The 140,429-nt window shown below is 42.0% G+C and overlaps 2 protein-coding genes across 4 annotated transcripts; both read left to right on the top strand.

Moving 5' to 3' along the window:
• Positions 1 to 45,396: 45,396 nt before the first annotated feature.
• nrip1b (nuclear receptor interacting protein 1b) lies at positions 45,397 to 83,990 on the top strand. Of its 2 annotated transcripts, none has more exons than XM_062433144.1 (2): positions 45,397 to 45,701; positions 79,863 to 83,990. In XM_062433144.1, the coding sequence occupies exon 2, from the start codon at positions 80,337 to 80,339 to the stop codon at positions 83,988 to 83,990; it is 3,654 nt and encodes a 1,217-aa protein (XP_062289128.1). In that variant the 5' UTR covers positions 45,397 to 45,701; positions 79,863 to 80,336. The 2 variants fall into 2 exon arrangements, with proteins under 2 accessions (XP_062289128.1, XP_062289129.1); XM_062433145.1 differs by lacking the exon at positions 45,397 to 45,701 and adding an exon at positions 50,912 to 51,107.
• A 12,730-nt stretch (positions 83,991 to 96,720) lies between these two features.
• On the top strand, positions 96,721 to 126,192 carry usp25 (ubiquitin specific peptidase 25). 2 transcript variants are annotated; one of them, XM_062433148.1, is made up of 27 exons: positions 96,721 to 96,951; positions 100,563 to 100,640; positions 100,978 to 101,122; positions 101,467 to 101,590; positions 103,099 to 103,261; positions 104,383 to 104,469; positions 106,061 to 106,198; positions 107,344 to 107,420; positions 107,554 to 107,627; positions 108,277 to 108,428; positions 109,684 to 109,811; positions 109,926 to 110,021; positions 110,226 to 110,390; positions 111,498 to 111,736; positions 111,853 to 111,923; positions 112,015 to 112,243; positions 112,885 to 113,163; positions 113,525 to 113,668; positions 115,018 to 115,025; positions 115,976 to 116,161; positions 116,955 to 117,050; positions 118,945 to 119,123; positions 119,858 to 119,936; positions 120,119 to 120,198; positions 120,521 to 120,644; positions 122,555 to 122,747; positions 123,541 to 126,192. In XM_062433148.1, exons 1-27 carry the CDS (start codon positions 96,910 to 96,912, stop codon positions 123,711 to 123,713), a joined length of 3,549 nt encoding a protein of 1,182 aa, XP_062289132.1. In that variant the 5' UTR covers positions 96,721 to 96,909; the 3' UTR covers positions 123,714 to 126,192. The 2 variants fall into 2 exon arrangements, with proteins under 2 accessions (XP_062289132.1, XP_062289131.1); XM_062433147.1 differs by lacking the exons at positions 115,018 to 115,025; positions 115,976 to 116,161; positions 116,955 to 117,050 and having other exon boundaries at positions 113,525 to 113,664.
• The last annotated feature ends 14,237 nt before the right edge of the window (positions 126,193 to 140,429 follow it).

Raw genomic sequence — 140,429 nt, 5'->3', positions numbered from 1 at the left:
TCCAGATTCAGGCAACAGGCAGGCTAAATCACTGCAGACCTCTTACATCCAACATAACCTGTTCCAACATCTCTCCTCTGGTAGGCGCTGTCCACCAAAACCACCAGAAACAGAAACAATTTCTTCTCCCTTGCCGTCACACTTCTGAGCAGGTGGCACTGTGGCACTGTGCAATAACCCTGAAACATTATAATACCCACTGTACCTACAAATTATATTTATTTTAGTCTAAAATCCATCATTACTGGGTATCTGAACAGGCTGATACTGAACATAAGCAACTACTGTACAGTATGTATATAAAGTAACCCCTCGATCACTTCTTGTATATTCGATTGTTGCATTGTTATTCTGTGTAGATACATTGAGAGCCACAAAACAGGACTCAAATTCCTTGTAAATGTAAACATACTTACCAAGAAAGATGATTCTGATACTGATTCTGATTGAGGTGCAATGTCACTTGTCTCTTTTGCTTTCGAAAATCAAAATGTCTCAACGTATCTTTGTCACAATGTGTGTGTGATGACGCTGTCCTTAGATGACCTTTAGTGTGTTATTCTCATTACTCACAGCGCAGTTGCTGCAGGGAGTTGACAGCAGCGAGCAGACGATGCCTGTGCTCTGGATCAGTCACATTCAGCTCTGTTAGGTGATGCTCCCTCAGCCTCATCAAGTCATCTACCGTTTGGTAACCGTTCAGCTGCAGAGACGAGGAATATTCCTAATAAAGCAAGAGGGGATGAAACATTTAGAGGCGGAATGAACACTTTCTTGTATGGAGGATTGGTGTTGCTGCATTAAATGAGTCAGTTACAACAATAAGCAACAAAATACCTCTAAACTGAGGCGTTTTAACACTTCACGGATAGTCGATCTATATTTGTGTCTCCGTCTGTGGACTATTTCTTCATGTATCGCTTCTGTTAGCACATCCACATAGATGAACTTGAAATTTCCTATTTTGTTGTTCAGCATGCCTGTCCATATTCCCATGGGGGGCTTGCTGATGATGTCAATCACGTCTCCCACCTGGATGAAAGTTTAGTTTAGTTTGTTTTATTACACTCATTTGTCAGGAACCATTTACCAAAAAAAAACCAAACATTAATCTCATATAGGAATAAAAGAGATTTGTATCAGAATTAGCTATAGCTCCTTTCCCAGTGCAGGGACTACAGATGATACAAATGCAAGCTCCAAAATACAGTGAATACAAAATGATTCGTTATAATTTCTGTCAGCAAACACTAAAACTAGATAGGGTAAGACTGATACATTGAGGCAAACTGGCCAATTAATAACAAGACTTTGAGTTTCCAGACTAGCGGCTCTGTGAAGTTGAAGGCATACACAGCAGTGGTTTGAGCTAAATGCAGGTATCAGCATGCTAACATAATCCAAGGATAATAATAAAAAATGCTCATGTTTATCATGTATTTACCATGTTCACCGTCCTAGTTTAGCATGGTTTAGCTTGCAAACATTTGCTAACTAGCATTAAATGCAAAGTAGGCCTACAGCTGAGGCTGATGGGCATATTAGTTTTATGGAAATGTACGAATAAAAATCAAAAGTAAACGATCAACAATTCACTTCACTCAAAAACCACAAATATGAGTCTTATGGTGGCGCTCAAGGGGAAAGTCAGGGAATTAACAAAGTCTTTAGGATACATCGCCTTTGATGTTTTTGAGACATTTGCCTACTGGTTAATCATAAATGAATGAAAATTTGGTGCCAATCCATCTAGACCAGTGGTCTCCAACCCTGCTCCTGGAGAGCTACTGCCCTGCATGTTTTAGGTGTCTCCTTACTCTAACTCGTTATCAAGCAGCTGAGGCTCGTCTAAGGGCTTGATAACGAGTTGATTATTAGAATCAGGTGTGTTAGAGTGGGGAGATACCTAAAACATGCAGGGCAGTAGCTCTCCAGGAGCAGGGTTGGAGACCTCTGATCTAGACGATGTGGAGAGATGTATCTGCCGGTGGGATTAGACCAAATGTCAGGGGATCATCAATTTATGAAGTAGTTGAGATATTATAGTCATTAAGTGGAGCTCTGACCAACATTGCCTACTAGTATGGTTAAGATATTGGCCAATAACGGCTGATAATTTCCATTCATACAATCATACAGTTATAGTAGTACAGTTGTTTTCATTACCACTTAATTTCCTGACTTCTTTACCTTTAGTTTAAGGGATTCTGTGTCATATGGACTTGGCACAAAGTCTGTATGGACTCTCGCTCTGCCACAGAACTGTCTTGTGTAGGACAGATCATCCTCCATCCTCAGACTTTCTCTGTTACTGGAGCAGTTTGACCCACTGGTGACTCCACCTGGGGAACAGCAGAGAAACAATAGGACTCAATAAAAGACGGGCTAATGACTGTGTTCTACCGCTTAGGCTACTGATTGAGTTGTCCACATGTCAATAACAAGGCAGCACAAGTTGAGAGGTTTCGGTTCATCGGCGGTTAGTGTCACTCTACAAATTAGTGCATCTGAAGGGGAGTAACGGGATACTTGTAAGGATTGCATAATTCATTGGATTGTGGTGTTAAAAGTGCACTTGGTCCTGTGCCTAGTACTTACTTGAGGAGCTTTGTCCACTGTTAAGGCTGTAGAGGCTTTCCAACGAGTTACTGCGCCTCCTGTGTCCTTTCGTAAATGGCCACCCACCTCTAACCTCCCTCCTCTCCACTTTATCTTCCCGTCTTTCTCCATTCTGCACAATAAAAACACCAAGTCACATTTTTATTCTGCCCTCAGTGTATGCTTTCGGTTCTCTGTCATTCATTATCCTCCACTACGGGCACTGGGGACAAACAAAAGAGAAAGTTACCCAGCCAGAAAGCTGAGTCAAGGCCCTAAGCTGCTGTGTTTGATTCGTCATGTGACGGAACAGTTCAGTATCCAAGTTTATGCTGGGACACGCAGCTCCTCCGGCAGGGAAAATACTTAATCCCACAAGAGTTTCTTTGCTTTTTATAGCTGAGACCCAGGAGGTGTGTCGTGAGTATAATCCCTGACTACCTGTGCTCAGCTTTTAACTTTCTGTTCCTGGACAAGGATAGTCACACTATAAACCATATTTGCATCAGTCCTTCAGTGAGTCGTTTCTGAAGTGCAAATTTCTGGATAGGATGTACTTAAATCTGAGCTTATTTGACTGGATCCTGCATTGCATTATAAGAGCTTAAAGTAGACAAATTCAGTATATCCCAGTTTGCCATAGCATATGATTTAAGGATGTGTCAACCCTATTTTACACTGAATCCTTGGTTAGCTTTTACTAAAAATACACCGCACACCTATAAATATGTGTAATAGTGGACTGGTGTCAATGAGATGACATGTTATTACACTTGTTTCATCCAACAGCTTGATGGGATCCACAGTTCAGATTCTATTTGTTATTAGCCTAAAAATGAATATATGGTATCTCTAATATTGACTTGAATATGAAGCTGTTTTTATTAAAGTGGTAGACAGATGCAAACACCTGCATGTTGCTGGACCGAACATAACTATGCCACACATCCCTAGAGTACCTAAAAATATAATTCAAATATATTTTTTAACTCATGTGCCATTCCCTTACTTGTAAATGTGACATGAACAAAGGCTTTTGAGTCATGCATGTAGATGTTTGGATCTGACAACCACTTTGATAAAAAACAGCTTCATATTTCTGTGAGGCTGATCACATGCATGCTAGATTCTAGATCATTTGGTGGCGTATAAATTAACAATGTATAAATATCTGTAAATGAATTCCCCATTTACTGATGAATAAAGGTTACCTAGTCACATACACTCAAAATTATAATTAGTAAATGTTTTGACAAGTCATTTATGAATTGCAAATGTAATGTAATTTAATATATATAAAATATTTGTAACCCAAACAATCATTCAAAAAGTCTCATTGTAATTATTAGTGATGAAAATGCACTTTTAAATATAAAAAATATAATAGATACTCAGGTCAAACCTGCCATAGTCATACATACTGCTGTATTATCATGTTATAGAGGTTTGACAGATAATGTTGTCACATGTTATGCAGGTTGTCAGTTTTGCTGTACTTTTTAAGCGCTAATTTCAACACTCTGTGAAGCTCCTTCAGTAAAATGGCAGATGATAGGCTGCTTGATAGTTTGCAGTCTGGCAGAACAGGTGTGATACTAACAGCGGAGTCTAGCAGGCAACAGATGTTATATGATTAGGTGTGAACTGCTGCAAACGCAGGGCGCTGTGAACTTAAAAACCGGTTGTATTAGCATAAGCTTTACAGAGTGCATGACATACGATGATGGCTGTCAGAGTTTTCTCAGGCGAGGCCTTGATGTGCCTCTTCTCGCTCTGTGATGAGGTCTCCATCTCCCTCCTCTGTAGCCTCAGGTTGGTTTCTTCACCATTCTGCTCCTGCTTAAAAAAAAAAAAACAGCCTGTAAATAGAGGGCTCCCCCGCAACTGCCAAACACACACAATGTACATTTCCTTTCTAAAATTCAGCTATGGTTCGGTGCGGAGGATGTTTTATGAAGCTAAAATTCCTGAAAAGACGAGCTCTTTTCTCTTACCAGAGAGCTTCCATTATGCAGCGGTTTCATCAAAGGCGAGTGCTGTCTGAAGGCGTCAAATCTCCCAAATCTGGTCAACTGTTGGGGGTAAAAGAGAGATTAAATTGCGTGTTATCTGGTGACAGATGGGCATATTATCTGTTGACAGTGTGTTCTTCCTGTGACCGCAAACAGTTGGTGTTTATCCCTGTTTATGGTTTGTGTTCTTAAATTAGGTCAACCTCTGGCAACCGGACAGTTCTTACATATAATTCATTTTTTTTTAAATATTGTGGCTTGTATTTTGTACAATCATGTTACACTGATCTTGTACTGTTTACTGCTGATCTCTATTCTTCCTTTTTTCTGACATAATAAACCACAGAAGTGTCATTAAAGTGGAGGCTGGGCTCTTCTTTCTGGTCGGCCTTCAGATTCAGTTTAGCGTCAGTGTTTCTCTTAGAACATCTGTCACACTGATTCCTGGATCATTTCCCAACATTAACCGTTAGTGAACTGAGGCCTATCTGTCACACACTGAATGGTTGGAGAAGCAGTAATAGTACCATTATCCTTAATGATAAACACGATATACAAGTGTGGCTTTATTTCATATTTGTAGTGCATTGTTTCCATTAATTTGAGTTGTTTTTGAGGTGTTTATACACAGTATCGTAGGTTAAATACCTGGCAATTTGAGATCTACTAACCATTTCTGCCCTACTGATGCAGTTTAATATAGTTCTTATGGGTTTCTCTCATGCGATACATGCAATCATGCGCTCCCATATGAAGTATCGAGTCCGATTTCAATCAGTAGTTGAACAAAAACTGGTTTAATCAAACATCCTGTCTTCTGCTGAGCTAAAGACAACACAATTCCTCAACAACATACTTCTTCAGGATGTGTAGTACAATAAGAAGCTATTTTTCACTCGTTCCTTGATTCCATCAGGCTCTCTAGTCTTTAAATAATTGTTCCCTCTCACCTGTATGAACTGTGTGAGATAAACTCAACATTGCTCTACATTTTCCAGTAGTGTTAAAGGAGCACTGCAGCAATTTAATTTTGCATTTCTGCAACACTGCAGTCAACTGATGATGGTTTATAGGAGGTTCGCAGCAACAACCAAAAGAAAATCTAGGATGTAGCCTTTGTCAATTAAGCCCCAAAACTATGGAACACACCTTTAGATATCAGGGAAGCCAGCTCGCTTAATTGTCAAAATTAAAGCAGGTCAAATATCCTGACTCGTACTTCTTATGAGTCAAGCTCTAAAAAAAACTGCATCCTACACATCCCATAATGCAACTCAATGCTCACTTTTGTTAGTAAAAGCTTATAAATTATTTTCCAAACTCAATCTCAAGTGAGAAAGTCTGAGAAAATCACTCAAGATGCATCACTTCAGTGATTTTATTAGACTTGGTGAAGCTCCTCCAGAGCCACAGGAGACACTGTTCCTCCTGAACATGTAAAAAAACACACATCATATCATCATATATAAACTGTATATCAATTGTTAATTATCACTTGGAAAGTTTGCATCAGCCAGCCTCTGCAGGACGATCCTCACATTTCTAATAAGTCTTACGTAACGCTGTGGCATCTGTTTTGTTTTCACACGATTATGATTATGATATGATTAAATCGCACTTTATGACACATTAACCGTGCTAACTGAGGCTGGAAATAGGCTGTAAAAAACCCTCTGCTTCAGAATGCTCACTGAAAAACAAATATTAACTGGAAATTTAAATCACAGCTCAGTTAGTCTAACTGCTCCCTAAAGAGCTCTGAGGTGCAATTAGAAAGTCAGGCCCTGCAAAGCACACTTTAATGATACTTCAGAGATCTGGCAGGAGGCTACAGATAAACTGCAACACCATAAACAGCCACTGAAATAAAAGCTTACAGTACTAAGTCAAATCTGAGTTATTTAGATATTTGATGTGTCATTTATAACAATCTTACTGTGTTTTGTGTGAGCTGCAGATCAGTGATGGAGCGGATCATTTGTGGGGGAGAGAAATCTGACTGCTTGCTGTCCATTTCCTGTATCAAACTCTCGAATCGATCCCACTCTGTCGTCCGAGGCAGCGACATGGTGCCGCCGCAGACCCACAGCTCGTGTCGAGGTGGCAGGTGGCAGGTGTGGTAGAAGGGGCTCCACGGCTGTGAGCAGTCGAACGGGCTCCACAGATGATCTCCAGCTCGTGGGTTCCAAATTCCCTCCCTCTCTGAATCCTCATGAGCATCCTTGGCCTTCTGCCGACGCGGTGATGGAGCCGCTTCAGAGGGTTTCTTCTCTGTTCTCCTACCCAGGCCGATACAGGTGAGCACCGGGTTGCTGTTGCTCGACACATCCGACAAATCATCTGAAGATGAGCAGAAATCATTATTAATACCAGCAATAACACAGCTTCTCGCACAGGTTGAACATCACCCACTATAACTCACCGCTATCCTCTGATGCGCTCTTCCCCTTTCCTCCTCCGCTCTGATGCGCCCTCTTCGCTTGCATCAGATTCTGCAACTTCTTCAGTCTTCTTGTTGTGTGCATTGATTCTGCTGTGTCAGCTGCACTTTCACCGGCCTGCAATAAAGAAAACAATACATGCACTGAAAGCATTGTAAGCAGTGAAAGTCCTGTTGTGATGTCTACCTCTCAACTATCTGCTGCTGGCATGAAAACAGCACAAATCCAGGTGTCCTAAAGAGCATGGGGCATATAAAGGGCCTTATAAAGAAGATTGTAAAGCAGATTAAAGTGAACAGTGTATCTGATTTGGCTGACATACAGCTGACCTCTCTCAAATTAACTCTGCATACTCTCTTTACCTTCTCTAGCCTCTGGCAGAACCTATGAATATACTTGAAGCTTTTTCCAGATTTCTGTGCTTTGACACATTTACACGTCATCTGATAAAACATCTAAAAGAGCCTACTGTGGTATTTTTAGCAGCACCTTACAAATACTTTACTATCACTAAGTCTACTCCATGTTTTGTTTTTATGTATGTTTTCATTACATGCTGTAAATGGAGTGCTGAAGAAGACAGAGGTAAACAACCACTTTCATTTCCCTCGTGCACTAACATGTGCACTAACCTGCAGGTACGCCAGGTATGCACACGTGGTCATGTGGGTACGGGATTACAAAAGACTAAACTCTGCCACCTGCACACGGCTTTGCAAACAATAATCATTCGTGGCGCCAAAGTGATTGCGTCCATGTGTTGAATGACAGTCTGAACAATGTTATCTACTACCAAGTATTCCTTTGTATTCACTGGCAAATGTAAGGATTTTAGAGGATATATGGTTGTAGGTTTACTTTTTTAAAATGCTGCTATGCTACATTCTTGAGACTGTATGGATTGTGAAGTGGTTTCATGGTGTTTTATTATGGGGTGAGTGCAATATTTTGTTATGTGAAATTTATTGTTGTGATTGAAATAGCTGGTGATTTGTTAATATGTTGTTCATGTACTGTAACTGTGGAGGCATTTATGTGAGCAGCATTTGAGTCCAAGACTAATTTCACTATGGGGACAATATAGTATATTGTATAGTATCGTATTGTATCGTATTGTATCGTTTTGTATTATTGTATATCTTATCGTATCATATCGTATCGTATTGTATCGTATCGAATCATATCGAATCATATCGTATCATATCATATCGAATCATATCGTATCATATCATATCGTATCATATCGTATTGTGTCGTATTGTATTGTATTGTATTGTATTGTATCGTATCGTATCGTATCGTATCGTATCGTATTGTGTCATATTGTATCGTATTGTATCATATCGTATTGTATTATATCTCATCGTATCGTATCATATTGTATCGTATCGTATCGTATTGTATCGTATTGTATCATATCGTATTGTATTATATCTCATCGTATCGTATCATATTGTATCGTATCGTATCGTATTGTATCGTATTGTGTCATATTGTGTCATATTGTATCGTATGTATCATATCGTATTGTATTATATCGTATCGTATTGTATCGTATTGTATCGTATTGTATCATATTGTATCGTATCATATCGTATTGTATCGTATTGTATTATGTCATATTGTATCGTATTGTATCATATTGTATCGTATCATATCGCATTGTATTGTATTATATCTTATCATATCATATCATATCGTATTGTATTGTATCATATCGTATTAGATTGTATCGTATCGTATCATATTGTATCATCTCGTATTATATCGTATCGTATCATATATTGGATTGGATTGTATCGTATCAGATTGTATCGTATTGGATTGTATCGTATTGGAATGTATCGTATAATATTGTATCGTATCGTACATTCAGTATAATGTGGCACTAATGGAGAGTGAAACCTGTTGTGAGGTGACAGTAATGTGGTTTTACCTGAGCCCGTAGATGTGTCGGTGTCCTCTCAGAGTTCAGCTCCTTCCCTCTGTCACCTCTTGTCAACACGCTGCGCTGACAGGGAGCTTTATACGTCTCTGCAGGATCAGTCCACACAGGTCAGCCACTGCTTTATTTCCTCTTAATTCATACAGTGTCAAACATACAAATCAATAACGTTATTAGCATTGATCCTATGGTAAATAATACCAGCTAGTGGAAATCCACCATTTAATAACTGACTTCCTTCAGCCTGTCACATGCTCGCTCTGATAAGTCTACGTCGACTGTTTCTTTGGTGTAACTCAAACCTCAGTGGACTCAGTGGTTTTGTAGTGAAAGTTGCTCAGGTAGGCATATTTCTTTACCTCTGCTCTGGACTTTGTTTTGATGAGATAAGTCCTTCTTGTCGCAAGATGACATCCAGCAGGCGTGATTAATGTCTTTTTCTGCAACAGGCAACACGGAGGGGAAGGAGAAGCAGATGACAAGCTGTCACACTGTAACTGGGTTCAAAATCTATAAAGTGCAGTGTGAGCACAATGTTGCAAGTTTTGCATGATGTCCTGACCATTCAGAGGTAATAATAACATTAAAAACATGAATATGATTGGCTGTGATCATTTTGTACCAACCTAATGTTTCATTGTCCAAGGATGACGTTTGTAGACATGATCTAGATTGAAATGACAATGTTTCTTAGTTCATTCTGAGGAACAAAGCTACAAAGAATCTATTTGAATTATGAATAAGAAATGGGACATTTGGAAAAAGATGAGCCATAAAAACTCACATACCGTCTACTGTTCTTTTTTAATTTGATTGGGCTCTGATGTCGCTCCTTGAGGAAAACAAAGAAAGGCAGAAAGGAAGGAGTTATAAAAGGCAAAGAAAGACAAAAGACGTTCGATCAGAAGCACTATCCATTATCCAACAGACTCTCCTCTCTCGTCTCTGCTCTCTGTGCCTTTTTGTCCTTGTTGATCACACTGTTGCACAGCTTTGCATGTACCTTCATCAGCTGCACAGCATCCAGCCGAAACTCAATATGGGAACGGGGTTTGTTTTCAGTCTAAAAGAGGTGACATGTACCAGCAAACACACCAGCTGCACCTCAGATCAACACAGCGGTCGCACCTCGACCTGGCAGCTTCAAGAGGCTGACCCCTTGGTTGTGCAGAGCAGCCATTCTGAGGCTGTCACCACTCTCTTAACTCAGCAGTTTCAAAACGGTTTGGATGTTCAAATCTGTTGTGTGCAACGTGAATGTTTGATTGGGTCTAAATCTGAATAGAAATATGATAAACTTACAGTGTTGATGGACGGATCTGAGCCGCCCCATTCAGGTTCTCGCCTCAGAAGAGGACTGCACTGGTACTTGGGAAGGACTTCCTTTAGTGTGTGGCTGTAGGCTGGTTCATACACACTTTCCGTGGAGCCGTCCTGCAGGAAAAAAACAATCACCATAGTGACAGCAGCTTTTGTTAAAATACAGTACGCTGATCAGGCTTTGTTCAAACTTTCAGACTAACTATATGCTGCTGTTGAGGCTCATCAAGGAGGAATTGTCTGGAATCAATCATCAGTACGACTACACAAAACAAAATCGATGAAAAGACTTACATCTGAGAAGGGGGGGGGGGGGGGGGGGGGCATGTCTTCTAATCTAATGGTTTGGCATCTACACTGATGTAATTATGCTGCATGTACAGCGTGTCACTCAAATATGTGTAATCAATATCTGAGCACTTTGGTGTACTTTTTGTGCTTAATTTCCTCAGTGCAAGGGTAGTGCAGGTCAGCATGCTGCCATGATCACATCAATTCAGTCAAAATGCCTGGCCATGTGAAAAGAAAAGGCTGGATGTGAGGAGCACTCTATGCAATATGGGAAAATTGATTTGAACTGAGAAAACTGAAAGCCCTTGGAAATTTATGATGGTAAAACATTTTAGACAAAAAAAAAGAATCTCCAAAAGGATTGGTCATAAAAAATGATTCAATGTCTGTCTTACAAAAAAGTGCACAGAATAGAAAAGACGAATGAGTGTCAAAGATTCGTCCAAGGGAAGTTGTTTGATACACCAAGGCCATTTTTCTGGAATATGGAGTTTAATATTAAATCATATTACACATGAATTCTTATGTTATTTTAGACTAATTATCTTAAAATTTGATTGATTTTGAAAAAAGGATTCAGTATTCTCTAGATGTGGCATTGTAGAGGATGCTGTTTGTTATGTACAGAACAGGATGAATTGATGGGTAAGAAGCCCAGTCTTCTAAACCTATAGAGAGCGACACAGATACTGTAAGCTGCTAAATCCTGACATGTAAAACAACAACTTTTGTATATTTTTCCAGTTGCACATATCTTTTGACATTGTTTTTACACCATCTCCCTATTTTTAAATGTTCTATACTTGTATATCCTTTACCATGACGTCTATTAAATTACAGACATGAATTAACTTGTTCACCCTTAACTAATGGGATCTGTTATGTAACCACTGACTTAAATCTGGCATGGTTTGTTAAGGTGAAGAGAACATCTGATGCTGTAATGTTACTATGCTTTTGAGATCATTAGTGTGATTACATGTTGTACAACTGTCTTCTTAGCCTAATAGGAATGCCCCAAATGTGGCACTGACCGGCTATAAATGGACACTAACCATCCTGTTCAACATATGCAGACATGTTAAAACTGAATGCACTCAACAAAATATTATTATTGAAAGAAACTGCAAGCAAAGTTTCCATTCATGCATCTTTAATTAACATTAATCTCATGACAGGCTCACATTAAGATGATGACACATTCATCCTTATTAAATGATGATAAATACAAGAAATTGTATTTAAGCACTAACTTTGACTGTTATTACATTATAGGAACAAAGCTGGAAAGGAGTCATTTTGACATGTATGTATGTAACGTGAAGGCATTACAGTACATTTACAGTTGTAATGAGCCAACACAATGCAGCAAATACAAGCAAAGCAAAAGGAAAGCTGCATCTTAAAAGCTCAATGAATCTTAGAAAGAGGGGAAGTTGTTCGCAGTTTTGTCTCGTTCCCCAGAGAGCCCATTTCAGATCCTTGTCAACAACAATAACATCAGCAGTCCCTCCCACAGCGGCGCACTGACTTCTCCCTCTGCTAACCCGCTCTTTTAAGGCTGCAGGGACTAAAAAAATTCTCCTGACAGATAGACCTAAAAGAACATTTTTGCAGTATAGCTCAGAAAAGATTCATCTTACCAGCGTGAAGCAGAACAGGTTCATGTTTGACGGTCTGTGCCAAAGACAATGGAGCCAAAGTGGAGACAAGCTGCACGCGCCGTGGCCCCTGGACACTTTCACACACACACACTGCCATGAACCCTCACACACACACACACCCTGTGATACCAAAAGCTCACGCAGCCCGCATGCTGTCTACAGCCCAATGGCCTAATCCTAGTTTAAAATCCCTCCCATAATCCAATAGATGCAGTGAGCCATCGCTGTCCAACGCTGGCCCCGGAGAGGCCCAGGCCACCCGGAACAAGACAATAAACAACAAAAACACACAGGCAGCCTTTGTTTGGCGTGTTTGGGAAATGATTATAATAATGACCTGATAGAGATGAAGCAATCACTAAGTGAGGTTAAACTTTCTAGTGACTGAGACTCAGAAAAAAAGACTAATTTATTAATGACTTTGATCTGTTGTTATTCATGCAGAATAAAGAGATCCATGAAGGTTCTGTCACATGTAATCAAATGTGTTTGGTGTGTGTGTTGTGTGTGTGTGTGTGTGTGTGTGTGTGTGTGTGTGTGTGTGTGTGTGTGGATGCACGTTGAATTCAAGCTTTGCATAATAGATTCCAGGAATACTTTTAATCTTGTATTGTTTCCAAACTTGTGTGTGGAGACTAAACAGGATTTGATGATAAGAACAAAGTGCGTCACGTGAATTCTGGGATGAAAATGAATGAAATGGAAAACATCTATCAGACAAAAGTAAAAGCACGACTTTACCAGCTTTAGCCCACATAATTGCAGGGACTCTTCATTCCAAACAATGTGTGTGTGTGGGTGTCTGTGTGTGTGTGTGTATGTGAGACTTTCACTTCTTCTCAAAGTGGTGATACCTGAAGAAATATCAGTGTTTCTGACAAATCCCATATATCCATACATACATATATATCATTTTTTTATTACAGTCATTTCTTTTCATCTTCTCTGAGGATAAACATCAGTTTACGTTCTTTAAATCTCGAGGCTCCAGCTCTTATTCTCTCCAGGCGGTGGTCCCATTCAGGTGGCGTCTGAAAAACAACATTATTACAATAATTATTGATGTCGGGGCTGAATGTTAATCTCCACTTGAAAGCCATCCCTCCCCGATTCGGTCGTCTACACCTTCTCCGCGCCTCGCTGTCTTTTCCGTCTCTCGCGCAGAGACAGAGAAGACCTTTCATGTTGTTGTGATCGGGGCTCCGCTGCAGAATTAGGTCAGAGAATTAGGACAATATTTCTCTGTTCATAAGAAACAAAGATGATACTCTGTCCCAGAGAAGAAAAAATTCAAGAGCCTTACTTACTGTTATCTATCCAACAGTGTAACTTACATTTCCATCTCTGTGCTCCCTGTAGCAAGGATTTATTTTTACAATGAGCCCCAATTTAAAGACTTCATTGCAAAATCAAATCTGGAGTAATATACCAAAATAAAATGCATTGTTTTAGTTATTTAAAATGAAAGTAGCATGTCATCAATCTATATAAACTATATATTCTTCCATTCTGTATGTATGATTAAGGATAACTTTATTCTTCTTGTATAACACATTTCAGTTTGAAATTATCATTAATTTTATATTTTATATCTACGATCAGCTTTACGATGAAATATTGTCTTTAAATTATCTCATTTCACACATTTATTATGAATACAGACACTCCAATCCAATCTTTTCTATCTTCTATTTAAATTTTATTCATCAATAAACATCACTGAGCGTGAAAGCTCTTTTTCAGTAACGCCCTGCTTCACACATTCACACCTGGAAGCTGCCCATTACAACCACAGATTGATCTCTTGGCCACTCAGCAGTTAGGGATTAAACACCATGCTCAGTGGCACCTCAACAGTGTGGCTGCTTCTCTATCCTTTAGGCCAATCTCACCTCACGTATCTCATTGTAGCTCATCTGGCTTCACTATTCTCTAAGTAGCTATAAGTGCTGCGGCATATTTCAAATGTTATGGTTGCATATTTAATACGTTAAGGCTGCTGCTGGTGGAATCTGAACCCTGCTGCAGAACATCTGCCACAATCTGAGGTTCTGTATGACAGCAGAGCTAATGTGGAAATACTGGTCTGATTTAATGCCATTGAATGAGTGTTGCAGTCATTTTACACTCTCTTTAAGTTGAGGGACTTGTGAGATACAGATTCAAATGAGACTGTAAGTACAGCAGTGTTTTGAACTAAATGCTAATGTCATTGTCCTAATATGCTCACAGTAATCCAAACATACTGATGTTTAGCAGGTATTATGTTCACCATGTTCACTGTCAGCTTGTTAATGTGCAAGCATTTGCTAATTAGCACTAAACACTAAGCGCAGCTGAGGCTGAGGGGAATGTCATTCATTTTACAGTTATTTTGTTATAAAGCAAAAGATTGGACAAAAAATCTTCTACCACCACACAGGCGATCATCAAAGTTGTAAGGATACATTCAGCCACATGTAACAAGATTCTATTCTATCTGTCTTATATTTTCTCTTTAATTCCTGTTAAGACAGAAAATAAGAGAAGTCAACTCCAGGTGCATCAAACATTCTTAACCGCCCAAAAATGACCCATCATATTACCCAGGAGTGTTGAATGATGAATCACACTTAATAGATTGTAATTAGCATAGGTAACGCCGCCTAAACACTATATAGGGGCATGTATTGTGCAGGAATCAGAGAGATGCTGCCAAAAAAAAACAGCAGCAATAAAAAGATGTTTAGCAGTAATGAAACTGACATACTGTTTTGTTTTTTTGTTTTTTCAAAATATTTTTATTGTCAATTTTCAAAGTAACGAACAATATACATACACATAATGATAAACTGACATACTGTTAAATAAACTTAAACATATTATTTTCCTTATTGGGATCAATTGACCAATAGTATTTTTTAGCACACAAATATAATGATCTAACTTTGATTATTTGATATTAATGCATTTATTATGTTCCTCAAATTTAAAATGTATGTTTCCTTACATTGTACAATTTGTAACTGTGAAAAGTAGATGTTGTTGTTTCTTATCTTGGTATGAGTGCTCGCAGCCTCTTCTCTTCTTATCTAACCTACCTACCTAAGAGAAGAGAAAAAAGAAGAAAACATTGGTGAATCCCACAAATCAATGGCTACTAACAAAAAAAAGAACAAATCCTAGATAGGAGCAATAGTAGGAGGGAATTTGTTAGTTTATGGCTTCTTGCATGAGGCCTAGTATCAAAACTTTGTAACAATCTTGCTCGTAGCTGCAGAAATATTTCACAGGATAAAATACATTTTGACATGCTGCACTGGGTAAAAAGTCAGGGCGTCACTAAAGTCATCAGCATTCATCCTGTGAGGAGATGGATATTTATCCAAATTTCATGGCATATTTATCCAATAGTTGATTTATGTTTTCAGAATTAGTAGTGCTCCCTCCACAGCCACAGAACACATTATTCAACTTTTTCTTGAATGCGTCTCATTAAGTGGTGATGAGTGGAACTGGATGTCTAAAATTGGTGGACTGCTCCTTTAACCAGCTACCTAACATGGATTATGCTCCTCCACAAGAAATGGTAAAGCTGTACCATTTTCATCATGAAGAGATTATATACACATATGAGACACATACCTCACCAAAATGGCACTAGTGGACTGCCCTCTACTGGGACTGGTCAGCAATACACATTTATAGCTTCACAGACGCAGCAGGCCTTGTTTCAATCTGTGAATGTTCCAGCCTAATAATCAGCAATGACAAAAATGAGTGTGTCAATCCTTTGTGTCCAGATGAGAGCGAAGCACAGACACAGAATCAGTGAAACATCCTGTATAATAAATGTATTATCATAGTTTTTAACTTCCTGTCTCATATTCTACAGCTCCTTATTATATTTGGCCTTTTTTTAATCATCTTTTATTCCATCTCTCCATAATATGAGAACATCAGTCTTCTTGCTTTCATCTCAGTCATTACATTAAACTCTTCTCATACACTCTATCATTTTTTAGACCTGCAGACCTCAGAGGGACAGTATAGCATGACTGACTGTTTGACATCCTCCCTGTAGATGGCAGTGTCACACCTACTGATTTCAAAGCGTCTGAGCTCATCTCACCTGTCATTACAGCTGAATTCTATACTCAGTGTAATGTAAGTGCTTATTTATTGTGTCTGAGAAATGTATGGGTAGAAACTGACATGTTTCTGCTTTATCTTTCATCATATTCCACATGTTTATTTAAATTATTCAAATTCCTCCAGTCTTAATAACATGTATTAGTATGCAGCGCTCCACATTTGGAGTCTTAGAACAATGGCTGTCTTGGGATCTTATACTACTTGCATAAATTTTATCCCACGCAGCAACAGTTATTCTTGAAAAGTTTAATTAAACGTCGTAGTTCTTCTCCTGGCAGTCTTAATATAATATGATCCATCACCTTCCATTATATGCCCTCCACTGCGTGTAATTATAATATTAAATCACAGCTACACCTTCAGCCTAAACCTGCTGCCGCCGTAGGTGAAGTTTGACCTCCAGTCGAGGGCAAAACACAGAGTACAACCCTCACTTTTTCAGACATGCTCGTCCAAACGGAGGATGGAGATTACACCTTTGACCCTTTGCTCCCAACCTTCCATTTACCCTGGCATTCCTGAGCTGACCTCTGACCCCAGGACGAACAGAATCTCAGCCCAGAGGCTTCGACCTGGTGCCCTTTATTGCGACCTTTTGAACTTTTGACACCCCCCAGTCAAAAAGTGAAACAGTTTGTCCCCTTGGAATAAATGACCTCTCGTCCCCCCTTGTCCCGGCAAAGGTATGTGAGTACGTTGACCCCGCTCAACCTTTCATTAGTGCTTCCTTTTATTACACCGCTTCCTCCCTGCTGCACCGTCAGCTCGTCACAGAGCGGGGGATGGTGCGAGGGGGGTTGGAGGGAGAGAGGGGGGTCGGCAAAATGAAAAAAGAAGAGGAAAGCAGAAGAAGAAAGCCAAAAAGGGAAGAGAGAGCAACAGAGAGGCAGAAAAAAGGTGCAGGGAGAAAGAGATAGGGATGTAAAATGAGGGCAGGAGATACAGCCAGGGAAAGATAGATTGGCAGTATCTGCTGCGTTGACTGAAATGTCACCTTTAAATGGCTTCCCTGTCCTTGATGCCGGACCTCCCTATCTGATCTCCATTCTCCTTGGGAGTTGTAGTTCTGATGACTTATGTAGGACACAAAATAGATCTCTTATAAAATATAGCCCCAGATCAAGATAAGCTTTCAGCAAAAAGAAAACAATTTCTCATGCCTCCTGTGGCTCTGTGAGTTCTACTGAAATTGACTATTTGAATGTTAAGTCAAAGGTCATCGTGCCATGTATGAATAAGATAATTGGATTTTGTGACTTGCTGATACTGAGAGCTTACAGGGTGATGCAGCTACTCGCCCCAACAACTGTAATTCATTTTTTCTCCTGTTTTGCCCTCATATGATATGAAATCTATTTCCTTGAACACTGCTGCTGGTACAGTAAGACACCTCTGTGAATCCAGAGAACACATTTTGCTACTACACATATAGCTGAATACCTCAGTGTGGATCGACATGATTTTAAATGTAGCAATGAGGATTTTTGCTTTAACAACAATATCCCAAAAAAGGAAAACATTTATTGTGTATTTTATATAAAAACCCATGCAGCTAAATCCGCCCTGAGGCAAAAACAGCACATCCACATCTGGAAGGTGGCAGATCTTGTTAACTGTCACTTGACATGTGATGCAGTTGACATGTGTAAGAGATATGTGTGCGTGCGTGTGCGTGTGCATGTGTGTGTGTGTGTGGGAGGGGTGTATGGCATTGGAGAGATGGGGGATACACAGGATTTCGGGGCTAAGTCAGATCATGCTGACATTGCCTCCTTGTAGTGGTTCGCCACAGGGCACAGCGGTGCCACACTTGATGTCATTTCTATCTTAAATGTCACTCTCAGTAAGCCCATCACCATCTACTGGCTCGTGTCCCCAGGGCCGTATTCACCCTTCAACCTTACAGTAATGTAGCAAAGAGGAGAGGGCAGCCAGACCTCGTCCCTGGCTCTTTAAGGCTGCTGTTTACTCCTCTTTTACATAATCTATTGTGTCACTGTAGGTCGTTAAATGCAAAGATACACTGAGAAATATAACAAGGCTCAGCAGACTTGTAAGAGCTGTATGTGAGAGCTTACGTGTGCAGTGGATGGTGCGCTCACCGGTCTTACCGTTGGCCCTGAAGTAACCTTTGATCCAGCGTGACCCTGAGGTCATGAGGTGCCCTTTCATTCCCACTGGTGTGGTGACAGTCAGGCTAATTACCCACCCTGTGTGTCTGTTAAAGCCATAAAAGGAGTTATGGCTGTGGGATGACAAAGCACCGTAACGCTGGTGCTCATTTAGTGGTGCACTAGTGCTGTCATCTTCTGTATTCATTAATGAATAAAGTGTGGGCAGGAAGTGTACCAACATATCACAATAGAAGAAGCTTACCATTACATATAGTATCCAAATATAACTATGCTTCATCATGGTATCATTCATGTTTAAAAAAAACAATACTTTAAGCTCTGTAAATAGGCATAAAGCTGTTCATGTATTATAATATTATTAAAGTAGGGATGTATAATTATATTATTATGATGTATTACATTATTGGGCAACATAATGAGGATTTATGTAACACTTTCCACATGCATTATGAAATTATCAATACATACTTCATATTAAAATTGACTAAGAATTGAGTAAGGAAGTCAATGTGTAAAAGTAGATTAATTAATATCTAAATAAAGAGTGCAATTCACTTCAAAAGGAAAATTAAAGGGGATTATTTTATCAATTTCCATTCTAGTTGAGCAATTAGTTCCACGTTTACTTTTCCATCTCACCTCTATTTATTATCATAACTGTTTCAAGGACACATGCACACGTATGCACACACACCGCCACACAGTTCAGGTGTCAATGTTTGCACTTGACTGCATGTCCAGCTGTGGATTCTTTTTAATATAGCGGTCTTTAACTGAATGTATTTAAGGACTAGTCTGACTTCATTTGCAAAGAATTTAATTGTTTTATAAATTCATTAATGGTATTATAATTTGATCACGTTTTGGATTAATTAATTTATGAATTGTATAAAGGATAAAGAGTACAGTGCTCTTTGTAATATTGCACTATATCTTTCATATATTAACTATATATTCCTTATTGTAAAATATTCTGATTCTTTATTTGTTCTGTTTACAGCCAGTTAAAAAAAAAACACTCTTTTGATTCAGTAGCATCACCACGCTAATGTTTGTGTTTCTACAGTATTAGCCTTCATATTGTCCACCAGGCTAACTGTTCAGACAACCAAGCTAATACACAATGAACATTTCATAACAGCTTTTAGCAAACTATTTTGGTTTTCCAGCCTACAACTTTACTGTTTTGGTTGACTGTCACCATTGACATAGTGTTGTTTTCAGCTAACACACACAGTTAGCAACTAGCTGCTGAACATAGCGGAGCACTTAGGGCTTTAGAGCCACACGCTCCTGTCAGTGGTTCGTGGTGACCAAAAACTGAACTAAAAGAAACAAGAATATTGGATCATTATATTTGTCACGTGGCAAGAAACTATAAATGAATGATAATGTTGCTCCTTAACTGCTAGACTTGTCAAAGGGCTAATGTATGCTAGCATATCTACTTAAAAGGTCATAATATATTATTATTCATGTTTTCACCTCAGTAGTTGAAGGAGGTTTTATTTATTTAGTTGTTCCTCTGTTTCTTAACACTTCTATGCTGGTGACAGCTATAGCTAGGGCTATAGCTTGAGGCATGATGTTTTCAGGTTGTCCGTCCTCCGTCTGTCAGTCATATTCTCTCGTGAACGTGATATCTCAGGAACGCCTTGAGGGAAATTCTTCAAATCTGGCACAAACATGCACTTGGATTCAGAGACGAAATAATTAAATGTATGCGGTCAAAGGTCAAAGGTCAAAGGTCACTGCCACCTCATGTCCATCCCAGTCTCATGAATGCAATGCCTCAAGAATGCCTGGAGCCAATTTCATTACACCTGCCACAGACGTCCACTCGGACTCAAGAATGAACTGGTTATTTGGTGGTTAAAGGTTAAAGGTTCAAGGTCACTGTGACCTCACAAAACATGTTTTTGGTCATAACTCAGGATACTGAATACCTTTTTACTAAACCCTTCAAAGTCTTCACTACAAATATTATGAGTCTGGACAGACATGGATGTAAACTGCAACTTGATTGGTTGGCAAATGCAGTATTTCAAGTTGTATGTGTTTTGGAGCATTTTTGGCTTTTAATTAAGAGCTGATAGTGGAGAAGCAGACAGGAAACAAGGGGTACATGCAACAAAGGTCCCAAACCGGAGTCGAGCCAGGGACGTTGCTTTTTGGCCACCAGAGCGCTCTGCAGGTTTTACCTCCACCGTCATCATAGATACACTTGAGTCATTTATGTGACATTACGTTACTTAAACCATTATGTAAAGGTATGGTGAATATATTTACAGCTGGATAATTTTGTGGTTTGGTGATAAATGACAGTTTACACTATATATATCCACTATGCAATAAAACTATGAAAGTGTGACAGTTAAATAACTCAAAGAAAGTATAGTATAGTAAAAAAAAAAAAAAAGATCCTCTCTTACAGTGAAAAACGTGTATGTGTGGCCCATGGGTGATCTACTGTATAGAGCTTTATGATATAGCACAGACAGCACAGATCCCACCAGATACACTTAGTTCTCTTTTTCTTCACTCAGTATCTTTCCTCACTCACTTTCCACTCAGTTGCAGATCAGACGAGTTTCTGTGTTTTCATTTTACGACTTAAAGCGGTCCTGCTTGCTGCAAGCTGCATAACTCACCCGCCACTTTATCAAAGGCGCAATAATCAAACGCTTCCTTGCGACATCTAAATATAGAACGCAATGAAAGTGGTGTCAAAAAACAAACACAAAATAGATAATCCATTTGTGACCCATTTCTGTCCCTGTGAGTGAGCTCCATTGTTCGGAATAATAATAATTGTAAAAAATAAAAAATAAAAAAATTCTCTCCCTAGGCACGTCAATATCTACAAAGCCCTCGTCACTGACAAAGGGTTTGTCACTGTGGGACCGTGAGGAAATTACGACTCCTGAGCAAGAAGCTTGTACAACAACCAACATCCTCCTTATAAAAAAATAAAATAAAAGACAAGAACTGTCGCTTGTTATACAGCCAGTGTGATCCCACTTCTAATTTTGAGATTCCCACCCCTACGAGTGCATTCAAGTGTGCGAAGCCCAGAGCATTAGTGCTGCCTCTCTGATCGCACGGTGGCAGAGGAAGGACATTGTCACCATGTGTGTTTTTAATAGGATAGCAAAATAAACCTGTTTTCTGGTCAGCAATTACCCATTCTCCTGGCTCGGTGTAAATTAGGAAAAGCTGCAGAAAAGAGGCTTTGAGGGCTAGAAGAAGGAGGGGAGGACATAGACAGGATATCAAATTAAGGTCTAGTTCATTCTTTTTTTTTTATTACAGTGACTTACACTAGAGCTTTGCCTCAGCCCTTGCCGAACCCTGCTAACCCCTGCGTGAACCGTGCTCTAGCCCCCGATGCTGCCTACACTCCTCTTATTGTCTCGAGCCTTCTCATCTCATCTCCTCTTTCCATGTGATGGTGCGTTATCAAATGTGTTGTACTGGCTTTGAGTTTTTCGAAAGCTGTTACGCTGCTGGCAAGGAGGAAATCAAACACCTCTCTCTTATGGCAAACCACAGAACACAGGAAATTCCCCCCCCCCTCTCTCACCGCTCTGAACCACAGTGCTCGCTGTCAGGAGAGCTCAGACGAAACACAGGATTATAACTACACTGTACAGTCAAGTGGCATGGAGGATCATTTCATCATTTGGCTTTCTGTGAAGGAGTTTCGAGCAGACTTCATCTTAGGTTTGGGGGTGATGATACCGCAGTTAAAGGATGGAATAGGTTTTCCATCATATGCCAAATAAGGGTATTGCTATTGCTCAAAGGCGGTTGATAACTGCATGGATGGAATGGTTGGGATATATGTCACTTGTACAGTGTTTGGATGGAGGTTATTCATAAAAAGTGAAGGCAGAGTGCATAGAGAGGCCTCAGGGGCAGGTGATGCGCTTCCATGATGCCACCTGACATCTTCCTCAGAGGTGTTTCAGGCAACAAATAGCAGCTCTGTCTGCTGTCAGCCTGCAGGCCACCTGGGGGGTCAGGTCTGACACTCTGCACCCTGACAGCACATCCCCCCCCACACACACAAACACACACACACATACACACACATCAACCTCCATCCCTCCCTCCCTTCTTCCCAGTCCAGGGCCAGGCTGGAGCTCCAGAATGCACCGTGAGCCGTCACGGCCGATGAGGAGTGACGCCGCTGAGGAGGGAGAAAAATCCCTCTTTCCTTAAAGTGCAATGAAAGGTCAGCGGCCCTGTATCACTGGGAGAATTACTCACCGCCGCTGCCTACCTTGACATCAACAGAGAGAGCCGACCCACTGGAACGAGCGAGAATGAGGCGAGGAGAGAGAACAGGTGGAGGTGCTGGAGAAAGGCAGCGGAGGATAGGCGGTGAGGGAGTAATGAGACGGGAGGCGGTGGAGGGGATGGGATGACAGGGTCAGGGGGAGGTGGAGAGGCAGGTTGAGGTAATGGGCTATCAGGAGCATGTATGTGTGTCCTGGCATACAAAAAAAAAAATTCTCATGTGTGTCTGAGCTCTGTTTGTGAGAGGAGGCAAGGTAGAGGGGGGGGGGGAGGAGGGAGAAGACGTCTTGCCCATGCAGCACTTCATCACATTCATTTTTTTTTTTATCCACGCTTCCTGAACTTCCACTGCTTGTTCCGCTCCAGTTGGCTCTCAGCGGACAATGCGATCAGAGTGTCCCTGCATTCGCATTGTGCGGGCATGTTCCGGTCTTTAGTTAAGATGTCAATGGTGCGTGCACCTCCCCAAGGTCAACACCCTAATGAGAAATCTCCAGGGACAACGGTAATTATCAAATAACAAAATGCAAAGGCAGCCAAAGTGCTGATAATTATTCTCAAGTCCACTACTGATAAAAAGGTTTGATTGCAATTTTGTTTTTACCCCCCCCCCCCCCCTTAAAAAGAATAACTGCATGAGGCGATGTCAGATACCAGTAGCTTGTCAGTGGTTGTCAGGGCCTGCCACATTTAAATTCTGGAACCATCTGCTACTTCATACATTCCCTCTAATAGCTTTCTTTTTCCATCAGGGCTGTCTCACTATCTGACATAATGTAGTTATGCACAAGACATTCACTCAATATTTAACAAAGCCCACACTATCTGACTGCACGGCTGTGTGGAATTCTCTCAACCTGCCCGCACATAACAAGAATTTAAGCACATGAGCACTTGGTATTTGACTGCTCCGGAGTCTGAATAGCGTGGTGGCAAGAGGAGGCTGAGTGAGAGGATTGAGATTGATCAGCAGTGAGACAGTGGCTGTGCCGCTCACTGAGTGTTTCTGATTTTTTAAGGTCACCCTCACTAGAGCCAAAAGGGCACATCAATTTTAGAGCCCTCATGAGGAGGCACCGCGTCTTCCCCCTCGATCACTCAGCCCCCCCGCGGAGAAACGACATCTGAAGGTGCACTTGATTTGTGTGAAACCCGGTGGCGTGCATGATCGGAATAAAAAATAAAACCGACGCAACCTGGGCAAACAGATGGATAGCACCTCAACATGCGGTGGGAGACGGCTTCAGAGAACATGTGACAACTGGAAGGCGGCTGATTAGAAAGTTGGCAGTTGTCAAAAACAATATGGTGTTCTGTGAGTCATATTTAGTGTTTATTTCCATAATGTGATGTTTGTACAGTACTAGATCACAGCACTAGTCTATGTTGAATGAACAGAACGAAATGGAGCTGAACAGCTGAACTTTATCCTACCTTTCAGACTTCAGAGCAGCAAGTTCAGCTGTCAGAGTCACAAACATAAGCATGGTTATGTCTTCACTGCACAAAAGGATCACATGCCCAAAAGCTTCTGAACTGGGAACAAACAGTCTCTAGCAATAAACCTCATTAATGAAACTGACTTTGGATTGGTGTTCAAAGTGAAATGCATAATTGCATAAAGTGTAATTGACCCAGACATGACCTCGCCTCCTTTAAAAAACAAAAAGGTCAAACAGAGTGTGAGGCTGCTCAACATCCACATTCAGTAACGTAGATTTGGAAAGCAGCGCAAGGACAAAAACAATGAGGCGTTCATCCCAGAGACAGCTTCAGGGAACAGCAGTGAGTGGGAGGAGAGTGAAAAGATAACATCACCAAAAAAAAAAGAAAAAACACAGACAAGGAGAGGGAGAGTAAGGGAGAGAGAGAGAGAGAGCAGGAGGAGGAGGAGGAGAGTCATCAGAGATCAGGGTGACCCTGTGCCACTCAGGAACATGTTCTGCCTATAAGCTGAGGGAAAAGCCTAAAGTTTGCCACTGATTAATCGCCGAGCTGTCAACGTCCCGGGGACTCGGCCTTGGCAGTGACCATGTTCCAGCAGAGCAGGGCCACGCTGCTCTCAAAACTCGGAGAATGCCTGACGTGGCTGAAGCATGTTTTGGCGAAAATGTTTAGCCAAGTCTCCCTGAGCTGCCAACACAGAATAAATATACACCTGCTCTAAACCCTCATACTGTAAGAGGTTAATAGAGACACAACAGGCTGAAGAATTCTCAAAACTATCTTCACGGAGGGGAAATATTTTCCATGAGGGTGCCAAAGCAAAGGAGGAGGGGGGGGTGGGGGGATTCTGAGGAAGCGTGCTCACACAAACATCACAGCAGATGGTGTCTTGCTTTGATATATGTCAGGTTTAATGGAGCCTACCTACCATCAAAGCAAAACAAACTCCTTACTTAAATTGAGTGAGTCTGACCAAGATGCGCATTAGCCTGTGGCATAAAGGACAGAGCTGTCTGTGGTCACGGGGACTTAAAAAATGGTAACAATTGGGCAGCAGTTCAGCTCCTCCTCAGTAAATGACCGTATATCCAGAATAACACTTTGACAAATGTTTAAACCTCAGCTGGATGGAACAGCAGTCTGGTAACACTTTGTGGACTTTTCACTGTTCCACACAATTAGCATAGCTAACAGTACAACACATTGCAAGTACTTATGTGGGGAAGTGTTTTTACAGGTGTTGGGGAGTGGTACTGGGTATATGGATAAAAGTTACATTAAGCCCCTTGAGTTGACTTGCATTTTAATGTATTTTCCAGTTAATAGCAACTGTTAATTCCACTCATCCCCATCCCAGTATGCAAAGCTGGCTACAGGAGCCATTTAGCTTAAACTTGCATAGTATGCCTTAGATGGGTTACATTAAGGGGTATCAAACACATTTTAGCTTAAGGGCCACATATACGACCCAATTTGATCTCAAGTGGGTCAAACCAGTAAAACCATTGCATTATAGCCTATAGTAATATATAACATATAATAAACGATCTATTTACAAAACAATGGAAACATGAGTGAAATTTCAACAATCTTAGCCTTCACCAGTACATCAATATAAGGTGTCAAATCCCGCAGTAGTAGCCAGTTTCGGAAAGTTATTCAGGTGTTTCTGTGTGTGAACCTGGAACACAGTTTTGTTTTATTGATGCTCTTCACAGAAAAAGCTTGTTCACAACAGATAAGCCATCCCAGACATACACAAAATGTTTGCAGCCAGGACTGTCCATTTGGGGGTAAGAGATAATAAAATGTGTCCAAGCTCACCGAGGCAAATTTGTCTTTCAAATCTAAATCACATTGCAAGTCAGTTATCTCAAGTTGGATGTTCTTGACTGTGAAGGGTGAGTGAAAAGAAGTGAGAATGGCATTAGAGGTGCATTTTATTGAAAAATTGGAATTCCTTTTCTATAATTTTCATATTTTGCAAAGCTATCCAATGGGCCGGATTGGACCCCATGCAAGGCCAAATCTGGCCTGTGGGCCGTATGTTTGACACCCCTGGGTTAAATCTAGGTCGAATTATGTTCTCCAGAATTTATTTGGGGCCAAACCGAGACCACTTCCTCAAACAGACTCGGTGCAGTTGTTATGGTCCAAACCCGAGTACAACTGCTGTGTTCATCTACCTGATTGAATCACACCAAGAGGGAAAATGAGTCCGATTCAACAGGCCTAAATAAGACAGGTCTGAACCCACCCTAAAACTTTCCATTGTGAGCCTGACAGTGTTATTGGAGTAGAACTGTAAGTCTTTGGAAAACGCTTTTAATATCTTGAAAGCAGAAGATCCAAACAAACATGCATATGATGATTTGACTTTGTTTTACTCATTTCTGCTTTAGTGCATAAGACGTGACAAACTCATAAGGTAAAGGATAAGGCTGGTGATATCCTATATTTTTGTTATTGTAAACAAATTCCATGGAAAAAAACAACTTACTACATTGCTTCTTTGTCACCTTTCTGTAGCACTCAGTCCTAAACCCATTTGTTGAAGATGTATTCTTTAAAAACAGGTGTCCCAGTAGTAGCCCACTGGTTTAGGGCACAACCATGTCATTTCCAACCATGGACCTTTGTTGTATGTGATACCCCCTCTCTCTACACAGGGTTCCCGTCCCTCTGTAATTTCATCTGTCACATAAAAGCCCCCGAATATCTGACAAATTCACTAACCCAGCTGGGCATTGTAGTCTTAGCAAACAGGGTGCAAATAGTGCGATTAGTATTTAGAGCAGCAGGGCGGTGTGTGTGTGGGAGTCAAAATAAATAGTGTGTGTGTTCATGGTGTTGAAGGAACAGGTCACCCAGTGCAACAGTGAAGCTTAATAATATGTTTCTAGTAGTTTAATTGAAAAAGAATTGAGCTCAGGCTTTATCATACATACATAATACTTAGTTTTGGTCTTTTCATGGGATTTGTTGATTACACAAAAATGTAGCACATCAGCAGAGTTATATGTATCCAAGACTGCAACACAAATCCTTGCACACTGTTTTAATCTATAAACCAACTGACCAAATGACCAATTGTTCCCTGTTACCATCCCACAAGAAATACCACCTTACACAAGAAATAAACTCATTCAAAACTCTTCACCTCCTCTTAGATCTGGCTGTTTTGAGTTTTTTTTGAACATCCATTACAAATTCAGTTCAGAGTATTTACATTAAATTATTTTAAACGCCCTTTTCAACCCGCTTCTTAGACTAACTACTGCATATTTATACTCCTTTGCAAAGCAGTGTTTTGCAATTCCTGATAAGTGTATTAAAAGCTGACTCTCTCCCAAAACACAACCTCATGTACTCCGTGCAGTATAGTTCACGGCTGCAGTACCCTCTCCCTGCTCCTATGCAAACTAATAAAGCTTAAAAAAAAACAAAAAAGCTGAACAAGGGCGGCTTATGACTGACTGACTGGCCTATATTGACCCCATACATAAACAACATGGGTGCTTAGACCTGGGGACATGCTGAAAATCTGTCTTGTTAGGATTTAATGCGACGGCCGTCCCTCCTTAACCTGACCCCTCTGAAACACTGCTGACCTCTCCCTTAGGTCCTTTTGTTAGTACAGCGGCTCTTCAGTGTATACAGTCATTTGCATTTTAGAATTGTTAAACAAATACCCACACATGACTCCCTCTCACTGCCACCCACTGTGACCCTCCACCCACTCTCCTCTCAAGCCAGCCAAAGGTAATAGCAGTCATACGGAGCTGTAAGAAGAGGGGAGGCTGCTCCAAATGCTAGCCGGAGAACGGGGGTCAGAGGTTGAATAATTTGTATGAGTAAGAGGGAGAAATATTCAACAAAAAGACCAAAAAAAAAGTTGAACAAGCTTTGCAGCATCATCATCATCATCAACATGCCAGAGACTCCTCAACGAGATTATTCAATTCAAACGGAGCCGTTTTGTTTAATTCATTAAACGGCTCACTGCGCCATTTTGGAGACACGGAGCCGTAAAACTATCGCATTATCGAAAGAGGGGGTGGGTGTGTGTGTGGACTTGACATGACATCTCCCCTGTGCACATTAACCGATGATGTCAAGAGGTAGGGAGACATATTTTTGCCACTTGGCATTTTGGAAATGTGGTATGGCCGCTGCTGTCAGAGCCTTGAGTGTGTAGGACTGCGGATCAATAGTAGACAGTGGCGGTGTGCTGCAGTGCAATCTGGGAGTTTTCTCTGGGGAGGAATAGGTCACAAGGGGTATGGAGCGTTGGGGCTGCTCATGTTGTTTAAGATGGGAGTACAGGCTAGCGCTGTGTGTTTGTGTTGCAGCTGCTGATGCGTGAAATGGAACTCAGGTAGCTGGGCGGGCCTCGGGCCTTCGCTGTATCTTCCGCCAAGTGATTACTTTACCCCATTGATTTTTCTCCCTCCTCCACTGATCTGAGAAGATCACTGAAAAGAGAGAGGGAGAGAGAGAGAGGGAAAGAGAAAAAGAGAGAGGGAAGGGAGGGGTAGAGGAACCATTGATTGACCTAGTACCAAGATTCAACGATTGACAGCAGAACCTTGAGTGGCAATGCTCCCTCTTAGCCCGCTAATCTATGGCTGAGATCCCGGCTACATTCGGGGAGTACTGTTTCATAAATCCTTACAGATAGAGGCCAAATCTTTTCCTATCCAAACATGTTGTGACATTCAAGAACAAAAAAAAAAGAACGTAGCTCTGCTTGTGAGAATCCATCGCTGTCACGTTGAATACACTGCTAAGAACATCTTAACCATGTCTAATACTTTGCCTCATTAGGAATATATTCTATTCACTGCACATCATGCTTGGCTGTGCACGCAGTATGTTTGTTTCTTTCATGGTCTTATCAAGGTTTGTTGACCTGGCAGGGCTGGGTAAATATATTCATGAGTTTTTGAATGGTTTATTTTATTTTCATAATGCAGTGCATCTTTCAGACAGCATGACATCTTCCAAGAATCAAAACCATACTTCTTTAGCTCGAAGGATAGCACAAACGCATATGCATAAGGTGCATGTCATTACCATAAGCTACAGTAGATTTGTATGTGTAATGGCTAAGTGTCTATTAAAGGATAATTGCATTTTATTTGTATCACTCTGTTTGGTTCAGTTTGGAGGCAAATCACTTGCCAAGGCTTCAGCCACTGCACACTCAGAGATGCAGCTGAATGAGCGAAATGAGTCACAGAGCGGCCGATGCCACCGGTTGATAACCACAGCGTGCAAGCAACTTGATTTGTGTTAGAAATGGATGAAGACTCACTGCTGAGTCAATACAGCAACGTTTTCTAACCTTTTACAAAGGCAAAACACAGATGGAGAGTGTCTCTAATCTGTTCCAAGGGCCTGTCTGACATGTTATTTTAACATTTTAAAAGGAAAATCTGCTGCTATTCTACATCACCGTCATTTTCAACCAATCCCATGAAAAGACAAACCTGTATACCTTCCCCTGCTGCTGTAAATACAAACTTGAGCATCAAATGTGTATTCATCCGCAGCTGAAAATAGTCCCCCAACAAATACACAATTTATTGCTGTCTGAGATGTGTTTGCTAAAAACTTCCAGTGTCCAGTGGAATGAAGTCATTTACTTGAAATCTGTTGATAAATATTTAGTCTTCAGCAGGAACCAAAACCCAAACAGACGTCAGAAAATAACATTTGGTTGATTTGGGGATTTTTTTATTGGGATTTTCAAGCCAAGAGAAAATATAGTATTTACCTCATTTTCAGTCAAGTACTCACCTCATGTTTGAATCCTGAGTTCCTTTTTTAGTCATTTCAGTCTCTGCAATCATTTCTATGAGTTAAATCTATCAAATATCAGTAATAACCTCTAATCCAGGGGTATCAACTCATTTCAGTTCAAGGGCCACATACAGCCTAATTTAATCTCAGATGACCTGGACCATTAACCCATGGCATAATAACCTACAAATAATATCTAATATATATATATTATACCTTTGCTATAATAAACCATCTATTTACAGATGAACAGCTAGAATTGTTTTAATATTATGTCTCAGTTTTTTTCAGATCATTTTGTACAGAAGCTGCTGATTGACAACGTTTTGTATACTGTTCAATATATGAATGGTTTAAATATGGCCACAATATATATTCATGCTTTTTTCAGAGAATTGTGGTCAGGGTGGAAGAACCTCTAAAGCAGCAAAAAAATTACAACGTATAAGACACTCCTGCTCTAATCATAGGAAAACATTCCCCTTTGATTCCTCCTCTTGATAAATTGGGAATTTGTATAAACCCTGTCTAATTGTCTTCTTTTTTTTTGCAATATTGCTGCTTTCCCACATCACATCTATTAACTAGGTGACTACAATGTCATTATCACTGATAAGAACAATGGACAATAAGCACACGAACACAATTAGCCTTCAACCATGAAGGAGAAAGTAATGATTGAGTGTCTTGCCCAGTGCAGCTGCAGCAGGGGTCAAACGTGGCACACTAACTGTAACCTTCCATTAACAGAGCAGTCACTTTGTGTACGCGGTCATCCTGACACCTCGCCTGCTCACCGATATCTATGGATCTCTACTGACAGCGTGATCAAGCTCGACTACGCGAGTACATCCGACACCAAGGAGAAACATTAAAGATTAAATAACAAGAGTATGCAAAGTGAAGTCAAACACAAGTCAGTTCTGTTTATAACTCTGAAATGATTTAACAGTAAAAAAAAAAAAAAAAAAAAAATTCATCCTGAGTGAGAAGAACATCACCTTCGTCCGCTCCGGCCGATACGGAAGGTCAAACCCAGCGGTGTTACCGGAGCATCATTAGGCGAGGAACCATGTAAAGGCCACCGTCGTAATTAAGACCTGAGACCTGTGCTTAACATTGGCACACTCTGGGTCTGGAGAGTGATAAGTGCTTGATCCTGATCAATAAGATGCACAGCCCCGTTGCCACTTGCAAAATCAATATTGTTTTATTTGCTGTTACAATAGGCTTGTCTGGTTGCAAATGAGGTCTGAGCCGCCGAGTTACTTTTGAAGTGGAGACCTTACCCTCGACTCCTGTCCCAGTCCGCCGTAATGAATAGGCCAATAAGTGTCTGGGCTGGTGACCTCTTCTCCAGTCGTCTGGCTAGGAGGGGGGAAACCCTGCAGGAAAGGTCCCTGAAGGTGGGTGTCATTATCTGAACATAGACACAGTCAAATCCACAAGCGACATCCTTTAATTGACTAAAATTCCATCCAGTATATTGTTCTGTTAGTATAAGTGTAGCACAACTGGATCAAAATTAGCACTTGGAAGTTATTTATTTATGTCAGGGTTGAGAAAAAAAATGTCACCTTCAAGCATTAAGGCGAACCACAGCGATTAAGGTCTCTCTAATGTTAATTCCTACCGACACAAGACAGTCTCAAATATAATGGATCGCATTGTATTCATTAATCCCCTTCATATTTTCTGTAGATACAGAGGTGGGATGAGTTAATCTGGATTTAGCAAACACGAATCCTAGCATTGAGCCTAATTGTCATGATAGAGCAAAGATGGGGATAGGAACAATGATTTATAAGATAGGGATCGGTTTGAGTTATGGATGGCGCTGGGCAGTTCAGATAATAGAGAAAAAAGGTCTAGAATAGAAGGTCATTAATAGACTCAACAAATCTATTCATTCGGTGAAAATGTACTGTGTCCCTCCACCAGTCGAATCATAGATCATGCTAATGCTCTGGCAGATTTCACCTCCCATCTCGAAGACTCGCTCGCCCGCTGTTTAATTTGGGGGTGATATCAGCTTCATCAGCTGACACGCTCTTACATGTGCTGCTTTCAAAGGGACGCTTGTTTTATGACATTTAGAAATGTGTCATTACTAATGCGTCATTATTGTTTCCGTACATGTATGCGCAGCCGACTGACACGACAGCATGAACATCTATACAATATGATCCAATGCAGTGAAATCGCCCTGCATTTAACTACCTTGAATAAAACGTATAATGGTCAGTATTTATTGATGCTGTATCTGTTTGTGCAAATCTATTCTTTGCTGCTTCTGTATTGGATTTCATTATATTGTGCAATGTTCTCATTATTTTGTCCAACCTCTATGTGTTGCACCAGTGTCTGTATGTATATATATATATATATGTATGATATGCTGTCTATCTATACATAAGTGGCTGATAACATTGTCAGCAGCTGTCTCCAGTATCTCACAGGTGTCGGCCTTGCGTGGTTGTCAGGCTCACCTTGCTGTGACCTTCTGAAGCAAACTATTCCAGGAAAAAAAAAAAAAAAAAAAGGACAAACAGGAGACAGACTGCAGCTCAGCCTTGACTGCGGCACCTTTTTCTACCACCTTTCATCTGCCTGTCATTGCCGGGGCCCTCCTGCATTCTCCATTATCACCGGCACTCATACAATCAAATCAATAATGCTGCACTTAAGGCTTGTTCACCCCTTAAAGATTTAAACCCCCTGCTCTATATCCTCACAGACTCCACCAACTTCATTACAGCACCATGCCAGAAAATATTTGACACCCCTTGCTGTAATGCTCCCCCCCCCGCCCCCCGCCACACACACACACCCCCTCTCGCCATAATTCACCTGGGTTTCACCTATGGGGCGCCATTTTGTCTCAGCCAAACGGTGGTGCTAATAAGGCTCCATAGCTCTCTGTGATTATTATCAGTGACAGGCACGGTCAGGGACCAGCAGCTCTCTACTGCCCCCCATGTACATCAGACGCTGTAACCCACTTGCCCCTTGTGGCTCTGGCCGCCTCACCCTCTTTGCCCCTCTGACACGCCGGTGCACCGGACTTGTGGAGGGATGGAGTGGGGTGGGGTGAGGGGTGGGTGAGGGGTGGGGGGGGTGCAGGGGTTGGCTGCTGCTGCTGTTACCCACAGCACTGCCTGCCGCAGTTAGGCAGCCAGGCCCTCAACGGCCCTCGGGCTGTTCTGTCTGTTCAGCATCTCCCTTTAACCTTCATCTAGGAAACAATAAAACAAGAACAGAGAGGAGGAGGAGGAGGAGGAGGAGGAGGAGGAGGTGGTGGAGGAGGAGGAGGGGGAGGAGGAGGGGAGAAAGAGAGGGTGTGAATTTGTGCGCGTGTGTGTGTGTTCGTGCTCGGTGTATCTGTGTGGGGGGAGATAGAGAGAGATGCTGTGGACATTTGACACATCTCCTTAAGCCAATGTCTACTTTATTATCTTTGGCAGTCCTTATTGGTTGCACTAATCAAGTGGAAGGCAGTAGCGCTGTGTCGGGGGCTAACACACTGCGTGTGACAAATATATTATTAACTGGAGGGAGACGGGCGACCTTGGCCGTGTCACCTGAGGACCCCGCCGGCGCTCGCTCTGCCAGCAGGAAACGACCTTCATATTAAATCCCCGCAGAGGTCAATAAACTAAATAATTCACAAAGGTTATATGCTTTGCACTGAAATCTGCTAAAAGAGAGGAAGAGAGTGAAAGAGGGAGGGGAGAGATGGCAAATCTTTTAACTTGTGAGCAGCTAAACGAGGACCGGTGTCCTTGTCAGAGTGTAGTCTCTTTATCATTGGAGGGCGTTTATATGAGCGTGTCAGAGGACGATGTAAATCCTGAATCTCTCTCTATTTCCTCACTGCTGTCACTCTTCAATCGATCCGTCATTCTGTGGCAGTGGCAGAGGTGGTGGGGGTTGGCCGGGGGGGGGGGGGGGGGGGGGATTGGGGGGGGGGTCAGTTAACATGATAGCCTTTTTTAACATAACAGCACACACAGCTCTATTTATAACCGCACTGACAACCTGTAGTTGATCAACCCATTGCTCTAACTCTGCTTGAATAAATCTACAATATCCTGCTTTGTTCTTCTGTCTCTCTACTCAATACAGTTTCCTTGTCAACAAATGCTTCACACACCATCACATGCCTTGCTCCATACTCTGTCATTTTTGGAGTTTCAAGCATTTCAAAGTGATGGATGCCTTCTGTTTGTGATAGTCCATGCAGGGCTATTCTTGTGGGCAGGAGGCAGACCCGACACAGCAAAAGGTCACGGTTAGAAAAAGAAACGTCTGCCTCTGCATCATTGCCAAGCTGGGACAAGAGGGAGGGGGTCACTAATTTAATCTGTGATACAGTCATCAGTGTCAGTTCCCAATTACTGGAACCTGTTTTAACGGGCTGCTCAGGCTCTGTGAATATGTGATATTTTTATAGCAAAGGACAAATCTCAACAAAACATTTGGTGTTTTAATAGTTCCAAGTGCAAATGGACTTTAGATTAAAATATTCTTGTATCCACTGACACTGTCTTGGTACTAGAAGGCAAGAGAAACAAATTAAAGGATCAAACTGGAAGTAGTGCTATATTCAACCTTAAAGGACAAGCTTGCAATTTTCTATATTTTTCTTATTGTCAACATATGCAGAGCCAAACCCTGATATACATCTTATTCCTCTGTGCTGTTGTCCACAAGCTATTAAAAACACGTCAATGAGCCACACTGCTGGACTGGTTGACATGTCCCTATGATTTATTTTGTTTACAGATGGCTCCAAAGACTAATAACCGTGATCAGGTTGTCATTCTCTGGAGAGTAGTTCTGTGTACAGCAGAAGCCACTGAGCACTGATAACATGGTTTCATTTACAGAGCTTTGCTAGCTTCCTGTGCTACACATCACAACCTCTTGACTTTGTACTAAAGTTCTTGTTCATTGTGTGCAACATGCTCACAGTGCTGACCTGAGCTAGCTTGTAAGTATGCAAACATTTCCTAATTAGCACAAATAGCACAGCTGAGGTTGAAGGGAATGTCATACTTTTGCAGGTATTTGGTCATAAACCAAAGTACTGGAATAACTGAAATGTTGTCCTGATGATGGCGGTTAAAGGGAAACTTCAGCATTTTTCAACCTGGACTCAATTTTTTCCATTATTTTGTATCCTAATTGGGACAACAGTTTTTAAAAATGGTCCAGTAATGACTGACAGCGATTCAACTGGCAGCTGCAAAATGGGCTGCAATGTAATCCTTTGGGGCAATTGCTCTCCATCAATGTACGTCCACTAAAAGTGCTTGTCTGTGTCTGATAACATGATGAAAAAGGATTATAAAGAATAAATACAACATTTTTATTTGTCTTTCATTTGATGCTGTCTGTTTTTGTCCCTTTTAGTGGACGTACATCAACAGTGTGCTACTGTCCCACCCGTTTACATTATAGCCCATTTAGCAGCTGCTGGCTGAAGCACACTTGTTCAATATTGGCTCAATTTCAAAAATTGTTGTCCCCATTTGTCACTTAGACACAAAATTATGGGAAAGTTTCTCTGAAGTTTGATCTGAAGGGATCACCAAGCCTATTACAATTCAACCCGACGGAGCGTCAATGTCTGCACCATATTCCATGGTAATCCATAGTTGTTATCCATAGTAGTGGATCAACAGATCAACAGTTCAACCACTGACCTTGCCATGCCTGTTACTTCCAGTTTGTGCTGGTATGGATCAGTAGTCATCTGGTGACTGAGGGACATGTGTGTAATGTAGCGCTGACTACAGATTTGTTATTGATGTAATCTAGGGGTAAAAGTGAAGTTACTACACATTACACCACATATCCCTCTGTCATAGTTACTCTTTTACAATCTGAACAGTAAAACAGTCATTTTAAACAAATCTGGCACATTTACATCACACAGCAGTTCATTAACGTGTGCTGTCCCTGACCACTGAATAAACAAAGGGATCATACAGTACACATACACCTGATTGTCATCAGCATATCATCAGGAAATGAATGGCATATTTACAGATTATCTTACCTGTCTCTGAGAAGTGTACACAATGCTGGGTGTGGTGATATCCATATATCTGTCCATCTCCAGCTGGTTTTATCACATGAAACAGATAAGCTGAAGTAAGGTCTGCATGTTCTTTCATGATCCGGAGATTAACCTCTCAATGATTTTTTCACCCTGGTTAACCCCAGATGCTGTGGTAAAGCTTCTTCCACTGCGTACCCTGTGGTTTGAACCCAATCTAGTTACTCATCATGCGGGTGGAAAACAAACACTCCTACAGTTGGTTGGTTGGTTGGTTGTGTGGTGTGATCTTTTCAGTTTTGCACTGCAGCAGTAGGCTAAAGGTGTAAGTAGAGATTAAATGTACGTAGAGATGTGTCTAGAGAATTGGTGCAAACTGAACTGAACATGACAGCAAGTTGCAGCATATCATTTTTTAACTGTAAACTTAAAGTGTAGAAAACTGTCAGGTGAGACAATGACGTGTAAAGGTTTTGCAGACTCCAAACAAGTATATCCAAACAAGTTCTAACATAATAAAAAACATAGCCAAAAGCAGCAATTTGCGGGTTCAATCCTTTTTTGAACACAACGGAAGGAAGCGGCTCACTCGGGACCAAAATGAAAGCTGTGAGCAGCAACGAGCGGATTTCAGGTTTCACTAAGATGAGCAAAGTCACTTCAGCTAGTTGAATTTTGTTTAAAGAGGCCATGAGACCAAGCACACGTTTGTTTCATGTTTCATCATCACAAAGCCTGCAGCATTTCAATAATTGCACACACAAAGTTCTGCCATTTGTCCTTCCTTCCCCCTTCATTGGATTTGAACTAAACTCTGTCTGTATGTTCAGAGGATGGTGCAGGACGTCTCCAGTGAGGTTAATCAGGATTGTTCAAAGGCATCTTGAGTTATGAGCTAATATGTGATAGGCCACGCCCACTTGCACCAATCAGTATGGTGCTTCAGATTTTTGTTAATACTTGGCCCCAGAGCATGCACCTCAATTTTGGTAAAATTTTGTCCACTGGGCTTTCAGATACACAATTAATTTGAATTATGTACCAGTATTGTTTTAATACCATTTACGGCAAACTTAAACATTTCTATTGAGAAAAATAAGCACCTATTAACATACATATGTGTACCTGCACAGACACACACATTTTAAGTAACACACTAAGCCATGCCTCTTTCTGTAATTAGACATTGCATAACTGACATCTGGAACTTGCTGACACACTTGCAATTTCAAGTGAATGCACCAACTCTTGAGGCTTCCTATACATGAAGGGAAGGGGGGGCAGGCGGCGGGGGGGGGGGGGGGGGGGGTTGCCAGCGCTCACCTGGCAACCCGCTTTGGCTACGCTCTAAAAGCCTCAAACATTTCACAGCTCAAAGAGTTTGCGGGGGAAGTCTTTAATATGGCTGGTAGTATCTGCTACCGCCTGTGCGTCTTGCTCGTCTGCCTTTGAGCGGCAGATCAGACACATCAGTGCCATCACGGCTTGTCATGAGGAACAATCACATCTTGAAATAACACAAACAGCCGTGTTCAAAGACCAGACATGAAAAGATGACATGCATATCAAGAGTTCTGAATGCGTTTTTTTTGTGTGTGTGTGAGCGCGTGTGTGTCTGTGTGTGTGCCACATTAAGACAGACAGTTTTGCAGGGGGATGGAGAATAAAGGAGAATAACTTTTTACGTAAGGAGCAGAAAAAGGCGGATTTTTAATGTGAATGTAAGTACTGTAGAAGAAAGGCAAAGAGAGTGAGGGATAGAGGAGGAAACAGTGAGACAGGCAAGGGGTGGAGGGAGGGGATGAGAAGGATAGACTTTAACTGTCTGAAGGACAAAGCTACTGACCCGCGGATCATTCAGAGGATTGCCTTTCAGTTTCAGAGCAAGGTCAGGCTGCTTATTTTACCTCAGTGTTTTCACTAATCTGTTTTTTGTGTGACACAAACAAATACTGAGGCTGCGTACACATACACACAGGCAGCACACGTGCACACATGCAGACACTGAAACTAAGCCTTTCCATACTGTCTTGAAATAATAACAGCCTATGTAGGCTTTGCTATCAATAAACATTAGATGTGCAAGCTTTGTGCCTACATGAGTATCACACTACCTCGGACCTGTCATGAATTTCAATTGCGGGAAGGGGCCATCACAGACTGCACATGTCCACGCTGAATTCTAATGTGTCTAAGATGTTTTCAATGCTGATGATTTGGCCTTCAAATGAATGTAATACTGTGAGCTTTATGCTTTAATCTATTGTTAGACATTTTAGCGTAAAAGTGTAATGAGCTAAAAATCTGCCACTGTCTTATATTGACAGGTCTTGAGAAGCTGACAGTGGTTGTTAGTTGGCAGCTCATTAGCCACACTACATTTATGTCAACACGTTTACTGACAATCAGCGGGGGGATGCTGGGAAGCTTCGGTCGTCTCACGGGACACGCCAGCATCTGTGGAGGAGACGTACCGGTGGGCGTTGAGCTCCTGGTGGAGCGCTCTGTTGAAACACAACAACGCTGAGGAGTGATCACTGGAAATAGCTTACTGCCCTACTGTGGGTTTGGGGTAGGATTGCTATGAAGCAGCGGGCCAAAATACTGTTCTGAGAACGGCGTAATCTGCAGTCTGTGTGTGTGTGTGTGTGTGTGTGTGGGTATGGGTGTGGAGTCTGAGGGTGTGTGTATGTGTATACAGAGCGGGTTAAAGTGCCCCAGTGTGTTCCATGCTGATCTGATAATGAATGAGCAGGGTCAATAGGATGTTAACGGCCCCGTGGGAACGGCTGCTGGTGGATGGGTGGAGGAAGGACGAAGGCCCAGGGACACTGAGCTGTGTTTTCACTGTCCTCGCTCACCACCATGTGTATGTGTGTGTATGTGTGTGTGTGTGTGTGTGTGTGCGTGTGTGTGTGAGAGAGAGAGAGAGAGAAAGAGCATGCAGCAGGGACAGTAAGGTGCCTCTGTCCCTGATATTTGACTCTTTAGCTCAACCCCTGCTGTGTCCTCCCAGTAAAGCCTCAGTCAAACAAAGCAGCTCGTCCAGTGTAAAACCAACATCAACACGTCAGCTTTGACTATGGATTAGTCTTTGCTCTGCTGTCACATTTGTCACACACATGTTAAGCAAATATGCACATTGTATGTACACTGTCATGAAAAAAAAAAAACCAATGTAAAAAATTTGGTAACAGCTTCAAAGTGTCTATTTTACAGTTTCACTCAAGGGGCTTTACTGAGGTGTGGTGGCAAATGCTTTAACAGCATCTCTATGACTCATTATGCTTGCAAATGGCCCATGCACGAGTGGGTTAGACGAGACATAAACCACAAGGTGAAAAAGTAATTGGATCATCCAAACATAAGTAATAAAACCTCATACAAGAAGACAGCATGTCAGCTGTGTGTCAGAGGAAAAAACTCCTGTCACATGTGTAAACTGAGAGAGCAGAACTGATAGCTGAAGAGAATGGATGGCTACATGATCAGGAGTACACAGGGCGGTCTAATTGCTCAGAAAACACACACACACACACACACACACACACACACACACACACACACACACACACACACACACACACACACACACACACACACACACACACACAAACACAATGAAAGTATCAGTGTCCCTTTGAACCAGTGGGTCAACATGAGCAAAAAAATATGGGAGCCTTTTATCTCTCTGACAAGTGGATGAAAGAAGAAGAGCTGTGATAGCATAGGAAAGAGAGAGAGAGAGAGAGGGGGGGGGGGGAGAAAGAGAGAGGGGGGAGAGGGAGAGAGAGGAGGTGCAGGGAGCACTAAAAAAACATTGCGTGTTGTGTTGGCAGGCGCTCCAGTCAAATCCCCTGGCAGTTCCGAGGCCCCGCCTTTGCCATCTGATATTCAAATGCAGAGGAAACTGGAGGAGAGCTCCTCCCAGACCACCCGCAGAATCGCCAGGGATTAGTCAAAGAGCACCAACTAGGTCAACAAGATGCAGAGCCAGTGCATGTACAGGGGGACGTGAGGCAACTCACCCACACAGGAGCCAGCCTAGTCTTGCCTGCGTTCCTATTCACACGCGTGAATTGAATCTCTCTCCCTCTCTCTCTCTCTCTCTCTCTCTCTCTCTCTCACACACACACAAACATACACACACATACATGCTGCTCTCACACAGAAGCAGCCACACTAACGCAGTGACCTGTTTTCCCATACTTTGACAGTTATCCAAAAACAACTCCAAAATTCCTCTTGATTTTTCTGTTTCAGAGCAAGTGGGTATGGGTTAAGCACTAGATATGAGGACAGGCGTAGGGAGATGTAAACATTCCCACTGCTGTCAGCAGCCTTACAATTGATTCCCTGGCAGAACATTTGCTTTGCCGTGGTAAAAGCAAAATGATGAAATGATGAAATGATGAAATGAACAGTTTTAATAAGTGGGGATGTTCTCTTTTTTTGGATTAAAGTAAACTTTACATGCTGGTGGGTGTGTGTTTAGGTTATGCAGGCTATTGAATAACAACTCTGGAGTTTCAGAGTCACACCTTAACAAAACAGCTCCAGGCAAGATGGCCCTTTTTTTTTTCTTTTTTTTTTTTAAACTGTAGGTGTTTATGAAGCCCTATTCTTCCCTGCACCAGTAGCAGACTGAAGGAACTGTTGAATGGGAAAGCAGACACCACTCCCATTGTGAGGGCCCAACATCATGATATCCCTTCGTGGATCACTGTGTATGAGCGTGGATCTTTTCAGCCATATCACCGGGCCCTCCGAAGAAACTCAACACGGAGCCGCTGTGCTAAATAACACTGACATACCTGGACAGTGACCGTAGTATCAGCTGTCCGAGCCTCAACGCCCCAGAAGACATTTCTCAGAGGCCCACGATGACCTCAGTCAAATATAATATTGCTTTCCCGGAGCACTTTTCCTGGCAGTGCAAATTTAAATAACTCACAGAATGTACTGATTGCGAGTCAGATGGGAAAATAATGTGAAACGGGAGAGACGGGGGTCATCATACTGAATCAGTAGTTTGGCACACCTTTTTCTGATGGTGGCAGCTGTGACTTTCATGTATCTCCTCTCTTAGTGCTGCTGCTGCTGCTGCGTTGTACTGAAATTATCTCTCTTGTCTATCAGACACAGTTTCATCTGCCTGACACTCTTCAAGGACAAAAGCGGAATATTTACCAAGACGACTGAGATGGCTGTTTAGCATGTCTGCCATAATCCAGTCGTAATCACTCTTGTCTGTTTATTTTGCACAGAGGTCAAGCATTTTCCTCTCCGTCCATCGTTTGATGCACCAATAAAGACAGTTTCGCTCGTTAATGAGTAACCCGCACATCACAAGGTTGTGTTGAGTCTGTTAAAAAAGAAAAAAAAAGGGATATGTTTTCATGACATTGTCAGATGTTCTACGAGTGCAGACACTGACCTTATACTGATTACTTTAAAGAGAGAATGTGGATTTACCTGCTTATTCCTTCACTTGTTTTTGTTTTTGTTGAATTAAATACAGTGTGTGGGCTCAACAGGGAGTTTTTTTTTAGCACAACAGTTGAAGAATCCAAACACGCCTCATCTGCCTCGCAGATTTTCGCTGCGTCATATGGTTTTAGTAAATCCTTCCCTGCAGCTGTATACGTGGGGAATGTCACAACCAACCCACACTCACTCCAGTTCAAAGGTTACAGTATGGTGTGACTTCCAGCGGGCCCTCCCACTGCAGCTCGCACCTGCCTCCTCCCCGGGAGACTCTCCCCTTCCACTGTGAACCTTAGGAGACACCACGGCTCAAAATTTGAGGAGTAAAGGGTCAAAGGTGGAGGGTTAATGTCTGCTGACACTCTGGCTCCCTCCCATTGAGACAATTGGGCGTCTGAATCTAAACTCTCCTGTGTTTGCTGCCGGGACGAGAGAGCAATGCTGCTGTAGAGGCGACCTTTGCCCCCTCATTCATTTGTTTTCCATCTTTTTTTTTCTTTACCTTGAAATATTCAGTGGAAATACAGTATGAGTATATAAAAAAAACCTAATTTATAGAGGGTCGGGGTCAGATTACTCTATTCCTGGATGGAAAAACAAATCAAATCCGCATATCCCATCCAAAGAATTGAATGATAATCTGTCCCAGTAACCACTCAGTGAACTCAAGCTCACATGAAAGGTGAGTCACAGATGAATTGGCTGTATTGCAGTGTCATACAGCTGATAATAGCATAGCTCTGGAATATATGTATTTGTTAACTGAGGCGTTTCCGCTTCTTGTTTTCTTGTTTTAATTAGAGAACCAAATTCTACATGAGGAATTTTGAATTCATTTGTACTTAATAAATAATTTTTGAAAAGTGGATTTTTTTTAATTGTCAATTTCACTTTAAATTATTTTGATACAGTTAAATAACAGAATCTCAAACCTGCACTGTTTTACACACTTGATACAACACGGTGTTAACAAGATAGTAAAAGTCACTCTTGTAAAGCGTCAAAGTCTGTTTCCTAATGACTTTTAAACGCTTGTTAACCTTTCCTTTTATAATGCGTCACACTTTTTAAATGTTCTTCCCCCTTCTCTTTTGTCGCTGACCACAGCTGCATCACTGCAAGCAGACTGTTAACATCTGTACCCAAGCTTCTTTTCCGCAGTGCCTGAAAGAATGTGTTAAATAGCCGACATAAATAAAAAACATGACTACATGTTTTAAGGAAGGCCTCTGACTTTTTTTTTTTTTTTTTGTTAGCCACAATCTGTCGCCATACTTCAGGTCAAAGGACATAGTTCCCTGAACCACATTTCTGTGAAAAGCTTCGGGGGGCAAAGTTCAACATGTTCTGGTTGGGGGGGGAAGGAATGAAAGGGAGGATATTGTATCTCCATTTATGTGGCATTCTGGGTCAGGGTTCAAAGATGAAAGGTCGCTGCAGGTCAGAGGTTACAAGGTGAGATACCATCCAAATTGCTGAGCCTGTTGTGCTAATCTAACTTGAGGCTGAAGTTAACGGGCTGAAGCATGACACAAAAATAATGTCCTGAGCGGCACTCGTGATGCAATCAGACAACAACAATAAACGCAGCAACATCAACTTTTTATGAATACCACTTTGGCGAGGACTTTGATCAGACTTTTAACTGCTGTTGTACTTAAAATGCAAATTGCAGGTAACACCTATTGTGAACAACAGCCTTGTAAAAGAAAACTATCCAATTTACCTGACTGACATGTTGAGTGCCGCCTCTGTTTATACTACTGGCAATGAACTGAATTACTGTTTAACACCACAGTGGGGTTACAGCAGGTTAGAAGGCACAGTATCCAACTGGCTGAATACAAGTGGCCAATAACACAGCGTGATGTGATAGCAGAGCAGTGGGAGAAAGGAGAGGAACCACCACCACCACCACCACCACCACCACCTCCCTCCTCTTGACACACACTTTCTCCCCACATACACACACACACACCACCCCCCTCTCCCTCCCTCCCTCCATGCTGGATTTGAAAAGGAAAACAGAGACAGAGACGGGTAGAAGTAGGTTATATTGTTGTGTTCTTATTCACAAGAACACTGATGTTCCCCAGGTCCTCGGAGACATTTTGTTCAAGGCCATGTTGAGATGACTGACTGCAGGCCGGCGGACCTGATATCACAGATTAGCACAAGATGTGAGAAAAGAAAGGAGAAAAAAAGTTGTTTGGAAGCATTTGCCAGACAGTTGTACATTTAAATTGAAACTGCTGGTAAAGTTCTTTCAAAAGTAACTCTTCATTGTGTCCGTTTGAAAATCTCGATGTCATATTTTAAGTCATTTAAAACGTTTCCATGTGCTCATCTTGCTGTTTGCGAATGACACCCTGCTTCACACTTTCGTGACACACGTTCACACCTGGGAGCAGCCTCGGTGCCTTTTTCAAGGGCACCTCGATGGCGTTTATGCTGTTCATTTTCTCTACTTGATCACTGAGTGCAGAGCCAGGTAGTAAATCTACAGTACTGTGGCAGATATATTCTTTTAACTCTCATATTTTGGAGCTGATCCAGGGAGAGGCTTAATGATTTGTTTAGAGATGCAGACTAAGATGGTTTGTTGGGCCACTTCTTATTTAATCCCTCATTTAACTGAAAGGCCATTTTATTAACCCGCTTTTGTTCTGAGACGATAGGTGGAGGAATTATCGCATAGTCGCCGTTAAGGTTTTTGACTTCAAACTGCCCAATAATTAATGTCAGACTCTTCATTATAAAAAAGGAAACATGTGGAGATGATGTACAAAGGTAACTGTGCTACATTTATTGTGCTACAATAAATGATGTCAATTCTATTTTCTACCAAATGGTTCTATGTTGACTCAGCAAAGGTGACACATGTAGGTTTATCCTCTTACATTGATTTATATGATAATATTCAATGTACTATACATGCTAGATACATGTCATATACATGAAGTTTTAGGGGAGGGGGATTCCAGTGATTTAATACTACACTTCCACAAAGTTGGGACACTTGTGAGGAACACTGTAAAAAAAAAAAAGAAAAAAAAAAGAGGTCAAAATAGATGCAGTAGAGGCCTATTTGTTTTGATTTTAGTCGCTAGAATGGGTGATTCTCCAGAAACACTGGATCCTACATTTCCCACAATGCAGCGTAACACTATATTTTATTAAACATCCCCCTTCTCGCTGGAAAGGAGCAGCATAGAACATTATACAGATGTTTTCACAGACTGTATAGAACTCCCCATTGAAAGTCAGCCAAAACTCATGTGTAAAATCTTTGGAGTTGCCCTTTAATTAATTCAAGAACTTGTTACATTTCCTTCCTTGACATCCTTGTGTTCTGCTCATATTCACCATAAAACCCTTTTTGGAGTTACTATGCTTCACTAAAATATTAAAATACAGTATAGCCTACTGTTGCTCCTGCTATAATAACTGCTACTACCGCAGTTACAACTTACCAAAAAAAAAGTCACAGTCCCTTTAAAATAAATGGAACATATGAAATAAAAAAACAACAACTCCTGCTTGAAATGTATTTTATTGTTTATGATTGTGATAGTGATTATTATTGGCAGTGGCAGTGTGTGGGCAGCAGCTGTTCCTTTAAGGGTGGTGTCAGCGGCAGGCGGAGGAGGAGGAGGAGGAGGGGGGAAAGAGGAGGAGGAGGAGTGTGGCTGTCTCCGCTCACTTCTCCACACACACACACACACACATACACACACACAGCGAGGGGGGACTCCGACAATAAACAATTCCCACAGACTACACGCTCCGCACCTCCGCTCGGTCACAGTCGCAGCAGCAGGGAGAAGAAACAGAAGAAGGAGAAGGAGCAGAAGAATAGAAGGAAAAAAAAAAAACACAGAACCGAGGCATTTTTTTTTTTTCGGACTAAATTTTGATTTTGAAATCCTGCCTCGCCATTTCTTTCTTCCTTGCCAAAAGTGTCAACACAGACGCGAGCCGTTTTCATTGGATTTGCCTCCTCCTGTCGAATAAGAACGATGCTGCTCTCCGGCTGACTGTGGGGAGGACGACGCAGGTAAGGAGCTCGGTGCTAGCCTATTACACATAAACGCACTGTCATATCTAGGGAGGAGAGGAGGAGAGAGTGGAGGGGGGGGGCATTATTACCGTTTGGTGGGGGGGCGAAAAATACATTGGTACCCATAAGAGACGCGGTGTCGAGCGTTATGCTAGATAATAGCGTGTTTTATCGAAGAGAGGAGAGGCTGTGTGTGTGTGTATGTGTCGACAGGCTAATATGGATATACAGTGTAGCGCTAAAAACGCTGCATACAGAAGTGGAGAATATAAACCTGCCTCTGTGTATGTGTGTGTGTTCAGCCCGCGAACTCGTTCAGTACAGCTAATAACTACCACTGACTGCATTTCCTGGCTACCAGTAAATCAGGCCCCAGTATAGAGGTGTATTCCTGTCTTTTTTTCTTTTTAAAAAAAATAAAAAAGAAGCTTGTCATTTATAGTTCTTCACAATACATGCTCCGTCCTGTTCATTCTCCCTATTCTCTGCTGCTGTCTGTGGCGTTACTTTAATGTGTGTTTCAGGCTGAATGAATCGTGTCACCGCATAGGGTTCGTGTAATGACAGTTTCTATAGAGCACAGGGGGCGTCCATGTCAAAGAGGAGTTGTAATGGAACGTTATTACAGTGGCTGTAGTTCATCATGTTTGGGTCAAAACAGTAGACAGACAGCCTCTCCAGCTCCTCACTAGTATTTTTTTTTTAAGCACTGCCAATGGCGGTAACGCTTCACAGTTGGCTCTCTTCTGGTGCTAAATGAGATATGGAATGATTCTGAATGAACTTTAAGGCATTGAAAAGAAAAAAACTTAAGTGTTGTAATATTTTCAGCTTGAGCTCTACATGAGGTGTCTGATGTGTTAAAATGTGTCTTGGATTCTACCTGTGCTTAATGTTTTGAGTTTAAATAAGTGTTAAATTGTGTAAATGTCTGAAAATGCTCCTTCTGTAGATGTATGTAGTGTGATTTTCAGTTCCCAACATTGCATTCCCACTCCCACTCCCACTGTGGTGCTAAACCCTGAGCATGTACAGTAAATACCCTATAGACAAAGGTATATAATAATGTTACAAGGCATTGGCATGCTGTCTGCTTTTTGTAAACAAGTCTACATTTAGTATGGAGGTGACGTTTGGAGCTTTTATAATGCACTATAAACAGACATGATCTGGATTTATGGCTTAGTTCATGATCCCCATTAAGGGTCATTTTGTTTTGTTTTGTAACTACACCCTGTTCTAAATAATCAACTCGTCCGTCACCAGAGGAATCCTTGAATCCCAAAAAGGTTTTGGTCCGCAGTGAAGTTGGTCTGTTGCAGCCTGTCACATCATAGATCATCACGTCAGATATGTTTTGATAGAGTTCAGAGACTCGGATTGTTTTCAGTAACTGGCAGGGAGGCTTTTTTTCCTTTTTTTTGTGAGTGGCCTTTGAATAGGTGTTCCTCTCTACTGAAATGTCCAATTGCTTCATTGGACTTTGGGATGAGGGTAGAGGCAAAAGGTCAGGGGCAGAAGTTTGTAGTGAGTTATGCTCAGACAGAGGGCAGAGTACATCTCCAGTTCAGCCTCTTTTTAAAGGGCGATTTTTTTATAAAGATTCCCAGCAGCAACCTGTTTGTCTGTCGTAATATGAAGCTGAAAAGAAATAGTCTCCAGTTCATTTGCTACCTTTCACTGTACCGCTGTAACTTAGACTGACAACGTATAGAAAAATGGAGGAAAAGTCCCAACATTTATTTTAAAGCCCTCTAAATACTGTCTGTGTCTGGGGGTCTGCCTTTTAGCCTTTCTTTTGTCGAGCATTTAAGCTGCTTAATTATTTGACCTGAACTTACACAAGATGTTCAAGGTAGTTCAGCTTGTCCCTCTGTTGCCATAGATAACTAAAACGTCCACATTTATAGTCCAACCTTTTTCTTTTTGCTTTTTTTAAAGTTACTTTATAAGTACTTTTTTTGGTTTGAGCGGTTTGTGGCCACGCCGCTGTAACTCAAAGGATCGTCTGTGTTGGATGGAGCTTGATTTGACTGAGCCATCTGCTATTGTCCAGGGAGCTGCTGTTGAGTGATGTGCAGTAGCCTGCAACAGAAAACCAGAGGACATTCAAATGGCTAAATGCAAATGAGCAGTCACAAGACTGGACTCTGCACTTTTTCTCTCTTATCCACTGGCTGCCTTTCATGACAGCAAATCTTATCTGTCATCAAAACACCACGGCTGCTGCTGCTGGAAGTAGCATGTTTTGACGCGCGTGTGTGTCTGAGTGTGCACGTTCATGCAGGTGTGCTCTGCAAATGTGTCTCGCAGATAATGTGTTTTGTTACAGTGTGAACAACAATGAATTACATAAGTTATCACAGGATGGCAGCAAATGCAAATGCTAATAGTGTATTTTTTCTCCAAGAAGCCACAGATGCTGGAGTACCTGCCCAGCCACTTATCTCTACTAACAGCCTCTCTAATTACTACCACTGTGCCAACTCAAAACCCCACTGTTTGTAAATCTGTCAGTCACCACAGCGAGAGGCGCAGGACAGGAAGATGAAAAAAAAATCGAGGATAGCATTTTTGATTACAGAGACACTCACCTTCAAAAAAAAAAAAAAAAAAAAAAAGCACACCCAAATTAATGTGCAATCCACCTGAACAAGTGTCACACATTTTACTGCAGAGTTTTTGATTTATTATATAGACCTGGGAGTTGCCCAGCACTTGTGTTGTTGGCCACTGAACATTGTTCAAGGGCACTTTGACAGTAGATGTTGAGGAACAGAAGCGTTATTTCTCATCTACCTCACAGGCTCGGCTCGAGGATTCAAACTTGAGACCTTTCGGACACGAGCTCATTTCTCTTATAGTTTGGGCTCTGTAATATTTGTGCAGGGAGGGTGGAGGAGGGTCACGCATTAAGCCAAATCATTTTATTGTTGTGTTTATTGTTTGTTTATTCAGTAGACACTGATTTATAATACTGCTGCTGATATTATGCAGAGATTTACACCGCCGCAATTAGACTGTAAATTTCAGAGTCGGGCGGAAACGCACGACTGAAATGAGCAGTTTTCAATATCGGACTTATTAGAAACATGTTAGAACTTGTTAGCATCTTAATCCTTCTTTCTCTTATATCAGTGGATTCCACACACACGTCATACTAAACACGACAGAGGCAGATCTTATAGAATTAGAATAGAAAATGCCTTTGAATGGATGTGACAGACAGGAGGCCATAAAGTCATGGTTTTAAGTGATTAAAGTGTAAATATACAGCACGCAGATTGATGCGAGCCAGCGAAATTGAATAAAAAAGCTATAGATGAATATACACTCCAGATATTAAAAGCAAACAGTGCAGCTCCACTGTTCTTAACTGATCTTAAATGAGTCAGATTTGATGAAAACTTGCGCTGTTTACAGATTAGAAGGTCTTTATTGTATTTTCTCCCAATATTCCACCACAGAAGCCTGAAACTGCATCAGAAAAATGAGGCACGGAACTCCTGAAGTGAATGTTGCTGCTTTCTGATATAAGATCCATGTGTGGGCAGTTTTCATTTTTCCGAGTATTCCCACTGAGTGCAGCTTAGAAGATATTTTTTTAGTAAGTAAGGGCTCTCAGTTATAGCGGCGCTGCTATCTCGTTCAGAGACAATCACTCGGGCTCCTGCGTTGGTGCCTCTATCATGAACAGAAGGCGACCAAAGTCAATGGGACTCATTTTGATGACGGGGCAGGAACCGCTAGAAATGCGTCTTCGGCAGCCATCGCTCCTGTGATGCGAGCGGTGGTGGTTTGTGTGTGTGTGTGTGTGTGTGGGGGGGGGGGGGGGGGTGGGCTTTGGGATGACAAAAACGCGAGGAGAGAGAGAGAGAGAGAGAAAGATGGAGACGCCTCCGCCCGCCAGCCCCAAGCCCAAGCTCATCTGTTGAATGACTCTCCTCCACCTCCCCTCCTCCCTCCTCCTCCTCCCACTCTCCTTCACCCTCACCTCCGACTCTCCACCCCTCTGCCTCCACGCTTTACCTTGGCCTTGGCGCAGTGACAGGCCCCTTCAATTATCTCCCGCCCATTGATCGGTTTGCTGATTGCAATTGCTGTGAATTATTTAGACTTTTTTGCTGAAATTGCGCGCTACATTGGGAGATGGGGGGGGGGGGCGAAAGTGAAAGATAGGATAACCTACACGTAAAGAGTGAGGCCCCTGTTTTAAAAAAAACCAAAAAAACAGCAGCTGTGGAAGCCTATAACTGTGCTGATCAATGAAGCGGAGCAGGGGGAAACCTTGTGCCGCTCTACCAGCTTACTCGACGCCGAAATCTCTACCCCCCCCACACACACACACACACACACACACACACACACACACACACACACACACACACACACACCCCTTTCCCTTTCCTCTGATAAGTTAAGTAAAGAGCGAGGAGCAGCAGCAGCAGCAGACCTCCTGGGTGACGTGAGAGGAGCTGACTCCTCTCCCGGCCGGGGCTGGTGTGGTCACAGTAGAGGAGCCGAGTAGAACTGACTCCCCTCCCTTTCTTCCCTTTCTTCCCTTCATCCCTCCATCTCTCTTCTTGCTCCTGTAGCAGAGCTGCTGCTGCTGCTGCTGCTGCTGCTGCTGCCCCCGGGCTGTAGAGGTGCAGTAGAAAGATTTTTCTACCACCATTGTGGCTGAGCGAGCGTGGCTGCCAGGATGCTGCAGTCAGACAGAGAGGAAGGTCTCTGCGTTTGCCACAAGCGGGCCAATGTCACGGGCGTGACAGAGTGGGCGGGCTGCAAGAGGAATGAGGACAGACGCTCAGAGATAGGAGGCATTCCCAGCCTCTGTGTGTGTGTGTGTGTGTGTGTGTGTACATGTGAAAGAAATGTACACACACACACACACACACATATACACACACAATAGAGGGAGAAAGAAAGATAGAGAGAGTGCCTGGAATACAAAGGCTAGATACTTGACTGCATGTTTGTAGCTTTTATTTAAAGCTTGGAATAGTTAATCAGTCAGAAGATGTATGTAATTAAGTCTGATGATATAGTCAGTTGATCGTCAGGATTGAGGTGAGCTTGCGTCATTCAAGCAAAAACGGATCCCAACAGCCGAGCCTCTACTGCACCTTGTGCACTAAACGCTATTTACGCCGCCTTCCCACTTTGTATTATCGCATACTGTATGTTCCCAGCAGGGTCCTAAGAAGCCTAAGGGTTGAAGGCCAGGACGGCGGGTCGCAAAGTTCGGTGACTCGAGGTCGCTGTTATTCAACTGTGTCTTATTTTAACCAGGTTATCTGGCAAGAGAGTGGAGGAAGAGGAGGAGGGGGGGTTGGTTGAAGAGAGGCTGGGGGCTAAGTGAAAATGCCACTCATTCCTGAAAAGTCCCCCGGCCTCGTCAAGGTTAGTGGCTTGTCTTTGTAAGTTGAGGGATTGATGCATGAGCCTGTCTGGCGCTGAATTCAAAGTCCAAGGCTGTCACACAGGCAACAGCAGCAGCAGCAGCCCCCTCCACCTCCCCTCCCTCCCCTCTTTGCAGGCTATCACAGGGCCCCGTCCTTCCCAACTTCTTAGCAGCCTGTCCTTTTGGGAACCTTGAGCAGCCCAGGCAAGGACACAGCGTCTGGTGCAGTAAGCCTGTGCAGAGAGAGAGTGAGGGAGAGAGAGAGGGAGAGAGAGAGAGAGAGAGAGAGGTGGAGGGGAGCAGGGTGGGGGGTGAAGCTTTACGTAACGTTCTGCTTTAAACATGGGTGTATGACTTCCCTGACACGGAGCAGTGCGGTGCAGAGCTGCTACAGCTCACAGCACATGTCCCCTCGGCATGCCCCCTCCTCCTCCTCCTTCACCCTCACCCACTGCCTCACCCACCCACCCCTATAGACAAGGGGGGGGGGGGGGGGGGGCGCAGCAGCAGAGAGATCCCTGCAACTTAATTATATCTTTCTCTTTTAAAAGCTTTCGTTTGAAATTAAATTTTCCCAGGCAATTAACTAAAGAGGAGTTTTCAGAATTTATGAATGAATGATGGATATATTGCACGGGATGACAGGGGAAGGAGGGAGGGAGGGAGGGAGAGGTGAGGTGAGGAGTGGGGGGGGGGGTGCATATGCAGTATATGGTCTGAGGTTGTGTCTTGAGATTTATGTCTATTGCGATTTTAGAAAAAAAGGGGGAAGGAAGGAAGTTCTAAGGGAGAAATTCAGCCATCGTTAAACTTTGTACCCGAGAGTTCAGCTCGTGTGTGTGTGTGTGTGTGTGTGCATGTATGCGTGCACCACCAGCTCAACAACACTCCAAAGTTCACAGCTCGCTATTCTACTGTCAATATTTGGGTTATTGTAGGTGTAACCCAGTGAACACCACTGACACATGCACACACACACAAACACACACACGCACACACTTACTTTATCACCACTCTTTTGCAGGATGATGAGTAAGAAAAATGCAAGAAGTGGGACCCCAACCCCCACCCCCACCTTCTTATTCAGACACCAGTCTCCTAACAGTCGGCCATACTTTTCTTGACTGATGTGACGAGCACCCGTGCAAACCCCCCCCCACACCCCCTCAACAAATCCTCTTTTTGGCTTGAACTGTAATTGTGTAACTTTTTTGGCTTCTAAGTGATGAGCCGAATTGTTGCCGGGCAACAAGGGACCTATGAGGGTGGCCGCGGAGAGTCGGGGAGAGCTCTGTGAGTTCAGATAGATCTGCAGCACATTATTATATCCAGGTTTCCAAGAGATGCCCTCCATGTGAAACACCTTTTATTTTTTTCCAGTTATTCCAAGGTTGATGATCTTAAATAACATTCCATTAAAACCTGCCTTGTACTACCTTCTATTATAATATATCAATGAATACATAAATGACTCTCTTTCAATAGATTTAAATTGATACAGCATGGTCAAATAAGTGTCTCGTCTCTAAATTAAAAAATTGAACGTGCTCCCACACCGCCGAGCGAGGAACGAGGACATTTGGCATAACCCTCGGTCCTCCTCTTTCACCGAGAGCGCCCTCTTGAATTTCTGCATCATCCTCTCCTTTTGTGAACTTCCAACCCACTTGTAAATCCATTAGCGAGGTGGCGTTTATTCACTGCGTCCTCAGAGCGAAAAGAGCACGGTTCAGAAGCACACAGCTTTTCTCATGTAAACTGTATTAGAAGGAGAAAAGAGAAGAAGATGGAGGAGGAGAAGAAGGAGGCCATTTGAAGAGGAGATGGGTAGATGACTGGAGGCGGCTGTGTGACCTATTACTTAGTGAGAATGGACTGGTGACCAGGAGATTGCTGGCTCATACTTATGCTCACCCTCTGCCCTTGAGCGAAGGCAATTAACCTGGATTCCTCCAGTAAATACCGTCAGCTGTAGAAAACGGGGAAAAGAGATGTGCAAGAGCGATAAACGAGTAAGTGACTTTGAATTTAAGAAGAAGAAAAAAGAGGAGAAAAAAAAGTGTCCACTAAGCAGGAAGATTAATACGGCTAATAGAATCATAGCTTGTGTTTTTCAAGTTATCAAGAAGCTGAATTCTGAACATGTAGAGTTACGTTGTCTGTCATCCCCCCCTTCTCCTTCCTTCTTTCTCCCTCTCTCATCACACACACACACACACACACACACACACACACACACACACACACACACACACACTCACAGACTTTTCCTTTGGCATTAGGGCTCAAGCGTGACCTTGACCTGATTGCTGAGGAGGCTTTTTAAGTAACTCTCCAGAAGGAGATCCAATCATGTGACACCCTTCACCCCTATCCTCTCTCTCTCTCCCGACCTTGTATGTCTACAAGGATGAGGGAGAAAGAAGGAGAGAGAGAGGGAGGGTGGAGATGGTCGGCGACACTCGCCACAGTCAGGCATGCAGCTGCAAAGCAAGGGGCCCCGTCATTCAATTGGGTAATCGCTTCCCTCCCCAAGGTTAAACGGGGTCTAGGTCGTGTCAGATAGGAGACCCCCTCCTCCTCTTCCTTGCCTCCCTGCATCTAAATTTGGGAAACGGCGTGGCCACCGCTTTCGCCCGATGTGACGAATGGAGGCTGGGTTTAGTCATCTTCTCGATTCTCAATCACTGATACCAGTGTATGTCAGAGGGGGGAAAAGGTTGTTTCATGTCCACAGTGATTCATGTCCACAGTGAGCTGGCTGCTTAGGATTTGTGTTATTGCAGTTGCCTCCACTCACTCTCTCTCACTCTCTCTCCCCTTACAGCTGCCCTACTCTCTGTCTCTCTGTGTGTGTCTCACTCTCTCTCTCTCTCTCTCTCTCTCTCTCTCTCTGGAGCACACCACCGTCCCTTCTTCCCAGTATTTTTCTGCTTGTATGTTAACATTTCAGTTTATATCTGTGTAAAAATCATGATCCTTGCTCACTTTGTTTAAAAAAATGCCGGTTTTTGAGTGTAGGAGTCACAATGTTGGCTTTTCCACTAGACTTGGAGTCGGAGGATTGGGACAATCAGAGGGAGGCACTGTTTCTTCCCCCTCTCCTTCAGGCTAGTTGGAACCTATTATGATACAGTGTTTCCACAGAGTGCATGTGACAGTGAAAATGTCAGTGTTTTTGTTCAGTGTGTCTGTTCCCTAAAAAATCTCAGCCTGCCTTTTGGTATCATCACCAACTTTTTCATTATAACTTGAAGTGTTGTTACGCAGTCAGTAAACTTGATTTGATAACTTGCATCCTGCACCTTTTAAAACACCTTATTTACAAATTATAATATATGTTTTCCTTCTTTATAAGAGCATTATATCTATTGAATCTGCTCTATTGAATCAGTGTTTTTATTATATTTTTTTAAATGTAAAGCTGAAACACAAAAATGCAACATAATTGAATTCAATGGAAGAAAAGGTTTGTTCCGTCAAATAAAAACTGACTCTTAATGTCATCAGTGCAACTACTGTGTGTGCATTCAATGCTGGAGATAATAATAATAATAATGATAATAAGGAAATGAATCAGACCATTTGTTAAAGCTTTCACAACCTCTTTTTATTTGGATTTAATATATCGCATCTGACAAGTCTCCTTCATAACAAGATTTTTATTTAGACTGAAATGTGCTCTTTATTTACTCTCAGTGGAGCCAAGTGTCACTAATTCTCAAATGCTGCTCTTCTCACATCAACACAGTGTTATTAGATACATGCTGAGACATGCTGTATTCTTCAGCTTTCATAAAAAACTAATCATTCAAGGGAGGCAGTGTGGCATTAGTTGCTATAGGTCACAATTTGTCAGGGTGGATGGATGCAGAGTGATCCACATGAGCAAATGCTACCATATCCTCTTATTTATTACATACAAATAACACTGTGCTCATGTATATAATTGAGTTTTTTGGATAAATATTAAAGGTGTAATTTAGCACTTATTTATTCAGACTTGTACAATGAATCAAATCCCTGAATTGGCATCTTTAGGGAACGTCTCCCGCCTTGTGATCCCGCTGTATGGGCTTGTTAGGCAGTACTTTAAATAAAGGTGATTGCCTGCCAGGATGTGACATTTAAAAATCAAGACACCAGTCGCTGCCTGCTTGGATACACCTTTTTTTTCTCTTTTAAATCATGTACAGGCACTGAAGTTGAGAAACCTGTAGCTTATATAATTTTTAGATTCTCCATGTGATTTTTTTTTTTTTTTTTTTTCAGCTTTCAGGCTCCTCTTGTGTAACTGGAAGTGTCACTAACTCATATGTCATTGGAAATGAAGCCTAGTTTGGGTTATAAAACGTAACGGCGACGCTTGTGTAACTTGTGCGATCATTTGTTTTGTTTTTTTATTACACACACACACACACACCCTCACACACACACCTAGGCTTAACACAGAGGAGCTGCGCGCTTGTGTAACTGTGTTTACACGTCTGGGGCCGGCGCTGGCACAAGAGCCAGACGAATGTGGTTTTATCCAGGGCCTCTTTTTTCTCTCTAAGCCACCTTCCCCTTCCATTCAGTGTTGACCTTGGTGCTTATGAGGAGGCAGGGCTTGACCTACATCCACCCCCTTTAACTGGAACTACAACCTCCACCCCAGCTCCTGCTTGAATAAAGAGACCTGACACCCTACTCTAATTTTTTCTGTCCGCAATGGCCATTTTCCCTCTATCTCTCTCTTTATTCTTTGCACTTTGCACCTAAATATCATGATACAGCAGAGCCCTTTTTCTATTTCGGAGCGTGTGGCTGGCAGCAGAGGAAAGTGGAGCAGTGGGCTTCATGACTCTCGTCTCAGAGGCACCGACATGTCTGTGTGTGCACTAGGTCACCATTAGCACGCAGGGGCTTAGCACCAGGCTGGTGAGAGTTTAGCAGCAGGTCAACCCTCCTCTAGTTTTCTTCTTTTTTTTTTGTGAAAGTGTGAATGTCAAACTGTGGTCGATGCAAATGAGAACACATGCAAACACATGTAGTCGCCGGCATCTGGTGGGAACCAATGTTGTTGTATAGGCAAACTGTGTGACACCGGGGTGCTAACATAAGGCATGCTAATGTTCAGAGAGCTGTCTGTTTGTGAGAGGAAGGTCATGTGAAATCTGAATTCTTTCCCAAATTCCCCCAAAAATTCATATTTTCATTTGTCTAAAGTCTGTGTTTTAAAACTGAAACACATTTTATCATCAGAAAGAGCCTGTAATCATGTGGTCATATGTCAATAAAATGTCAACAACTCAACAAGAAAGTATTTAAAATGTAATCCTATATTGAATGAAATATATCAGTGAATTTGGAATGATTATGAATGAGATTAAATAAAGTCACACATCAGCAAGTGAAACAGACACAGTACATTCACACAGTGGTTGGAAGTAATTCACATGCTTGTGTGTGATCACAATGTGCAATGTGAACAATACTAAAGTCTGAGTGCAGCTACTAACCAGCTGTAGGGATGTTATCTGATCCATACTGTTACTGTCTCTGGCTCTTTTTCATTATTTAAAAATATGTGGGGGTTTTTTATTACTACTTTTAAAAAAAAGAATAAATTCAGAGCAGGATTAGCTAAATATTGTTTCTAGAGCAGCGACAGTAAAGTCACTATATAAACTCAGTAATATCTGACTGGAAATAAAGCTAAACTGTCAGTCAAATAGATAATATTGGCATTAAAATAGTGAGTGAAGTTTACAGACATCAGTATCAGTCAGTATCAGTGCTTCCTGCTGACCTCTGTCCTCCCTTTGCTGCTAGAAGAGAGGGAGGGGAGGAGGGGCAGTAGCAGAGTTTACAAGAGTTTACCACATTTAAGATTGGTGGCAAAATAAGATGAACAGTTCATTTTAGCTTGTTCAGAACAATTCACTGCAAAATATCACTTTATTATGTGTTTATTGTTTATAGATCAGATGTTTTGATAAAGTACTCTTATTGGCTTTTTTACTATTGAATCCTTCATTGCACTATCAATAATGTAGTTGTTGTTGTCGACTCCAGTAAAACTTTCTGTTTCACTTCACCTGGTTCACTGTGTTCACCTTTGCTGCTAGTGTGTGTGTGTGTGTGTGTGTGTGTGTGTGTGTGTGTGTGTGTGTGTGTGTGTGTGTGTGTGTGTGTGTGTGTGTGTGTGTGTGTGTGTGTGTGTGTGTGTGTGTGTGTGTGTGTGTGTGTGTGTGTGTGGGAACCGAGCCTCGCCCTCACTGACACTCCAGCACAGACAACAAAACACTTCAGAGAACTCTCAGCATAGGTTACTTCTGTTCATTCAGCTGAGGCACTGCGCTTAAATCTTTCAATGCTATAGATGTTAGATATGACTATGGATGCAGTTTTATAAATACATATTCCACAATATTCCACATTTTCCAGCTGATTCTTATGATCAAATTCCGTCATCTGCTTACACGAGTCATACAGTGGTTGTAGAATAAAATGAGTATAATACACAGTGACAAGTGTCTTTCTAGAAAGAAAGAAAGAGGTGGCACACCGTGCACCTGAAGAATTGTTCAGTCAGACTCTTTAAAGCTTTTTTAAAAGGTAATAATTAAATGTCACTCTCACCTACAAATATAGCTCTCGTGCAGAAGCTAAACAAAGGTTGCTAGGCGACGCTGAGGCCCCGCTGAGTGATGAGTGATGATTTTTTTTTTTTTTTGGGGGGGGGCTGCTGTATTAATATTTAAATGAGCAGCCAAAAGGTGTGTGTGAAAGAGAAATCCAGCACTCACGCAAACGGCGCAGCGGGAAACAACGGAACGGGAATCTCAGCTGTCATCAGAGGAATGGAGGGATTACAAAAAAGCGGCGCATGAACGAGTGCAGCTTAATGAGGGGAAAGGGGGGGTTTGCATGTGAGCGCCGTGCGTGATGTGAGATGGTATCATGAGCTGCTGCCTTAACCTGCACGGAGGCATTCAAAAGAGGGTCCGGTGTCATGCTACCGAGCATTAGGGCAGCTCCCCACTCCCCCACCTCCTCCACCTCCACCTCCTCCCATATCCAGGAAAGGCTCATAATTTCTCAGGCTTGGGTGACATGTTATACCTTCACGCGGGGTGTTAAATGACCGCAAAAAAAGCGGTGTCTGTGTACGCCTGTGTTTAAATAAGGCCAAGGATCCCATTTAGCATTCTGAGTAAGAGATGAGATAATGGTGGAGTGGCGAGTCCCTGTAGATGGTGTTAAACCTCAGGAGCAGTTGTCGTATAGAGGCGTGGGAGGGCCTCAACTGATAAAGAGGTTGCCACCAATTTCCGAAAAAGGGAAGGGGGGTTGCCTTGCAGAAACGCATCACTAATAAAAAAGAAAAAAACTAACAAATAATGTAGGGACTCATCACACTGAGAAGCTTTTTTCTTTTTTTCTTTTTTTTACTTTTCCTTCTCTCTCTCTTTCTCCTTCTCTCCCTCTCTTTTACTGTCTCCCTCGATCACGCTCTGCAGAACTCCTTGCACGATCTCAGGGAGAGGGGAGAGAGAGAGCGAGAAGAGAAGAGAAGAGAAAAAAAAATAAGAAGAAAAGTGGGTCAGGGCGACCTATTTTTTTTTTCCCACAGTTCATGGAGGCAGAGGGTGGCGGTGTTATCGTCAGTTAGACGAGGAGCAGGGCCTGATGGGGAGGCAGGGCTTGTCGCGAGACGCAGCCACTCAGAACTGGGTCAGCAGCAGAGGCTACGTCTTGTAAACGGCTTGTCATACTGGGGAGAAAAGCTGCAAATGAACCATAGATTATACGCCCCAAGCTGAGCACTGAGGTCTCTCCTCAACTCCCCCCCCCCCCCCCCCCCCCCCCCCTGCCCCGCACTTCAAAAAAAACACACACACACGCACACTCACATATAAGCCTTACAGTAGCTTACAGGAGTCTCTGAAGCACTGCCACCTCCTATAAGTTCCTCTCTTCCCCTCTCTCAGTCTCCAGTAATAGCGTTTTGATTACTGCAGTCAGACCTGACAAGCTCAAAAGCCCGAGTCACATACACACACACGCTTTTTAAGTAAAGGATCTTTTCACATTTCTCTTCCTCTGACACACGGGTTGCTGTTTTGTCTAAATATAGCCGCGCTTCCTCCCAGATTTGCTCGACTTTATTCAGGTCAGGTTATTTACTGTACCAAGTTCAACTGTGGTTTAGAAATGAGCAATACAGATGCTTATTCAGCTGCAATGACCTCTTTGCATATCATCTGTGTGCCAAAGCCAGACATGTGAATAGATAATTTGCTTACATGAGCCCACATGAGATGTTTTTTTTTTTCTCTCTCTCTCTCCTGACAAAAATACAGACAGGTTTTGATAAGGTTTATTTTTTTAACTCATTCTGGTAAAACTGTGTTCTTTTCAAAGTAAAAGACTGATAATTGATGTTGTTTTAGAACAAGGCGGGTACATTTAGCTACTGTTGGTTTTATTTTGGCGGGTAAGAAATAACCTTTAGCCACCATATATTTTTCGATATCGATTTCACACGAACATGGCTTCCACTGCTGGTCCTTTCACATCCTTTTGTGTCTTCTTCCTGTGTGTGTGTGTGTGTGTGTGTGTGTGCATGTCAGACAAAGCGGGATAAACACTGGGTTTGATCTCCTTCTCGCAAATAATTGCTGTGGCTGTTTGTACTCAGCTAAGACCTCAGAAGTGAAAATCTGGGCTTATTCGTGCATCGGGGTGCGCTTATGGAGCGATGCAATTTTCAGGCAGTGGAGCTCACTCATATTTCACTATGTGGAACAAATCTCCCTGTAATGAATCTCCCAGGACACTGTGGTGCCTCCACAACCCACTCTGCTTTTTGGCTCTTTGGTAAAACGGGGGAGGAAGGGGGAGGATGGAGGAGGTGGGGGGGTCTATAGTGGGCCTTTTTAATATTTCAACACACTCATCACCCTGATATGAAAACTAGATTTGAGTCTTTGATGAGGAGGAGAGTGAGGGGGGTTCACAGCAAATGGACACAAGGCTCATTAGCGTTTGAACTGGGTGACAAGGATCTCGATAATTTACGAGATAAAATCTCACGATAATGGTACATTTATTTATTTTCAATAGTTATTTTTGAGTCAGTTTTCTTCTACCCACAAATTATAGATAGATAGATTTTTTTTGTCCTTACGAAACTTCATGGTGCACCATACGGCAGTCGTCAGGTTAATACACATACATTCGAGCTACATACAAACAAACATTCACTACCCTACAATAGACATCCACAATCCCACAATAAACATCCCCACCCCAAAAAAACAGCCAATCATACAGCAGAGAAACGAACGCATGTGGTTGACGCATGTTTCTGGCCCCTGCCACTCACAACAATTCAGAGTAGCCTATCAACAGAAAATAATGAACCTTATTAATAACAAACTTTCTGTAACACCTTTCAAAACCCATATACAATTTGCTTCACACAATACAATATTAAGAGAGTAACATACACAAAGACACAATAAAAACAATAACCAAGCATAAATAGATGAAACATTTAACAATAAATAAAACAACAAAGAGCAGTAATTATAAAATATTAAATTAGTGGCTACATTAGCGCAATCGTGTGCAAGGAAACTGTCACCAAAGACTAAGAAATTGTACCAAAGGGACCTCTACAACCTCGGCTTAAAGCCCAAAGATGTCAGACTGCTCATCACGAGTGAAGGCGGTGGTAGAATGCGGATATCATCTGTTCCGGATGCCGACAAGTTCCTGACCGAACGTTTCATAAGCACCAACAACAGCCTACATGCAAAATTTACCTCACGTATACTTTTGTGAGGGCAGGAATGTACCCTGGTTTACCTTACAAGCTTAGTTACTTGTGCTAGAAAAGCCCCCGCCCCATATTGTGGGGTATTTTTCTATTTATGATGAATCTTTCTTGCAAGACACGTGTAGTTGCCGAGTGTTGATTTTGTGTGATGGTTAGATAGTTAAATGCAGTTTATTCTGATTGTGTAGGCCCATGTTTGGTGTAATTTGTAGATTGAGTTTGAAAATTATTGCTGCAATGTATTCATGTTAATCATTCATTTAATTTACTGGATTATTAATTGCAATTGTTGTTATCACTTATTCAATCAATATGTTTCATTTGCAAATTTAAATATAATTCAACATACTAATGTTAAACAGTACGTATCTTACGTTTCTTATGATTTTTTTTAAGTTCATGTAATAAAGGCATAACATATAGTATAAAATGACAGCAGTGCTCTGAAACAGGAAACTACACAGGGAATTTAATCATTATAAATGACTATAACTAACTAAATAACAAAAAACACACGTACATATGTATTAAACTTAAATGAAGAAAAAGGATCAAATATACATTAAATGCTCTCTATATAACTTTAAAATAATATATCCGCACATATTGGACAAAATATACACCGATACCCATATATCTGTGATAGGTCAATATCGGCTGTAAATATTGGCTGACTGATGCATCTGTCACTCTATTTATTATTTATTATTTTATTGATTCAGTGTTAAACATAAAGTCATGTTGGCTCTGTTAAATGTTAAGTCACCTATTCCTTATAAATAATATATAAACCATAATTAAGCTGCATTCTTTAGTGTTCTGTCTTAAGGAGAATAGTCTTATTCTTAAAACTGTATTGAGCATTATTTTAATTATTAAACATATAATAATTACAGACACTGATCAATATAAAACAAAATATACTGTAATGACATTTTTAGCCATGTCATCCCGCTCTGTGTCACACTAACAAACCTAACATACTATCCCTGGGTGGGGCTAAACATGTCGGGGGATCAGATTAGCAGTGAGTCTCGGGATAGTACACACACACACGCCCGGCTCTCTCCGCTCTGTGCCACTGCTCCAGAGCCATGCCACTGCCGGGCAGCGGACCTGTCTCATGTTATTCTTAGCCCCAGAACTTCATGTCTCTGTGCGAAAGCCCCTTAACGCTAATTGAGGAGACTGCTCATGGCTCATGTCGCTCAACAACAGCCTCTGAGGGGGCGTATGTGTGGGACCGTCTGTTTTTTCCTGCGTGTGTGTGTTTGTGTGTGTATGCGTGTAAGTGAAGGTGAGACATGCTGAGCAGTAAACCAGTCAGAACCAGTACTTGGCCACCCTAGCTAGTGTTGTGTTGTTTTTTTTGTGCGTGTGTGTGTTGTTTTTTTGGTGATAGGGAGCCACCACAGCGCCTTTAGCAGATGGTTTCCAGCAGGCCTGCGTATGACATGTGATAACATTACAGTTTTGAAAGGTCAGGCATGAAGAGAAGCAGTAGGAGGGCTCTGCCTGTCTCTGAGTGTCCAATACTGTCCTCTCTCTCTCTGTGTGTGGTGTGTGTGTGTGCGTGTGTGTATGTGTTACGTTCAAAAGAATAAACGGTCTTCTATGAATTTTCGAACACATTTATCCTAACATCCTAACAGGGCAATGCAAATATTTACTGTATTACTTGAACCTCGGTGGCCTGAGTCGCAGTTGCAAAGGGAGGGTGCCGCAGTATTTGCATGCTGATAATAATTTTTAAAAAGCCTTTCTTTGTACTTTTACAGTAGGCTCATGCAACAGCAGAAGCAGAGTTTGACAGTACAGAGGCAGACTTTGGACTCTCGCGCTCCGCCCGTGTTTACTCTGGAAAATCAGAGGTCTTCGTCGGGGACCCAGCAGGCCATCATCAACCTGTCAAAACATTGGCTCTGAGCTGAGGAGCTGAGACCCCCTTTTTCCCCTTCTCCTTCCACACCCACCCCCCCTTCTCTCAAAATCCTTGATAGGGCCAGTAAGCCCAGGCTCTCATCCTTGGACCAGAGGCTGGGATATTTGTTTTGAAGCTACAGGTCAGTGTGCCAATATGGCTCAGAGTGGAGCGGGGGAGAGGAAACACAGTCTGGAATTTCCTTGTACGTAAACAACACCTCGGCCCGTCTCATTGCACAGGTGTATTCCATAAAGCAAACCCCTCACCCCCCCCCTCCTCCAAACCCCCACTCCAGTACCCTTTCCTGAAATGGCACAGGGCATGAAAGAGGAGGAGGAGGAGGAGGACAGGAGAAGGGGGGGGGGTGGGTTTTAAAAATAAATCCGCACAGGCCAGTCAGACATTTTGAAATTCTGTTTCTATCTCCGTCTGATAGAGAGGTTAAAGATACAGCATCCTGATAAATCTCTTCCCACCAGGGGGAACAGATAAGGAGTGGCGTAGATTGAATAAAAGAGCTGAGGAGAAAAGGGGAGGAGGTGGAGGGATAGGTGAGGGTGAGTAGGAGGAGGAGGAGGGCTGAGATGTCTATCAGGCCGCGTGAAGGGTTTTTTTTTTTTTTTTTTTTTTTGTCTTGCAGATCCAGTTCAAGGGCGCCCGCAGGCGAGGCAGCTCTCGCTCTTGCCGTGCCAACGCTGGCGCTCAAGGTCATATGAGCCAGCCCTGTGACATTAAAGAGGAACAGGAAAGGGGAACGGGGAGGGAGGGGAGGGAGGAGGAGGGGGGCAGAAAGCCATCAACCACAGACATGCGCACACACACACACACACACACACAGTGAATTGAGTTGGGGGGAAGAGAAAAAAAAAGTAGCCTTTAACTCCTCAAATCTTTCCTGCGACTTTGTGCACCACTGTCTGGGTCCACAGTGGATTTTGTGAGGGCGAGGAGCTTTTTAAGGGCAGTAATGAGAGTGTCTTATTCTCTCAGCACAGAGCCAAGAGATGCTTGGCTAACTGCTTTGTAGTTGCCAGCCACACATACAGGTGAGTGTGTGTTAGTGTGTGTTAGTGTGTGAAGGAGAGGGGGGGAAAGATGGAAGAGAGAAGAGTCACAGTGATAAACCTCAGGGGAGGGAGGTTGAGAAGAGAAAAAGGGTCTTAAAGTTATTTAAAGGGACAGCAAACCAATGGCAGTCGCTTCCAAATGTTCTTGTGGAGGGTTTAAGCTAAAGTGAGTTTTAGCTGAGGTGAATTTCATCCCCCTTTTTTTCTTTTTGGCCAATCAGCCTTCACACCAAAGAGCAGACTGTACTCTATAAGGCCACTGTGGTGCATCAGCAGGTGGTTTCAAATTATAGTAAAGACATACTCACAGGTCCAGGAGGTTAATGTTTGTAACTTTTTTTCTTATTTGAAGTCACATTGATTCATTCAAGCAGCTAAAAGCCTGCAATAAATATGTTATGTACAATTACTTTAGCGTTTAATGATGCCAAGCCCATACAACTAAATTATCCTACTTTCCCAGTGGGTTCCTGAAGTGCTCATTTAGCATCAGTGTTTCCCACAAGTCAGAAATATACTTGGACTCAGGTCAGAAGGCAGGAGGGAGGAGGGGTGGGGGGGAGATTACTGACAATAGTCCTTCTGCCCAGGAGACATTTGGACATGTCACAGTAGGAAAAGCACATCAGCGATTGTGTTACCTGTAACTTGTAGCTGCATCCAGCCTTCAGCACAATCCAATCTGATTCATCAACGTCCAAAATAGGTAAAAGAGTTAGAAACAGCAGTATAATATATCCAAATTAAATCAAACTTTATTTATATAGCAGCTTTCATACAGGTTAATATAGTTCAAAGTTGACTGACATGCTGCTAATAAGACAGAACAAGTGTACACAGAGGACAACATAAAGAAAAGGAATATTTTTACAAAGAAAAAGGAAAAATTCAATGAGGAAAAGAGTTTTGTAATTAAGTCTCAATGCCTGAAAGCACTGAAAGTGATAAATGAGGCGCCTCATTTGACATATTTGATGCTCCTGTGGTATCCAAACTTTTGACTGGTGCTGAATATATCAATTATACTGTAATGGTGTCATTTTCTTTGAATTATGATTAATTATATTATTATAATACATATAAAAATACATTCAGTACAAATGTGCAGTATGCTTGGGCGTCTATTAATATAGCTCATATGTTTCATATTATGAAACTGGATCTATTTGTCTCATGATATACATAAGATGTACTATTTATAAAAGTTTACATCACAGTTAGCTGTCAGATAATCAATCAGACCAGGAATAAATGAATAAATAAATGAATAAATAAAAATTTATAACAATGACATCATATTTTACTATCATTATATTTGTAAAATGTGTAATATCTGATAATAGATGGTAGTATCTAGTATCCGTGGGCTGATTCGCTCATCCATGCTGTGTTTACATCATAGTCATGTGTCAATCGGTCAGTCAGGTATCAGCTTGCGGTGCCCGTTACACGGCGAGCACGTCATCCTGTCGTCTACCGCAGCACACGTAGCTGTTAGATAGGTCAGTGATCAGCCTTTATCTGGAGCACCTGGGTTCACTTCCATGTTTTTTTTGGCAGCACGCTGTACTCTGCTGCACTGAATTATCATTAAGAGAAACACTGGCTCACCACAACCTCCACCTCCACCTCTACCTCCAGCAGTCCAGGGATCTCTGCTCTATGTAGCTCACCCTGACTCTCAAGTGAAAAGGATTTCCCCTGAATAATGTATCAAATTATAATATAATTAAATGATTATTTTATGCAGCTGCATTTCAACATGAGAATGTGTTATTCCTCTGGACCAGTGCAGTTTGTATCACCCATCAGCCTGAAATGAGAAATATGTCCTCATCTATGATTTTTACACCAGTATGCCTCTCACACACAATGAGTTGGGGAAAGAAGTACAAGGTGAATGTAAAGTGGATGATTTTTGGAAAGAGATAAGTGTGTGTGTGTGTGTGTTTTCTGGAACAGAACTAATAGCCTTACTATCATCTAAATTTCCTCGTAGATGTAAAAGTACAGGCAGACGTTGTATGAGCCCCACAAAGTCGGTCTTCACAGGCCGTTAATGGAGCAGCTTCGGGCTATGCATCAATATGACATCACAGATTACAATCTGTAGACTTTGGGAGCACTTTAGGTACTTTCAGTGCTGGGAGAACGAAGCGAGAGCTGGCCGACAAAACACTGAGTCATTATAATAACAATCAGAGAGAAGGGTGGAGCCACAAAGTGATACAGTCTGAACAGAAATTACTGAAGGGTTCCCACAGGGACTTGCACTGCGTCTGTGGGACTTGATGAGGGATTCTACAGTGAACTTCCATGAACTTTATCCTATCTCTTGTATCAGTATTCCTTACAGTGTTCCAAAGTTTAGCAGCAGGATTAGGTTGCAGTTTTCAAAGTTGTCTTTATTTACATAACTTCTAATCATTGACATTGTATTTCACTAAATGCAGTTAATACTGGAATTCTCTCCAGCACACCAAAGTGACTACAATCAATGAGTGCTATGTTGTAAAAGGACCACTGCAGGTAGGGTGACTTATAATGTCAATTTTGATATCTTATTCATATAAAAATAGGCTCTAGTTTGGCTTTAAATCCTAATATTTAGCATTAATTAGCAGGTGTAAATGGTTATAACACACTATAATGTAGTTGTTAGCAGATTTAAGTGTAAGTATAACTAAGAGCTATAGCCTATAAGTAGGAGCTGGTGTATAATGAATCACAATGTATACTTTTATTGGACGACATATTGTCTCAGAAATAATTGCGATAAATGATATTATTGTTATTTGAAGATCGTTTTATACCACTGATATAATGATAATATAATAGCATAATAATGCAAGGGGGGGTGGGATTGGAGAGTGGGGGCTACACTGTAAAAACAGACTGTCATTATGGTTGGGGACAGAGTTATTTACCTTTAATTCTTCTGCAGTCTCCACTCAGGACGTACACAGTGAGGAATGGAGGACACTACTTGCTTAGCCAATGTGACATGAATAACCTCTTAGCTGCTAATGTGAAGTGTGGTAATATAATTATTTATATTTAATTACACTATTTCTTCACTAGTATTGACTTATAAATAACAGAACAGAAAGTGTTAACAGTAGAGAGCTTTACACAGAATCTACAGCATACAGATAGAAAATGAGAGTGTAGGTAAAGTCACTTCCAGTGATGAATAATAAATTGACATTCAAATTGCAGCAGAGAAAGTCCTTTTCTGTGGAGTGTTGCTCAGGGGATTTCACTGTTTATCCCCTCTGCATGCTCTAACTATATTAATGGAACCGGACCTCTTTTTTTTTTCTTTTTTTTGTGTCTCCCTTCTGCCTGCCTGCCTGCCTGCACTCTCCTCTCTTCCATTTTGCAAGCATATATCTACTAACTGTAGGTGGACCAAACCCCAGACACCTGTAACCACGTGTGGGAAGGTGGAGGTGGGAGGTGGGAGGGGGAGGAGGAACATATGTATCCAGCCTGTATGACATCTAGCCTAAGTCCCTATGAACTGTACTTTCTACTCAGACAGGATTTACTGGATAAGTGTCCCTCGCACTTGTGACGCAATCCTTTTGAACACTAACCACTCAAAGCTGGATTTGAAGCTCCGCTGAACCCTGATGAACTTTGGCATATAAAGTGGGACTCAGTGGGGAGAAAAGAGAAAGGAGCGCAGAGAAAAAGAAGACTCCCCCTCTTTTCCGAGGGGGGGAAAATAAATAAATAAATAAATAAAACCCAACGTGCCCTCTCCACCCCTTGGCCGTTCGATCATACCTGCTCATCACGCCCCCTCCCCTCTCCAGGTTGGCATAGTACCATTTTGACTCTTTCTTTTGATTAAACGAAAAAGCATTTAGACTAAACAATCAATAGGTACAGGCTCGAGTCCTGAATCGCTCCGGCATAAATCTTCCCGGTGCCTGGCGTGGAGTCGTCTCTGTATCATTTTTGCTGATTAGTTTTCCCATTACTCAAAACAGATGTGTTTGCCGGTGATGAATGATCCAATTATGGGATATTTGTCACCCATTTGATATCTGCTGCTAGTCTGGGACTGTAAAGAATTCCAGTGTGGTGTTTTCCCCCCTCTAGTCCAAAGTCTAGAGTCCACTCCGGCCGGTTGGCTGGGTACACGCTGACCCGACCTTTTTGGATTTGTTGAAATGGTCAACAGACGAAGCTGGCCCCTGTGGTTATTCTTTCATTTCCCTCCCCAGTAGCGCCCCCTCCTCTTCCCAATCCACTTCTCTCCCCTCATCATCTCATCAATCTTCTCGTGATAGATAAGAGAGGTACTCAGCAGAATATTCAGCGCCCCCTTTCAATTTTTGGGAGGACGATAAGAATGGTCGCCCGTCATAAAATTTCATTTAACTAGCGTGTCCCCAAGAAGTCTGAGCGCACCCCACCCGAACCCCCCGGCAACCCCCCGCGCCTGTTGATGTGCTTCAGATAGTCGTCATACATGTCTAAACTGTTGTTGACCCCCCCACCCCCGCCCCCCACCACCACCACCTCCTCAACTGCTGCACACACACACACACACAAACAATACACAGACACTCACAGCTGAAAGGATTCATGTACACCCCCCCCCACCCCCACCCCACCCCCCCCACCACCACCACCAATTCCGCCCCTCTGTCTGTGGACAGTAGGCTGATTCTGCAGCCTCGCTCCCTCCCCTCCTTTCCTCTCTTTCTCTCTTCGGCTCTGCTGTGCTGAGCTGTGTGTGTGTGTGTGTGTGTGTGTGTGTGTGTGTGCGTGTGCGTGTGCGTGTATGTATGAGTGTGTGTGTGTGTGACAGCTGCCTAATTGGGCATTCTCCCCTCGTCGGAGCGCCTCTCTCTCTCTCTCTCTCTCTCCCTCTCCCTCTCCCTCTCCCTCTCCCTCTCTCTCTCTCTCTCCTCCAGCCTGGGCCGGGGCTGCTGACGAATGGCAGCGGATTACAGATGAGGACACGGTGACCCGCCTGACCTTGCTGCACAGCCGCGGGGGAGGGAGAGAGAGAGAGAGAGAGGGGAAGGGAGGGGAGGGGAGGGGAGGGGAGGGGGGGACAGAGCGCTAGGGGTGGGGCGGACGGGGTGCCAGGACTGCAGAGGGTGCAGAGCGGGAGGGGATACGGTGGGCATAGGTGGAGGAGGGAGGGGGCAAAGCGAACGGCGGCGGCGTCAGGTCAGCGGAGGATGAGGTCGCACGAAGGTGGGCGAGATATCAGTAGGAGATGGTGAAGGGGGGGGGGGGGGGGGGGGGGGGTGTTTGCCAGGTGGCCGGGCGGGCAAGCGGGTGGACAAGCAAATGACAAGAGTGTCACATGACAGCACCTCCCTCCCCCCCTCTCCTGCCCATGTCAGTATGTCAAGGGCACGAGCCCCCGCTGGCAACCGCCACTGCGGCATTTCCCCCCCACTTTTATTTATATATTTATTTCCTCACCCTCTACCCCCCCCCCCCCCCCCCTCCCTTTCCACCCCCTCAACCTCTCCAACCCTTCTTCTTTTTTTCCACTTCTTTATGTTTTATGTGTCTATCAGACGAGCAGCTTCTATACGACTGCTGGCGTGCCTCCACACACAACAGACACACACACATACACACACAGACACAAACACGTACACACGCACACCCTCAGGCCGCCACGTGGTTGGTCAGAAGGAGAGGCAGCGGATCCTTGAGCGTGGTGAATTTTAATTTTGGTGCGCACTATAGATATTTCCGTGGCCCCCGCCCCCCAACTGAACCCCCCTCACCCCCCCTCCACCACCTTCCTGCTGCGCGTGTTAGACTGCCAAGGTGAGGTTGTGTCCTCTTGTTAAGAGCGATTAATGGAACTCGTTATGTACATAATGAAATATCCCTGCTGATGCATAGGGTGGCGTTGTCTCTCTCTGTCTCTCTCTCTCTCTCTCTCTCTCCCTCCCTCTCTTCCTCTGTCACACACACACACACACACTCACTCCTCCATGCTTGCCCGTATACATTTGAGTGCGTGCGTGCATGCTGTAACACTGAGGACGCTCTGTTACAGCCTCCAGGCAACTCGGGTATGTGTTTGATTCGGTGTAGAGACCCCCACCACCGCCACCACCACCACCCTCTACACCCCCACCCCTCCTGTTGTAAGCCATCTCTCCAAATGAAAAACGAACGGGAATTAAGGCCCTGTCAATTCACAGGCGAGTTTGTTCCCCTCTCTCTCTTTTTCTTTTTTCTTGTTCTCTTCTTTTCACTTTTAGATGCGCACAACACTGCGGCTCCCTGCGTGACATGTGTTCTGAGAGATAGAGATGGGTGGCTCGCCACCGAGTCCCGTTTTGACTGGCGGAGTAAATTTAGATCTAATCTTCTTGTGTGTGTTCTTTTATAGCCCGAGAATGTTCACCTAACATCAGCTTTTAAGTTGACCTTGTTGTGTTATTTGCTCGTCAGAGGGCTCGCGTGTGTGTGTGTGTGTTCATTTCTAGGACGAGACACTGCTGGCTTCCCTATAGGTTTTTTTTTTTATTTTGACCTCGTGTGTGTGTGTCAGCGTGTGTGTGTGTGTGTGTGTGTGTGCCCGCTAACACCATTCAGTGCCTGAGTCAAGCTGTGCAAGCTCTTTTAATCCCACGCCCCGGTGCACGTAGGCTTGATTAGTGGCAGCAGTTATCTGTGCAGAAGACAGCCTGCCCTCCTTTAGCATTTGGTCAGGTCTGGGGCACTGGAGAGAGAGAGGAGGAGAGGAGGGGGTGATAGGGGGGCGGTGTCAAGTCATGAGAAAGGTGAACGAGGAAGGAGAAAGGCAGAGAGGCAGGGTGGAGGGGAGGAAGAGGAAGAGGGGAGGGCGGGAGAGCCTGATTAGTATTCTCAAGGAGCACTCCTGCCAGTAGAGCAAATTGATTACTGCACTTTACCTGTATCAGCCTCCACAGCAAAGGATGACAAGGTACGGGGGAGCATGATGTGTGTTTGCGTTCACCTCCCCACAAACCACAGCAGTATAAGGGGCGCGTTAGCATTTGGCTTAGTGTGGATTTTTATATTCATTTATTTTTTTATTTTTCCGCCCTGTTGGGCACTTTTTTTTTTACTGCTGGATAGTTTTCTTTCTCCTCCATGTACTTCATTACAGTGAAATAATAGGCCGGTTGCAGTCGGGTGCTGGCCTTGTCCGTCTCTCCCTCTCTCTCGCTCTCTCTGTCTGATTTAATAGTCAATGGCTGTCTTGAGGGAAGACAGACTGATTTCCTTGCGAGCCTTGGCCTCCAGCTTGTCTGCACCTCTGATGACAATTAGCGTGTAATTTTCCGCTTACAGTAAAAGCAACCTGATCAATCCCAAAAGCAATAAAACGATTCAATTATTATTATTTAACTATTTTTCCTGGATCATAACCTCCATCAACGCGCTGATCATTTAACATGATGGATTCAGGTGCGATTGCCAGGCTCCTGAGTCCTGCTGGTTTTCATTCTGGCCACTCAATCAGAGACTGATTACACCTGAGCTGCCAGGTGATGGCAATTAATTGCAATTAACCTCAGCTTAGATAGAAAAGCAGCTGCACTTTGACTAATGGAGACCAAAATTGAGACCCATTGACTTAGATGCAATCCTTCTGTGACCATCTCAGTCAACTTCACATTAGAGCCCGACTGATACTGGATTCTCTGGGCCGATACCGATACTAGGGAGTAAGAAAATATCGATATATAGAATATTATATGTATAGAATCGGGGGGGGGGGGGGGATGGTAAGGCAACGTGACTGACAGGGGCCCTAAAGAATTATTAGAACATAGGTTAATAAAAAAAACAACTAATCATCATTCATTATTGACAGACATTAAAGTAAAATTGTATTTACATTGTACTCATTAAACAAACCCCTTGTAGAGAATATATAAATAAACACACATTTTTATAATGATCCCTCAAATGCAATGAAGGTATGATATTTTCCAGTTTAACACTAAACTTTATTGTATAAAATGATATCAGTGCACTAAAACAGTAAACTTCACTGGGAATTTAACCATTAGAATTAGCTATAAAGTTTTAAATAAAAAACCAAAAACATATACATATATTAAACTTGAATTAAGAAAAAGGTTCAAATATACATAAAATGCTGCCTATATAACTTAACAATTAACAATAATAAAAAGATATAAGCACATATCGGAAAACATATTCACCGAAAACTGATATATCTGTGATAGGTCAATATCGGCTGATAACATGGGCTGACCGATATATTTGTCAAGCTCTACTTCACATCATTGGAACAACTTTTTTTATTTTTTTTATTTTATACAGAAAATATTCTAAATGATTGTTTACTGTCTTTTATTGTAAAATTATAGTTCCAAGTCAATTACAGTGACAGTCAGTTCACCTTGTTGTCAGTGGATTTTTAGCCCCACTGCCCCAAAATCATAACAGGACCATTGAAAGTTGGTTAAGCCCAATTTAATGTAACCCACCTGTTTTAAAGGAGACCCTTGCCTAAACACAGAAGTAGCTTTATTATTTCACACGCCTGAATCGTCTCTTTTGTTGCGCTGCTCACAGATGATGAATATTCCCTCTCTGAATCATAACCCCTGACCAGCACTGCTGCATAAATTGCATTACCACAAGTATATTCATACATACCCACCAAATAGTTTATTCATGTATTAAATGTTTTTTTTTTTTTCAATTCCAAAAATGTTCTGCCCAGTTAAACAGAACTTCTGTGGGGGGAAATGATCATCTAAAGAAATTGGAATAATGAGCTCCTAACAGTCCTCAGCTACCGGACAGACAGGCAACACTCCCGGCAGGGTCTCAGATGACCCCACAGTTTATAGTCAGTAAGTAGCGCTGACCACTGTTCTGTTTGTTAGCTGTTAAGACTCACTGGTGAGGCACAGAATATATATATGGAGGAGGTTAAGCTAAATAAAGCATGTTTTTCTCCCTCTGGTGTCTGTAGAAAACAGGTTTATCCCCGGATCAGCTGGAGATTATGACTTTTGCTCACCTCAGTCTGTGACACACTGTTTTACTTATTCAGAAATCCAAAGTACTGTCACTACTTTAGTGCAACATCAGTCACCACCCACCTTATCTTCTTTAATCTTCACCCTTGTTGACCCCTTGTCCATGTGGATTAACTAAGGTGATGAAAGTGAGCTCATACATTCTTAATGTCACTTTACCTGCTGTAAAATTATAAAAATAAATGTCAGATAATAAAAAAACATGGATCCTGTGATCGTAACAGTCACATTTGCATATAAATGAACCAATGTGTGACTTATTCATGTAGAATATCGGGCGTTAGAGTGAGTGTTTCTTTGTTCATAGGGCAGTGATGGTGTTGTCATTAACACAGGGTTATCTGAGCTTAATCATTGGTCGAAAATACTCTGTGTGGGTGCGTGTGTGTTTGAGTGTTTTGCTTGAAAAGTGAATCATATGAGGCATGTAACATTAACTCAAATGGCCTTTTTTGCCTGTTTACTGCTTACACTTGGGTCTTCTCCGAGTTGTGTAAGAGCACGGAGGGTAGGAGGTCCTTTTGGGTAACGGGGTGGCACATTGTTGCTCGCTTTATACAAACACACACACACATTTGATTTGATGAATTATATCAAATTATATTATAAATAGACACTTTATTGATCATTCATAGGAAATTGCTTGGTTTACAACAGCTACACTTAAGACAGCTACTCACAATATCACATAGAAACACATCTCTGACTATCTAATGGAAACAAACTTATTATTAAAAATACCCCTAAAGATGTACAAAAAAAACACATGTATGTGTATACATGTATAATAATAAAATACTGGGAGTGCAAAAAGCACCAGTAAAAGTGCACTGCAGTATCTTAAAAAATATGTAAAAGATTTCAAACATAATGGAATGTGAAGAAAATTGATTTTTTTAGTTTAATAGGTCACCTGCTCTACAATTGTCTTTTAAGACATTTGAATAAACAGTTCAGTGTCTCTTGCTTTCTCAGTGTCGACCTAAAACTGTTGAATTATAGGGAAAGTATACTATTAGTTATGAATTATCAGTGCTCTTTATTTATCTTGATGTTATCTTGCTGCATCATAGCATTAAGTGTAGCTGCACAGTGAGTAAGGTTACTTACACAGCCTGCAGGTGTACAGATAGATCACCAGATGACCAGGTAACAGACTACTTGTATTTAAACTTTGGATTTTTAGTGTTCATGTGTGAGCGGTTGCTCGCAGCAGCTCCTGCTCTGTGAGTACTGGGTCGGGCCATCAGGGTCAGGGCGCAGGACTAATGTTATTGAAGTCTCCTGTCGCTTGGCATGTAATCAGCTCTGGCCTGCCAATGGGATTGGTGCTGCTTGAGAGATTTTCTCTGAAGAGGGTACACATAATTGTTTTAAATTGTTGGGTTAAATGCGTCTAATTGGTGTACGAGATTTTAATTGTGTAACTTTTGAACGGGAGCATATTATTATTTAGATAAAAGTAGGGGGGAAAAGCACATATGAGTCATGCTTTTGATCATTTTTATAGGAACGTCCCTTTACGAGCTACCCTGCTCTGTAATATTTGCCGGCCTCACTCAGAGTGAGCATCAGGATGATTTAAAAACTAGAAAGTAGGTCAATGGGAGCATTATGAAAGGCAAAAAACACGATATCAGAGATATGTCCTCTTCTTCCTCTGTCACTTAGACCTCTGTCACACACCATATTACTCCAAAACATCCCAAATTACTCACGGTAAAAAATAAAGAGTGAGAGGGGTAAAAAAAGAAAGCAATACTCTTTTAACCCAATAAATGCAGACATCTTGCTGACTCACTGCAATAGCCTCCTTAAGGCTGATGCCAGGGATATTATGGAAATGATTCATTAAAGGCCAAGGTTTTCTAGCTGGTTTTATCCAGCTTCCAGGGCAGCCTGACAGTGGGACATTTGATCTCAATTGCAAAGTGGCCCATTTCCCTCAGACATCACCACTGCTGCAGTCTGCTTCAAAAAAGGCTCAGTTCTGCCTGTTGGCACGCTGGCCACGGGGCAATCAGCTGTTCCTATTTCCAGCACCCAGTGTTTACAAATGGAAAATGTGTGTTGTTTTCGAGAGGGAAATGAGCACCGTTTTGGACGGGCGATGTAAGCAGAAGATTACCTCGGGAGCCCAATAGAAATGAATCAGGTATAGATTGATGGCAGCCACGGCTCATTAAGAAGGAATGTGTATGTGTGTGTGTGTGAGTGTGTTTAATTGATGTGCTAATTCGCAGCCACTCAGGAAATGGCCCTTGGGTGGGTCTTCCAAATGGCACACAAATATTTACTATGGACACAAACATTTTTGTAAGCAAATCCACACACGCCTGGGCATGTAAGGTAAAAAGGGAGGGAGGGGGGAGGATGGGGGAGGATGGGGGAGGAGGAGAAGCGGGGGTGAAAGGCTGTCTGGGTCTGTGATACAGTGCAGTGATACAGTGCACCCGCTATTTGGCCGGGTCCTCTGACAGTCAGCTGGGCTCTGAACCGCTTAGATGACTCATCATCAGCGTGCATGAATTCCTCCATGCTCTCTCTCTCTCTCTCTCTCTCTCTCTCTCTCTCTCTCTCTCTCTCTCTCTCTCTCTCTCAACCCCAAGAACTCTGTGTACCGATGAGCGCAGATGAAGTTCAAAATCCGCCCCCGCGCTCCTCATCCAAGGCCAGATACAGGCCAAGAACTTTAACGCTCCGATCCCATTTTCGTCCAAAGTCTAAAATGTTAGCATTCACTCATCACACACTGTTCCTCACTCTGAGTAGGATGGTTTTTTTGTGTGTGTTTTTTTTCTCCCAATGGATCTCCTGTGCTACTTAACACGAAAGGTCTGAATTTTTTTTCCAGCATTCATGTATCACATTTCCTTTATGTGGGGTGCATCCGCCGCTTTCTGTGTGCGCATACGGGGGCGTGTGAGCTATGCATGACTTGTTTGGTCAATGCATCCTTAGAAGTGGGTCAGAGTGCCCTAGTTCTCATTGTGTGGGGGCGTGCATGTGCCTGTGTATTGCATTTCACTGTTATTTGCCCTGATTGACTTATCTGCAAAAAAGAAAACATTTTCTTGCTGTTGCTCTCCTGCTGTTCTTTTTTTGTGGGGGTGGGGGGGGTAGCATGTTCTTCTCTTGTTTACCTCTCTCAAGGTGAACGAGAGCTTTTAATTCAACTTTCCCTCCGGTGCACTCGTTCACTCGCGAGAGGCTCTCTCTGAGAAACAACTGCATTCGGTCAGGTAGCTTATGTTTTGTCTTATTTAATCATGTCAGGCCATATTGAATTTACAAATAGCGGTCACGCCGCATGTGTAAGTGAGCTACCCCGTTGAGTATGTGCAGCAGGGCTGGGCTCCAGATTACATGATATAATAGTGTTTAGGCATCGCCTCTCCTTTTTAAATTCCTTTAACCTTGACTCCCCTTAAATGCAGGGAGAACACATCTGCCAGGCTGGTGTCAGACATTAGTAATACACACCGCTCGGGCAGCATTGTCACTTTTTATTAACGCCCAGAGCTTTGCATGGACACCAGCTGTTGCATCAAGTGGAAAAGCCTTGGCGGCATAGATGACCTTGACTTTAACTGGTTCCTTTGGCTCTTCCCCTTTTTAATTCTTTTGTTTGCTCTCATACATTTTAAATGGCTTAAATGGATTACCATTCCTGACAATGAAGGTCATTTAGGAACTTTTTTTTTTTAAGATAAAGAGAAGGCGAGCGTGCCTGCGTGTCAGCGGGTGGAGTGGAGGAGGAGGAGGTGGAGGGAGTGTTATCTGGAAGGTCAGCGAAAGGGAATGAAGGTCACATTGCGAGATCTAATCCATGACATCTGCATTGGCACATTTTCATGTCGGCCTTCTGGTAATTCCACGTATCTCAGGAAGCGGCCGAGGGTGCAGTGACCTTTCACTATTCCCGGTGTCTTTTAAAGTATGAGAGAAACACAGACACACAGAGAGAGAGAGAGAGAGACTAAGAGTCTACCAGCCGGGGGATGATAAAGCTTTCACCCCCCCACTTCTACCACCACCATCACTTGCCCTCCCTCTCTCACATGTACCGACTGTAGTGGGTAAAAATCACTTTAGAATGGTGCCTACTCTGTCATTGGCTGACATTGTCAAGGATAATGGATAATCACCACAGAAACCGTAGAGCAGCTCATTGGTGCTGCGGTGTCCCACGGTGGGGGAGGAGGAGGGCGGGACGGTGTGGTGGTGGAGGTCAGGCTTTTTGGGTGCCACTACCAATGAGATGACATGTTAACAGATGTATAAGGTCATTCTCAATGTATACACCGGGGGAGATAATGTAATAGTAATGCACACATCACACAATCTAAAAGAGAAAGGGGAAAAAGGAGGAGGTGCTGCATGCTTTAGGGGCTCAGTATAGAGGACAGCTCTCCTTATATTAAGGTCATTTATTTGTTAACAGAGCACTGTCACTGAAGAGAGAACATATTTTTTATTGCCCTCGCTGTAGCAGGGGTGGGGGGGGGGGGTTGGTGAGGGGGCTCTCTGACATCCATCGCCTCTGTCTTTACATGTCTCTCAAGAGCCCCCGAAGGTCCCCACTTTGTTTACAGAGCAAATTCATACTTTATAGCGAGATAGCGACTGCGGCAGCTCAGTTCCATATAAACGAATGTAGTGCAGTGTCATAGTGTCCCCCCTGTGCTCCCTTGCTCTGCTCTGTATTGAAGTTTCTTTGGGCAAAAACACAGACAAGGTCAACTGTAATTCCAAAAGGTTCAGTGCCAGCAGCAAAGAGATTAACAGAATTTCCCATGTTGGAACCGTGTCAGTGTTTCTTTTTCCATTCACATTTTTTTAACTGGAGGGAGTTAGGGAAGTTGGGGGGGGGGGGGTGTATATCCTGGCTTATTAGTTCTTTTTCCGTGCTGCGTCTAAGGTAAACATGTGTACGTGTTTACCGCGCCGATCAAACGGGGCGTTACAGGGCATTCTGTTATAATTGCATTAAGCTCGCTGGCGGGAAAATAGCCCTAATCCGGAGCATCTAAGATTAGCATGACAGCAGACGTCAGATGGCCCAGCATGACCAGGTTGGCTTTTGTTGTTTTCATCATCAGATTTAGGTCAGCAGTTTTAAAAGATGGCCTTGAACTGTATTGATGCTGCCGGCAGGCCAACTCCAGTTCATTCATTATTTCCTATAAAAACGACACATTTCTGAAGAGTCTCGTCGACCTTTGGAACCTTCGGGCGCGAGGAGGTCTCCGAATAGATAACCTGATTGTTTTCCTTACCGCTGCTCAGACTTAATTGCTCACTGATCAACTTAAATCCAGCTTCTAATCCCGGCTCATTTTCAAGGTGGAATTAAAAGCAGCACCTCGTTGCCCTCACTGTCATGACAACCTGTGGACTTTGGCCGCCGGGAATGGATTTCAGCCTGATTAAAAAGCCCCGCCACCTCGTTGTTTTTTTGGCCCTCGCCGCTACTCTCTGTGAAGTATTTAGGCTGGTGGCAGCGTGGGTCGCCGTGGCCTTTTCGTCATAATCAAGCGCTGCCGTCCTGTTGTGTAACCCCGCTATGTCGGTCCACTCGGCGGACGCCAAAGGTGAGGACAGCGACGGGGGGAAAGGACACGGACGGCAGCTGAGGCGAGAGGTGGAAACTCTGTATTAATTAACCTTTATGGGATGCGGCCAGGACTGTCGGAGGTGTCCTGTAGCCACGGAAACCACGCTGACAGGGTTCAGAGCAGAGGTCTCCCAGGGCAGCGCCACTGACACTGTCATGGCAACTGGCACAATGCTCACCTCGGTGTCACCGGCTCTGCCCTCCTGACAGTGGTGCGGTGTGACAGGTGCACCTGATCCTTACGCCACCCCCCAGCCCCCAATACACACAAAAAAAAAAACACACACACATTTGACAGTGGAGTACAGCATGTCTGTTAGCTATATCCTGTGCTGTGATTCTCCACTGCCTTTGTACTGTACCTGTAAACATCAAATAATTCCATGTGTTGCTATTGTCTTTTCATTTAAAACCAATTCAAGCTCTAGACAGATAAGCTTGATGAAGGCTTCTTGTTGGCCAGGTGTTGATAAAGATAACGCCATCAGAATGATTCTCACTCATTCTGTATACATTTAAGAATATGCATGCACACGTATGTACATCCTCATCCACGTATTCATGCTTGTGCCTAGGCATTAATGCTTAAATGCTCGCCTGTGTGCGTGTGGGTGAGCGGTTGAGTGGGTGGGTGGTTCTCGCTTTTGTGTAGACCGAGGGTTTGCGTTGTGTGAGATGCCGCTCGAGTGCATATAAGGAGCAGGAGGTGGTGGTGGTGATGGTGGTAGGAAGAGGGGAGAGAGGGGGGGGGTGGAGGGATAATCCACTGAAATGACAAGCTGCATAAGAAATTATTCACAGCTCTCACAAGGCCCTTCACTTTTGAAAGACATCGCTGTGAGGGGCTTACGGCTCAAGACCTGAATGTTTTCAAGGTAGTGGGCTTGAATTTTCAATTTGGATCCAATCAGACCTAATCTACATTTGTCGTCTGTTCGGTGGCTGCGAGGGGAGAGTGTACAGAGAGAGAGAGGGAGAGAGAGAGAGGAGAAGGAGCCATGTGCAGTCAATCTGAAATGTTGCTAAGTAACAGAGATGGCAGACAAGGTGGTGAAATGAATGTGATATAGTGCCGTGCAAATCCCTGCTTCTCACAGTTTCTCCTTTTTTTCCCCCTCTCTCTCTCTTTTCTTTCTCCTCACCCAACCTTCTCTCTCTCTCTCTCTCTCTCTCTCTCTCTCTCTCTCCCTCTCCCTCTCTCTCTCTCTCTCTCTCTCTCTCTCTCTCTCTCTCTCTCTCTCTCTCTCCCTCCTTTTCTCTCTCGCTCCCATAGGTCCCCTCCCGTCCGTGTGAGATCTGCAAAGCTGAAAGGCGCCACCGACAAGAACCACAGCCAGGCCGTAGGACAGACATCCCAAACATCCACAGCCACGGAATGTGTCAACATCTTTGTGGTGAAATCCCGCTGACTCCTCACTTGCTTCTCACATAAGCCTCGAGCCGGGCCTTCTGGGATCCTACAGTGTTTAAAGGCATACAATAATGCCTGGGAGGCCCACCTGCCCCAGATTGGCTCCAACTATGGCTGCTGCCTCGCCGTAGTGCTGACTGTGCCCGCTACAGAGAGGGATCGCATCGAGGCAGTGCATCCTTCAGCCCCCCCACCTCCTGCAGACTCACTCTGTGCAACTGCCTGCCCTCTTTTTTGTGTTTAGGAAGTACATGCCACTGTCAACCAGATGACCTAGTGGACATTTTTTTCCCCTGTAGCAGTGCTGAACCATACGAGTGGATCCTAGTATTGAACATGACTCATGGGGAGGAGCCTGGCCCTGAGACACACAAGGATTCAGCTGTTCTAACTTATCTGGAAGGTTTACTGATGCATCCAGTGGTGGCCGGGCCTGGGGCCACGGCAAGCGGGAGGTCTGAGGCTGCCCACAGCAACCAAGAGCAGGCTGACAAGGTGGGCGGGCCCTTCCAACTGCCCAGTCATGGCCCAACAGCTCCCAAGGCTGGAACCAATGGGCCCACTCTAGGTGCTTCGCAGCACCTAAAGAAGGCCCGCCTGCTGCGCTCTGGGGCCTGGAATGATCCAGGGAACCAGCGGATGAGTTCACCCCCGATGGAGCTGAATGGCCAAGGAGGAGGTCTGCAAAACGGGTCCCTGGAAGGATCTCCTCATGCCGGGGAGAGCACCCTGTTGGCTTCGCTGCTTCAGTCATTCAGTTCGCGCCTTCAGAGCGTGGCGATGTCTCAGCACTCTAATAAGCCCCCAAGTGAGTGTTCCTCTCCATCCAAGGCGCCACCCGCAGACAAAGATCCGCTTCCTGTGTACGGGACAGCCTCGAGCCGCTTGAAGGGCCTGATGAGGAAGAGCAAGCTTCAGAATCACAGCAACACGCCCTACAGTCGACGGGGACACAGTCAGGACAGACCCCCAGAATCGCCTCGATCAGCACACAGCGCCACGCCGCCCTCCGCTCCTGCGACTGCTGACTCTGTGTCCTGCGCAGAGCGTCTGAAGGCCGTGGCCAACATGGTGAAAATCCGTTCTAGTCCAGCACCTTCACCCAAGCCCAGCGTGGCCTGCAGTCAACTGGCCTTGCTGCTGTCCAGCGAAGCCCACCTTCAGCAGTACTCCAGAGAGCACGCGCTCAAAGCCCAGCTCTCAGGGAGATCTGCCAGCGAAAGACTAGCCGCCATGGCCAACCAGACGCACGGCCCGGACAAAAGGCCACCTAGCGTGGGGGGGACTCTGCCCGGAGCCCCAGACACACTAAGCTCCTTAACAACCCAAAACGGAATGATGGCGACAACCACGATAACAACGACACTCCCTCGAACACCCCTGTCCAGTCCGCAGAGCCCCTCTTTGCTGCGTGGCCACAGCCAAAGCTCCCCACCCACTCCCCCACATGCTCCAAGCCACACTCACATCCAACCGCCAAGGGAGAAGCGAGGCTTTGACTCACGCCCGACTCGCCCGCCCCAGACGTGCAGTAGCTTGCTGCTGCTGCTACTCAACAACCACAACAACCAGAAGCAGCTGACCAAGAACGGGCACCTGGAGGACAGCTGCGGTTTAATGCCACAGAGCGGTTCTTCTTCCGTCACGTCAGACAGCGAGTGCTCCATCCAGGAGAGGAGCCTGACCAAGGACAGCAGCGACGCAGAGAGCTCCTACTCGAGTTGCTCTCCCATCGACCTCTCCATGAGAAACAGGGCCAACACACAAGACACAGGGCCCAAACGTACAACCCTTTCTTCCTCTTTCTCCTCTGCCTCCTTCTCTTCCCCTCCCCTCTCTTCTTCCACCACAGTCTTTTCCTCCACCGCAATTGCATTCTCTCCTCAAGCTTCTGCTCCACCCTCCACTACAGCCTTTTCACCGTCCTCTACGGTTGTCTCCTCTGTCTCCACTGCTATTTCTTCATCCTCCTCCTCATCCTCCTCCTCCTCTATCTCTACCTCCTCCCTGGACAAACTAACAGAATCTTTAATAAACAAGTGGAAGCCAGAGCCATCAGGATCAAAGGTGTCCAAGAACAAAGAGCCTGAAATGAGTCCAGACCTCAAATCCCACTCTAAGGTCACGCTTATGCAGCTTCTTCTCGAGCGCAGAAATAATGAGATGGCTAATAAAAACATAGGTAACCAAGAATCACCAGTTGATATAACTATGGCCACCATGTCTCAAGGCCAACCAAAAGGACTAGTGCCCTGGGAAGAGACCAGGACAAAAAGCCCCATAGATAGACCAGTAACCCCAGCTCAGCCCCTCTACACAGTTAACCATGACCCTAGTGGTGCACTGTCCCCATACTCCTACCCCTCCCCTCATGTCCAGTCCAGCCCTTTGGATTTGTGTAAGTCTAAAACCTTCCCTGCTGAGAAGGCTACAGAGTCTGCCTTCAGTGCCAGTAAACTGTTACAGAATCTGGCTCAGTGTGGCACAGCTTCTTCCTCCCCGCCCATCCCCCCCACCAAAGGGCTGGGCCCGGAGCTCGACACCAGCAGGCCTCTCGCCCTGTTGGAAAGGCTCAACGCTCCAGTCCACAGGACCACCACCACTCCACTTTCCGACGGGCCCTCAGGCAGCGGCACGCCTTTCAGTCGGAAGGAAGCTTCTCCTCCTTCCTCACAGATTGAAAACCTTCTAGAGAGGCGCACCGTTCTTCAGCTCCTTCTAGGAACGGGCTCGACCACTGCTACTGCGAGCCGCAAAGATAGGTCTGGTGGGAGTGGCAGGAGGAGTGTGGAGGTGGCAGGGGGGTGCTATGAAAAGAGCCCTGGCACCTCCATCATCTGTGACAGCTCCAATGGGCCTGCTTTGGATGTAAAGGTCAAAACGGAGCTCATGGAGGAGGTGGGGCCGTCCTCTGCGGTGTATAAGGACTTTAGTGGCAGAAAAAGACCGAGCAGCTATGAGAAGAGCAGCCCCCTCTCAGATTCTCAGCAGGACTTAAAAACAGAACCACGGCCTACAGAGGTCATAGCAAAATATGGCCTTCTAAGCCAGCTGCTTAAACAACAGACTGCTACCTACTATACCAGCTCTGTTGTTCAGTCTGGGTCACAGCCCAGACAGGTGAAAGAGGAACAGAGGGAATATCCAAGCCCCAGTCCTAAGAAGAGGCGCCTCTGTTCTGATCGGACTGATAATATGAATAATACCAGCTCTCCAAGAGCATTGGACAGTGGGGACACAAACATTTTTTCCTCTTCTGCTGTTCAGGAAGAGCCTGAGCAGCAGAGGAGTCTGAAAGAGGAGGAGGCTCCTCCCAGGAGCCCACCCAGTGAAACCTTCACCCGAGAGAGTCGGGGCTTCAATGTGCTCAAACAGCTGCTGCTCTCTGACAACTGCCTGAAGGAGTTGTCCCAGCAGCCCCGTGGGGCACCCAGCCCTTCCGTCCTACAGGCCAATGGTAAAGCCAACGGCAGCATTCTCAGTCAGCCTGCCCATAATCACAGCTTCCTTCACCTGCCCAGCTGGCACCCTCATGGTTCCCTCAACTCAGGGCTTCCGAGTAATCTCAGACCACTGCCCACCCCCCCTGCGAGTAACAGCCCTATCGGCACCCACTGGGGCCGTCATCCATCTCCGTGGCCAGTGGCCCAAAAACGAGACCCGCCTACTTTAGTCAAACAGGAGCCAGAGAGCCCTGTGCGATGGAGTAGTCATGAGAACGAGGAGGAGGGTTGTGACTCAAACCCAGACTCTCCACGGCTGTCACGTTCTAACCCCATCCTTTATTACATGTTGCAGAAGGGCAGCATTCAGCTGAGGAAGGATGTGAGGGATCAGGCGGAGGGAACCCAGTCTGTGGTCAGAGTAAAAGAAGAGCCAATCAGTGACATGCATGCCTATGAACACAGTCTGAGCTCCACACCACAGTCACCTCCCCACAACGACAAGCACAGCCACGAGAGCCAAGGGCTGAGCCAATCATCTGACTAGAAGTTGTATCAACTACAGAAAAATACAAAGTGGAAAAGAATTCATTGACTCTTTTTTTTCTGTTTTGTTTTTGTTTTTTTAATGACTTGCCAAATTGGTTTGAAGAGACAAATAACAAAGAATGCAGAAATGAAGAAAAATGAAGTTCAAATTCAAATGCATTGCTTTCTCAATTTTAAGTAGCTTGTTCATGGAATGGTACAACACAGGTCTATCTAAGCAAAATGTCCAATTGACACAGCCAAAAAAAACCCAGACACAAACGTCACAATGTTAACTTCTCCCATCGGCGATAATCATGCAGCACACATTTCATTCTGTCAATTACAAAGTCCTCCTTTTTACAATCTGGTCATGTTATTGTTATTATTTGTATCGGAATTCTAACATATCACTTTTCCACCGTCCTCTTTGTTGTTGGCCATGAAACATTCAGAAAGAACATTTCAAGCCACATTTATTATTGATGACTCCAAAAATGTTAGCACTCAGTTCCAGTGGACATTTATTTATTTATTTTTTTATATCCATCAGAACATTTTCAGACAGACAGAGTCCCATCAATTTTAAATAAGATTCCAAATAAAGTCATTCTGGGGGAGTTCACGGCGGTCTATTGCAACAATAACACACAATACACTAATTCAAAAAGGAGGACCTTGAAAACAATATTCACACAATGCAATAGCTTCAGTGAGGATTCTTACCATGATGAATACTTTGTCTTGCTTTTCCTCAAGATTCACGGTGTGGTATAATGTAATTACCGGTGGAGTGAGAATATATCAACAGAGGTTTGAATGGTCACAACTCATTGTATTTTTTTTTTTTTTATTGCTTTTATTTGAATTGAACTTGCAAGGCCAATATTCGACAGTGCAAATTCAGGGTAATGTGTTTGCAGATTGTGCAGTTTTGAGCAGATGGGTCAACAGAGCGTGTGTGGCGCTTACAGTTGAGCAACTGTGTGTAAACAGGTTTCTAGAGCAACAGTTAAAAGGCTGCAGTGTCTGTGAAACTTATCTCAGCACCCTGGTTAAAGCCGCACCACTTTCCCTCATGCGCACAAAAGAGTGTGAAGCACACGGCTTTTTTTTCTCTCTCTCTCTCTCTCTCTCTCTCTCTCTTCATTTCATATAAAGGAGTGCCCGGAGTTTGCACTATCGAAGCTGAGTCCTCTGTGTCCTTTTTCAGAATAATTTAACGGCATGTAATAAAAAATGTCAGTATTGTTATCCGTTGAGAATTTGACAGTTTGTGGTTTTGTTTTCATCTTTTCTTAACTGTTGTGGTTTATGGACATCTTTTTTTTCTTTTTCGTGGCAGTCTCTTACTTCATAAAATGTCAAAAGAATTGCATGATAATAAAGAGAAGACCACAGGTACATCTTTGTTTTCAAAGCAGCTGGATAGGTGTACCTGCCCCCCAATAATCACCAAGACATTTTGGTGTCTTGAGGGATATCTGCTATCTAGCTCCTTCTTTTAATTTCAACACACTGCTTTATCCATTTAGTCTTGTGATCTTTTTAATACATATACCTATGAAGTACGTCTCTTCGATTATTAATACATTTTCACAATGGTTAAATATATTTGTGTAAATAGTACTTTCAGTATGAAAGATGACTATTTTGTAATGTTTAAGAAAAGATATTACCCTAGTTTTTAATGCCCTGATATGTAAATATGAATTATATGCGTACAAGTGTACATACAAAGGCAGAGGATGCTATGCCCATCTTTTTTTGGTTGGTTTGTTCTTTGCATGTGTCTCTATGTGGTAAATGATAATCTATCCTGCGCTGTGTTGTGTAATAATGTCTGACTCTCCTCACTGCTGCCTGTTGCATGCAGACGCATGGGAACTACCTGTGTATCCCTACTGGTGATGGGGGAAAATGTCAAGTCTTAAAATAGGTCTTTTTTTATCACAGAGAGAGGTCCGTTTAGAATATGAACAGTCCTTAAATAACCACAGACTGTCAAGCAAGTTGATGAAAATGTGTGAAAAATAAACGTGCATTGAATATTTTTGTGATTTTTTTTTTTCTTTTTCTGTTACTGGTTAACAAGGCTCTGTGAAAGAGCTCGGGGGCTATAGTGGGGGATTGACGTACAATCATAGATCTGCATTGTGCATCTAAATACATTTGTAGCAGCAAATATTCAAAAAAAAAAAAAAGATGTTTCATTTTTTCATGTGAAGACCTGAAACATAATTTCATTTTTTATGTTTTCATTTTTTGGTGTTCATTTGCACTGATATCTCAAAAATAAAGTACTAAAATGCATGACCTAGTATGAATGTGTTCCTCTTTTTCTAGTTTGCAGTTCACAGGTCTGGTTTACATTTGACGGTGTAAACCACAAATCAGTAATGTGTCTTGAGTATGTTAGATATTATGGTAATACTCTTTTAGATACTACCATAAAACACATTTACATTCCTCTAAATTACTCTAAACAATATTCAAATACATTTTCTTGTCCAGTGTTCATGTACAGTACAAACTATCATTACATTTTATGAGCATGATCAGTCACTCTTACAAATCCTATTAATATAAACCAAAGGAACCAACAGGGAAACTGGAACCATACATCCCAATATTACACTTGCACCTCTACAATAAAGATTATTATTATCCAAAGGGACATCAAAGTCAAGCAGCACTTTGTGTACTCAAAGACTCTGATATTTATTAAAGTAGAGTGAGAGGATGTCCTGTATTTGCCCAAAAACTTCTGCTTCTGAGTTGGCTGCCTCTCCGTACAGTGTTGAATCTTAACAAAGGCAGGAAAGACTGAAAAGAGGGAGGACACATGGAGGTCACCAGATGTACACTGAACGCCTGAAGGATGTGCCTTAGAAAATGGAACATATATCTTTGATTTAGAGCCCAAAATAGATTTCAATATAAAGTCTATAGACAGTTTAAATTCTAAAGTTTTGTGACCATTTTGTAATCATTTTTCTTGCCTTGGAAAAAAAAAAAAAGCAGCCTGTAGCGTGAGACTTCCTAAAGGTGAAGACGAGTTCAAGCTAAACTTCCCTTGCACTGGGTTTAAATATGAAGTCCAGTGAGCAAACAGACGGCTTTTTGTCTGCAGTGCACTTTTGAAATCGCGGCGCAGTTCCTCAGCCCCGACTTCCCTTTTATTTAATCCTCCCCATGACTGACTGCACTCTCTTTAAACTCTCGGCAACCTTTCCCCTCTGTGAACTTCTCCATTTCAAGATTCTTATCAAGGCTGAACCGCCAGTAACCTCTTGATTTCCTCTGATTGCTGAAGCAGCAGCAAACATAAAGGAAGGAGTCACAAGTTTAAGCTGAGGTCAAGGTGTAAAACTTGACAATCGGCTGTTTGTCTGTGTGGATTCTCTCTTTGATTTCCTGACCTCAGCATGAGGCCAAAAGGATGTGAGTGCTGCACACCAGACCACCAGTGACTCAAATAGAGGCCAAGGACTCGGAAGTCACACAACAGGCATTTCATAGTTATGAGACCTCCAAAAAACTATTTCCTGGCGATACAGATGCTTATTCTCTGACAAACAACTTAATGACGGTACTTAACTTACTCAGTCGAGGGTTTATCTACATGGGAACACATGAACTGTTTAAAACACCACCGACTCTTGTGCGTGCTATGTAAATCTGTGAGCGAGATACTTTTAGGTGCTTTGTTTATTCACATGGAGCCCATACAGAGCTAACACTTGTCACTAGTTGTCATGGTGATTGGTGTGATAAATATGCTCACAGATGTTCAATCACTCTCTTCTCCTACAAGTGTTTGAACTTTGAGCACATGGTTTGACCTCACATGTTATGTAAACACACACACACACACACACACACTTGTCTTTCTGTAGTTGTGAGGACCGTGATCTATATAATGTGTCTCTAGCCCTCTAACCTTAGCCTAATTCTAATCTCCTCCTTAAACCAAGTCTCAACCCTTAAACATCCCTTTGAAGTAGTGACAAATGCAGACTATGCAGATATGTCCTCACTATGACGCTTTAAAGTAATTGGTCCTCACAAAGATAGAAAGACAAGCACATGAACACACACATATGATGAAATAAGCATTATATAGGTTGCATGATTCCATTTAGAGTGCATAAAGGCAAAATATATCAATAAAATGTTAAAATAGCAGACTTTCTTCTTAAAAGACACCAGTTTGTACGCTTCCTTTAAGTACTGTTGGCTGCTGCAGCGCCTGGAAGAGTGTAAAATACATGAGAGCAGCGCCTCAAGTCAGACAACAATAAAGAGGTTAAAGCAAACACCTGGGGAAACTCCTGCACTGAGAAAGGAGGTCAAACTGGTTTATTTTCCCAACCTTATACCGGTTCCCCCGATGGGGCCTTCGCTTTTGAAGATGTACCTCTTTGTGAAGTCTGTTCCTCAACCCCCTGGGTCATGACCTTTTGCCCCCCTTCCCTGCCCTGACCTGGCTGATCCTGTTTCCCGGGACAGGATCAACTGTTGGCCTGCAGCTGTGGCAAACCCCCCCCCCCCCCCCCCCACACACACACACACTCATCCCTTCTCCTCCACCTCCACCTCCACCTCTCCCCCTTTCTTCACACAACACGCCACCAGCACCACCCACCTTCCTCCTTCTCCGGCATTATAATCACAAGGCTATTCTTCTAAAGATACATGTAAATATGACAAGCGGCGGTGTGGCTTAAGCCCCTTTCTTCTGCAGTCATGCCCGATAGCCTCTTGACCCTTGCTGCTTCCCATGTCCCTCTTGTAGGTCAACATCCATGAAGTGGTAATTACTCATAAATGACTAATAGAGTTGATGTGCAGGGAGTTTGCAGAATGAGAGGAAACAATGAGTCAAAGTGAAAAGGCAGCTTACTTTAACAGTGAGCCTGTTGGTTGTAAAATAAAGTACAAGAGCTGACGGGTTTTTTTTAAATAGTTGCTAAAGTTAATGATAGCTATTTTTCAAAGCTTTCTTATTGATGGCCGTGTGCAAGCATGTAAACAGACCCAATGTAATATTCATGATGACTGAGAGTCCCTGTGGTCCACAGAGAAGCCTGTCAGCTTGAGGGATCTTGGCTGACACTGAAAGAACATGGATGATATTTACCATGTCAGATAAGCACAAGGGTAAATGTTTTACAAACTGGCCAGGGAGAGCTAGCAATGTCAATCTCCTGTCTGCCGATGTCTTCTGCCACTGTGGATCCTCTCAGAAGAGGAAGTAGTCTTGACACAGAAGTGCTTGTTCATACATTCTGAGGTTTTGATTCATCGAGATTTTAAGCAGATCCCCTTTGCGGTCAGTGTTTCCTGACTCTGACTTTAACTCATTCTCAGTTTGAACCCTAGAGACAGTGACAGTCATCTCATCAGTTTTTAACTCTAAAATCTTCAGGAAAGTAGGTCTTCTTGTTGAAGCATGACATTCGGTCACTAATTTGAAATAAGGACAGATGAACATGTGCTAACTCTGGTACATTCACATTGATGTTTAATGTGCATTTTCCTTCTGTTAAATAAATAAATAAATAAATGTATTTCCCAGTCATTTCCTCTATGTTTCATCAGAAAAAAGATAACTCTGTGGTTGATCTGAGAGGTCATGAACTTTCCAAGTAAACATTTCTCAAAATCCCTGGTAGAATGAGAAAGGGCAGTTCAGTGTCAACCAGTCTGGCTAAGACCAGCTTGGGATGTGAACTTTGCGCTGCAGGGGCTAAGGGCCATTTAAGACGAAGCATGCCAAATTTAACTCTGTTGAGTTTGTGCTCTGATGTTCCACTCTGTGTGAAGTCATAAAGAAAAAATAATAAAGCTGCATCTGGCATTCAGAAGGGATTTAGTTACATCTAAAAGGGGGTATGTTAGGAACACTTAACCGTGTTAAATGTTTGACAGGGTGATACAGTATTTAGAAGGACAGTGGAATTGTGAGAAATGAGGAAGAGACACACTTTGCTGTTACTCAATATTTGAAGGAAAAACATGCAAAACTAACGATGGTTCCATTTGTCTCAGCCGTGCTACGTGCTACTCAGCATGCTAACATTACATCATACGGTATGTCGAATATGATAAGCACACAAACATATCAGCATTATCATTGTGAACAGGTTATCATGCTGGTGTTAGCATTTAGCTTTTAATTTTTTAAACCCTACATTCTGAGTGACTATTGATTATATATTGAATATTGCTTTCAGCATCATTTGCACTCAGCAGCACTAGTGTGTGTACATGAAGAACATGATACCAAAAACAAAGAATCTACTGCGTGTAATCTATGTTGTCATGGAAATGTTTCTCCCTTTTAAACCCTTCATCTCTTTATGCTAAAGTACTTCAATTCCTCTGGACAAATTCTGGTTTGGGGCACTAACACAGCAGTAGTAAGGGGAAAAAAATGAGCTTTAAAAATTCATAATAGAAGTGAAATGCAGTTTATTGCTTAAGGGGACTGGGTGGTGGGAGTGGTGATGTCTTCCACAACTTTAACTAGGCTACTTCATTCTTTATACTGTCATAAAATCAATGCTCATATCGCAATATGAGGGAGAAAAAAAAATACATTGAAGGGAAAGGACGCAATCAGTGTTGTTTATAATTAAATGAACTATGTATTATTGCTGCCATGACTGTTTCCAACAAAATACAGTGATATTTGTTTACTGACTGTACCTTTCTGAGCTGCGACGCCTCTCAGGTAAGTTGTGCTCATATTTTCTATATCACGTAATAACATCTGTGATAGAAGTCCGTGTCTGCATTTGTTATTAAATATGAGGATCAGCTACTAAAATCTCTATGTGGCACTTTAATTTCCCCTGACCGCAAAACACACTGAGGCTTATCTTGCTTATATGAAGACCGAAGCCTCATATATGGTTCCAGGCGCTATGAAAAAAATGCGTTCAAATGAGGCATCCGTTTTTATGGTTCCATGTTTTATGACGGATAAATATCCTGCTGGGAAACTATAAGCCTGCAATGTTACCAAAAAAAAGATTGATATATCGATGCCACTTTCTCTGTGGCTTCTGAGTAAGAAATGATGTTTTTTAATTGATGAGTTAGATCTTATTTTCCTATATAGAAACTAACCTTATACATAATATACCATCACTGGATCACATGTATTGAGATTTACAAGTTAAGCATTTGCTATCATGGTACCTTTAAAAATGCTTGAAAGATAATGAATTTCAATATGCTCGGAGGAGACTGCGCCCTGTCTGTTTCAGGAAGAAATCCTCACAATTATATCAGATTCCATAGTGACTTTGCCAACTCATTTGGACCTAAAGCCATTACGTGATAGACCACACTCATAAAAATGATCACAACTCAATTTCATATAGTGACTAGCACAATGGCCTGTTCTAGAGCGGGGCGGATGATATTGGATGATGCTTCGTCAGCCAAATTCAGAGACATGCAATTGCCACAAGCCCTTAGTTAATAATAAAAAAAATGCTTTATTCACAATAACTGCTCTGTATCCGTCTGCAGCCTTGGAGTCTGGTCTGGTCTTGTCTCTAAAACCCCTGTGAGCAAAAATATGGCAAGTGCACTAACAGAGTCAGGAGGGCAGCATAGAGGAGATGGCTGTGGATGCATTTCAAGATATTGTTTCCAAAACACTGTTGCAATATAATGTGTACACAGAGAGTGTGCATGGAGGCAGCTCCACCTGGTTGGTCTGGAAAGGGTCTTGTTTTGGTGGTGGATTAGGGGAAAGGACTTGGACCTGTTTATTTGACAGTTTTTCATACATCCAGAGTAGCCGCTACCTATCTGAAGCATGCAAGCGAGCAAAATAAAGTAACAACTTATATCGGTTTTATTCAGTGTGCAGAGCCAGACTGTCAAACTGTTGTTGGCAGCTTTAGCCACGGGGCCAGTCTATGTCCTGGGGCACCAGATCATCAAAGTCTTCATAAGCTACACATCTGCCGATAAATTTGACATTTTAACAGCTTTCAGATTTGAATCAGAATATACAGTATGTAGGCATGAACGTAGAATCTAAATAAAAACCCAGAAGCAAATATGTGCCACAATTCAATAAACAGGTAGGATTTCTACATCGTATCCAGTTCTGTTTATACAGTTCTATGCAGATATTCATCTTTGTCATTACATGAAACAGAATCTAAACAATTGAAGTGCTGCTATTTTACTCTCTGTCACATGTATTTGTATTAAATGTGCACGTTCAAAACAGAACTCCTATAGTGAACATATCTAGTGAATCAGACAGAGAGCAGAGGGGCTTACTGGATGTCCTGGTGTGAGTGAAGCTATTATCATACAGCCCTCGGGCTCACTTTCAGGATCCGTTTTGATCTTCGGCAATCAAGTCTGAGCTCTTTATATCAGCTTGTCAGCCAAGAATCTATTCAGACTGTGGCGGCTACTGTTTGACTTTGCCAATTGATTCATCAACTTATTTTCTGATTGGGTTTCCTGACAGCTTCCCACATTCTCTGACTGATAGCTCTACCTCCTGCCTTAAGGTCAAACTGTGTGATGTCTGCTCAGACACGAAGGCTGTTTTAAGAAGCGTTCTGGCTGCTTAAGGTAACCTTCACACACTCTGGTGGTCAGTCAATATTTCAGCTCGCCTCAGATAGAGAAGTATAAAATATTGATCAAGTTGCAGTGCTGAAAATTGGTAGCAGACCTTGTGATTCATAATGCTACTTGATTTACCAAGTGAAATCATTTCCATGAATCATTTCCTTGTCTAGTGGTCCTGCTGTGTGGGTCTGTTATTATGCAAGCTGGTGCTCTAAAGGAGGATGTTGCCATCTGCTGGAGAAAGAAGGTACAATACTTAACAGCTATTTGAATGAAGCATTGGGATTATGACAAAGGAATGTGAAGTCTACTTTAAATATACATATGTCGTGCATATAAAATGAATCACACTCTGCAGCATTTTAATCACCATTCTTCTTGTTTTAAATTTCAGAATGATGAAATCTCTCTTTAAATCCCAGTTGTTGTTGTTGTTGTTGTTGTTGTTGTTAAAATCCTTCCCCCCAATAAGACCATAAAGTTCTGATGATTTCCATTAATATTTATATGTGCTAGTTAGATGACACAGTTCATGTTAACAAAGCACGCTGACTGCTTCGGTTAGAACCATTACAACAATGCTATTCCTGAACATCTAAAGGATGACCCAGTTTATGAGAGGACTGTTCGCTTCCATCTTGCACTGAATTAATAACAGCTGACAGATTTGAATGCCCAGTGTTTTGAATGCTGGTGTTATTTTATCTGTCCGAATAATTAGGACAGGAATTTTGACAACTGAATTTAGTGCCTTTTCTTCATAAATGACAGAACCTGTGCTGTTTAAACCAATGAGTCCCGTACTTACAATGTTACTGTTAACAACATACAGCACCTGGACATATTAATGCTTCTAAGGTTCACACATTATGAAATATTACAGATGCAACATCTTTGCTTTTAGGTATAAATAAATGCCAGTGCCACATAATATTCAGTATCTGATGACATTTAGATGAATTGAAAGGGCTTCTACACATAGTGGTCTGTCATGTTTAACATATGAATGATATTTGTATTGGATTCACTGTAAATATAATCTTCAAGTTTTTGCTGATTCATTTGTAACAGATTAAAATGATCATTTGTGGTGTTGTGGGTGTTATGGAAGTGATCGGCATCTAAATCTGCACATTTACTCCAGAATTTCATATTAAATCAATGGATTTAAGTTAAGTCTGCTCATCATTAGTGGTGGTGTAAGTTCCACAATGAAATACATGTCTGTGCTTGTTGTTTTAGCTCCTCCTGGAGGCCAAATGATATCTCTTTCCTTTAAGGAGCTGAAGATATAGTAAGGAGCAGGAGGTAACAATGGAGTGTTTCATTTATGTATACTGAAAGGGAAATGCTACAGGGCTGCACTTAATATGATCTGGCATTATTAGCACAACTATATAAAAAAAAACAATGGCAGCAGGACAAATGATTTGTCAGGGGGGGAGACAAAGATGTATTCACATGGTTGTCTGAAGGTAGCCAGGAGCAACCATGTGAGAAAAATACAAAGAGGAAAGATTCAGTGAACATTCATTACAAGAACAGTAACCTTGTTGCACTCCTGTCTCAACCAGTGGCAAGTTGAAGGTCTTTGTTCATTCACTGGCGGCTGGAGCTCAAAATATATCCTTACAAGGTCAACAAGCGATTACCGGAGTGTTTCATGGGTGAAATATAAGGAAAGCAAACTGAAATCAACCAGAAAGCAGACGCTTATTCATAAAAGGGATATTATTAAATGATTATCAAATCATTCTATCAATTATAAATGCGAACTGAAGCAAGAGTCAGTTGCAGTTAATTTCAAATACATATCTACTCCAAATGATTGTGTTTATCTTTAATAATAACTCATTTTAACTCAATTTAACTCATTTTGGTATATATTTCCATTATTATGACATTGAGTTACTGAGTTAATCTTCATCTCACAAGGCATGCAAATTAGTTTTCATAATATAATATAATATAATATAATATAATATAATATAATATAATATAATATAATATAATATAATATAACATAACATAATATAACATAATATAATATAATATAATATAATATAATATAATATAATATAATATAATATAATATAACATAATATAATATAATATAATATAATATAATATAATATAATATAACATAATATAATATGATATATAATTGAATGGATCTGTTGTATTGAAGTTAGACTTGATGTATTGATGAATATGATGACTTATTGATTATTTTGCTTCTTTTTTTGACGTTTTATTAAAACAAGTAAACAACAAGTTTACAGCACCTTGTATTCAACTTGAGTCTACAATCACAAACAAGCCGCGTTTTGGTTTCCAGAACAGCTGATCAGTTCAATCAGCTCTTCAGCACTTCTGTTCACTTCGCATGGAGGTAATGAATGAAGCAAGCCATCATCAATGGAGCTCCGATACCACGATTCACCATGGCAACAGGTAAATAAAAGGCAAAGCCTCCATTTTAATCGAGTGGATGTAGAGGGTTGTCCATTAATTCTTTTGGGTTTTTTTCACACCAGATTAAACATTGTCTTAATGATGATTAAGTTGAATCAGACTGTGTATCTGCTGCAGTTACATTACATGTTAAATATATGTGTTCAGCTTTAATCTGATGGGATAAAACAGCTGAAGATGAATAATTGTAGATTTAAAAATATCTAGAGAGATCAAAGACACAGAGACATGACTGTAAACTCACAATCTGATCCAATAATAATATGTTTGGTGATCCAGGTTCAAATAGATTTGAACATTTTAGACATCTGTTGGTTCAACAGTATTTAGCCTATAGATGCTGCTTGACCCTACTCACTATTAACATGTCTCCAATATTGTAGGAATGATGTTCCATCAGTGCGACCAATCACATGACTGATAGGTGATTATTCACTGTGTCATTGTGAATAAAATAACTGATTAAAAAAATAGTGAATTAATCAAAGAGAACTGCGAATAGTGAATCTTAACAATACGTCTTTCAAAAGTAATAAAAAGTAATTGTAGATATGATCAGGAGTGAACTATGCATTTACTTCACAGTTGTTTTGTATGTGGGCCAAAGACCAAAAATAAATGTAGGCTACCAGCATTTCTCTGAGTTCCCCACAAAAGGTACAACTTACATCAATGTCCTGAGTTTCTGTAAATAATGATTAGCTGAATAAAACATGTGAAGCATTTTAAAGATGTATCTTTGTTAGTCAAAACACTTAAAGTCAATACAATGGCCAAACTCTTTCCCAAGAAATGTGAACCAACCAGCTTTAGTTTCAGTTTCATTTATCAGTACAGACTGGTTGCGATTTCCCTTTAAACCCTTTAAAAAGCGAAACCATACAGTATCAAAGATAACTGAGAAATCGTTTGGAGAAACAGGTATTCCACAGTGTTAAATAATCAACATCATTATAGAGTTGACCATGTTGGTTTAATAATTGTCTTAACAATGAAATACTATCACTTAACCATTGTTATCTATTTATTTTTCTATTTCTTCTTCAATGACATACACATACAGGTAAACACCACATCATGCATACAGTCTAGATAGACAGTTCATCAATGAGTTACACATATGAGGAAATAGGAATATGACATAATACATTACATATAAAGATAGTAAACATCATTAAAATAAAAACATTTTATATATATATTAAGTGGGGGTTCATAAATATTTATAGTTTAGTCAGAGGTTTCAGGGAATAGTGTTTAATTGTGGTTTATTAATTTATTGCTTTTTCTTATTATTTACTATTGACTGATTTTAATAAAGAGCTCAGTTCTAGGAGGAAAGGTGCAATTTTATGTGATGTTTTTAAGGATTTCTGTTCATGAATAAAAAAATTGGCATTAAAAAATGATAGAATGAATCAGACATTCTGCAGCATTATTATGAGTGATAATTATAGTAACACATATCTTTGAGGTTAAAGAGTATGCAGAATTGAGAGTTTCAGTGAGGTGACACTCCAGATCAGTCCAAAATATGTCGCCCATTTCTTTCTTTCTTTTCCTTCTGTCTTGTCTATTTATTTTCAGTTTTTATCCGTGACTTAAGTTTAAATGTTCGCATTGAGACGTGAGTAATCGATCCCAGATCTCAGGCGGGAGGGAGCAGCAATGTTTTCATGCTGCTGCGGACCTACTCTAGTCACTCCGCCATGGCGCCCGTGATGTCGCTGCTGAAGGAGGGGACATCGTAGCATCGTGTTTTAATTCGCTTGGGTTGATCAATTCTCGTCGGCATTTTTTGCTACTCCTGCATTTTATTTCGTCAACATTTTCTCTGTGAACCGGCCATGACCGTGGAGCAGAATGTCCTCCAGCAGCACTCTCAGAAGGTAAAGCTTACAAAAGCTAGCTGTAGCCGAACTGCAACAGCCACAACTAACAGTTTTCTTTCTCACAGTACTTGCAGAGTAAACTGGTAGCTCGTTGTTTAGTCGGGTTAACCTTCTATTGCGATAAAATGAAGGCAACGGGCCAGCGGGTGGTACATAACCGTTAGTAAATGTTAAATGTATTTAAGCCAGGCCTAACGTTAACGTTATCCAATATTGTGCTAACCGTTAGCCAGCGTTAGCTAACCGCACCACGCAAACTTCAGTTAAATATCACGTCGCTTATGTACGTTGACTCATGATATATAGAAAATAATACGCGCTAATGCGGACGACACTCCCTGCATTAGTATTGTTAGCTTAGCATCGTGTGCTAACCGTGTCGTCAACAGAAATAAACAAGGCCAAATGACAGCGACTGGTAGTCTGTACCGTTAACTTCGTAATGTTTGGCAGCTGAAGTGAATGTAGTTCATGTTGTATTTTACCACTAACAATAATGCATAATGTAAAGCAGTGAGAAACCCCGTGTTTGTATGTGTGTGTGTGAATGTCTGCCAGGTTAACGTTACTCATCACATAACTATCTGTTTGTTTACAAAGCGTGGCCAGCGGCGAAGGTAGACACATACAGCCTGAGCCTGGGTGCTGGGCGGGGACTGATGAGCCTGATAGAAAGCCAAGTGTGTGTGTGTGAGTGTGTGAGTGATGGTTCATAACTGAGGAGGCAGATTATTAGGTTTCATTTTGCTCATACTATCAGTTTACGAAAGTGCCCGTTGCCTAGGTTCCCAGTTATGGGATTTACTTTGTGACCACCATGCCCAGCATTGCATAGCTCTGGTTGGTTATATAACCGCTTACACTGTTGCTTACTGAAAACGTAGCGTTGGGTTATTTGCTCTGCTAGTCCTAATGAAAAGAAATGTATTTTACATCAGAGTTACATAACCCCAGTCATGTTTACTACACTGCATACACACAATTCAGTGGCTTTGCTCTCTCTCTGCAGCACAGGCCTATTGTTTGAAACCAAATCTGGCATTATGAGATGAACATGTGATGCACTGATGACAGTCTGAGGCATATGCCATAATAAATACTTTGACTTTAGCCTCCAGTTGATGACTCAAAACCTAAAAGTAGCTGTGTAACACAAACCCTATTATGCAGCCCGACCTTTTGAGAGGGTGATACGAAACCGCCATTTATAACAATCAGTAAACAGTAAAGGCAGACTAATGATTGTAAAACATCATTTTTGAGCACTCGAATCCGCTATACATGATTTAAAGTTGGAAAATAAACATTTATTATCTTGTATGGCAACAATAACAAAATTATGTTGTCAATGCCTGCGTGTGTGGTGGGATGTAGTTGCAGTCATTATGGAGCTACCGATGTTGTGCCCCATCATTACAGCGCTTCTTGAGAGCAGGGTGTGGTGCAGGCTTTCAAGTAGTGACCTGTAGATAGTGAAATGAGGTCCACTGAATGTGTTTATAATGTGCCTGTGTGGATTGTTTTTCACTGTAACTTCTTCACACACACACACAAACAAACAAACAAACATCAAGCAGACTGACAGTGACAGGGAGCGTCTGTAATTGTTGCACAGCCTCATAGTTGCTCCCTCGTCTGCCACGTCGAGAATTTAGCGATGTTATTCAGAAGCTGCCGATGACCACTGTGTCCAATAGCTGTGCTGGACATGCCACATGGAGATGAAAAGTGTGTGTGTGTGTGTGTGTGTGTGTGTGTGTGTGTGTGTGTATGTGTGTGTGTGTGTGTGAGTGACTGACTGTCCTTTTGGTTGACATGGCCCAGATCTGTCATAGGTGTTACTTCCCTCATACCACACCGACCCTGCAAAATCCTCAACGCCAACAAACCTGCATCCATCAGTCTGCGAGAGTGACCAAAACACGCGTCATGTTTACTCATGTCAGCGGTTGAAATATCATCACTTATTACCGACACACTAGCGTCAGATCCTGAAAATAATTAATTTTCATTATCGGTAATGTAAAACCTTTGAAGAACTGAAAGAGAAAACCCACACGAGCTTCTAAATATGTTCTGGTGTTTTCCCACCTGGTTTTATTTTAGACACTTGTTTACAGGGATATGTCAGATAGTTCGGAGTAGCTTTCCTCTATGAAGTTGGCAGGGAACAGCGTCATGTCGTCATTCACCAGTCTTAACTCACCACATGGATATGAAGCTCCCTGCAGCCTCTGTGGTGTATCTTTATCTAGTAAAATGAATGTGATCACAGATGAATTGTGTTGTAATGAATTATTGATATGCTGTTTCTCTAACATAGGCGTGAACTCCTTCTTTTCACTCTCTCCAGTGACACAGTGAAAATAGTTGCCTCAGGGGTAAAAAAAAAAAAAGCACTTTGGCTTCAGAAAGCTCACACAAGAGTCGAGTCAACACACCATTTCAAAGAAGCCTTGAATGCACTTTGAAAGTTGTGTAGCTTTGGTGAATTGTGATATTTGAAGTTACTGTTATTATTTATTAGTTATTTGTAGTGCAGATTTATTCGCAGCACACAAGAGAAGAAAACACGTGTCTCAAATGGAAGCCTGCGTTATTTGTGTGCTCCCAGGCATGACTGCTTTTCATTGCCTTTTGTGCAGTAGCTGTAGCATCTCCCATTAAAAGTCTTTAAAACATCCGTGATGTAGATGGTGTACAGCATCGCCATGGATACGCGAATACAACCTACAGTAATGAGTGCAAAACCAATCTAGACGCCTTTTTAACTGACGGTCTCGTCTGTTGCTCGGTGCACATGTGAAAGCTACAGTCTCTCACTCAATACTGAAGACTTCTGCCTCGGATGCTGACACTAAGTGCACCCCCCCCCACCCCTATTATTTATAGTACATTTATTCAAGCCATGCATCGCAGGTTAAGGCTATACAGTGCAGCTGGGTTGGACATCAGATTGGACTTTGTTGAACCTTGTGCTCAGATACTCCATCAGTTCCGCAAGTACAAGTGATTTGACATAAGGATGTGTTTATGATTAATGATTACTTCTGTAATACTGGACAATACAGAGTTGATTAATACTAATTGAGTATTTGAAGCGTAAAGCAGCAAGTCGTCTCCTTTCCTTTGCCTCCAGCTGCTGTTGAAGCCGGCTGCAGTCGATCGTTGGTTCTATAGAATGTGACAATGGATGTTAACAGATAATCAAAGGTCATTTAAACACTGTCATGAATATTGATAATAATATTGACGAAAATATTGTGGCATCTAGTGATGAGGTTGCAGATTCCACCACCATCCACTTCCAAGCATGTAGGAGAACCTATGTTAGCCGAGAAACTTGTGAAAAACGTGAAATGCCAATGTCAATGTTTGGTTTGTCTGCTCTGGGCTACTGTAGAAACATGGCGGCTCTGTGGAAGAGGAGCCGCTCCCTATGTAGATATAAAGGGCTAATTCTAAAGTAACAAAAACACAATGATTCTTAAATACAGGTGATTATACACTCATGAAAACATATTGTGTTTCCTACTTGCTCCTTTTGTTTCATCATGCTCTGCTCTGAACTGTCTTGAATCCCCCTCTCTTTTCTTTCTCTTCAACAGCACCAGCAGACACTACTAAACCAGTTGAGGGAGGTCACAGGCACAACAGATGTTCAGCTGCTTCAGCAGGCCCTGCAGGTACATCACAGGATCCATGCATTACAAACCCTAATAACAGAGTTTATAGATACACACCATTCTCTTGTTCTGTGTGTCTCTGTTTCTGTGTCACACACACATATTCAGTTGTTGCCTAATACAGAAACAGTTCCTCTGTTTACAATTTATTCCTCACATAATTCATTTCAATATAAATACACTGGAATAAAGAGCAGCTGCATCATCTCAAAAACATCATCACATATTCCCCGTAAGACACATTTATTCAACACACTAAACCTGGAAATAAATATACTGAAGCCTGAAGTGAAATAGGATTCAAGGTTGTGCTCACACACACACATCATCATTCCAGGTGAGCAATGGAGACCTGGCAGAGGCCGTGGCCTATCTGACAGAGAAGAACGCCAAGGTTCCACAACAAGATGAGGCAACCTACTACCAGACCTCTCAGGTGGCCAGCGACAGATACATCAGCGTGGGAAGCCAGGCAGACACAAGTGAGCAGATTACTTCAATTTCTGCTGCAGAAGTTCTGGAGACCTCTTAGAAATGATTAAGAGAAAAAGGAAACGTATAAGCTCAGTTTAAAGTTACATAACACCTGGATTCAACTTCATCTGAAAACATTTCTACAGCCATGTTTTAGCTTTGCCAGTATAGCATGTTGTATAGATTTTAATAGCACAAGAAATCTTACATAATAAAAACTAAGAAGATGCAAAAAAACTAAAGGCTTTTTAACAATTTTCCAAACTAATAACTTTAAACCTTGAAGGTTAAAGTGGTGTTCATGCAATCCCAGTTTCCTCCTGTCAGTATGTGATGTGTTTCTTTTCTGCAGATGTGATCGATCTGACTGGAGATGATAAAGATGACCTGCAAAGGGCGATCGCCCTCAGCCTGGAAGAGTCCAACCGGGCATTCAGGGAGACGGGTATCACTGATGAGGAGCAAGCCATCAGCAGGTGGGCTTAACAGAATGACTGACTCAAAACAAACACGCAGAGAAATTCTGAGCTCATCATCTGACTGAAGTGCAGTGAGCCTTTGATGAATATCCACACTCACCACCTACATGGTCTCCATCTTTGGCCACGCTGTGTGATGAAAATATCTCTTGCATACACTTTTACTGTGCGGTGCTGAATTGGTCAAATGTAGTGGGAAAAAACCCACAGGACATCTGTTGTAATATAAAACATATAAGGTCAAACACGCAATTGGCCAATAAGCCAAATTTAGCAGTAAATAATATCTGAGATAAGTAAACTGTGTTAAACAAGCTTTTGAACAGCTTTTCAAAATGACTCAAGTGGTGATTTTTCCAAACATGAAAACCCTTTTAAGAGACTAATTATTCCTCTGATTCACTATACAAGGTGAATGATAATGGTCATGTACCTAATAGAGCCCGACCGATATATTGGTTAGCCAATATAATTGCCCGATATTGGCCTATCACGGATATATTGGTATATGGGCACATATGTTGTATGATATGTGTTGATATTTTGTTTTTGTTGTTTTTCAAGTTATATAGTAGTATTTTATGTATCGTTGATCCATTTTCTTAATTTCAGGTTTAATATATTTACATATGTAGTTGTTTTTTCCCCCTGTTTTTTTATTTAAAGTTATAATTATTAAATTCCCAATGAAGTTTACTGTTTAAGTTCACTGATATCATTTTATACAATAAAATGTGCCTCCATTACATATTTTTGTCACAACTGTTTGATAACCACATTTGAAAGATTATTGCAAAATGTGTGTAGATGTATAAATTCTGTAAGATTATCGACTGATATTATTCCCAAATATCAGCATCATTCCCAAAAATCCTTTATCAGTCGGGCCACACTACCTAGAAATAAATGTGAAATTAAAGTTAAGAAGTGAATTAATTATGTCCTGATGAGGGAGAATAAAAGCCTCATGAACATTACATTTTAAAGCACAACCCATTAATATTGATTAAACAGTACAATATGACTGGAGTACAATACTATGCAGACGCAATCTGGCAGCTTAATTAAACCCCGGTCTGACTGAAGTGATGTGTAGCATTGAGATAAGCCCCTTCTAATGGCTCACTGTGTGGACGTTCACACAGAGAGCTGTCACTTTGAGCTCCATTTATTTTAATTCAAGGATGAAACTTCAGTCAGGTGGAGTCTGAGAGCTTTGTGACACGGCTTTGTTTTTTTGGAATAAGATGAATAATGAGGAAGAAGAAGTTTGAAAATAGCACTTAACCTTTTAGGACATATAGTGGAGATGAAGTGCAACAGGGGAACCAGTAAGTGACACCTGAACGGGTTCAGGAAAAGAAATCGGCACTCCCTACTGTGAAAAAAATAAAACACAGTGTATTAAGTAGGTAATCCTGTAAATCTGGTGATGCAATTCACTTGATAGAAAATGTTTAATTCCCTCACATTAAGTTTGATTTTGTTTTTGTTTTTTTGGTTAGAGTTTTGGAGGCCAGCATAGCTGAGAACAAGGCCAGTCTGAAGCGTACCCACACAGAAGTCTGGAGCGATTCACCCAACCCGCACGACAGGAAGAGGGTAGACACCTGCCCTGTGGGTCTGAAAAATGTTGGCAACACCTGCTGGTTCAGTGCTGTCATACAGGTAAGCACACACACAAACACACTTACACAAGATCATGTGACATTTAACTTAAACCGTCCTCTTAAGAGCTTTTCTTTAGATTCTAAAATCTCCTTTTTATGCCTCTGTGCTGGTTGGCCAGAGACATTATTTTTTCAGTTTGTCCATCCCATTCTGTTACAAACACAGTATCTCAGGAACACCCTGAGGGAGTTTCTACAAATTTGGCACAAACATCCACTTGGCCTCAAGGATGAACTGATTAGAGTGATGACATTTTATATACAAGTAGTCTCTAAGTGAAGACAGCATGTTTCTCACAGGAATCATTTCAATGTAGCGATCATTTCTTTTTGGTCAGAAAGTAGCCTACACAATACATTTTTATTACAAATATTATACAAGTCTGTTCTAGCATGGATGTAAACTGAAACTTGACTGGTTGGTGGAGTCATACAGCCACGAGGCATTTCTACTTCTGTTTCTTATTTCCAGTTTCTAGCTTCTTACACCTACTTTCTTTGGAATCTAATAAACACAGAGTAGTGCTGACTTGTACATTCCTTTGTGCATTCCTGTTGGGTTGCATGTAATCCTAATGATGCAGGAAAAAAAAGCTCTAGTCAGCTGGAGTCATTGTAAGTAGCAATGAATAAGGGATAAATAATAATTTAATTCAAATAAATGCTGGATTATTTTTTTTTATACCATCTTATTCCCTAAGATTTACTTCCTGGTCTTACTTGTGGAGTCAGTGCTACAATGTGAGCCAAGCTGAAATATGCCAGATGAAAACTGGATACACCGTCACATGTCGCCTGGCATGTGACGGGTGTCCCCCCCCACCCCCAAGGAGAAGGCGCCTCTTGAACCTGACCTTGTTGCACTTAGTACAAGAAGTGGCGTAAACAACTTTCTCCTCTCATAACAAGATAACCAAATCTCTACAAAATCACACACAACACTGAAACTAAACATCATGACCTTAAGTTACCGCAGTGAGCGGAAGTTTCTGTTGTACTGTTGTAATAGTGGCTTGAAGTAAGAAGCTGGACATCATAGGCTCAATCTAACACAATCACATTAAACTTAGGTTAATAAAAATCTAACTGACATGTCTTTATCCTGTTTCTCTTCCAAAGTCTCTGTTCAACCTGCTGGAGTTCCAGAGGCTGGTGCTCAACTACTCTCCACCAGCCAGAGTCCACGACCTGCCTCGCAACCAGAAGGTGAGGAGCAGCAGAGGAGAATGAAATGGGAACAAACGAAATCAGTGCGATTTATCAGACGCCCGTGTGTCACAGCAGCTTCTGTCTAGCCTCTCACAGCTAGCAGTGGTTTAGCTATGAGGATGTGACCCTCTTAGAGCTGTAAGCCGTTATTCAGCAGCTGTGTGGTCTTGCCCTATGGTCACAGCAGCTTAGCGGTTTGCTTCCGATAGTTCACTTAAACTCGCCGCTACCAGGCTATAAGGGACTGCTGTGAGATGTTTTATGAAGCTTCAGGAATACTCCCACCAGGACAGAAGTAAACATGCAGAGAGAGTCTGATTTGATTGTCATGGGAGTTTTTTTCTTTCGAATTTGGACACATTTACACAGTAGTTCTCAGTGAGGTTTTTTTTTGTTTTCTTCATCTTTTCTCCCCTTACAGAGTGCTTTCCATAGGGTTAGCAGCCTGTCGCTAATCTGATCTAAGCCTCTGCTTTGGAAGTGTTGTTTAGGGCAGTCATCTCTTCATCTCAGTTCTCTCTGTCCTAATCGCTGACCTTTAGCAGTACGAGACTGCAAGAGCTTAGGTTCTAATCTTAACATCAGCATCTCTGACTCACTACCACAGAAAAATGAGTGTGTTCCTATTCTGCTCTTCTGACACATTTTTTTTATAGATAAAGTCATGCCTTTATGTCACTGTCATCATGTTACTATGGCGACAACTTCAACTTTTACAAAAACATTTGAAGTATATTTAAGGGGGGGGGGGGGAGGGGCCTGCGTGCGTGTTAGTGTGTAGGTTTGACTTAAGCCACTTTCGGGGACACTAACCAGACTTAAACCCAGTTTATTGGGGACATCTGGTGCAATTGGGGACAGTGGTCAGTGGTTATGGCTAGGGTAAGTCCAGGAAATGAATGTAAGTCGATGTAAATACCCCAAAAGTGATTGAGGTAATACTTTGTGTGTGTCTGTGTGGGTGCGACTTAAGCCACTTTTGGGGACACAAACCAGACGTAACATCAGTTGATTGGGGACAGTTGGTGCAATTGGGGACAAAAGCTGTGTTCCCAGTTGATATAACACAGATTTTTGGGTCAGTGGTTAGGGTAAGTCTCCGAGAAATGAATCTAAATCTGTGTAAATACCCCAAAATGGACTGAGGTAAGACTTTATGTGTGTATATCTCCCAAACTATGCCTCTCAAATCTGGTATATGATGAAAAAAATACATTTTAAAAAGTACAAAAACTGCGAGGGTGTTAAAAAAAAAAAGAAGAAGAAATGAAACTTCATTGAGAAATTTAGAAAACTACGTATTTAGAACATCTTCAAGGCCACTCTGTTTCTCTATGCACATTACCAACACATACAGGCAGCCTTGTGTATTTAACAGGAGGCCAATAATGGAATGAAAACCAAACAGACAAAAAAGAAGGGAAAAAATACTCTTAAAATCTTAATATTCACCCCAAGACCATTAGAAAAATTCTGCAAGGGTTTCAATAAAACATTGGTGCATCCTCAGAGTTTCCCTCTGAGGATGAGGAGCACTGATTCCACTCACATTTAACTGATTCAATTGTTGATTGTGTCCCTCACACAGGAGCACAGGAACCTGCCTTTCATGCAGGAGCTGAGGAACCTCTTCTCCCTCATGGTGGGCTCCAAGAGGAAATATGTTGATCCGTCACGAGCTGTGGAAATCCTCAAAGACGCTTTCAAGTCCAGCGAGTCGCAGCAGGTAAGCATTCTTCTGTCATTACCTGCTCAGCATGATGACATTCATTTAAGAGAGAGAGAGAGAGAAACAGAAAGAGAGAGAGACATTATTGCAGGTAGGTGAGAGATCATGATGTCACTGCAATCGTTTCTCCTACTGATGAAACTGAAGAGAAGGCATTGATTTTAACACCTGGTAACCTCCATGATGTTCATTGGAAAACATGCATGGCTTCACTGATGAGCGCTACATGCTAGTACATTTTACATATTAATGTCTCCTTATGCTACAACCATAGGCCAGACGAGGCTGCCAGTCAGTGTAAGCATTATTTACATGTGTATTTGAGTTGCGTGCATTTAAAAATGACCAAACTAAACTAAAACACAAGTGTAATTTTGTCAGTTAACTCCAAACTTATAATAATAAGTTATAAAATAATGTGCATATGTTTTCTTACTTTTATTTTTCTTGTATGCCAAAGAAAATAATCACTGCTTTTCTGTTTGTACATACAGGAAATAATTAATACTTTTAATCCCTCTTTTTTGTGCCCTGTCCTTTCAGACTCAGGCTTGACTGCTCAGTTTAATTGTCTTCTACTGACTCAGCTCTACTAAATCCCAAACACTTAACCTCTCTTATCTATAACTATTAATCCCCAAACCCACACCGGCCCTCCTTAAGTGTGCAAAAATATAATATTGACAGGGAATTAGGTGTTTTTTTTTGCATACATCCTATAATGTGACGTACACATGTCAAACGTACAATACTCCTCTGTTCTTCTTCCTTACATAAGCAGTTGCTCTAAGCCACTGTCTGCGCAGAGGTTAACTGAGGTCAGGCTCCTGGCCTCTGTACTCATCAGTCATGTCGGTCCTCTGTGTATTAGTCAGGTTGGAGAGGCGTTGACCTGAATTACCAGGCGGCATTGATGTCTATGAGAGCGCGGCCTCGGGGCACACAGGTCGCCTTTGAAGTTCAGCAATCTGTGAACTCATGAGCTAAGAAGAAGTCATCTCCCATCCAAAGCTCAGTGGTACACGAGCGGATGACAGACGTGGCATTGATTTGACTGATTGGATGTGCCTGCTTATAGTGGTGTAGTTGGGCTCTGTGACCCATAATTGGTCTTTTTTAAAACTCTGTGCTTCCCTCAACAGCAGGATGTCAGCGAGTTCACCCACAAGCTGCTGGACTGGCTGGAGGATGCCTTCCAGATGAAGGCGGAAGAAGACAGGTAACATCAACTTACGTTATCTTATAAATATGCAAAATATACATTTTACTTACAACAGAGACACCGTCTGTGAACAACGCTGGTCTGTATGTTCATAAGCACCACATTTTTTTGTTGTTGTTTTTGTTGTCAGGGAGGGCGAGAAGCCAAAGAACCCCATGGTGGAGCTTTTCTACGGCCGCTTCCTTGCTGTGGGTGTCCTGGAAGGTAAGATGAGGTGTTAAATAAAAAATCAATAAAGGGGTTGAAAAAAGTTGAAGGGTAGCTGGAGAATCACAGAGATAAAGCGTGGGCACGGTCTGATTGCGGCGGCTGCCAGAAAATAAGCAAATCCTTGCCCCCAGTAATGAAAGGTGACCTTGTCTTAATGAGACGCGGTTCATGTAAAGGAGCAGAGCGGCCGCATTGATCGCGGAAGACCTTGACGGCTGATTGACATTGCGCTTATTATGCATGACAATACTGGCCCCGAGCCACCGAAAGCTTGGCCGGTGGACTCCGCTGCTCATAAAATGACCTTAATGCCTCATCTGCATGTCCGCCAGCAACTCCTCTGCTCCCCTTTTTTTTCTTTTTTGGGAGGGGAGGGAGGGGTGAGGTTGCTTCTCATCAGTAGTAGATGCAGAGCACTCTGTGCAGCTGTTTAAGTAGTCATGATGAGTAAGTGACTGCTGAACAAGTGAAAATCAGATAGGATGAAAATGAGTGTGAAATGACTTCCTGTTATTGCTCTCTGCCTTTCAGCCTTCTCATGCCTGGAAAACCTTTGACCCATAACCATGATGCTCTCTACCTCTTACACACTGCTTGTTCATTTGTTCATCTATATTTTATGTGTGTGTGTGTGATTCTACAGGTAAAAAATTTGAAAACACAGAGATGTTTGGGCAGTACCCGCTGCAGGTGAACGGCTTCAAGGATCTCCACGAGTGTCTCGAGGCGGCAATGATCGAGGGCGAGATCGAGTCCCTGCACTCAGCAGAGAACTCTGCCAGATCTGGACAGGAGGTCAGTATTGAAACCGTTTACATTGCACTGCTCAGCATATTTTTGACGGAGGTGTTATACAAAAGAAAATGAATTAAGTTTGTTTTCACCCTCAGATGAAAGAAAAAGGTGCACAAGCATTCATTCATGGCTGTATGAACATGATGGAGTTACACATGAAACATTATTTATAAGACATATCTGCAGACCTTAAAGATAATATAGTTTTTAACATGTGCTCACAAGATAATATGGATCATGTTCCTGTAACGATTTTATATATGAGGCAATGTTTTTTTTGTCCTTTCTCTTTCTTTTCCTTTCTCTTATGTACATTATTATGTTTTGTTTGTTTAAAAAATATAATAAACATGTATTTCATAAAAAAGATATAGGTCATGTTGGTGCATGTCAACATCTTCTATGCACAAGATTAGAAAATACCTTCTTTTAAAGCTATTGGGGACTCCAAACATATCCATATCTATTGATATTTGTCACATTTCTGATTCAAGAAATAGTGCGCCAATACAGAATATTGCAGTTCGAACACCAAGTTAAAAAGCATCAACTCTTTACAGTAATCTGTCAGCAGAGAAGACATTCAGGTTAAATAACTTGGGATTATGTGATGGATCCTCTCTAAAGGGATGACCTCCTCGCCCTTATGTGACACCTGTGCTATTCTGGGTTTGACCTCTGGTTAGCTGTAGCCTTGACTACGCTGTCCCACAGCAGCTGTGAGCAGGTAATTACCAGGCCAGTACACAGATGGGTATGGCACCCGGCCCTCTAGAAAAGCCATCAGCGCAGGAGAGTGAGGGAGCATTATAGAGAAGTCAGGAGTGAGGCTGCATCCATGTTATATAGGAATACAGGGTTCTTCTAGGAAATTGGTTAGCTGAAGCCTGTCATGGCAAGCTGTGCTATACAGTATACTGCTTACAGGGCCTTCCATTATAAACACTAAAACAGCAGTAACAAAGCCAATTTAATTATCTAAACCAGCACATTTCAAAATGGGTTTCCAGGGGATCCATGTGGAATCATTTAATTTTACTGTATTGTAATTGTTCACTTAAAATTATCCCTTTTTTCCCCACTATGACTCATGTAATGATAGGTTTGATTTGAATTGTCATGCAGACAATCAGCAGCCAAAATCTTCTCAAACAGGGATCTCACAAACCAAAATGAATTCTACCATGATTTGTGAAAGTTTTGAATATAATTATAAGAGAAGCAATCTGAAGATCAACATCTATTTTTCTTCCAGCACTGGTTCACAGAACTCCCTCCTGTGTTGACCTTTGAACTTTCAAGATTCGAGTTCAACCAAGCACTGGGACGACCTGAGAAGATCCACAACAAGCTGGAGTTCCCCTCTATGCTCTACATGGACAGGTGATAGAAGTTTGAACACTGGATCAGAATAAGTTCTGCTTCTGTCTGCAGTAAACAACAAATAAATCCATGTCTCTTTAAGACTAAAGCATCCGCTCTGCTCTGTGTTCTTAGGTACATGGACCGGAACAGGGAAATAACCAGGATCAAGAGGGAGGAGATCAGGAGGCTGAAGGAACATTTGACGCTGCTCCAACAGCGACTGGAAAGGTACAACTTCCCCGCCAGTGCCTGTTTATCGAACCAAGCTCAACAAAACGTTCTAGAAAACCATGCAGGGTAATTTCTCACTCTGATCATGCTCTCTTTTTGTCTGTCGTTATACTTTCTCCTATCATCCCCCCCTCTCTCTCTCTATGGGCTTTCCTCTGTCTGTCTCTCTCTCTCTGTCTCTTCCTCTGTGTTCTCTCTCAGGTATCTGAGTTACGGCTCAGGCCCCAAGAGGTTTCCTCTGGCAGATGTCCTCCAGTATGCCATGGAGTTTGCTTCTAGTAAGCCTGTGTGCACCTCCCCAGTGGAAGACATTGACTCTTCAGCGCCGCCCGGTGGCACAACAGGACAACAGCTGCCCCCACCAAGGCAAGTTTCATAACAGGCACCCGCCGTTTGCTGGCACAGCTTTTTCCTCTTCTCAGTCCTTTGCTCTAGTGGTTTGAGGAGCAGGGACAGAGAGGCAGGGAAACAACAGGCCTCATGGAAAAACATCTTTCTATTCTTACTTTCTATTTCTGTGAGAATTCAGCAAACCCTCTTTGCACATAGTTGTTGTACGTTTCTCATTTTGACTTGTTTATGAGTAGGTGCCTTTTTTGAGATTGGATCATTAACATAATGAACACTTCAAATTGCTACATAAGGCAACCTCTTCCTTTGTGTGTGTGCGTGTGTTGGTGTGTGTTGTAGTGGTAATGACACAAGATGGGTGCCGTCGTGTCTGATAGATAGTCATTTTAAGAAAGAAAATAGCCCCATCAAACCATACCAAACAACAAACATACAACACTAAAAACCAGTACTGCAAAGACAAATAGACCACAACTCAATTTAGTTTTCAATAGGTGTATTAAATCAAGCAAGCAAAGCGACACTGGTGTGGTGTGTGTAACTTGTCCCAAAGTGTCAGAGTTCAATTCTTTTTTTTTTTTACCCCTGCAACCTCAAATCAGTTCAGTTCAATCCACTTTCACTAACACAAGCAAAGACGACATCTCAAAAGTCTGCTCCAGGTTTTACTGCAGATCTCTGCCCTGAAACATAGACATCAGAGGACAGAAGCTGCAGCACGATCTGCAGCAGCGTGCTCTTAAAGACTCTGAGCAGAGTTATTTTTTCCATTAGTTCGGCTTAGCCGCTGTGAAAAAATTCTTAAGCACTCTAGGGACAACCCTGATTTTTATAAATTGGAGCCACATTTTGGCAATTTCCACCATATTCCACATTTTACAGCTGATTTAATCTTTATGATCAAATTCCATAATTTTGTTCATGTTTTCTGCACCACCGATATCACAGGGCTCTACCATTAACTAACCTCGCTGACAGCGTCACATGTAATTCCTTGAGGTGGTTTCTGCTTTGATTGACAGGTCTGAATAGGACTAAGTTTGTATATCTATTAAGTTGTAAAATGAGACATTACACTGCATTATTTTTCACGTTCTTGTATTTATATTTTTCCCTCTGCAGCACAGCCGAGCAGGACTCCATGGCTCCCTCAGAGAGCTCAGGCCATGCCTCAGGTGCCGCCACAGCTCCCACTACAGCCCAGCAGCAGAGAGTACCCATTCACAAGCCCTTCACCCAGTCCCGGCTTCCCCCTGACCTCCCCATGCACCCCGCTCCACGCCACATCACTGAAGAGGAGTTGAGGGTGCTCGAAGGCTGCTTGCATCGTTGGAGGAGCGAAGTGGAAAATGACACCCGAGGTGAGTCCACCCGCCTCCCGTTTTCAGCCCTTTATCTCCATCACTGCTGTAGTTCACTTTCTTTGTGACATTGCAAAAGTAAAAAACTAAAGGGCTGCATATGTTGTTCCCTCCAGATCTACAGGGCAGTATAACCCGAATCCACAGAACCATTGAACTAATGTACTCTGACAAATCTATGATGCAGGTGAGCAGCACTCTTCTAAGATCAGTCATTGTGTAATACTTAAACGCTGCGTCAACTGCCTCATTTATTAATCAGCACTGTTTTGGCTCAGGTTCCATATCGGCTTCATGCGGTGCTGGTCCACGAAGGCCAGGCCAACGCAGGACACTACTGGGCTTATATCTACGACCCACATCAGCGTTGCTGGATGAAGTACAACGACATCTCTGTCACCAAGTCCTCCTGGGAGGAGCTGGTCAGAGACTCGTTCGGAGGCTACCGCAACGCCAGTGCCTACTGTCTCATGTATATCAACGACAAGAAGCCCTTTCTTATAGAAGGTACAAGTGCAATACAGTGAATTTGCTTGTTTATGATGCACAGTTTTAGCAATTGTTTCTGTCTGTATTTTATGTTTTCGTCCATTTTCTCTAAAACCCTTATTGGACAGACAAACACATGCTGCTTACTTGTTGACTCATTGAAAACACATTTACTGCCATCATTTTTTCGACAGATTTTCTGGTTAACTGTTTATTCCCTGAGTTGATTTTTTCCCCCAACATATTATTCTTCCACTTCATTTCACTCCTTCACTCCTGCACACATGATCTCATACCTTCATTTACTTACATTGTCTTACAACTTAGCTTCTTGTTAACTTATCACTTGAATAATAATATAGCACTTATGCTCAATACTGTTACGTGTTGGTTCAGTTATATTAAAGTAGTCAAGCTAATTTATTCCACTATGGTTTTTAGTGGTTTTAACAGCTCTGATCTGCTGTTTAAAAGTAAAAACCAAAACAAATAAGCTGATTGGTCCTCAGCATTACTGATTTGTACTGTTGTAAGTGAAGCACTAAAAATAAATAATTAGTTATTTCTTTTTCTGTTGAAACACTATAATCACACATCATTCATGTTTTGTAGCAGATCAGAAACTGTATGTTCATTGTTCTTCTTTATTGTCTTTGCAGAGGAATTTGATAAAGAAACAGGACAGATACTCAGTGGCATGGACAAACTGCCCCCAGACCTGAAACAGTACGTGAAAGAGGACAATGAGCTCTTTGGCAAGGAGATCCATGAGTGGGACACCCTGCAGGCCCGCAAGGCCCAGCAGGAGAAGCTGGCCCTGGCTGCAGCAGCAGCAGCAGCAGCTGCAGCTGCCGCTGCCTCTGCAGCATCCAGCACCTCTACTTCCTCCTCTTCCCCTCAGCCCATGAGTATCGAGTCCAGCCCTCCAGACAACGCAGGTCAGGGTCACCACACTCACAGGCACAGAGAAGGAATTAAGAGCAGAATACTTAATTGAGAATCAATACTTGTTTAGATAAAAAAGAAAACTGTTTCCTAGAGAGTAATAAAAGGATGAGGAAATGACCTTAATATATTGCTCCATTTGACATGTTGTATAAAATATATACTGTACAATAATTGCTGGCTATTAGGTAGCTCAAGGTTTTTGTTAGTATGTTGGATTCAACCTAACACGTAATGGTACCCAACTTACAAACACACAGAAAATAGTGATGCTAGTGTAAAAGGAAAATGTTTGAGACATGAAGAACTGTGTATTTCTACATTTCTCTGATGGTGCTGGTTCCCCTCCTGCAGCACCCCAGCAGGACCCAGAGTACATGGAGCAGCCATCACCCAATAATGACTCCAAGCACCTGCAGGAGGACACAGAGAGGGCCATCTCCAGAGCTGCTTCTGAACAAGAGGAGAGAAGCCCAGAGGCATTGTTAAATGCTGTATGTAAAACACACAGACACATCATGCACCTCACTCACACCAAGTCATTGTTACACATCATGTATCTGTGTCAACTCCATTATTATTAGAATGATAATGAACCGGCACAAGCCCAGTAGGGTTTGAACCCTTTGGTGTTTGTAATAATGAAGTTTATCTCTTATCACAACCAGACATTACAAGGTTCTTCACAAGGACAAAAATGACAGCAAAAAACAAACACAACCAAACACATGCAGACAAATTCCTCAAAATTGAGGGAATAAAAAAAAAAAAACACTTCCAGAAGCAAAACAGCAAAGAAGCCTTGAAAGAAATGTTTTTTCACTATCGATTTTAAAAGAAGACACTGACTTTGCAAGTCTGAGTTCATCGGACAGGTTGTTCCAAAGTTGTGGAGCCCTAACAGCAAAAGCTCTGTCCCTTGTGGTCTTACATCTTGACATGGGAACTGCCAGCAAATTCCTGACTGAGGACCAGAGACTGAGTGCAAGTAATTCAGAAATATACTCTGGAGTTAGGCCATGAATTGCTTTAGAAGTCCAAAGTAGAATCTTAAAATCGATTCTGTAATAAAGTGGTAGCCATGAAGAGACATTAAGAAGGGAGTAATAGGATCTATTTTCTTGTTTTTATGTTAGTAGTCTGGCTGCTGCATTCTGGGCTATGTGGAGTCTATGGATTGTTTTGTGCCAGTTGGGAGACATATATGTAGATTGTCAAGATCAGCTAGTGGGTTTTTTTCCAGGCTTTACCAGGACATGTAGCGGCACATGATCAGAATAAAAATGGTAGTCAATGCCATGCCTACGAATTATATCACCTAGTGGGAGTATATATAATGAATGAAGAACTGGGCCCAAAAGGGAGCCTTGAAGCACCCCAACGTGCAATAGATAAGGGATGAAACGTGGTCGCCAACAGAAACAAAGCATTTGTGAACCACTTTAAGACTTTCCCAGAGAAACCAACCCAGTGTTGTAGTCCACTGATGAGAATGTGGTGATACGTTGTATCAAAGGCTGCGGACAAGTCTAGTAATACGAGAACTGAACAATCAACTGAATGAACAGACCTTAACAGATCATTTGCTCCTCTAACAAGCACAGTCTCAGTGTTTCTCAGTGGTATTTCCTGAAACCTGACTGGTTTCTTTTATGTATATGTAATTACAAGTAGTTTTCAAATAGTCGGAGATAGTGACAGATTAATTATAGTGAGCAACCAATGGGTGATAGCATCTAATACACTAGGGATGAATTTAAGGGGCATTATGTCCACAGGACTAGATGAACATTTAAAGTGAGACATGAAGTCTATAAGCTTGTTGTGGAAGATTGGTGTAAAATGAGATGGAGAGGTATGATTTGGACAAGGGAGATCAGTAAATGAAGTAGGAACCTCGATCTTTGATCTTAGCCCATTTACCTCATTCATAGAAAAGTTTGTCAGGAGAGGATCTACACTGATTAAAACTGACAGGGTTTAGTAGTATTAAAAAGAACCTTGGGACTGTGCTAATTAGACTGTGTTAAAAGAGAAAAATACATTTTTTAATTTGGTCATTGTGGGAGGTCATCAGGTCCTTCATTTGCAGATAATGCACCTGGAGCTTCATCCGTCTCCACCTGCGCTCCGCTCTCCTGTACTCTATTTTAAAAGCATGAATGTCATCAGTGATTCAAACAGACATTTATTTTCACTACCCTTCATTCTGTATTTAAGAGCTGCAGCCTTATCCAATATAGAGCTACAGACAAAGTTAAAATGCTGCACCAGATTATCAACATCTAATGCATTAGTTATAATATTAGCCGAAAGAATGGAGGAGAATTTTGATGGGGCGACTTCATTAAAGATGCATAGAAGCGCCATCTGTGGCTGATTTACTGACTCACTCTGGAGGACACTATCAAATCCAATACATGAGTCAGATCAATAAAATTAAATGTACCAATATTAACACCGTGAATAACAGCCAGATCCAAAATGTGGCCACAGTTATCTTTGAAGGTCTTGTAATATACTGCATTACATTAAAAGAACTTGCTATATTTATAAGTTATATATATTTTATATTAACCCAAGTCTGTGTTTTGATTTCAACACTATTCAGAGGAACTGCAGCACCTTTTGAAAAATACATCATCAGCTGACATTATTTCAGTTTTTTGGAGGAAAAACCACAAACTTATAGTGTTCAGATAGAAAATGATCTTACTGTTAAGTTTCCCTCTACTTTTAACGCTCCTTTGCTTTTTCTATCATCCCTCTATCCTTCCTGTCTCATCTGTCCCATTCTCTCTACAGTCTCTTCACCCTCCCACTCCCCCTCAGCCTGAGGTGCAGGCGAACGCCCCCTCCTCCTCGTCCTCCTCCACCCCTCTTCCTGACCCCGTCAAGGAGGACGAGTCCCCCGGGCGCACAGTAGAGGTGGCCATTCCTAACGTGGGAACCTTTGTCATAGAGTCAGAGGAGGGGGGATATGATGACGAGGTAGCTCTCGCCCCAACAAATGTTGTCCCCCTCCCTTTTTTAATGTATTTTTTTGGTCCTTAGAAGCCTGTGCCTGTATGATAAATATGGACTAAGAGCATCACCCACCCATTCACATGGCTCTACATAAGATTTTTCACACCTGAGAGAATCTGACACATCATGCCAGCTGATTTCAGGATTGGCCCGAAGATTAAAACACTATAATACTAACCTCTTTGTTGGCCTACCTACATGACTCTTGTGTGAAAAGTCTTCTTCAGCCAGATTGCATTTTGGCCCAAAGGCACATTGACCTTTTCGAGAAAGCTTTAGGTCTGCTTCTTCACACATGTCACTCTTGTGTAAATTCTTTAAAAAAAAGCAAAGACTCAGGTTGTAGTTTAAATTAGCTGTTGTATGTTGCCTGTTTAATACCCAACTTTCCCCTGTATCCAAAACCAAATGCACCTACAGTGATCATATAGTGTGCTGTTGTGTGGTCTGATTCCAGCAGCAACACACACACACACACACACACACACACACACACACTTACAGTTATCGTATTGCTGCCTTGGTTTTCACTCATGATCCTTATGAGGAGTACGCATCGTGCCATTGAACTGACAGTTGTGTCACTCTAACCCAATGCATGGACTGCTGAGTGATGTCCGGCATGCCCTGACATGTGGTATGCTTCATCATAGTGCCTCAGAGCACTTTAACATAGCATATAGCAGTTGACCTTGTTTGGTTCGTCACAAGAACCCCCATTGTTCTGTTTGTAACATGGTTCCTGCTTCCCGGGCAGACAATGATGACCCCGAACATGCAGGGTATCATTATGGCCATTGGCAAATCCTGCAGCGTATATGAAAAGAACGGGCCAGAGGCAGCCTTTTTTAAGGTACACTCTATCTCTCTCTCCCTCTCTCCTTTACCTTTTTCCTCATTCTCTCTCCACCTCCTTCCACTCCACTCTCCTCCTCTGTTTTGTGCATCCATTTGTCTGTCTTTTGTGTACTGTGTTACTTTACTGTATTCACAAACTATTACAGTAACTCAAATCTTACAAACGGGAGTTCAGAAATGGCTATTGAAAGATTTAGCATTGCTCTCTTATAACATTGTCATGAGTCACAATGAACAGGAGTTCCCAAAGACCCCAAATTTTTTCAGCTGAATTGCAGATCCTTTTTATTCCACTCATACTTCAGTCTTGTCAAAAACTGGCACCAAATCTCCATCGATGCAACTCGGCCACTAACGGTTAGAGATCGGGTGTGTTACGCCAGTAGCAGCTAGGGATGGGTATCGTTTAAAAATTACAATACCAGTATCAATCCAAGTACCCTTAAAGTGATACTGATACCAACTGAGTACTTGATTAGATACCCATTCCACATTTTGTGCACTTGCTTTTATCCAGTGTAACAGGCGTGTAGTGTAGACACACTGTTTAGGTGGCATCTTGGCTGCTGAACTGCTAAGCGCGCTAACTCAAATTCATCGCAACTTCACCACCACAGATGAGTTGTAGCTGCTGTGGCAGTGGACCAATCACAAGTCGCATCGAAGAACGCTTGCGTTGATTGGTTGTCAGCAAGTTCATACAAATAGTCATATTTTTAGCTCTGGGTGCAAAAAGGATTGATTGCAGGTATCGTTTGACGGGAGACGTTTTGATACTACTTGGTATCTACTTATTTCGGTTGATTCTTTAAAGGAGTACCTATACCCAGCGCTAGTGTAGCAGCTTATGTAGGCTCAAGAAGAGATGAACAGAGTGGGCTACAGAGGTCTGGTAACCTCGATTCTTTCTAACTCCACACCCTCACATGTTTTTCATCAGTTCTTCACATAGTTTCTTCTGAAGCCACAAAAGGCTTTATGCAACTTTTTTTTCTCCTTACATATGCAGCAGTACTCTTCAACACCTGTTTGATATTTAAAACTGATGGAGATTCCCTTAAGTCAACAGATTGGAGCTTTTAAACTTTTAAACTAAACTCACTTTTTTAAGGAACTGCACAGCCTTCGAGGAGATAAAATCACCTTGTTTTGAACTTTCTGGGAATTAAGTTTGCAATGCTTGTTTGTTGTCCATCGCTTTAAAGTGAGTGCTTAACTCTCAAATCTCGAATAAATCAAGAAAGCGCAAACTAAGTAAACAGCCGACGAAATAAATATTTAAAGGTCTTGCAGATGCAAATAAACCTTTAGACAAGAAAAAAAAATTAGAAATGGACTCAAATCTGAATAATAAGCATTTTTTATTGTGTTTCTAAGAGTTTTCCAGTTCAGAGAGAAAGGGAGTGAGAGAGTGTTTGTCACCACATAGAAATATTTGATATTCATATTTATAGTGCCCTGCTGTAGAAATTCTGTTGAGTGTTTAGCATTTATCCCAACCTGTTGAACATTTTCACAGCGAAAAGAGGGAAGCCTGTAGTTGTGATTGCACGTGTTCATCATTTACAGAATCCACTGGATAGTTTTTACACCTGTTATTTATTTATCCTGTCAGAGTCGGAGTCCGCTGTATTACATTAGCAACATTGAGCCCCTAATACACAAACACAGATGCTTTCCAGAAGTATGAGTGTTAAATACTCAGTTATTTGTTCAAGTGTTTGTAATATGAGGACAGAAACCACTTCAGAAATTCATTTAATTGCAAAGCGAAATCTAGTTCTTGACTCCCGAGGAGCTGAATAAGAAGGAAGTACTCGTCTCTACACCACCTCAACCACAGTCAGTTTTTAACCACGACTTGTTCCCACTTTCGTCTCTCCGATCAGGCCATCAAGCTGGAATACGCTCGTCTTCTGAGATTCGCCCAGGAGGACACGTCTCCCGAGAACGACTACCGGCTCCAGCACATCATCGTCTACTTCATTCAAAACCAGGCGCCCAAGAAGATCCTGGAGAGGACTCTGCTCACACAGTTCGCTGACAGGAACCTGGCCTTTGATGAGAGGTAAGCTAGATTTAAAAAAAAGAAAAAAAAAGAAAAGTGAATTCTGCTCTTTTCTCCTGGTTGTCTTAAACTTAAAAAGAATGAAGTTAGACAAGTTCTCAAAATGACCAGCAGATGGCAGCAGAGACTTTAACTCTAATATGGAGTATCTGAAGCAGCCCTACGGATTGACTGTCAGCTCATCCGGACAGAGGTGTAATGCAGCAAATCCTCTGTGATGACTTTTCTGTCTTCCTCTTTTCTTTTCTTTTTTCTTTTTTTTTTTTTTTTTTTAAATCTCTTTCAAACAAACCTAAAAAGACACATGTCCAATAATGACTTTTTTTTTTAATACTTCTGGCAAATATCAAGATTCCCTCCCTATTAACATTGAGATGCTTGTGTCATTAGGGTACGTAATGCATCTTACTATCTCTTAAAACTTTCCAACTACGCTTGTTGGCCTCAATCCATATTCATGAGTGAAAAATTGATTTCTCCCTTCTCCTCTATTTTGAGCAAGATAATTAGATTTATGTGTGCATGTGGCCTCAATAGGAGCCTCGGGAGGAGCGTTTCACTTCTCCTCTCAGCACTAAAGAGTGATTCATTAGGCCGTGTTAAGGCCTAGGGGCAGGGTGGACCGTTTCATCTCCTGGAGTACCTCACAATGACTCACCATCTCAGCAGCGCTAACGCCGGCTCCTCTTCCTGTCTCCCCCGCCCTCCCCCCTCCTCCTCTTCCTCCCACACAGATGTAAGAGCATTATGAATGTGGCACGTGCCAAACTGGACCTAATTAAGCCCGAGGAGGTCAACATGGATGAGTATGAGGTCAGTAGCGGGGTCTCACTGTTTAAAAAAAAATCTCAAATATGAACTAGTGTTACACATAGTTTTATAGCTTTTGCTGTGACGTAGTTAATTATTTGAAAAATGGCAGTATTTGCAAGTTAATATTACACATCATTGTTTTTAAATGTTGCCTCCTGTAATTAATGTTTCTCTTTTATCAGACGTGGCATCAGGACTACAGGAATTTCCGCGAGACCACCGTCTTCATGATGACCGGCTTGGAGCTCTTTCAGAAGATAAAGTACGGTGACGCCTTTTCCACTGCTGCTCCACCTAATACTGCCTCTACTGCTGCTGCTGGGAGAAAAAAATCTAACTCAGTCACCAGCTATCATGTTCTAGCTTTAACCCATAAGAGTTCAGTGTTGCATGTTACATCTGGGGAGCCAGTAGAAAGTATTCACCTGCAGAGGGCAGCAGCTCGCAGCTTTCTTTTATAGATGTGCCTGGGCAGTGAGTTCATTGAGTTTATTTCTGGATGGTTTACTCTATAAGTTTCTCAGTGCAGCTTTTAATATCCAACACCACTATTTTATCTGACTTCTTTTGTCTTCCTTTCGCAGTTTCGTGGAGGCTCTGATGTATCTGATCTACGCCTACCAGTACAATAAAGAGCTTTTGATGAAGGGGCTGTACAGAGGGCACGACGAGGAGCTTCTGGGTTATTACCGTCGAGAGTGTTTGCTGGTGAGGCAATCCTCGCCTGGACGTGGCGATTTATTTCAAACATCTTGTCAATTCTCAATAGAAATCAACAGTTATGTTTGTTCCTTTCTGTCATATTTCCCCAATTGAAACTAAGCGGTTTACAAAGCTCTCAGCTCGGGATCTGTGCCGAACGGAAACCTTTGTGTCTCGCAGTTTGTTCCCCTGTGATCCCGCTCTTTTCTTTGTAACTCCCTTTTCCTCTGTGTCAAACTCTCAAACTGCCCCCCCCCACCACCAACTCTCCTACTAAAGTGACTCAGCAAAATGAAATCAGCCAGACACCCCCACCCCCCCACTTTCTCGTTCTCTCTCACCCCTCCTTCAAAACTGTAGCCGTGGTACTATAATCAAATAGCTTTTGCTGAGATATTGCTTTGGCTCGCTCGCAGCCCACAAAAGATTCCGCTGAAGGTTTTTCATCTGATACTGACAGATGAAAATCCTCCTCAGCGTCGTGATGTGAGCCCCTTTTCATTTCGCTCCCGCCGAGCTCCAGGGCCGCACTTAAGCATTGTTTTTTTTCTTCTTCTTCTTCTTCTTTTCGGGGTAAACGGGGTGAGTGTATTTTTGGTCCGATCAGCCTCACACCGGTCTTTAGCAGCCCTATGCTGCTGCACTCAGTAACCTTACACCAGCATTGTGCTCATAATGTAATCATTGAAGTAGGAATAGGAAGCAGGAGGGCCAGCGAGTGTAAACACATTACCATGAGACACAAGCATGTCCTCAGCTAACCTCAAAACCTCAGCTCCGCACAGCACTCCATCGGTCATCTCAGATCTCTGGCCAGAACCTCTGGCTCCGTCCGCTCAGCTGTTTACCTTCAGCTCTTGTTTTAATTGAAAACACCGCTAACATTGACACAGTTAATGTACTCGGATGTTGCTTTTTTTTTTTTTTTCTCGCAGCCACCCTCCGATTCCAAACTGGCTTGCAAAAAAAAAAAAAGAAGCGGGTCGTTTCCTCCGAGAGAAGAGAGAGCGGGAGAGAGAGAGAGAGAGAGAGAGAGGGGAGGTCAGGGAGTTTGTCTGTGACAGCAAGGTGGTTTTGGCCAAGAACTAGAAGAAAAAAGCTTGTATCCACATGCGAGTGCGTCAGGACACGGCTGCAGCTCCGAGCGGCTGTAGGTTATTCAGTTGAAATTAATGACGTCTGCGGGATTACTGTTACTACTTAAGCTGTCTCGTACTTATCTATTAGAAGAAAATGGAAAACGTCTCCAGAAAGAACAACACGAGGAGAGGGGCGAAACGAATGAGGTCGTAAAAATGGAAACACCGAAGAATATAAAAGAAAGAAGAAAAAAAAAAGAAGTGCGTGTGTGTTCTTGGATGAAGTTATTTTAAGAAATTCTGAATTAATAATCCTCACTTCCTCGACTTAAAGACCCCCTCCAGACATATTTGAAGACATATAAAAATACTTTTTTTCCCCCTTTTTTGTGAATAGTAACAGCTGTTTGATGTAACAAAACTTACCACTTCTTAAAATGACATGCTCCCCCTTTGTCCCTCATTGACAAAATCCAGAAACTCAGAATATGCAAATATTTGTCATATCAGAAGATTAACTACTGCATACCAGATGTGTCCTGCTTCACCGTTAAGTCTGTTCTCTGTATGTGCACAGGAGGCTTGTGTAAACTGGATACTGGGTCAAGATTGGCTCCAAAGTTGTCGTGATGTCACAAACCGTGCTCGTAATCAGTGTGAACAGTGAAGCTCAAATATCTGACTGACTAAACTAAACATACTCGAGCAGAAGGGTCAGAAATAAACTCCTTGGGGCAAACGTTAAAGCTAGAGAACAGCTGTACTTCTTCTTATGTATTGAAGACTCATCAGTGCTTCCCTCTCCCTCCCTCCCTCCCTATCTCCCTCCCCTCCTAGAAATTAAACGAGCAAGCAGCCGCCATGTTCGAGTCCGGAGAAGAGCCGGAGGTGACCACCGGTCTGGGCATCATGAACGAGCTGGTGGTGCCCTGCATCCCTCTGCTGCTGGTCCACGACGCAGAGAGAGACCTGCTGGCAGTGGAGGACATGAGGAACCGCTGGTGCTCCTACCTGGGCCAAGAGATGGAGTGTGAGTCCTTGAGGGGGGGGGGGGGTTGTGGGGGTGGGGGGAGGGAGAGAAGGGAACAGACTCGGCCTATTAGATATTTCTGGAGAGTTGAAGTCTTAGGTTACTAGTACATTCCCCGTCCACCCTCCCCCTCTACCAAAGATCATTAAAATCAGGCCACTGCTCAGTTCACACGTTAGAGAGGCATTTCTTCTTCTTCTTCTAGGAAATCTGAAAATGAAAGAAACAGCAGATGGTGGACACACATTTTAAAAATTTAGATGATTCAAAATAGATGCAAAAATTAAATGAAGACACTTCCAGAATCAGATCCAGAACTCAGCTCAGTAATCACAGGGAAAGAACTCTGCAATAAGCCTTAAATGTCTAACCTATAGTAAAACATCACATAACCTGTTTCTACATATTCAGGTCTGAGTAAAACACTAAGGAGGGTTCAGGGGATGCTCCTGAAAATGTTTTTCTTGGTAGGAAATAACAACATTGAAAGAGATTCAGCTTTTATCAGTGTGTTCTAGTATCAGTCCACAGAGAGCTGGCTCTCACAGTTCCTGGCCTTTGTTCAGGAAAAGCTGAGTATTATCAACCAGACCGATACTCAGTAGAGTTTTACAATCTATTTGTGTTGTGGCACACGCTTTCAAACCACTCGTGATATCTCATTGAAAATATTTACCCTGTGATTTCAGTGTTTCGGGATCAGATTGTGAACGCGAGGTTCATCCTGTTAATCATGTTACTATCTCTCTCTCTCTCTCTGTCTGTCTGTGTCTGTCCTCTTCTCTGCTGGCAGCCAACCTCCAGGAAAAGCTGACAGACTTCCTCCCCAAGTTACTGGACTGCTCGACTGAGATCAAAAGCTTCCACGACCCCCCCAAACTGCCCTCCTATTCCACCCTGGAGCTGTGCGAACGTTTTAGCCGCGTCATCGCTGCCCTCGGCAGGGTGCCCACCGAGGGGAGATGAGCTCGGAAGGGACAAGGCCAGGCACCTCTCCCTTACCCCCCCCGAGCCCCGTCCCGGGCGTACATCCATGGACCTCTCTTAACCCATGCCTTCCTTATAAATCCAGGGGTCACTCGCTTTCTAGCTGTTATTCCTCTGTTACTCTTTTGCTGCTATAGGTTTTATCATTATAAATATTATTTCACTTTTGTTTTAAGCAAAAAACACAAGGGAGGAAGGAGGAGAGGACGGACTGTTGGGAGGGGGAAAATGAAATGAGAGAGAGGAGAAGTTGATTGAAAAACAGTGGCAATCCTGCAGTGGTTAAAAAAGCCAAGCACATTCTGCTTCAACTTTGTGAGGAAAACAAAAAAAAAAGAAGAAAAAAAACACGAGTTTGAGGGTTTCTCATAGTTTATTATTGTTGTTGTTGCTGTTTGATTCAAGCTTCCCCGACCACGCTCATAGCCCCTTTCTAACAGCACCCTTCTCTGCGTGAAAGGATCACCCCGCTGCTCCGCCTCCAGTTTGGTACAGTATTACCACGTTTTGTTTTATTTTTCTAAGGAAGTAAGAAAGAGAGCCTTCAGATTTATCAACGGCTCAGAGTATCTCAAACATGGGTCTCATGTCTTTGTGGACTGCACCAGAATGAGATGTTTTAAGTGCTGTGGTAGACGGCCACAGACTTTCTGTGGCTTGTTAATAAATCGAGAGAATAAAATTTTATTTATGGCCCTTTTAGGCCAAATAAACAAACTTTTGCCTGTTGATTTTTACTTTGCTCCCATGACAGTTTCTCATACTGAGATGATCATCATTAACATTGAGCTTCATTGTTAGAAGTGAAACTGTCACTTTTCATTGGAGACATTATGGTGATGGACAGAGAGGATGAGTGTCGGGCTGAAGGTCTCATTGTATGAATCAAACCTGAGTTCTGAGGTAAAAAAAAAAAAGAACTTAAGCAAGCCTGTGCTAATTTAGTTAGTATTATGCATCTTATTAGATTCAGACTTTCATTAACGTGGGGATGCAAACTCCAAATACAGCATGTGGCCAAAATAATAAAAACATTTTTTTTAAAAACCTAAAAAAAACAGACTCAATTTTAGCTGCTTTGAACTGTGTTTTTTTAATGATGCGATTTGTTTTTGTTTGGACTAATTTCCTGGAGTTAATTCTAATTTCCGGGAACTCTACAAACAACCCTGAAGGCAGTTTTCAGAAGCCTTTTAAAAAAAAGTTGCTGCCAGTATTGTGCAGATCATAAGATGAAAGCAATCTTTCAAAATGGTTTTGAAAATGCACTGCCATGATTCCGTTTTTTGACTCCAGGCTGTTACTCAGAACCTTGAAAACAAATTACTCTGGAAGATTGCAACTTTGTCTTAGTTTGATCCAGTCCTGTATTTCCCTCCAGTGTACTGCACAGATTTAGTTAGTGCACACATCACCTATTTGTTACTTGAGTAGCCTGAGATCCTTAAACTGGCCCTTACTGACTGGTTCAAATTTTTGCATGGGCCGATGTTTTATTCATCATCTTCAATATGCTCATTACAGGCTGTCAAGAGGTTGGCCTAAAAGAAAAAGTTTGGAGCTGTTTTTTAAAATACACATAACAGAGAAATGGAAAAATTTGGAGGATTTCTGAATAATTTCAAAGATTTAACACCCTCCTGATCAAAAAAAGATGCCAAGAAGCCCACTTTACAATCTAAAACATGTTACCACAAGGCAATTACAGTAGAATACTCTACTATTTTACATTTACTACATTTACTAGAAATAAAATATCTTAACCCTGCACTGAAAGGCAGAAAGGGCGGTAAGGTATATGGAAATGTTCAGACGAGCAGAAGTGTCATTTTTAAAGACCTGGAGTGGTTGAACTTCAGTTGCTTGTTTGTATTCCGCTGACAAGCTGCTTGACAAACACTCTCTCTGGATGTAGACAGTATTTCTATTGTGTCTGTCATTGACCTGGGATGAACTTCTATTGACAAGTATAAGTGCTTTAGAATTCCTTCACATCTGTCTGTACCAGTATTTGGCTGTCTGACAGTTTAGCAGAGGCAGAAAAAAAAACAAGACTAGGTGGAAAAATCCAGTAAATTGCAGGACCATGGATGAGACGCTAGAGGGCTTTTAACTTGAAACAGGAAGTTCGGACTCTGGAAGTTCGACTAGGGGGGTACGAATTCAAGGACGGGGATGTAGTACAGCAGCAGCTGAGCTTCAACACTAAAATTTGACTGTACTGTTTTTCTCACAAAAAATAACCTCATTGACACATGCAGTAATATTATGTTATTCCGTCTGTAATGTAGCTATAATAAAAAAAAATCCAAACTGTTATGTAGCTCAATAAAATAAAACTATTTAATATCTGAAATGTTCATTTTTAATACATTCATATTTATTGAAATGGGTGAAAACAGCTGATTGGCTGCGGCTCTCGCAGAAAGTGGTGAAATCGTTAAAACCCGGGATTAAAGTAGCGGGATCCAATAAGGGTAGTTAATATTTTGAGCTTGTGAAATGGATTTATGAATGTGTAATAAAGTTTCTCAGCTGCTAAAATATTTTGTGCATGTGTGAAAATAGTTTTATAGCTGTAGAAATATTTAGTGTGTAATTAAAATTTGGGCGGGAATATTTTCAACAGTGAGGTTCCACAAAGTCTGAGTGACAGACGCCAGAATTTCCTACCTTTTATGTTTGACAGTGAAGTTAGTAGCTACAAACTACAAGTTACAAGTGCATGTTTTTTTCATTCAGTTTCAGTTTTTACAACTGAATCAGATTTGTCACAGAGTCAAGCTGTCCAATTAGAGGGCAGATGGTCCTGATGTGTTCACCTCCTTACAGCTGAGATGGAGGATGCTGCTGACTCTCCTGTGACAAAGGTGGGTTTAATTGTACTTGAGGATACCATAAGTACTGTAATAATGATAAAACATTTAATGTGTTTTGTGCACTGTTTGCTGTTACTGAATGGCAATACAGTTAGTCTTGTGATACCAGGCAATCAGAGATCTCAGCCTAATGAACTCTGGGGGTTTCTAAAAGCACAGTAGTAGCTTGAACAACTAACAAATCTATGCCCACTTACATCTAGTTAAAGAGCTGCCTTAAAGACTTTGGATTGGTTTTGCAATGCAGGTTTTTCAAATTAAAACTCTCAAATTGTTTCCACCCAGTTTTACCAATGAAATCTGCATTTAGACTGACCTGTGAGTCTACAACACAGTTGTCCAAAAGCATATTTTCAAGTTCAGGAAGGCTGCTTTATGGACCCACAAAAAAGCCTAATGTAGCTTTAGGTTGTTGGCAAATATCTGCTAGCAGCATCAACGCTGGCAAAAAACTTTTCAAGCTAAAGGTGAACCAAGCGATCAGCCGTATTACATACTGTTGCTTTGCATTAGCATGTTTGGTCAAAGGTCCAGAGTGTAAGAATTAGTGAGATCTAGCTGTGATTGCAACCAAATAAATAACCCTCCCCTTCTCTTTCCCTTACACGCATGTAGAAGAACCTACAGTGCCTGTGAAACTTGTGAAAAACACTAAAAGCCCTCTTTAGAGCCAGCGTTCAGTTTGTCCACTCTGGGCTACTGTAGAAATATGGCGGTGCAACATGGCGGGCTCCGTGGAAGAGGACCCACTCTCTACGTAGATATAAAGGGCTCATTCTAAGCTAATGAAAGCACAACAGTTCTTATCGGGCCAGGTGATTGAACACTAATGACAACATACTTAAACATGTTCCATTTCTGCTAAGTCTGTTTTGCTACATGGCACTAAATGTTACACACTGGTCCTTTAAATAATGAAAGCATTGCTAGGACAACCATTAAAACAGGCTTCTGGGAAGAATTTGCCTGAACAAGTTGTATCCCCAGATGGATCAGCAGTTGACATTATTTTATGTGCTTCCATTAATTATGTAGAATCTTTATTTCTAAGTATTGTTCCAGTAAGTATATAATTCATTTTGTGTGTATTTGCTAAATACATGATAATAACTTCCATTTGCTAGTAGACATGAGTTATCATTCTCATATTTCAGATACTGATGGAGGCCAAAGACTACATCTCCATCCCAAAAGTTCAGAGAGCCGTGGTAATAAAATGATTGTTATCAGGGTCTAGGATTCCACATCTTTGATGTAGAAGGCCAGATGATCTACATCAGCTTGGTTTGCAGTCTGCTCTGGCGGCCTCGGCTCGATTGTAGACACAGATCAGCTGGAGGCATGACATTGCATAAAATGTATCACCCCCTCCACTGCTGTGCAAGAGGTGCTTGTTACACTTAAGTCATACATACATAATACGAATATTATTCATCCAGTTAATTTATTAACTGGATGTCGTCAGTTCTGGTCAAACTGCTTTGAGAAAACAGAAAAATTAAGTATTTCAAAATAATTCTGGCCACATCTGTTTATTATTAATGATTCTGAACAGTAACTTTTCTTCTTTTTTTTTTACTCTTGGCATGTAAGAATGCAATATGTGGTTTCTTTGAGATATTTTAATTGTATTTTTTTGAAGATGAAGACCACCTGTCAAGTATCCACAGTCACCCATCACATCAAACTACATATTTTCCATATTAACAATGCACCATTAGCCGTTAAATGCCCATACAACACATTATACATGTTATAAAATAATTGCTGAAAACATGAAAAGACTGAACTATGTGGTGCTAAATTGTGGAGTTTGAGTGTTAAAATGTTTTTATTACCATTTCTGTGTTCAGGTCTTTTTGGGTGGACCTGAAATAGTGGCTTTATGACGTAGAGGGGTGACAAGCATGACCATGCCCTCACTATATAAACACTAGAATGCACATACTCATACTACTACATACATACACTTTGAACTATTATAGTGAAATGGGTCTCAGCCAGAGGGAGAGCATTTGCTGGGCAGCACTTCACTAAAAAGCATGGTGTGAGAGGCAATTAAGCCGCTTTTTAGCAGAGGTGACTTAACTTTTGGTGCACCAAACTCCATTTAAAAAAACAGCAATTTAACATAACTGATTGGTGATGGTACACTTGTTCGCTTGTTTTTTAAGTTTAATTTTTACTGAAACAAAATTTACTTCGAAAGTGTAGAAGAGGTACATTATTATATTTATACCAATTCAAGTTAGCAGAGAGCTAACCAGAAGTCTGTAGAACAGTATACATTCATTGGGCCAGTACAGAAATGTCAAACCCAACACCAGATTACAAACTCTCATATACTGTGAAATACAGAGATTTATCTAGCAGTGATTAGGGTTGGGCGGTAATATGGCATCCAGGGTTATTTGAAAATAGCAATGGTGTCTGTTTCATTACAGTCATAACAAATAAAAGAGTGTTTGTCCAGCACCACTGTCAGTGTGGTTGAAGATGCTAATCTGTCAAAAAAAGACTATTTAGAAGCAATCATAATCACGCATCACATGACAGCTTCTCATTGGAAAGGAGACTTTTAAAAAAAGAAAGATGCAAGTGTCCCTTAAAATGTTGTAATTGCTGCAATTTGGCAGCATTTCAGGTTCCAACTGAATGACAAGGGAGATTCTTCATTTGACTGAAGAAGGTGACAGCCAGAGATGGAAATTCTTCAAATTTACAATCACCTGCTAGACCTTTGCTGTTGCTGTTTTCCCACACAGGACCATCCACTAGGTCCACCACCTTCTACACAACCAACAATAGGCAAAAGAAACGGTCCTCTTCCACATGGTGGAAAAAAAGTCGTTGGATGACGATCAGAGCTCTTAATGTCCTGAATGTAAATACTTTTCTAAAACCGCCTTTCCAGAATTATACAATAAAGTTAATAAAGTTAGACAAGAGGTTCAAGTGTTGTTGTCGGGTTTAGACAGCTAGTCACTAACAACTGACTGGTTATATATACCAACACGTCCTTGATGGTCCACACCCTCACACCTGAGAGCCAAAATGCCTCCAGACCACTTATTTTCCTGAAAGCCGTACAGCGGTCAATCTTCCTGCTGTGCTCAGAGATGCACTTTAGGATTGGCAACTCAATGAGAATAAACTCTCGGCCAAAACCACAGACAATGCTGCCAGCATTGCTGCTGCAATCGGGTCCCTGCATTGGCCGTGGCTTAATTGTTTCAGCCACAGCCTTAACTCAAACACAATGCGCGACCAAAGACAATAAACAGAGTGCACCCTTGGACTCCGCCGTGATATCAACGCCACATTTTCGCCCAGCTGGCACCGAAAGAGAGAACTGTACAAGAAGTAGGTGGAATTTGGACTCCCAGAGCATAACTGTACAACTTACTGGGGTTCTAAACTAGCAATGGTAGAGTAAGCTCAAGTAATCAGACACGTCCTGTCAGACAACAGAAGGAGCAACCTTTCACTTACATGGCAGCACACTGGCTCCATGCACGCTTTCACCATGAACTTACACCAGTCAGTGACTTCAGTGGTATTTTTTCTTGAGAAAAATATGTTACCAGCTCCTCTCTCCTCCACATGCTCCAGCTTTGCAGGGACAATGTGTTGGCAGCGTCAAGTGAGGACGTGCATTTAACCAATTCTATAAAAGCTGGAATTCTTGCCAAGCTGAGGGCCAAATACCAAAGTGATGTGGTTTAGAGTTGATGCGCAAATGCACCTTCCTTGCCCCTTAGACACTGAGATGATGAGACAAGCAGAACACGCAGCAGCAGGTCTATTGGCCATCAGAATGGATGCAGCAGAAGAAGAAGAGACAGATGTGCAAAGTGAACCTTGAAAAAAGAGAAAACTTTGGGCAGTCCGTTGCAAAAAAAGCTGATGTGACAGGTCCCATTGGACTCGGCACCATAGAGGAGAGAGCAGAATCAGAAATGACTGCCTGTTGTCGTGGACCTGTGATTCCCCAAGATGAAGCTCCCCTTCACTTGTGGAAATAAAATGGAGCCAGCTACCTTTCATGGATGTCAGGGGTAGTGTGCCATAAGCTTGCCATTAGAGCAGGTGTTCAGCACTGCGGGCAAAATTGGAAGTTTGTATCATCCGTATCCGTATTGAAAAACCTAGAATTTGCTTGAAGAATAGCCAAATCTGTAGGATACGCTTTGTTGTTACTGCCATTTTTGTTGTTTATTGTTACTTTAATATTTTAGAAGCCTACTTAATACTATAGGCTGTGCTTTTAATTTAATTTATTTGTACTGGATTATAGCCTATAGACAATTTCTTGTTCATTTAATTTAATTTGGCGGGAAACAGTATAGCAGCGACTACATAAATTCATTATTTGGAACTGGACTGTACTCTGGAGGAAAATTTGGGAACGGTTAAACAGTGTCAAAAATAGGATACCGCCCAATCCTAGTGGTGATAGGTGGTGATTGTATTCCCCACAAATGGAATTCAATATTGCAAAAATGCTGCAAAAGCGTGAGAAACCACTAGTTTTTCCTGTCTTGACAGAAAAAACTTCAGATGTCTCATAAGCGTTCAGCTCATACCGTCTAGTACACTGACCCTGAGCGAGCCGAGCACATCTGGTACCGACACTGGATATGGCACCGAGCACTGAGCAATTTTCATTGGAGTGACGTAACCCTTGAGTCCAGTATCCAGTTCCTATAATACATCCATGCTGGGTTTTGATAACATTAACAGAGGCTCAGATCCAAGTAAAGCATGCAGGTGGAACACCGCGTATTGTGTCAGGGTCATGATATTAGAAAAACTGAATGGGATTTGTCCATCATCAAATATTATTAATTGCACCGCTTCCTCCGACATGTTCAAACATCTGCGGTGAAAAAAAAGTGTGTTTCCTATTGAAAAGTTAACAGTAGTATGGTGAAGTCACAATGTGGCGATTTTTATATTATTCACACGAACACAAATGTCAAGACAAACTAGGAATGAACGAGCTTTGTTTTGACTCAGATGTAAGTCTTGTCTTGTTCACAGCTATTTCAGCTGCATTCTGCCAGAAACCCGATGAAAGCTCTTTTCACTTTTCATGCTGCTTGAACCATTAAGGTCCACTATTAAATACAGGAGACTTAGGTGAAGACAAAATGAAGTCTTAGGAAAATAATACGCCCTCCTTTTCTTTTAACAAATACTGCTCGGGATGACATCTGAAGTATATTAAGTTGGGAGCTTGGGAGCTGAACTACATGATGTAAGAGTGAAAACAGTTTACATTCTCAATGTAACTAGTCAAACTATGAACAAATCATACATCATCAGTCATAAATCGCCCAATTAAGATTTTGAATCATACATGTGGACGTTGGTGTTCGGTCAGACTCTTTGCATGTAACACACTTATTTATTTGAGAGTTGAGAGGCGCTCTCCTTTGGTGCACCACACAGCTAGAAGGCAGTTCTTCTTTATGAATTACTTTTTTTCTACTTATCCAGGATAGACCGCTTTAATTAACTTGGTCTGTTGTTGTAGAAACCACATGCCCGTCGTCGCCTCTGGTGCTCCATCACCGGACAGTAAAGACTGGTATGACGGTGTTTGTCTTGATGCATGAGTGCCGGCCCCCCCCCATGAAGAATGCCATCAACAACTCGCCTAATAAACATAGCTTGTGTGACTAGGACTTTAACGCTACAGTTTACACCCCTTTAGAGTAATAAAGCCGCGCTCTGACAGCAGCTACGGCCTCACAAGTGGACATCTGCTGCCATGTTGCGATAGGCTGTGGCTCTGACTGTACAGATATGGGCTTTTGCTGTGGCTGTCATGTCTGATTGAAGAACCGGTTTGAAATCCTGGTGGGAGCGTCTGGCTTTTACAATGCAGTCCTGGTAAGTGTTACTATCATAAGTGCTCAAAAAAGTAGCCAATCACAATCCCAGCCATACAAATATCCATGGCTACAATCACAGCCACAGCTTTAGTCATAGCCATATAGAGTCCAACACATGACATCATGTCCGGACTAACCTCTGTTCCACTTGCTTCTGTACCTCAGCGCAATCTGTTATTCAGTATTTCGTTCATTCATCTATGACAAAATGATGCATGGTCCCGTGGTTTCATTTCCATATTCCAAGACAAATTGGCATCCACAGTTGAAACTTGTGTGACTATAACAAAGTTAAACACAAACTACTTTGAGAGCTTCGATGAACTCTCTTGACTCTCTTGGTTCTGATGAACCTCTTCTGAAGTCATTTTTAACCCCCCCCCCCCCCCCCCCCCCCCCCACATTTTTTATTACAAAATGTCTGAAGTAACCACAACTCGTTGACCCGCTCATGGTCTCTTCAAACCTTGAAAAACAGGAATATTGAATAAATATCATTAGATTTTTTTAATTTCTTTTTCTTTTTATAGAAAGATATTGTCCTTGTTTTAACATTTGCAGTGAGGAACTCTACGTAGGGAAGGATTTTATAATTTACCACAAATGATTTTTTTTCTAGACCAGAATCTTGAAGCTCCAGTTTCATTTTGCTGCTCTATTGGTAACAGAGTTGTCAAGTTTCCGAGCCCAGCACCCAGCCAGGAATAATCTGCCACATTCACTCACTAAAACACATTTGTATCATGTTGAATGTAATAAGATTAATATAAATGAATATTCCTGATATAACGTATACATCTTGGTTTGTGTGGTACAAATTGAGTTAGGAAATATTATTGGATATGTGTTCAAAACAGCTGTAAGTGCTGTTAACCCCTTACATACTGTTCATAATGGGGGTGTTTTACAGTATCCCCTCATAACTAGTCTCTACACATAATTTCGGAACCTCAAATCATTCTTCACACCTCATTAATTCATTAATAAATTGGTGATTAATTCTTAATGAAGCTTCCAGAGAGCAAAGAGAGTGTAATCTTCAGTTTTGATGCTTTTTGTTGATGGAGAAAAAACATGAACAATTGCACGATATAATGGATCAACATTACATAACACTGGAGAACATAACGTTTTAAATGAATTATTTTATATGGGAATAAACGTTTTATTTTTATTGTGTTTTTTAACACTCAACTAAAATGTGTAAAACCTTTTTATAAAGTTGAAATATTTCCATTTTTGTTTATTCTGTCACACGAGAACAAGTCATCAAATTTCTGATTGAAAAAATTGGAATTGGATTAAGGTGTTTCTTTTTTCTTTCTCAAATGTAAAAATGGGTCAAATTAGACCCTGAACAGTATGTAAGGATTAAAAGATCCAATCTCTTCACAATGAGGGTTTTCAGAGCTCAAACTGAATGTGTTAGCCTGCCCAACCTTACCGACTGTGACTCTTTTCCATATAGATCCTTCATTGTCTAAGCCTCTAGACTCTCTTTGAGACCTGATATACCATCTCATCACTAGCCAGGCTGGTTCACATCTATTTGAAGATCAATAACCTCTGTTTGTGAGTTTTAAATCAACATAAGACCCAACAAGACATATGAGTTTGAGCTCTACTGTGTGTGAGACTGTATACTGTCCTTATTTTAACCTAGATTTAAAAAATACCAAGTCAAGAGTTATCATCTGCATTGCTTAGTGTGTGTGTGGTTTGTGTTTAACCACCTCTGAGTTGGCCTTTTAATAGACCTATCTTGTTGGGTTGCACATTTTTATTGGGCATTAATTATCATTATTGGCAGCCGCATCCCCTAATTTTACTCATTATTTCTATTGACTTGAAGTGGGCCACGGAGCCAAGTTCTGTGATGATTATAGAGTAGGAACAGTGGCAGTTTATACAGTTCATGATACTGATGGGCACGCTTAATTAGTGGTTGAAATGGTTTTCCATCAGCATCCAAATTTGAACCCTATGGACCCCGATTCATGTCCTGCAGTTATTGTTGAGGGAAAAGAACAACAGGTAATTTACACGCCTTAGTGAGCATGGTAATTATTCAACAAAGTAGTCCAACATATTGTCAAAATAAGTTAGCTGAAAGATTAAATATTATGTATGTGTACATATAACATTTATTTGTTTCATCCTGACATTTTATAATTGTTCCAAAACCATTAAGAGAACTGTTTCAGTGAGAACATAGTGATGCGTTTTCTTCCTATATATCCAACAAAAGGTTTCCCCAGTATAAGATGGTTTGTCATCATTTTTGCAGGTGTCTTCAGAAGTGGGTTAATTGATCATGAAACTGGATGTCCTGCTGCATAATGTCTTTTTCTAAGCTGTTATTCATACCTAGAAGTCGAGGCCAGGAATGTCCACTAACACATAATGTATCTTGCATATGCACATGTATCTTCACTTATGAGGCTGCCACCAGTTTGCTTGTTCACGGATGTGTGTTATCATGTTTTCCTCATCATAAAACTAAGGTTTAAGTATTCGAAAATAAATGTGTATTAAAGTTGGCCCTGTATCTGTATCATATGGTAGATGAATATTATCCTGCTCTAATATTAAGACTAATATTTGGACATGTTGATCCTAGTTCTGCAGGGACGTTTTTACCATTAAAAGAAACAACCCTTAATAATTGAATTAACCAATTAAAAAAAGTTTCATCTTTACATTATCCCATTTAAATGACACTGCAGTTTCAATCAGCTATAGCTGAAGTATAGCCTCCAATACTGAAAATATGAAATTCTTAGGCATAGAGATGCTTGAGCCCTTATCCCCAGGGATGCCATATCACCTCACCATATATCCATGAGCACATCCCGAAAGCTGTAGTATCCCACAGTGGGGCGGTGAAGCTGTTGGTCATAATAATGGACACAGGAAGTTGCTCGGCCTCAATCCGGACATGTTTTATCTAAAAGATTGCGGCACGATCACAGCTCTCCCTTCTTCTTTGTTGAACCTTTGTAGAAAGCAGGAGAACCGTGTCTTGACCACAGCCCCATTAGCAACATCTGAGAAAGTAGAAGTAATGCGCTTGTCGCTTTTTCACATTTAAAAGTAACATCTGTGCTTTGAGTTTGCTCTCTGTCTCTACCAGCTCTTCTCTTATGTAGTTCCATTCAAATGCCTATGTCTAAATGCCTGCTGTTAAATGGGTTTCTACTGAGAGCATCAGCATTTTAATGTTGGATTCTGACCATTGTTGTACATAATACAAATTAAACAAAAAATATCAGAATAAAGTGTAAATGAATAAGCTTGAAATGTGTTACTCAGGTTCAGCAGCATACAAAATAAATACCATTAAAATAGACCCTAATATAAATAGTTAAATAACCTAAAAACCTATGATAATAAATAGAACACATCATTAGAAAACCAAGCAGCATGAAGTTCCTAAGTTTGTGTTATTCATGATTTCATTTGATTGTAATTTGATACATGAGTTTGAATAAATAATGAAAGGCATTTTTCACTATTTTCTAACATTGTATAGACTTAATGATGATGGAGAAAATAATCAGTAGGTTAGTTGATATGAATGAATGAACATCATCCTTAGTTGCAGCTTTAGTATTTATATCTTACACTAACACATGCCACATTGTATAAACTACTTTTTCTCTTGTTGTTGTAGAAACCATATGTCCATCACCTCTGGACCAGCTGTCCTCACCGACCAGCTCCAGCACTGGACTAGTCAAGACTGGTGTGAAGATATGAGCTGTGTGTTCTCACAAAGATATCCAATCACCATCCCAGCCATACAAATATCCACAGCTACAATCACATACCTTTAGTTATAGCCATTGGCACGAGTTTTAGAACCCCCCCCTCACTATACCCTTTGCAGTGAGTCGATAGATGGCAGAAGAAAAATTGCCAGGTTTCAACTATGCGACTCATAAATGTTACACAATCTCCCCCCCCCCCCCCCCCCTTTACCTTTCAGTTGAGTCAGCTCTGGGTGTTTATCAAAAAAATGTGTACTTAAGAGATGTTTGACGGGAACTCGGAACTTCTGCAGCTCTGATTCAGGAAAACGTCTGTCTGGAGCGCGGGCTGTTCCAAGTTCACGCCGCTGGCAATTTGCAGCCGTTGCATGAATAAGAGAGAGGTGGAGGGCATTCTGCACACAGTCATTCTGAACACATATTTAACAGCTTTGTTCATGAGTCTTTTTAATCCTCCTTGATGTGAATATCAATTAACAAGCTCCTCTTTATGGTCAGGTTGGAGAATGGTTGATGAGGGTATGGGGAAGGGGGGGGCGGGGGGGGGGATTTCAAATTGCTGACCACTCACTTAGCAATTAATAGTGCTTTCTGAGAGTCCTGCCCTTGTTGGTATGTTTTTTTTTTTTTTTAAATTTTATAGTCAGATAAAAGTTGTGCAGTGAGAAAAATGCCATCTGGGCTCTGTGCCAGGGGCTGGTGTTTCACAGCAGCTACTGCCTCATGCCGGGATGTGATGAGAAGCTATGGTGGGAGAAGGGGACTGAGGTGAGGAGAAAGAGGAAGGGGGGGGGGGGGGGGGGCGCTCTTAAGGTGCCACTTCCATGGAGACCCAGCTGGGCCAAACAAGACTTCCATCAGCGGACAAACAAAAGGTGAAGTGGCTGTCTGACTGCCTCATTACTGGAAGCCCAGCAGCCGCCACCAAACTGCTGAGATCTGCTTCTTTGGGATGTCAGTGAGGGCAACGCTAATCAACATCTTGCGGTAATGAGTGATGTTGAGCATAAATCTTTTTCTCGTGGGATTGGATGTGTTGTTGCTGTTGGCTCGGTTGCCGAGGAAATAAGCATCTCACTGTATGCAGAAGGCTGCTGTCTGTCTGCACTTTGCCTCAAATCTTTTTTATTTTTGAGTTAAGTCCAAACTTCAAAACTGGGCACGCCTTCTGTTATTTACATTTGTTTTATTCAAAGACATTTTCTTGCCTTGTTAGCTTTAATGAGTCTGTCAGCTCAGCATTGTCGGGGAGATCTGTTTTTTTCTGCACTCCCTTTTTTTTGCCAAGTTCAAGAAGACAAGAGAGAAAAAAAAAAAAAAACACAGTATGGTCCCCCTCATATTTGACCATCCCTCTCACCACTTCTTGTTCTCTGACTGTTCCCTCTAATCATAGACCCTGGGACTCTTGGAGCGTTGGTGCCACCAGTCTTCCTTCCAAACACGCAGTGTGGTGCTGTGGTCATGATCTGAATTCAATCAGCATGTGGGAAGGACCTAACATGTGTTTGCCCAGATAAGAATGCAACAGGATGAAGCACTGACATCACAAGATGGACACAGGGGGATTGTGGGATTGAAGTAGGCTACTGTAGCTGCTGTAGCTACCTTGGTAATGTGGACCATACATTGTGGCTCTTAAGTTGACCACTGTTGAACAAATAGTGATGCTTGCTTTCTATCACCAATACTAGAGCATTCATTGTTTTAATCTAATTACACTGAAATCATCCTTTACCTGAATACAATAGTTTTGACATATATATCTAATGACAATAGGAAGAAATAAAGTTTGGATAGAGGTGAAATATTTGTAAAAGCAGTAGCCTGCTCCCAAAATATGATTTTGTTAAAGATATTTGTAGAATATGACCTTCAAAACAACTTAAATAGTCTCAGTTCTTCGATACCTTTATAGTGACAGTAAGTATATTTTTATATGTAATTAAAAACATTTGTGGTTAATCCTGTGTAATAAGTTCTTAATTACTTGATGAGGTCACTCTTAAGTGCTACTGAATGCTGTTCTTTCAGAACCAGCCAATAAGAAAGTAAGTCCTGAGCAAAGAATGAAGGAAGTGAAGCAGGAGCAGTAAGTGCTCCCAACAGAAAGCACTCCAGACTTTTTTGCATTCAATTTCTCATTTAAGCAAAAATCACAATCAGCAAAAAAAAAAAAAAAAAGTGTCTTGGCCTCCAGTTGGTGAAGAAAAGGATTGGTGCATTTAATATATGAAGGACCATTCAGGCCATAAATCATTACCTTAAGCTCTTTCAGTCTGCAGTTTTCTTCTTTAATTTGCCCTGCCTCCCCCACCTCATGGCCCAGATCACTGAGGAACTCACTAAGAGCATTGTTCCTCCTGCCAGCTCACTTGGCATATCTACTTTTATTTAGAACCCTCTGGCTGTTTGGCAGGAGGAGGGAATAAGCGGTGTTAGAGGTATTTATGAGGTTGTCCTTAAAGAACCTTTCTTTATATCAACAGTTTGACTAATGCATGTGACAGTAAACTTGATGTTGGCAGCAACCATGAAGAAGTTGTCCATATGACTGATGCTGGTCGTGAATTCTGCCAAACCAACATGTATTAATTATCGTACCTTTTAAACAGATTTAAACAGACCTCTTAAGACTGATTTCCATGAAAGACAGAATGTTTGGGGAACCTTTCTATACGACCAGGCTGTTAACAGTTCCCCCAAAGGTTTTAATTAAATCAAAATCCATATTTCTAAAATGCTGAGTAGTTGTATCAGTCTTGAATGTGAGTAGGACTTTGCTGGAGAAGTGTCCTGGTGGACCAGTAGTGTGGAACACAAACCACATCCCTGCAGTGTCCTTGGTTTCAATCCTTTAGGCATTTTTTCTTGCATGTTGCTCCCTCTTTCAAATGTAATCAGTTTAAGCTGTATTGTCGTATTCTAGTTATATTTTTTCTTGATGCACAAAGGACAAAAAAGCAACATCTCAATATCCTGTTAAGGTTACAACTCAATATGTTTACCATCCCTTTTCCCTCTGCTGTAGTAGGTCCCCTCAATTTTCTTGTTAATAAAACTATACGTAATATAATAGTCACAAACATAACATTTGGATTTCAATCCGCTGTGGAAATTAAACATATATTATTTATATATTCCCTCAAAACTCAAAACTCAACTTCCCTTACTCAAAAACTGTGTAGTGAGTGATAACATAACAAGTATCACATCTTATAACTGAAATTGGGACTTGGAGCCACCTTGAAACTTGACAGCATCAGTATGTCATAGCCCAATTTGAAGCATGCAAACCAATCACAAGTTGAGAAGATGTAACCATGATGCCTAGCACAGGTCATACCTGTCTGCATGGATATCTGTGTCACTATGAAAATTGCTGCTGCAGGTCAAAGCCTAATCCTAAACATTCCCTTACTGCCTGAGTGTAGATAATGCCTCACTGGCAACCGTTGAGATGGAGTCACGAAAAATGTAAGAATGAAGAAAAACACTGAGTAAAGCCTCAGGATGAAAATCAATCTGTGGCTATAAAGTTCAAGTACTTACTGTAGCTTGGTAGACATGCAGGAACATACTAGGCCTGTTTGATGAGAATGACTTTGTTCGTGTCAGTTTCAAAATGTCAAAATAATAAGTGCCAGGGTAACGCTACAGGTGGTTGAATTTGTTTGCAAGAATGTTTTTTTTTACCATGATTTGAACCTTTCCCCTCAAACTCCTCAATACTTGTTGCAGCTGGTTTAAAAGTAGTACTAGCAAAGTTCCTTTCCCCTTATTTCATTGTGTATACCACTATATATAGCTTATTTTCTCTTTAAATTTCATAGCAGACAGTTTTCCCATTTGGTTAAAATGATACCATAGTACGATGAAATTGATAGAAAATGGTGAGAAAGGTAAAGGTAGATTGTCAGTAACATTAGAGTATTCACTGTGGCCATGTGAAAAGTGCTTTTAAACCTAGTAACTACAAGGTTATGGCTGCATTGCACACATTGTTATGGGGGATGAAAGATAGAAAGAACATACATTTTGTACAAAGAGAAAAAAAAACACAAGCTGCCAGGAAAATTGCTGCCCCAGCCAACAACGTTTGAGATCCTTCCTCTCCCTCATTTGGAGCTGACATCCCACAAAAAA

Source organism: Scomber scombrus, chromosome 14, assembly GCF_963691925.1.
Source record: "Scomber scombrus chromosome 14, fScoSco1.1, whole genome shotgun sequence".
Lineage (NCBI taxonomy): Eukaryota > Metazoa > Chordata > Actinopteri > Scombriformes > Scombridae > Scomber > Scomber scombrus.
The sequence above is the reverse complement of the archived record's forward strand: the minus strand, read 5'-3'. Positions and strand labels throughout refer to the sequence as shown.

What these genes read in the sequence shown, in the direction of transcription:
- nrip1b (XM_062433144.1), top strand. Translation starts at nt 80,337, where the DNA reads ATGACTCATGGGGAGGAGCCTGGCCCTGAGACACACAAGGATTCAGCT.
- usp25 (XM_062433148.1), top strand. Translation starts at nt 96,910, where the DNA reads ATGACCGTGGAGCAGAATGTCCTCCAGCAGCACTCTCAGAAG. An exon ending in GAGGAGCAAGCCATCAGCAG is followed by an intron (nt 101,591 to 103,098) that starts GTGGGCTTAACA and finishes TTTTTTGGTTAG; the next exon opens with AGTTTTGGAGGCCAGCATAG. An exon ending in GAAGCCCTTTCTTATAGAAG is followed by an intron (nt 112,244 to 112,884) that starts GTACAAGTGCAA and finishes TTGTCTTTGCAG; the next exon opens with AGGAATTTGATAAAGAAACA.